Genomic DNA, 144,179 nt, shown 5'->3' with positions numbered 1-144,179 from the left:
ACGGGAGGCGCGGCTTCGCTGTGCCGGGCGGGGGAGTTTGATTGACAGGGCAGGCGGCAGGGACACGCGGGCCCCGCGTGCTGTCCGCGTTCGCCCCGGCCGCCCATTGGCTGCCGGGCGCGCGGCGAGCGTGACGGCCGCGCCTCCCCCCGCCGCTCCGCGTGCCCCAGCGGCAGTTAGAGCGGGCCGGCAGCGAGGGCGCCGCGCCAGGCTCGCGTGGCCGCCTCCCAGCTGCCCGCGGGGGAGCCGTGGCCCCCGCTGCCCGCCCCCGCCTCGCCTCGCCTGGCCGTGCCAGCCCGAGGGCGCGGGGGGAAAGAGGGGGAGCGGGCGCGTTCCTTCCCAGGCGGCTCTTTGTGTGTGGGCCAAAGCTGCGCAGGGCCGCCTGGCAGCGGCCGCGGCTCGGGCAGCATCACCCCACAGCCTCACCTCCGGGCGCAGCCAATCGACGGGCCGCCCCGCGGCCCCGGCTCCGCGGCCCGCTGCCAATGAGCGAGCCTCGGCAGCAGCCAATGGGAAACAACGACCCCCTCCCATGCAGCCCCCTCCGCCGGCTCGCGCGGCCCTGGTAACAGGCGAGGTGGCTGGAGGAGCCGCCGTGTGTCACGTGGGGCAAGGCGGTGTTGGGCGGGGGGGAGACGCTGCGCGTGGGAAGCAGGGGGGTGTTGAGTGTGTTGCCGTGGCAACGGATTAACCAACAGCCAGAGGCGGCGACGCCGCCGCTGCCGCCGCTCACCCCCCGCCGGGGCCTGCGCGGCGCCGGGGAAAGCCAGCGGCCGAGAGCCGCGGGGGGCTGCAGGGGCAGCGGCTGCGCGGGGGTGTCCCAGAGCTCGGCCTTACCGACACGGGCTGCGCACACCCGAGAAGCCCGGCGAACGGGGCGGCCGCGTACACCGCGCTCCGCTCCGCCGCGCCTCGCCAGCGCCTGCCTGCAGCAGCGGCTCGGCCGGGTGCCTGTGTGCTCCCCGTCGCCTCTCGGACCCCCGGCCGCTTCAGGCTGCCGCGGGCGCCAGCCCGAAGGACGAGGGCGATTCCCGGGCCAACGGGTGACAAACCGACGGTGCCCAAGATGCGCAGTCGGGTGCCCTTAATGAGCAGCACAGACGCTGCAAATATTTGTGGTTAAGGAGAAGCGAGAGATAAGGGCTGGTATGAAATTATGACCTATTCGCAGATGATTCACAATGGGGAAAAAAAATAATCTCACCGCACCAGAAACTTGGCTGCAGCATACATTTGCATCTTTATAAAGCCACAATATGTCATTAATACGCTATTAACAGTTTTGCTGCCTTTAATTGAAATACAACGTGTGCTGAACGTTCAATAAATCGGAAATAGTAATCTTTAGGAACAAGAAGAATTGGTTTATTGTCCAGCTTTCCTGGCCAAATTAAAATTAGAAAAAAATAAACCGCAAACTTCACCCATGTTCAGTACATAACTGGCTGGGGAGGAGCAAAAGTTGACAGAAATGACCCAGCTTGAACCTGTAAACGGGAAGTGTGCAGTCATAGCAAAAGCAGCAGATGAGGAAGCGCTGTGTCTTCAATGAGAGATATACTATACAAATTATGACCTGAGCATAAAATAATTTTCAACCCCACCTGTCGTCTTTGTTTCCCAAATGTGTAGCAACATGGTCTGCTTCAACCTTTGAGTGTAAATGTTACCTCGTTTTAGCATAGTGCTAAATACAGTGTGGTAGCCCTTGCTGGCATGTGTCTAACCCATTAAGCTGAGGTAGATCATACTCAAGTCAAACTTCACAGCATAAGGAAATCGGCTTTTTTTTAAAACTTCCTTATGTTCTGATCGATTTTGATATGCAGTGTAAATGTCTCTGCATTTATAATGTATATCATTAACACAAGCCTGAGTAGGTTTGATTGCTCTTCGGCTAGAACAAAATAAAGGAGCATATATTTCTAACTCCAGTGGTATGTAATTGCAATGACTGTGCACACAAGAGAAGAAGAAACAGCACTTTTCCCCCTCCCGTTAAGAAAAGATGATCCCATTTGCGGCACAAACTTTTATATGCAAGTAGCATTTGTTTAAACTATCTCCTCTTCAGAATGATCCAATTATCATGGCCATACAGTGCCTGGAAATGGAATCAGCTGGAAACCCTTTATCTCGTGTCCTGAGCAATGAGGAAGCTTGCATGTTCGCTCTCAGGCTGTCCAGGAAGGTGTAAACTCTTACCTTTGCCCAGCATAGGCTCCTGGGTAAGGAAACCAAATCAACCACAAGCAACAGAATTCTTTATCCTGCATCTCAACTGCATGGGGGACTCCTGACATACAAGCACAGCAATGGGGGGTGAAAACACCTTTCAGCTTGAATAGAAAGCTCTAGATGGCTCTTCCAGAAAGAACAAGTCACATCAAAATTACTATGTTAGATAGAACCCTTAAATTTTCGCTGAAGATAATGAGAGTGGGTGGTGTTTCTGGATGAGCGCCTTCTTTCTGTGTTCAAGTCCTGAAGAACAGAGATAAACTATCGCTATTACTATTTAGCTATTACTGATACTGAGTTATTACTAGTATTAACTAGTTAACTTTTCTGTATGTCAGTATTTAGCCACAGTAGCACTAAGGTTAGTGCCACAAAAGCTGGTGATAGGAACAATGCTGCTAGTGGCCTGTCTGCTCAGGCCACATTCACAGCTGTTCTGTTATTCAAGAAAAGACAGATGATTCTGCCAACTCGCGTGGGTTTTCATACCATTTGCAAGGCCTATCTAAATTCTCTTTTCAGTTGCAACAGGATAACAAATTGTCTTTGTTAACAGTTCTCCCAGGACGCATGCTGGCATGAAATAGGTGCCACCAGCATGTTGCAGACCAGCAATGGCTACACTTTGTTGGTTGGGAAGTTGTTCTGCTGCACAGTGTTTGCAAAATAAGATGAGGTCTTGTGTGGGCGAAAAGTGATAAATATGTGCAAATATTTAGTGTTGTGTTCTGCAGCCTGGGAACACCATTTGGGCCAGCCTTGTAAGAGTAACATCTCTTGGGAATTTCACTTCTCTTATAGTTTGTTGTTGATGTGACATGGCAGATTAGAGTTCAGCCTTGGAAACTGCAAGTTGTTTCTTTCTATTCCTATTTGACATACATTTGTGCTCAAACTTGTGAACTGCTTCCATCATTTTGGGTGGCAGTACAGATGCATGCATTTAGCACCTCTCTCTTCTTCTGTCTCTTTCTGAAGCCAAGTCCAGTTGTATCAAACTTTGAACTGAGGAAACCTGTCATTTCTCATCCAGAAGGAATGTATGTAAATTTAGCGTCTTAATTGGTGCCTCTCCATGAGTTTCATATAATCAGCCCTTGTAGCCTAACGTGGTAATGAATAGGCTAAGTAGAAATCTAATATGTTAAAGGAATACAGACCAGTTTGTCTGAGTCCTGCTGAGACCGATGGTATAAATTTCACAAAGATTTCTTCATTTCTCTTCTGTATTTCACTTAAGCACCTTTTTCTCCTGTTTCTGTTGGTCCTCTGCAAGCAGAGTCATTCTCCAAAGTGGACAGAAACCTCTGGGAAGGCGTGCAGAGAGGTCAGAATGAGGCCATTTGGAGAAGAGAGAGGCCATGGTAAATCCCCTTTCCCTCTGGTACACATGCAAATCTGAGCAAGACCTCATGCTGCCAGGAGCGGCACAGCAAGGGCTCCATGGTGTCGCATCTCGGCACAGAGGAGCAGTGTTTTGTGTGCATGGTGGAAAGCATGGGAGGCTGGCGGGACCTGTGCTGGGAGCAGGAGCAGGGACTGGTGCTGGGCAGGGAGGCAGCTGGCACAGGCGGTTCCCGTGAAGCCCATCTGAGTATCCTGGCTCTGCAGGTTGCCCTCGGATCTCTCCAAGCCCGCCAGACCCTCACTTCCTCAGAAACATTCCTGGAAATCACCGCAAGTTCAGCTTCAATATGTTCGCCAGTCACTGTGTAATTTCAGGGTTTGGGGTCGCTCCCAAGTGGAGCTCAGCTAGCACCAGGAGGACCAAACAGGCTTGAAACCCCCATAAAGGAACCAATGGGATAAATGCCACTGCAGTGTTGTTTGCACAACGTTTGCGTAGCATCCCTCTCCCCTGCCTTTTGCCACCGCCATCAGTGTCCCCAGGAAGCTGGTGGGAGCAGGCGCTGTGGTGCGCAGCGCTCAGGACAACCACAGCCCTTTTCAAATGGGCTTAGCGCTGCCATAATAAGCCTGATAAATAAAACATGGCTTGCAGACACAGATTTACTGGAGAGAGCCAAAGGGGCTGTAGCTCCCTCATTAGTACCTCCCAGTGCAGCATGTGTGCTCCTCATTATGTGGCACAGTGGCGGGTGTCTAGTCATCCACGATGAGGCTGCAGCCACTCTGAGGATGTGCCACAGATCCCAGGGAGGTTTTTTTCCCCCTGTGTTAATAATATGAATTTACAAAGGAGGAAAAAAAGAATACCTTGAATATGAAGAGGATGAAGGCAGAAAGATTACAATCGAATCTGATTTTCTCTCCCTTGCATCTCTGTAAGTCAGCAGCAAATGGAGATAAATCCATATAGCCATGCTAATACGGAACTGGTGTGAGCAGGATCAAGACCTCTGGACTGCACAAACTCTTATTTTGGGGAGCTTTGTTTCCCTTCAGTCTAAAATGCTGCTTGTAAACTTCTGGCCAAAGTATAAACTCCGTCCTCTCCATCCCTTTTTTCCTCTTCTGTTCAAGGGAAAAGAATCAATTTGGCCGATTTCAAGTCTCTCAAAGCTGGGGACTCAGGAATCTGGGTTAATCTGAACAGGGTTTGTGAGGTTTGATCCAGCTTTTCTTTCCGGCCATCATTTAAATCCCTTCTACCTCCTGCATACAAGCTGCAACTGCATCATCGTAGTAACCCTGTGACCGAGAGGCATGAGAGTCTCCTCCGAGACTGTAATCTGGCCCTGAACAGCTCTCTGGCGGGTGCTCCTGAGTGGTGATACATCATGCAATTTTCTCCTTTAGAGGCTGGCGTTGTCATCTCCACTGTGATCCCTGCCCTGCCTGGGCAGTGCTGGGAAGCCAGAGCCCTGGGCTGGCTGAGGAGCAGATTCCCAGCGCAGCACTGCACAGCTGAAGCACGTGGGGGTCGTGAACCGTGTTAGTAAAATCTGCCCCTTCCTCTTTGCAGCCTTGCCTGTGCTCTGTCAGAAAGGATACCTGTTTAGCATGGCAGGAGACTTAATTGGCGTAGCAAAATAATGCTCAATAAACTCATGACTTTCTGTAACAGTCTTTAATATGCAGATAGCCAAACGAATGCCACCATGATATATTTTTATGGACAAATATTATATGTTAAGCCCTGATTTATGCATTTGAGCGTAATACCTGGGGCTCTGAGGAGAGCCTTTAATCTCTTGTCAGCGAGGCAGCACGCATGCTAAAACGCTGAGTAAATCTGCACGGGAGCGGTGAACCGAGCGCAGCATATATCAGAGTTCTTCCGCCTGATAAAATTAAATACACAAGACCACCTTTCTGTGACATTATCGGTTTGATACACAAGGGCTGACATCAGGAAATACCCACCTGCGCTTCCCGCTCTGACCGTAACCTGCAGCGTTCATGGCTGCTGCCATCCCTGCCCCAACATGCAAGAAGGTGCCACCTCACGCTCCTAGGAGAAGGTCCAGGGTGCGAGAAGGTCTCTGCCCACAGCTTGGCCCCTCTCTCCCCATCACCCTGCAGCTGCTTGCCTTCAGGGTTGAGCTGGGTGCAGCTTGGGGAGTGCCAGCACCCTATTTCCCCTTCATCAGCACGTGTGGTAAGGTGAACATCATCCCAGCACGAGGTTCTGCATTTAATAATCTCTCCAGCTCAACTGTTTTTATCTGAATCTCCCTTCTGAACTGATAAATCTAAATTGCACATTTTCTAAACCGCTTAGCTCAGGGGTAAATCTTGCAGGTATCCTCAAATGACTAGCTAGCGTCTTCTGCACCTGCCTAGCACCATCTACTGTAGCTTTTTCAAACTGTTTTATTTTCTCTTCCCATCTGCAGGCTTAGGATTCCTGCAGGAGCTGTCATCATCCTGAGGAGTTTGTGCAGGAACAGGAGCTCTTACCTGGGGCTGGCATGATGGTGAAACAAATACAATACACGTTTATGCTATAGATTATATTTCCTTGTTTTAGACCAGTGACCTGATTTTCAGTGCCTAGCTTGCTGTTGATAAATTTTACAGTCTTCCCAGTGCTCAGAAAGAGGAGAAGATGGAGCAGAACAAAGGTGGCCCACCTTCACTGGAGCTTTCTGTGACAGCTGGTGGAGCAAGAACTAGGGACATGGCAGGACAAGGGGCTGGAGCAGAGCTTTGTATGGGGCTGAGAGGGCCTGCATGGAAACAGATCTTCTGATTGCTGCCAGAAGATGCTGACGGGGAGACACCAGCTTGGATTTCTACCATCTGATGGGGAGATACAGGGTGGAACTAGAAGCAGCAGTATTTTCTTGTGAAAGTCCTCCCTCTTCTTGTTACATTCAGTATTAAAAGGGGAGCTGCTCTGAAACAATATTCTACTTTTCACAGCTTGGCTCTTCAGATCTGACATGGATGCATTACGTGTCCTTGTTATGTGCACTCAGACTACAATGTGGTTTCGACTGGAGGATTTGTATGGTTAAAGGTGGCTACTACAACCAAAACCAGAACCAGAGCTTTCTGACTGCTATGACTATTATGGATGTGTATGATTACAAAAAGCACCAAAAGCTGGAAGCCAAATTCAGAACAAAGTTGTGCTAAGGACTGCATATGTTCTGGGTGGTTTTTTTTTGATAAGTCTGTTTATAGTGAGTACTTCTGTGGGTGATAGATTAATATAAAAATACTGCCGGACTGTTCCTGGGTTGTAAAACACAAAACAAAGTACATCATACATATTTTTATTATTGAAGCCCAAATTGTCTGTTTGAAACTAACTCGTTTCAGTGGAAAGTAACATTTTTCCACAGTACTTGTGAAAGCTGGAAATGAGGTAGATTTGGCAGCTTAGCCTATGCAATTCTGTGGCAAATCTGCAAACGGAAAGACCACAGGGTTTTGTCCTGGCTTTGTTTCTTGATGAAGTTCTGAAAAGAACTAAATTAAATCCATGCTCTAGCCATATGTGTAATTCTGTTCTACTGGAATAGCTTATAGCTGTCAGTGAATTTCTCCATACTCCCATCATTGTGTAAGGGATGATACAAGAGCCTGAAGATTACCCTCTCCAGTAGTACTATGCATTCACACAGTTAAAAATTGTTACAGCATTTTTTCATTTACAAGTTGGAGGGAATCTGTTTTTGCAGTAAATTTGTATTTCAAAGCAGATTTCTGTGTCCATCATTACTGGTGGTTTACAAGATTTCTCTTTTCTTTTCCTCCCCACTTGGGGATGTGGGAGCAAATGAAATAAACCCGTCATAAAAAATAATTTTGTCCAGGTGGAACATAAATCAGACAAAAAAATATTATTCTACATGGCAAATAAAAAGCATATGTTGTATTATTTAAAGTACATCCTCCATATTCACATACAAAATTAATGCTACAGTAGGAGGTAAAACTGATGGAGGCAGACAATGAAAATATTAGGAGTAAAACATGATGCCAGGAACAATTCAAGCAGAGCCACTTGCAGGGTCATGGTCATATTCCATTTCAAACCAGCATGGAAATACACTGTGGGTTATTCTTCTCCAGAGATGCACAGATAATAAGCACCTGCTCCCCATGTCTCCTCGTCACTTTTAACTGTTGATTTATTGGATGTTTCTGAAAGCTGTGGTCAGGCTCATGAGGGATATACAACATGGTGCCTGCAGGAAGAAATGGGAGTAGGCAGATGAGCTGCCAGACCCCCCCATCCCTACCACGGGGTGAAGGGCTGAGTGGGGTTCAGAACAAAAGCTAGATCCTCTTCAGCTTCCAAGTGAAAGGGCGTGACTGAAAAGTAAATCAGAGTTTCCCTGTACTCATTATGCCTGGGTCATAGAATCACAGAGAAGTTTGGATTGGAAGGGACCTTCAAAGCTCATCTAGTTCAACCCCCTGCCATGAGCAGGGACATCTTCAACTAGATCAGGTTGCTCAGAGCCCCATCCAGCCTGGCCTGGAATGTCTCCAGGGATGGGGCATCTGCCACCTCTCTGGGCAACCTGGGCCAGTGTTTCACCACCCTCATTCTAAAACATTTCTTCCTCACGCAACACCTAGGAAAATTGGTAAGAAATCCTAAACTATGTTTCTGGCTTCAAGCTAGAATAAGTGGTGGGTTCAGAGGAGAAACACACACAGCATTCAGCAGTCTGGGGCACCAAAAGGCCTCTTCTCCATCACTAAGTATTTGACTTCCACATCATCAAAGAAACTACCAGAATATATATCCATATCTATAAAACATATAATTGCATGTGTTTTAAGGTCATTCTCAGAACAGCATTAGGCATCCAACCTTCTTACATGTGTTAGAAGGTACCTACCACATACTACTACTCCATGCTACATTGGAGACAGTACCACCAGCACATTTTTTATATTCATCCTACTTCTCCTGGAGTCAGAGGGGATTTCACTCCATTCCTCCCCTAAACTGACAAACAGCCTCACTAAATGAGTGATGAACATAATCTTCAGATAATGTTGAAGCTGGGTCATGACAAAGAGACTTTGAATTGATAAGAATTTTTTCCATGTAATTTAATAAAAAAAAAATCACACAGAGAGCTTGTTTGGCGTAAGTTATGCTTTTTCACTATTCTCTGATATTTTATTCTCTACAGCAAGAGTGGAGCTTTGCAGCTACAAGGTCTTGAGATGTACCAGTCATGGAGGTCTGTGAGATTTAGACGACACTGCATGCCCATTTAGAAACAAAAGAAAGAAAATGCTGTTTAATTAAAAATGTGAATCTGGAAATGTAGCACTATTGAGAATCATTCTGAACTGTGCGTTCTACATACATGGCTAAGAAAAAGGTCCATTGTAGCAACTGGAGTAATGCATGATTCAGTTCCTCTATGATGGTAAGAAGTTTATTTACCTAGAACTACAAAATCATTCAAAATTACATTTGATGATGCAGAATGTCTGACACAAATCCAGTGTAAGGAAACCGAGAGGGCAGCTGCACAGCCTCCACTGAACCCTGCCATGTCTTTGAACAGCAGCAGGAAAGGTGCACCAGGAGCCAGGATGGGAAAGATAAGAAAGCAGTGTGGGAGCAAGAAACTCTTGCATTTTTAGCCCTGGCTCTGAGTCCTGCCATGGTCCTGAGCCGATCACCTTGGGCCAGAGATTCAGGCATTAGGCAGTTGCAGTGAAGGCCAGGCTTTAAACAGAGCTCCCTGAGCTCATTCCGGAGCCACTTACACACCCAAAAGAGCACAAAGGTGTTTAAAAATCAAGTCCTGATGGTGCACGCTGGGGTGTTTTGAAATAGGATCTGTAAGGTCTAATCTTGCAAGTTCACCACAGAGTTGTGATCCCACCCCAATTACAGCTCTACTCTGCCCATCAGGCAAGTCAAGGACTGTCTCATTTATTCTCAACTGCAAGGGAACACAACCTTGGCCACTGCGTTTGCTTCAAGGACCTATTGGGGACTTCCTGCAGGGCCATAGACCCACCTCCTTGGTTGGACATGGCATTTCTCTGTAACGAGGAGCAGCACAGCTGCATTGGTGTGGAGCTTTGTGTGAGCCGCTGTTCTCACAGGGCTTGGCTGCTTTTGGGATGCGAGCCCGTGTCCCCGTGTGGCACTGCACTACACTGCGCAGGTGTGCCGGTTTGGATGGGACTCCATCACAGACCTCTGCACCACGTTCCATCCCATGCTGTCCATGTGCCTTCTCTCCATTTGATATCTCGTGGTTTTTCAAAATGAAGTTATGAGGAGTTTCAGGGAGTACACCTGATTCTGAGGCCCCCTGGTAGATTTTACATCCCAGCAGTTGTATTTTGTTTTGCAGAAAACTCTGTCTTCTGTCTTTCTCAGTGCCTTATGCAATCTATCCTTGACCATCATAAACCAAAGACCAGGTTTTTCATTTCTGCATGTACCAAACCTTAACCAAAGGTGTAGTCTGAATGACACAAAATTACTCATGCGCACGGCAAGGCAGAAAAATATCATCTCTTCTCACACAGACCTCCTCACCCAGGTCTGGATTCATCAGCACTCACATTGTAAACCCCCCAGTGATGAACCTGCCCCATGTAATGTGACTGGAGGGCAATGCTGTCCTCCTCTACCACCAGTGCTCACAGAAGGTTGCTACAGGCCCGGTAGCCAAAGCTCCACAGTGATTTCCAGGTGGCCTGCTGGACAGATAGGAAAATCAGGTAGACTTTACTGATTGCCTGGTAAAGAGGATGATGATGATGACCTTACCTGTTCATCAGAGCATTTTTGACTCCATGTGAATCTTTTCCTTTGACAGACCAAATGTGTTTCCCACCCTGACCTGCGCACACGCATCATGTCTGCTCTGCCACGTAACTGGAAAAGATATTTGGGGCACAGGTCTGGCAGAAAGCACTGCCAAAAGTACAAAGTAACCATACCTCCCCAAATGGGGGAAGAGAACGTTTATTCTCTGATGCCTTTCAGACCAGGTAATCTCCACCTTTCCAGTAATTTCAGTTGGTATAAATAACACTGCAGATGTTCTCCAGCAGAAGCGTTATGTTTTAGCTGACAGCATCCCTTTAAGTGCTAAGACACTGTTGTGCCGAGTTTCTTGCTGTAGCCAAACGGGACTAGATTGAAATCAATAGCCTCATTTCACCTGTCACTTACTTAAGCTTGATTGGAACCCATGTTTGTAAAGCCGAAAGGCTTTCCTAGTCCATCGTTATTGTGCCTCCCACAGCCAGCCCACCTATGAGAATTTCACATTCCTGCATTTTAAAAGAAATATGATGGACAATGAGAATAAATGTTTTGTTCTAATGTGTTTAACTCAACACTTTCTCTGTTATTAAGGCTGGGCTAAAATGAGACTGCTTGGAAAGGAAAACACATTTGCTCAGAGTAGAGACTTGCATAACTCATGCAGATTTATTGGTCTTACCCACAATATTAGTGATAAAAATTGATTATCCATTCCCGCTTGCTTCATGATCCGTAGCTATTTTTTGCATTCATATTATAAGTTGTTTTATACAGAGTGAGACAGTGTTATTTAAATAGCCAAGGATGAGCCCAATATATCTGACTCACTAAAAGCCCACACCAGCAGAAAGCAGGATTTTTTTCATGTTAGTCCCATCCTGTCCTAAAGGTAGACATTATCTGGACTTGACAACTGTTGTGAACTTTTTCAACTCTGAAGAGAAAACACACAGTGTGCGATGCCCACTCAGGCTTCCCATTGCCTTTTTATCCCCAGGTGCAAAGTTTTATGGAAATTGATATGGCCCCATTGTCTGATGAACAGTTATGCTGAGCTTCCTAGGGGAAGGTCATTTTGGGACTCTCTGACCAGCACCTCATCAAAGGCAGGAGAGAGGGGGAAGGGCTGCATATTGCAAGAATAGAGAGAAAAATTAAAGGGGGAACACAGCTGAAAGCTCCTGTAAGGCTTTCTGTGGGAAAGCTCTGTTTTGGAAGTCATGCTTCAGCAATATGGGCTCAGCTGCTCCCAAGGATGGGGACTACACATAAGACATCTCCAAGGGGGTCACATCATGACCATTAACATCAGACCCTTATACACACACTGTTGCGGCTGTAGTGGAGAGGAGCAGCCTTATTGCCATCAGCTCTCTGAGTTCCCAGCCATTAAAAGGACAGACCAGTTTGGATATCGCCTTCAGATGAAACTGCAGAAGTTGCAATCACTAACTTAAACTGATTTGAACAGTTAGATACGGCATGGGAACAGAGGTTATCCCTAAAATGGGATGAACTACAGTGTTGCAGTTATGAGGAGTTTATTGACATGACCATAACTCTAAGTCCCTTAGAGACAAATAGGAAGGTAACTTATTAGCCCGCCCAGAGATCACTGTTTTGACTTTGACCTAGAAGGTTTTTGATCATTTGATTCAAAACTGGATCCTGGAGATTCCACCTTTTCCTCTATAACTCCTTTTAACATAACAGGTATTATCTGCACATGAAGAAGAGAAGGACAGACTCCTAGAATTATAAAAATGCCTTGGAGCTTAACTGCGCAGGTGGTAGCTTCTCTCACAAAGTACAACAGCCAGTGCATAGACTGACATCAAATATACATGAGAGGGGTCTCCCTGTGAGACTATCAAATGTAAATTTTCTGTTCAATAGGGAGTCAAGTTTTTCCACCCATTTGCTGGGTAATCTCTTCTGGAGTGAGGACTCCTTGTCTTGAAGGGGATCTAGAGCTCTTGAGGGCAACTGCAGAGCAAACAACTAATGCCAGCAACAGCGATAAGAAAAATAACCACCTATACATCTATACCGGCCTTTGTGGTCTGCTCCATAGGGCATTTAGGAGCCGCATCCGACCTTTGAGGTGCGATCTCTGCGGTTGCAGGTTCCCCCAGCGGTTTGGAGGAGGTGGGGGGGCCAGGCTGGAGGGCCGGGGGTGCACAGCCTCCCTCCGCGGGATGCCCACGGGCGGCCTGCACCCACACCCACCGGCTTTTGCGGGGCCGGAGGGGCCGGGAGCAGCAGCCCGGGCCGGGCTACCAAAACTGACGCTGTTTTGCCATCTAGCGCCGCGGGTCCAGATTGCAAGAGCCCATCGCCTGCTCCTGCACGGACAAGCTCTCGAAGAAACAGAGTTTTATGGTACAGATAGAATTACAGGAACTTCCGCACCCCCCCACCCCCCCTTTTTTTTTTAACATTAATTTGCATCAATATTTTATGTGCCGTAATGGCTGGATGACTCTGGCTGAAAGAGGTGGTATTTTGTGTTGTCGATAGCAATGGGAAGGGGATAAATTGCTGGTGGCTGCATGAGATATCTGTGGCTCGCTGGAAAACTCTTCCCTTGCCGATTAGCCATTGCTTAAAAGTAGATATTTAGTGTCCTTCAGATCTCCTGATTTAGGGCTGAAACTGTGACGCAGCCGAAGCCATTAGCCGAGCGCCACCGCTCCGCTTGTTTGGCAAATGAGGCTCCTTCGGGTTGTGAGGGATGTGATTTACACGGGGAGGGTTGGGAGCAGAGCCAGGTGAATCGCTTTCAGTGCCAGTGAGTAATGAATCTGATAAATTTTGCGGACCCTCCCACTCCTCTGGTAATCATCCATAAGCAGGTCATGATTTTCTCGCGTTTATTCGTTCATTCTAAATTATTTGGTGAATAATTTCAGCAAACAGAGGGCACCCTGGAAGGACATGTGAGCAGTTTGTTGCGGGAGCCCTGGAGTTTAAGGGATTTTAGCTGGTTGACTGGAAGCACAGAAACACTATACTAAGCCTTTTAGTCAAGACACACAGGGGTTACTCACGTTTGTGGATTTATGATTTACTTTCTGAAATCATTCTCTCTTGTTTATTTAGAGTGTGCTGTGTCTACAAACTTTGAGGCTGTGACATTTTTAAGACTATAACTAGATATGAAAAAAATTCCTGCGATGCAGTCTGACCTAATTTCCTGTAAAATACAAATTAATATTTGCTGAACCTTTTAGGTTTAATTTCAGTGAATTCTAGTCATCTCCAAAATGGAGAGGGCAGAGATAAGTAAGTTTGGCTGCCCCACAATTGCTTCCCAGCATGCAGAACTAAAAAGTCTTATGCTTCGTGAACTGAAGTTAACAGGGGGAGAGAGGGACAGATTTGGCCTTGAAATACTATTAGAGGAAAAAAAGGCTCTTTGTAAGTGACTAATTTCCAGAGAAGCTTTAGAAATAATTTCTGCGTTTGTTAAACTTCCTTCTGCAGTTGGATCCACACGCGTCTTCACAGGTGTGAGAACTTGTTAGAAGGGGGAGTTGGCATTGCTTGGGTGAAGGACAAGAAGATAAACAATATGCCAAGCAAGTTAAAACGTAGTTAATGACAGGGTGAAGCAAAAAGAAACTGAGTTGAACTGAGACATGGTCAGAAAGAATGAAAACAGTGATAATAAACTGAGGAGCTGTACTCCGATCACCCCTACCGCTGCACAGGAAAACAGGGCAAGAACCAAACCACCACCACGAGGAAAACCTGTTATCTTTCAGGTAAAGCCATACCACACCCTGTGGGCTTGGTGAGCTATAAATAATGGCACAGTTTAATTTTACATGCTAGCACAGGCCGTATTGTCATCTACAATTCAAATCTTTACTTAGGAGGTTATTGGGTTTGCTATCAAGAGAGTATAACAAAGAAGTGTTTGAAGACGAGATCCAGTGAGACCTGGTTTTCTACCGATTCATGGTTTAAGGCTGAGCACCTAAGAGGACTTTGTACTGTGTAATAGCAGTTACACTCATGCTGTGCCCTTTCGCTCAGCGGGGAATGTTAATAGGGTCTTTTCCATCCACCTTCCTGCTTTCATGCAACCCTCAGGAAATTTCTATCCTGGACATCTTTGACCCTCTGTCACATTTGCTTAAATTGGCTGGTGAGTTTAAAAACTGTTGAGGTTACCTGGACTGAAAATCAAGTGATGGATTAAATTTGTCTTGTTTCTTCAGCAAACTCAAAGTTAATCAACATGAAGTTGGAGGGACGAAGGCTTCAGCCTTCAAAATGGGATTGAATCACAGCAGAAAGGATGACCTTTTTGAAGCCAGGCAAACATTTTCATCATTATCAACAATAATGACTAATAAAGTAATAACAGTATCAGCCGACCTTTTATGTAACAGCTTACATCACAAAGAGCTTTTCAAGATTTTTTTTTCCCTGCTTTTAGAGTAAATTTTTCAAACTTCACTGTGTTTTTGCAGCATTGCTGAAGTCCAGTCCTTCCTTGGATAGGACAAAAGCAATCACATCAATTGCAACACACTGCACATCAGTGAGGGAAAGGAAATTTTAGACAAAGACATGCAGGTAGATTCTTGTTCCCACATAAAATGCCAGGGTTTCATATTGAAGCAAGGAAGCCAGGACTTAAATGGTAGATGTCTTATTCAGTGTTTTCTTGGCTAGACTAGGCAAACGGTGAGCATTATTGTAGATAAGACACCCCAAAGCCAATCTCCCGTCAATTTAAGGAGCTGTGTTCGGATCAGAGTTGTGCTGTGAATGCATAAGCACAGCAGAGCTGATTTCATGAGATGTGCAGTGATGTGCGATCACATAGATCCTAAAAGATACAGAGCACGCACCAGATGACACCTCAGACCCAAACTTGTAAAGGCCCCTCTTCCAAAGATTCAAGTGCCAAAATGTGTTCAAAGGCAGAGAAGCGACCATCAAAAAGTCTTTGAAAATATTGCTGCTGAGCTGCAATTCAGTTTAACTTTTGGGGCAGAATGGGTTATATTTGTTTGTATTCTTACAGAAATATAAGCTATCAAGTCTCTGCATGCATGAGGGTATGTATACAAAGAGACAGAAATAAAAAATTACTGCCTGCTTTATATGTTACTCCTTACAAATTCTAAAGTTTTTGGTAGTTATATGTTGAGAGGAGGCTGAGCCCTCATTACTCACCTGCCACCAGCACACACAGACATGAGTGCTTCCTCTGCTGTTTAGCGAATGTACAGAAAGGGTACTGCAATACTTACTAATTAGTTTCTCTTTACAGTATTTCATTAAGATAATATTATTATTGCTGTTGTTATTGTTACTATTTTTCTCCCAGTGAGTGTGCACAGAGAATGACTTAATAATTTGGCCAGACACAGTATGATCGGGAAAGAAAAGGGTTTCTAAGCACTTCATTTTGCCCCATCGCATTCCCTCCAGCAATAAGAATTAAATCCTGTGGTTTTCATGCAGAACCTTGCATGGGAGACAGGCAGCAAATAATTAAGCATTCCTTTCTGACAGCCCAGCTTAGGCCTTGTCTGCAAACGTGTAGATAATGCCTCTGAAGAAACGAGATGTTAGTGGCTGCATTAGCTTACCCGTGTGCCAGCAAGTGTAGAAGGGGCTGCATGCAGTCAGCACTTGCTCGCGGACCCGATCTGTGTCAAGGGGTCAATGCCAAGCACAGCTAAAGCCTGACAGATGGGCATAAACAGCATAAATGGGGCTTGCATGGGGTCAACACCTGGATGAACTCTGCAAACATAAGGGTGAGAAAGGAACGGCACATAGAATCACAGAATAATTTTGGTTGGAAGAGACCCTCAGGATCATCGAGTCCAACTGTTAACCTAACTCTGGCACTAAATCATATGCCTAAGAACTTCATCTACATGTCTTATAAACACTTCCAGGAATGGTGACTCCACCATTTCCATGGGCAGCTGGTTCCAATGCCTGACAACCCTTTCTGTGAAGAAAAGTTTCCTAATATCCAATTTGAACCTTCCTTGGTGCAACTTGAAGCCTTTTCCTCTCATTCTATCACGTGCTACTTGGGAAAATGGACCAACACCCCCCATGCTACAACCTCCTTTCAGGTAGTTGTAGACAGTGATCAGGTCTCCCCTCAGCCTCCTTTTCTCCAGGCTAAACAGCTCCAGTTCCCTCAGCCGCTCCTCACCAGACTTGTGCTCCAGACCCCTCACCAGCCTCATCATCCTCCTCTGAACTCTCTCCAGCACCTCAGTGTCTCTCTTTAGCTTTCCCTGAGTTCTTATGAAAGCAAGTTAATAACATGACCCATGTCCATCTCCCTGAGTTAGACACAAGAACAGCTAGGAGATGCTGGAGCAACCTCAGATACAGTAAGCCCACACCAACTGCTGGTGTTACACCAGCTGTTATGTGCTGAGGATGCAGCTGATGGAGCAATGTGCATGGGATCCTGACTAGCCAGCTCTCTATCTAAATATTGCCCACTGATAAAGGAAAACTTGGGTGGCTTCTTTAAGCTCCTTAGAGCTGCAGAAGCTCGATTATTTTTTTGAAGGATATAGGATAAAATTATGGATGTGGCTGGAGGGGGAAGTGAGATGATAGAAGTATAAACTAGACCGAGGTTCCCCTCCATAGTTTGAGGATGCAAAAGCCATGGAGAGCTGAACTGAGGTGTAGGACTTCAGAGAGACAAAGACAGATAAGGAAAGGGCTGAAACACTTTTCCATGTCAGTAACACAGTAACACTGTGTCAGGAATGCTCTTTTTTTTTTTTTCCCAAAATAACAATATGTGAAGTTGTATGAGGACTGTTTTATAGGAATTACTAATTGTGTATAAAGCTACTTCTGGAAGCTCTATAAATGAGCTTTTCAAGCAACTTACAGGGGTGAGAGGTCAATATGCATTAAATTTCAATGGGATTTGTGCATCTGTTGTTTCACAGTCTTGAAGAAAATTATAAAACTGTTTTTTTCATAGCAGCAATACTTAACTGCTTTTCTCATACTGTAGTGAAAACATAAAAGTCCTTTAACTACAAATCAATACAATGGACAAAAATTATCATTTGAAAATTGTAGGCTACTTTATTCATTTAAAGAAAACAATCTTGCTAATCCCTATTCAAATAAATCAGGCAACTACTTTAAGAGACATATAATGATCTAATGTACACAGCCAGCCCTGTGTCTCCATGAATAACTCAGGGGGAGAAAACAAAACAAAACAAAACAAAACAAAACAAAACAAAACAAAACAAAACAAAACAAACCTCCAGCCAGTTGCCAGATGGGGATATTGCACAACTTAATAAATGAAAGTTAGATGTGAGACAGACGGAGGCCCTTTCAGAAGTCATATTTTGGTAGTTAGAAAGGACAGTAGAAGTCAGTCTGTGATAAAATCCTAGCTACCATACCCAGAGCAGATTGGATCTAAAAGAGCTGTGGGTATCCAGTACAGTCTGTGAATAGTTTAGTTAACTCCACAGCTCTCCTGTGCTTGCGAGATGAGTTATTTACTTGGGAGCATTTCTAGGGAACAGGGGCACGAGCATTGCTGGAGGACTCGGGATGCCATGGGGATCAGCAGGGATTTAACACCACTGACCCAAGCCCCTCAGGCAGCTGCCTGGGGGAGAAGAGCCCCCACTTGGCTGCCAACCAAGGTAGGCATAGAGGTTCTTCTTACTGTCCATCCCAGGACTTCAGGCTGTTTCCTCTCCATTTCAAAGTCAGGGAGTGGAGTCATTGCAAAGTGCTTTCCCACACTCCCCCTCAGATGCTTTCCTTTTCCACATCGTGGGAAATACCGCATCCACAATTTTAATGAATACTTCCTAAATGACTGAATGTTCATGTTGGAAATATGTAGAGGGATTGATTACACCATCCTTCACTTTGTTTGTTACTGGTGACAGTATTTCCTCTTTGGCCGTGTTTCTTTCCCAGCTCTCCCCTATTTGCTGGAGATACAGTGTAGTAGGGTTTATCATGTTCACATGGGAAGCTTCTGCTTTCTCCAGAACATTTACCTGTATCTCATCCAGTGAACACACTGACAATTACTGGGTGGCATGCTGGCTGCTGTTCTGAATTGACATTATTCTTCTTCCAAACTTGCAAGCTACTTCCAAAGGCATTCACAGTTACTTGCCAGGGTGATGCTCCCTGCCTTTTCCTTTTCTGTGGCAATATAGTGGTTTCTACTAGGATGCTACAGAGTGAGGGGTTGACCATCAGAAATCTGCACAGTGACCTACATGGCCTGTCAGGTCTTTCCAAACTGGTTCCCTGTCTTTGTTGTGCCTCTTGTGAAGCTCACTGCAGGGTTCAGCTACTCAAGCCTGGATTTCTGGGGTGACACACCACCTCTCCTCTCTTTAGCTCTCCCTGTGGACATCTTGCACTCTTTCAATGATTTCATCTCAGTTCAGCAGCTTTCCAAAAGCAGAAACACTTGACCATTGTATCAACTTCACCAAGCATGTTAAGTCTGTGCTGCATATCACCTAATATCACACTGTTTGATGGATTATTGTTTAAGAGTGAAAATATGGCCATCCTAATGCAACAGACACTTGTGAAGGTGGGAACCAGAGACCATGGAACATTTTACAGTCATTGCCATAGCTTGATAAAGTATTATTATTTATTTACAGGTGCATTTTGGCCTGTAGCACAAGCCTGATTGTAGTGGTTGAAGGGGAAGGAGAAGGAAATACTGGATGGTGATGCTGGTAAATGCTTCAGATCCTTGCTCTCACCCTTTCTCTACATCCACTGCTCTAGCTGTCATACTTATTCTGTATCTCAGCAAAACAGTTTCTTTAGTAAGTGGTTTGAGTTGTATCGCTGGGTGGGAACACACTGACCTACTTCAGCCTTCTTTGCAGTTTCTAAACTTCCTTGTTTACCCCTTTTATTCTCAGCTTGTTCAACGTTGCTTATAATCAGCAGGCTTTGCTGTCTTTGTGGTTGGGTTCTCCAGACATAATTAAGCTGTCTGGTGCTTATAATTGACATCTGGTGCTGCTGAAGTTTGGGTTGTATCTTCTTGGCTGCCTCAATGTCCTCCTTGATTTGGGATTCTGATCACTGCCTGCCCCAGCATGGCACATCATCAATGGGTGCTTTCATTCCTGCAAGACTCTCTTGCTCCTACAATAATGCTGTGAAGTGTTTCTGGCTCTCAGAGCACTCCGGAAGGTTATTTCAAGACTCAGTCTCAGCCGTGGTGCCTGTTGTGCATGCTGGAGCCTCCAGCAGGACTGCATTAAGCTGCAGCAATGTATAGGGATCTCTGTCCCTTCATATGAGGGCCATGTGCTCTCCAGGGCTGATGTCTTCACCTTCACACCCAGCCAGAACTCTGGTTTGGAGCATCCCTTGATCCTTCGGCAGCTGATAAATCCTGCCAGAACAGCTGATTTGTGGAAGAATTTGGTCTCTTCCTGCTGTCTGTGATCTTGCCTAAGGGTCAAAGCAAGACCTTGTACCTGCCCTTCTTCCACTGTTATGAACCCTTCTCTTGTTTCCTGTGCTACAAGCTATGCTATCTACAGTCTTCTTCTGCAATGCTTCTTTTAATCTCTTAATTTCAGGTTTCTGAAACATTGCAGGTGGTAGCAAGAACAGCTCTCATCTTTTCCGTGACATACCTTTATGTCCCTGGGTGACAACCCCGTGCCTTTCATAAGGATACAGGTAGTCCTCTTGTTCCTGGGAAGGCTTTTTGCTAGTTCTTGTTGCAGCTTTTGGTGATGTGCACCCTCCTGGTCTCGGGCCTAACAGCTCAGGTACGTGCAATCTCATGACCTACTGCTTTTCAAGTTCAATGACTTTAGTGGATTTAGTGACAGGTAACCGATCTAGAGATTTCCCTCACTGGAAAGCTTGACATTGCAAGTTTCAATCTTCATATTAAATTTCCTGAGTTTTCTGGTCCCATGCTTGCTTGTATGGCCATGGTTGGCTATGACCATCACTATTCATTTTCACTAATGAGATCCCTAAAATTTGCAGATTGTCTTCTCACTGCATATGAACTTGCTCCTATCTTTCCTATAAACTCCCTTCACCTTCCAGCTTTTCCCACTCTGAGCTTTTTGTGACTGTGTTTAGTTGGAAGCTCTTCATAGTATGCATCCAATCTACCTTGTCATCACTCCTTGTAGAAGACATTTCCCGCTTTCCCTTGAATTTTATGTGCACTTTTCCTTTGCTTTACTCTGGCATTTCCAGCCACAGGCTTTTTGAGACTTTATAGACATCACGTCACAGTTGTGGTTGTTCACTACTGTTGCAGGCGTGTTGCTTTGCCCAGTGTGATTTTTGTGCCCATGCAGAGGCTGCCATGTAGGTTTATTTTCTGTAGCTGAATAAAGAAACGTCCTGTACACTCATAAGGTCCTGAATGAAGATGTGTTGAGAGCTGATCAGTTTGGAGTTAGAGAGTTTCTTTAATATGCTAGATTAACAAGGCTAATTATTTCTTTTAAGTCGGTTTTAAATATGTAGGATATTTTTCTTTTTGAGTTCTTATGCACAATGTTGGTCCTAGGTAGGTCATTTATGTTAATGTGTCATCTCTGAAGTCATGTTCTTCCCTTCTTATCTTCACTCTCAGCCTTGCAGCCTCAACCACCACTAAAACCAACAAAAAGTGACACTGACTGTGCTGTTTCCCATTTTCCTACCAAGAGGCAGGCCTTTATATTACTTTTTTTTTCCACAATATCCTTCCATGTTCCCTATACGTAATCTTTTAAGCCTGGCAGCTGGTCTGTAGTAAGTAAAATTTCTGAAGTAAGCACACTAAACTCATACAGCAAGCAGCCCTCGAATGCCACCATGCTCTAGCCTGGCTGTGTTCTGGAGCCTATTTCCAGCTCCATGTTCAAGGTGCTGCAAAAGTAGGTGGAAACTTGGTGTTGTACAGTGACCCTCTAGGAAATACAGTCCCTTCAGATTTGCTGCTGGGCTTAACGCTTCACTGAAGGTCACCTCTGTGTGCAGAGACTGAGCCTTGCACTGCGCAGGGTCTTCCAGCTTGCACCAAATGAGACGTCCTTTATCTGTGGCGAAGTGGGAAATGGTGTTATTAGCAAGATTAGTTGCTCTGATCTCAAGCAGGAGGGCAATCTATTAATTGTACACTTCTTTGATTGGGCAGTCTTCTCCCAAGCACCTGAGCTACATGAAAGCTCAGGTCCTGCAGTGAGAGCCCTTGAGGAGCCCTGGCTGTGGGGCACAATGGGCAGAGCCCTTCCTGGAAGAGGCTGGAGCTGCTCTGGGCCTTGGATGCTGGCAAACGAGCTTGCTTAGCAGGAGGAATATCACAGTATCACACAGAATGTTAGGGATTGGAAGTGACCTCAAAAGATCATCTAGTCCAATCCCCCTGCTGGAGCAGGAACGCCTAGGTGAGGTCACACAGGAACATGTCCAGGTGGGCTTTGAATGTCTCCAGAGTAGGAGACTCCACAACCCCCCTGGGCAGCCTGTTCCAGTGCTCTGCAAAACCCCAGTCTGGTGCCTGTGGTAATGACTACATAATGAGAATTTTTTGTTTTAAGCCTGTGGTTTTGGTGCTGAAATCTCTGGGTTGAGTGTCCCCACAATGATCAAGAGTGTCTAACTGTGTGTTTCAGCAGTACCTCGTTTACACCTGGTCTCATTATCAACAGTGAGATTTACAGCAATGACCACTGCTGGAGAGAGGGGGCTCCTCTCTTCCTGCCTTTTCCTCCCTGGCTCCCGACTAAAAGTGCTCCTGGGATGAAGGGAGTGGACCCACAAATATTTGGCATCCAGCATAACTTGTTTTCCCCCAGTGGAGCTGGCAGGTCAATCAGCAGAAACCAAGCGTGGACCAGTTTCAGGTGAGAGCCCTTCGCTTCCCATTGATTTCAGAGCTGCCTCCCTGACAGGCTAATGAGGGCTGCTGGGTGCCAGGCGCTGCTGGGGAGTGCCACCGCGCATCCTTCCCCGTGATTGAACTGCCACCGCATCACAAAGCAGCGAGATACGCTCGCACTTTGATACGCTCGGGAGGTGAAATGGCAAGTACAACTGTGAAGCTTGAAAGGGAAGCGCCGGAAAGCAGAGTACAAGCTCCTGCTTGTCATTTAGCAGAGACAAACGTGAGTGCAACCAAAACAACAGCATTATCCGATTAGCAAGCACCTGCAACCTGACAGGAGCGGATCTGTAAAGGCAGGGGATCTGTCAGCTGTTGTTGCAACACCACTGCGAGTGCCACAATACATTAAGTGGGAGTAAAGAGCGCTGGTGTAACAGGCGTAATTGCAATAGCACTGAAAGGGACACTGTCAGAGCTTGCAGACCTGAAATTACATCTCTCCATCTCCTGAGTGGGTGTGTGGGAGATGCAGCATTATATTGCATGGAGCCTCTGCCTGATGACTCCACCATGGTGTTCAAGGATGCAAAAATCCTGTGCACGGGCATGGAGCTTGAGAAAATCAGCATCCCCTTTGCTCGTGGTCTAGGATAAGCAGAGGACTGCCATGGTTGGGAATACTTCAAAGAAAGTGCCTGGTTTTCCCATGCTGCTGACCTACCAAATACATCTCAGCTGCCTCTCGGAAACATGTATCTGCTTTAGAAGCATTCAGTCACTTTTACCTTGTCCTTGCCTTGCCACATATTCTGCCATCCCATAAAGCAAAAAATTCATTTGTTTTCATTCAGAGTATAGGGTATAATGGTATACTATACGATGATGATGATACATGGTATAATAGCTGTCTTTTACACACATACACAGATGTGCATACCACCACATGCTTACTTTATACTTTACAGAAAATATTCAGTATATGAAATGTCACCTCAGCGTGGTTTATCTGATCATATTTCTTCCCTGAAGGATAAGTGGTAAAAACAAATAACACTGATAAATTGGAAAGTCTGTATAGGGTTTTTTGTGCCTAGGGATTCTTCTGCTCATCAATCTGCACAACACAGAGAAGATATGGTTCACATGAGGGGCTGGTGTATCATGCTTACCTTCCACTTTAAAGATTTTACAGGAGAGCTCATTAGCCTGCTACTAATATACTCAGTTTAGTCAACTGGCCATTGGTTGTTGGGCTGTGTTGGGATTGTGCCTTAGATGCAGAGACGTGCATCCTCATTGGTACCTTCCCCAGGTGGCATAGATGTGCATCTTTCTCAAGGAATCAGAATGCTGAGAATGTTTATTGGGAAAGAAAGAACAAAAAGCTTGTTTTTTGAATGTGGTGTTGAAAATTGCACCATTTATACCAAAATAGGGCTGAAAGGGACTGCTAGGACTGAGAAACCTGGCTCTTCTGGACAGCTGGGCTTATGGGTTGTGTCCTCCACAGCATGACCCTGGTTTAGTCAGCTGGACCGGACTAACTTCATAATGGCAGAAAAAACAGGCCCTTTGCTATTTGCCCCCATGTGATTTTGGCAGACTTGTTGCAAAATGGCTGAATTTCCAAATGTCTGTTGAGTGCTGGGACCCTTTAACATCACCAGGTGATGCTCTGCTCTCCACCAGCCTGTGTGTTTGCCGGGGAAGGGCTGGAGACCCTTGGGCGGGAGGGGAACTACGGACTGGGAGATGATGACAGTGACAACAGCAAGACATGAGCCCTCCCTGGCCATTTATTGGCAGCTGGCTGGCATTTGGGTGCCAGGGGGAGCAGAGCCTGGGGTGAGGTGGGGACTTTGCACCTTGTGCCATACACAGCCGCCCTTCAGCACAGCCGAGTAACACAGCCTTGTCAGAAGATGAATGAGGCCACACACATGGTAATACCTCTTTCTTCACCTGCTAGATCTATCTTCGCCTTCTTTGGGCTGCGAGAAGGCACTACGTATAGTGCTTTGTTGCAATCCGTGTCTTAAAAGCAGCTTATTTTTTCCCCAGAGGGGTAACAGAGTTTGCTGTGAGTTTTTGGACACCTGTGCACACAGCATGATTTCTTCAACCATAAACAGGACTAGTGTGGCCTTGGAAAACTTATCCTACTTATAAAGTAACGGGGCTCAAATTATTCTCAAATACAAGGCACTGGCTGGCAAGAGACAATGAGGTAGGCTGAGGAACAGTAACAGCTGTAGCTTGTGCAATTTGGGAATAAGCCAATGACAAACACAACAGCTCATTTGTGCCTCAGCTAAAAATTGCTTCCCGAGTATTGTACCTGTGCAGGGCGTCCAGTGTTTGAAACCCTCCTGGGATACGCAGGTACATGGAACTACCTTCAGCACTGCAGGCAAATTCATTGCAGGCAGCAATACAGAGAAACGGTTCAGGTTCAGAAGTTACTATTATTTTGGTATTTTGTTGGGTTTTGCCTTTTTTTAAAAAAAACTGAGACTGCAACTCTGTGGATGGAAATAGCTGAATTCCTTATTCTGGCAGCTCAGGGGCAGCCTGCATTTCTGTGCAGCTCCTACCTTACCATCACAAGATCCTTTCTGATAGGGAAACTTAGGCACACCACAGGCACCTTGGGACTGGAAGGAAGCTATTCAAAGACTCGGGACGAAATGTGAAAAAAGAGCAAAATGTCCATTCCCTTACTGTATCTTTGCTCAGAGCCATGCATAGCTGTCCTTAGGAAGCCCAGCAAAGTCATCCAAATGGAGAGTCAGGGAAAGAGGGGGTGCTGGACGTGCCACCCCATGGTGGTGGCAGCAGCCTGGAAAGGACAGTGACTGCCCCACAGGCTGCCAGGGGCTGACAGACCCGGCCCAGGGGCTGCTGCGGGGGAGTTCATAGGTAATAGCCATCCAGGCTTCATGTTTACTGTGCCCACCTGGAATAAGTTCCTAAAGTACTATATTAACAGGAGTTTTGTGGGGCAGGTGATTTATAGGGAGGGTTTATGAGCATCTCCCACTTCAGTAAGTGCTTTTGTGCACTGGGTCACAGCTCCTACTGAACCAAAACATACTCACCCTGTAACTCCACCTGTTCTTGAGCTTGTAGCTGCCTTTATGTCTTAGAGTCTGACCTGTCCTAGCTGCAGATACTAGCAGCTAGCTACCATTAAAGGATACTTTCTTTTCCAAGCTTCAACCATTCCTGCAAAAATTTCCTCTCCTGGTATTGCAAGAAAATGAATGATAAAAAGTACACATTCCAGCACACTGTATGAATCCATATGAGACCTAGCCCTGATCTTCCTTGGTTCTGTTGTACGATCACACCAAGTCTTCATGCATTTCATTTGTTGAAAAAAGCAGAAATCAACCGAAAAAAAAGTGCAACTCTCTAAAAAGTGAAAACTGCAAATACACATACATTAATTTCAAATGCTATTATACTCCCAAAATCTGTAATCCTTGAGCCCAGATACTCTAAATGTGGCAGTTAAGTGTTTACTAATTCATGTTTCAAAGCTAATGACAGCTAGTTGACTTCTGAACAATTCTAAACTGGAATTTCCCCCCACCTTGTAAAACTTCCTCTAGAAATTGTTAAAATGAGGGACCGTATTTCCCTTTTTACCAAAATCATGACACAGCACAGGAATCAACGTCCCCAGAAGGCCAGGTGTTCTGTGTGAGCATCCGCTTAATCCTGACTCTCCGCAGCCCGGGCAGCTTTGCCCGCGGGCCGGCAGCTGAGCAGTCCCATTCCACCACCCCATAAAGAGTCAGTGTGACAAGCAGCCAGGGGGCTGATCTAGGGGTTGCAGCCCTGCTAAGGGTATCATCTCAGTGCTAAGGGTACCTCAGAGGATGGTTATGGCTCCACATGAAAATAATGTTTTCCCTCTTTTTTTTTTTTTGGATGTTAAGTAATTATATCAAAACAAATGTGTGCTCAAACTTACAACTGTGAAATTAGGCATCCATAATCTATGAAATGCCAAAATTGAGATTGCCTAAAGTAACTGTAATGCAGCCTTGTGCTCACTGCGCCGCCTCCACACCGCCTAATTCTCCCCTCCTTATTTTCTGCCTGTTTGTTCCTATCCTTACACCTACAGCCTTAGCTCCATGGCATGACTGTATTTCCTTGACACATCCTCTGAGACGGTGCTGTGATACAGCACTGTCGCCTCCAGGCAGTACCACAACGCAAGTTAAGCAATCATTACATTTTCTGCTCATCTGACTGTTTTATAATATTGTGGAGCAGTAGTGAAGACGTGGCCACCACAGAGACATTTGGTAGAGCTGGCTATTGAAGTTTGTCTTGGCCCCAGAGCCAGCTGCCACACTTTTTTCCAGTGCTCACAGGTTGCCTCCAGGGCTGCAGCACCATCTCCCAGCAGACCTTGTTCTCACCATGGGGTGGAAGGTCCCTGGTCCCCCGGAGAACGCAGGAAGAGCTGGAAAGGGGGAGAGGTTGGAAGCATATTTTTGCCTTGTGGTGAGGATGGGCTCCCTAGCAAATAAGTGTGAGATGGCAGGGGAAGAAGTGGGCAAATAAGGTCTTATTTGCAGCATGTAAATTTGCTGCTTGCCTCCTTAATTAGACCTCCCGTAAGTGATAGGACAAGAGGAAATGGCCTCAAGTTGCACCAGGGGAGGTTTAGGTTGGATATTAGGAAAAAATTCTCCATGGAAAGGGTTGTAAGACATTGGAACAGGCTGCCCAGTGAACTGGTAGAGTCACCATCCCTGGAGGGGTTTAAAAGGCATTTAGATGAGGTTCTTAGGGACATGGTTTAGTGCCTCAGTTAGGTTATGATTGGACTTGGTGATCCTGAGGGTCTCTTCTAACCCAAATAATCCTATGATTCTATATTGTCTTTCCACAGGAAAAGCCCTGTAGGCTAAGCTCCCCATGCCTCATCCTGGACCACTTCTTCCTAATTTGGATCCCAGCTTGTGGGGAAGGATTCAACTCTTCACTCGAATTCTCAGATTTTTAAACGTAATGGGGAAGTTTTTAAAGCCTGGCTGCAGGAAGCTGTGCCAGCAGCCCCCCTGCTCAGCAGCAGAAGCATCCTGCGTCCTCACCAGACCCAGGCCGAGCAAGGGCCACATGAGACATGTGGGTTGGAGGGACCCCTGCCCCATGGAGCAGCAAGGATGCTCCCAGGGCAGGGGAAGGGAAATTGTCATTCATCTGTTCACTCTTTGAGGGCTTTCCTCCGACAGGGAGCACCTGCCTGCACTGCGCCTCACCACCCTGAGGAGAACCAGGTGGCCGTGATGACCGTGGATGGGCTGTCAGGGCAGGACAGCCACTGAATTGAGAAGTCAATGCAAATTTTGCATTTGCACCAATGCGTATCTCACTGAAAATGCCAAAAAGTAAACAGGAGCAGTGGGGAAGGGGTGCTGTTGTCTGGTGATCATTCCCTGTGGTGCCAATGGGTTAAGCAGTGAAGGGGAGACAGCGGGCACATACAATCCTCTGCCACTTGGCGACCAAACATCTCTCAGACAGTAAAATCACCACATGCAGACAACCAAGCAGCCAAGTCATGTTCCACCTTGTCAAGCCCTACGACACATTCAGCAAAAGGTAGTAGCCAGTACTAGTGCATCTCCGTTGCCTTCCTAAACATCACATCGAGGGACAAATGAGGCACTGGTCTTTTCATATGCTTTGCTTCAGCTCCTTAATGAGTAAGAAGCTGAGTCTATTGCACTAACCCAAGCAAATTATGAATGGCCTTTCATTTTGAAGCAGCCAGATCCAGTGTTCACAAGCACAGGGTTGCCTCCTGTTTGTGACCATCCTGCTGCCTGCATTGTCAAACAATGTCGTTTTAGAACAACATTCATCTAAAGCGGATTATTATTGGGTTGACTACCCCTTGGGGTGTAATGAAAAGCATTCATTAATTCTCAGGGCAGGAAGGCTAATTACTTTTTTATAAAAAAGAGTGCTAATTGCCAATAACTTTTTCATTGGATGGGTCTCACAGAGATGATTTTGATTGGCTTTTTGATTTCCTTTTCACATTGTACCACTTAAAAATGCGTAGTCCAAACAAGCAGGGGGCATCTGGGTTATCCAGATAAGCACTGGGAAGAAACCCCACCATTGCAAAGACCACCGGACTACACCAGTGTATGCTCAGTTCAGTGCTCAAGCTTGCTGTGGTGCCAGCCAGGATTTTCTGAGTCTCATACCTTAACGCTGCCTCGTGCTTCCATACAGCACGCGGAGACCTGTTTTCCATACTCCCCCAAGGCACAGCATTGATTTTGGCAGGCTGTCGGTGCCAGGGCGGCACTGGGAGCACACAGGGCTTGGGCTGGTTTCCCGCAGGACTGAATTCCACCTTGCCGGCAGGGAGGAGGCAGATCCTGGCCCTGCAAATACCAGCTTTGCATGGAGTCAAATGGGGTGACACACAGCAATAACCCACAGGCTCAATGTACCAGTTCCTATACTTGAGAAGGGGTCATTCATCTGACAATTGGGTCATAACGAACTCCAGCATGAAGAAAATTCTCAGCAATGTTTTGTTTGCTTTTAATTACAAATAACTACAGGGCTGAAGATACCAAATAATCAACATGAGCACTAACCAGTTCTTTTGAGCAAGCAATAACTTATATAGGGCAACAAAGATGATTAAGGGAGTGGAGCATCTCCCTTATGAGGAAAGGCTGAGGGAGCTGGGGCTCTTTAGCTTGGAGGAGAGGAGACTCATTAATGTTTATAAAGGATGAGTGTCACAAGGATGGAGCCAGGCTCTTCTCGGTTGACATCCAATGGTAGAACAAGGGGTAATGGGTTGAAACTGGAACACAAGAGGTTCCACTTAAATTTGAGAAGAAACTTCTTCTCAGTGAGGGTGCCAGAGCACTGGAACAGGCTGCCCAGGGGGATTGTGGAGTCTCCTTCTCTGGAGACATTCAAAACCCACCTGGACACATTCCTGTGTAACCTCATCTAGGTGTTCCTGCTCCGGCAGGGGGACTGGACTAGATGACCTTTCGAGGTCCCTTCCAATCCCTAACATTCTGTGATTCTGTGATATGACATTAAAGGTAAATCCCACAGAAGAACAGTAAAGCCCATGGGAGCCACAGTAGGAAACTACCAGTGTCAAACCGCTCCTGTAAAGCCTCAGGTAGTGCCAGGGATTGACACTGGCCAGGAACTTCATCGTATGTGCACGGTAGTAGCTTCTAGCATTTGGACACCTACAGACTCCCACAGAAGTCTGCTCTCACCATTAGCACATAAGAGGTGTCTTGGCAGGCAACCATCCTCTCGGGAACATACCGCAAACTGCAGGGCTGAGTTACCGAGCCTGCTCAGCTTGGAGCTGGAGGTTGCTGCACCGCCGTGTCAGACACATGATCAGGTTGAAATATTTCCCATTTAAAACCCTTTTCAGAGAAAAAAATAGAAGTGCTTATGTATTTTGCTCCTTGTTGTCCCCCTATCCCACTCCAGCAGTTCTACTGGGCATCACATTTTCTGGTTCCCAAGGAGATAAAGCAAACAAAGTACAGCTTCCATGCAAGCCAGAAAGATGAACTTGTGTCCCCTCTGCAAATAACTGCAAGTTTAAAAATACTGATGTTTTTTGCTTGGATGAATAATCTCCATTTTAAGAATAGATAGGGCTTTCAAAAACGACTTTACACTTCTGAGTGCCCTGAGAGGTTTTGAAAGGGCTGGATTCCCAAAAGGTAGATTGCTTGGCACTATCTGAAAGCTAGCGTACTTTGGAAATACTTCCAAGGGGTTGCCTGAAATCTACTGCTCCTCAAAGTCTTGGCCAAGACACTGTGTTATATGAGTATGGTGAATTAAAAAAATATCATTTTGGTGATTTAGTAGTTGAATTTGGAATGTACATCCCATTAGGAAGGAGTTACACTGTTGCATAACGCACCAGGGATGTTATATGTATGTGTGTGCGTATATACACTCCCCAGTTATCGATTACACGAAGGACTGCAATCTAAAATAAGTACTCGGTGTCACCTAAAGATGGCTTCAGCAGACAGCAAAAATAGCCACACTGCAGTTACCACGGAGCAGAACAGACTCCGGAGCTTGAGGAGGTGCTGCCTCAGCACAGCTTGCTTTTCATGAGCTTGCACATACCAAGTATCTTGCGTGATGCCGGACAAAAATTAAATGTCATTTAAATAAAAAGTTTCCTGGGTGCAACAGGAACAGGTGCAATGACAAGCAAAAGGCAAAAGCAACAGCTTTTTTTCTTCAAAATTAGGCTAGGCTGATAAAAGCAGCTTGCAGAAAGTTGACCAGGTTTTACGCGTTTTGAGCGCAAAACACTTTTACTTACAAAAAAGCAGAAACGCCATTTGTATGCCAAATGATGAAGATTTCTATTTTTACTATACATGTTCATACTGAAGCAGCCCTAACATGGCCCTGGTAGAAATCTGACATCCCGATCAATTCTGTGCCTCCAGTGAGATGCCAGGTAGTTTATGCACGGGGCTTGGCTGACAGCAAATTAATTTTCTAATCTTGAAACTATCACAAAGAGTAATGAGTCATTAAAGTCAAGGGGAAGAGCCACAGAAGGCAAGATCATTTTAGCCCCTGCATTGTATTCTCTGAGGGGCAACATGCTGAAATACCGTAAGTAGTCCTGCAAAGCCAGTCTCTGCAGCGATGCTTGCCCAAGAATGGCAGCAGCCAGACAGGGCCCCTTGCATGGCCACCTGCTCCCACAGCTGCAGTTTGATGCTGCTGTGAAAATTCACTTTCACAGCGAGATGTTATCCTCTTGACAGTGCTTGGGGCTGTCCTCCTCAGCAGAGGCAAGCCCTGGGGTGCAGCTCAGGACGGGATGCACGTGCCAGCTAAGGTGCACCTTGCAGCCAAACCAAGGTAGCAGCTCACCAGGGCCAAAATGTGGTGGTTTCAGTGCCCCTTCCTTCTCCCACGGTCCCGCTCCATCTCCCACTCTCCTCATCCACCAGCCATGCCCAATTCCTCCCACTCCTCTGGGGACTCATCCAGTTACCCCATCACCCACTTTAACTCCCAAACCTGACCACCCTTCATAGAATCACAGAATACTTTGGGTTGGAAGGGACCTTCAGAGGACATCTATCCCACCCCCCCTGCCATGAGCAGGGGCATCTTCAACTAGATCAGGATGCTCAGAGCCCCGTTCAGCCTGGCCTGGAATGTCTCCAGGGATGGGGCATCTACCACCTCTCTGGGCAACCTGTGCTGGTGTTTCACCACCCTCATTGTAAAAAATTTCTTCCTCATATCTATCCTGTATCCCTCCTTTAATTTAAAACCATTACCCGTTGTCCTAAAGTAACAGGCCTTCTTTTGCCCGGCTTGCGTTTGATGATCGCAGTGAATGCAGTTTGCTCAGGGAGGGATCAGGCAGCCAGATCCAGCCCAGCAGAGCAGAAACGAGCCACTCTGCTCCTGATTCAGTTTGTGCTGGTCGGTGAACCTCAGCCCACGCGGCAAAATCCCCCGGTACCCATGGAAGCTTCACCTCTGCAGGGAAAGCGCTGCACATTTGTGCCCGGCTGACATCAACCCACACTCAGCAGCTCAGGCTTTGTTTACTTTCCACTGACCACTTTGCTTTTCCCTCCAGGAGGGAAGCATGGAAGGGCAGGGATGCTGCGCCCAGGGCAGGGGATGCCACAGTGCCAGTTAGTGCAACACTCCCCCCAGAGCTGCTGCCTGGCCCTGGCCCCAGCCAGGGAGATTTCACCAGGGAAGCCCTTGGCAGATCCTTCACAAGCCTGATCCTCTCTACGGATGCTGTCAAGAGCCCAATTAACACACCTACCCCATACAAGCAGGAATGCTGCTGGGCTGAGGGCAACAATGGAGCACGGACTGAAGGGCTTTGCTGAATGGGCTTTAAATTCAGGGGCTTACGCCATAAAGCTGAGCACATGCTTTATTGAATGGGGATGGGCAAGCTGGAGCAGTTTGGGGGCCTGCTGACCTGTCACCCAACATCAGCATCTTGAAAAGAAACAGTGCTTCACACAAACAACTCTTTCTTTTGGGGAAAAAAAAAAAAAGAAAAAAAAAAGAAAAAAGGAAAAAAAAATACAGGAAAGAAAACTGAGGAGAGGCTGGTGCTTTTCCACTTTGGAAGGCTGCTGGTGGCTACTAAGGGAGGGGCTGGCAGCTTCATCCCCCCACCTCCCCTCCATGGGGCAGGGGAAACCTGCCTGGGGATGAATAGGGAAGGGAAACTGGAGTGGCTGGTGGGCCAGTTCTTTCTGGTGTGGGAAAACATCCCCCTGTGAACTTCCTGTGGGAGACGGGCATTGCTCCAGCATCGTGTAGCCCCAGCAACCGAGCGAGTGTCTGCAACTGTGAGCCTTCAGAAGGAACTGCGAATGTGAGCGCTGCAACCTGTACCGAGTGGCTTTGTCCTCAGCAAAGTACACGCAAACTGCCCAGCATTTATGCAGGACTTGTATTGGTGTTTTCCATCTTTAAAGATGGCCCTCTCCCTCATGGCAGATGCTATGTTGAGGGCAGATTTAAATTTGCAGATGAGCTTCCTCTTCTCTTGTTTAAAAATCTCTATTTCTCTTCCTTGCTCTGGAAGTGCTCTCTGAATGAAGCTAAAGATGCCACACGGAGTTTTTTAAGACATGTTGCCCTCAGCACGTGCTGACAGGTTTTTGCTCCTGGGGCTCAAGCCCTTCCACAGCTGTGGGTGAGGGTGTACCAGCCATGCCATCACCACCCAAAAGTTCACCATGAGCTGGTGCTGGAGGCACCACACAGGGCAGCTCCCCCAGGATGCAGTAGCAAGGTGGGAGGCACTGATGGCTGGACAGACAGACGGAGGACAGGCTGGGACTCTGGCAGCAGTACGGGCTGTGTGGACACAGGCACTGTGCAGCTTGTCCACAGGCTGGAGTCCACAGGGCTTCCCTCCTCGAGTCTTCTTCTCTGGCCATGTTGGCAATGTAAGGGCTTGGTCTAAAACTTCCAGGCTTAAGCTTTCATGGGCTTCTCATCAGACGTGCCAACACTTCAAGTATTCAAAGGAGAAAAATGTAAGTGCCTGCCTTTCCACAAACGCAGCAGAGATGGATATTACCTACCATCCTCAACCCCAAATCCCTCTTCTCCCCACCCTCGCCAAAATCTGAGAGAAACTCTTGATGCCCAAAACCATGTGCAGCACTAAGGATGGGATAATTAAACACTGCAGATCGTTAGCAGTCACAGGAAGAAAAATTGCAAAGCAGAGGGTATGTATTTGTCACGTGGTGAAAGCAGCTGTGGAAGGTTTTTCTACAAGTTCTGAAACAATTCCAGCTCTTTCTCTTTTTTTCCAAGGGTAGTAACATTTTTCTGTCACAAGCAAGTTAGCTGCTAAAATATGCATAAAGACATGTCACTCCAAGCTGTGCCCTTGCGTTTCATGTTCGCTTCCCCCTTTGAAAGAGTTTTGTTATGACTAAAGAATGAAAAGGAAGCAGCTGCAAATTTGTAATGGTTCCATTTATTAATACGTATATCACAAATACTCACAATATCAATGCATTCTCGTTGGCATGCTAGACAGAGGCATTATTAAAAAAGTCTTATTTTTTTAAAAAGGTTTTAAATTTTTGCTTTCCCCCAAAAATATTTCATATGCCTGTTCTTTTGTGATTGTGTGTGTGTGTGTCTTTATTTAGATTTGATTCAACAATGTATTTGGTGGCTGCAACCTCAATGCAAAAAGAAAGAAAAAGAAAGAACAGGAAAAAAGTATGAAGGCCGCAGTACAGCACAGTTCAATTAGTTCATAACTACCTAATAAAAATAAAGGAAGCAAAACTCCTGCCTTCACAGTAAGCAACAACACAGCTTAATAACAGTATTACACAGGATCAGGTTCAGAGGCAAAATGCACTAGACAAAGCCTACCGGGATACGCACTAGGCATACAACACTGAGTAAGAATCAAAGATGTAGAAGAACATCAGGAATAACGGTTCCCTTCAAGCACAACATTTTAACATCATTTTCAAGTATCTTTATGTTATGTTACTGATTCCTTTTTTTTTTTAGGGAAGGGGGGGCAGGCGCAGGGCAGGGGGAAAGGATGAAAAACCTTAGTAAAGCAATAAACAAGAAATTAAGATAAAACCAAAAGAATATATATTTCATATACCGGTTTATATGAATGTGTGCAACACTTATTAACCATGGTGAAAGGCTAATTATGCCCTCCAGTCACTACATGCACAGCCCGATCAATGCTGTTAATGAATTACCTTTGTTAACTTACGATGCAACTACTGTGTGACCAAGAACATACATACGGTGCCGTCCTACGCCCAGCCGCGGGGATGGGGTCGTGGTCCGGAGGCCGAGGGGACCCGGCTGCTGTCGGTGGCACGGCGGTACTTCACAGAATGGTACACTACACATGAGACAGAATTCGGGAGGTGGGGTGCGAGTGCGCGCACGTGCTCGTGTCGGGGTGTGGGTGTGCGTGCGTGCGTGCGAGAGACAGTGTGTGCTATAACATTCGTTTCAGTCTTTCTCCAATTCTGCAGCTCCTGATCTTGGGACAGGCTCTGGGCTTCGCGCTCTGAAAGACTGGGGTGGGGATGATAGAAGAAAAGAAGTGGGTTGCTTTGGTCACTAACAGCGGGGATATTTTTCAAGAAGAAAACCAAGATGACAAAATGTGCAATAGTATGCTTCCCTGGTTTTGTTTTTTTATTGTTTTTTCCCCCCACCGAAGAGAATATTGCAATGAAAAATCCAAAGCAAAGTATTCCGTGGGAAGACTTAATTTTCCATGAACATGCTGAACATCTAAAACTTGCCTGCTGTCTTCAGCAGAAGCAGCACAGCCATGACAATATACAGGAACATATATAGCGTACCACATAGAAAGCAGGGAAAGCTCACCTTGTTACACCATCTCGTACTGGTTAGCAGTAATAAACCGGGACAGACAGCATGCCAGCAGCATCCCAATCAACTGTTCCAGACAAGAATAAAAGTAGAATAGAAATTAAATTAAATGAACTCAGAGCAAAGGAGGGACCATGGTAAGCAAAGATTTCATGTTCTGGAGTTACTATGCACAGCATATTTATGCCCTATTTTAAGGACCATTCTCATCAGAAAAACAGCATTAAAACTCCCACCTTTCTTCATCAGATCTTCCTCTTGACTGTTATCAGGGTGTATTTATTTGACAGACAGCATGTCTTTTTACTGCTTTTCAAACCCGTCGTCACTGCCTGGCCGGGTGAGACATGGATGGGTGCACTGGGGGGGTACCAGCACCCTACTAGCTGCAGGTTACTTGCAAGCTCCACCTGGGTCCCTCGCCACCACCGAGAGCCAGCAGCCCCCTTCACTTTGTTAACAGCGTGCCAGGGAAAAGCTTCCAAATGCCCCAGAGTGGTTACGCTTTCTTTATAAATGATGCAGCACCGGAGAAATGAGCGTTATAAATCTGGAAATAAATTTTAAAAATGTCTTTCGCTGTTCCCTGGGCTGTCACTCAGATTATTGAAAACAGATCCCTGGCTTCCACTCGTCAATAAGCACTCAGTCATTTCAACGTTTTGCCTATAGCAGTTTGTTAGCATCTCCTGCATATGCCAACAGCATTAATATACCATAAATAATTCAACCTCGCTTTTCTCATTTGGATGAGTCAATTAATTAACTCATGAGCGTATGCAGATTGTTACAGCTCATCCCTGGCTGCAGAGGTGAGGCAAGATGGCCATCTTTGCAAAGGGACCAACTTTCCCTGGACCTGGCTCCAAGCAGGGGCTGTCACAGCTGCTCCAGATGTGCCCATGGGCCACCACCTCTGCCCATCTCCTGCTGCCGCTGGCAGAGAGCATTGTCAGGGGAACAGTGCTTAAGGAGGGGGATCACAACCTTTTGGCAGCAACGGAGCTCCCTCAGACCAGCAGAGCACAGGTAGGTAACGCCTGGCTGGCTGCTCATCCCAACTGGCTCCTTCTTCTATTTCACGCTTGGGATTGCGTGTCCTTTCCCCTAGAACGTCAGTGCTCCCTGTTAACGTGATCATCGTCAACATATACTTCTTCTCTACTAGCCAACTGCTTGATGTGGGTTGGCATCAGCTCAGAGCAAGACCAAGCCAGGGTATATCAAATCCGGATAAACTGTTCTCTGCTCCTAAGATGTCACATTCCTGGTCAGGCCATGCTTCATTTGCCAGAAATTTGCTCCCTTTCCTGTTCCAGTACAGTTCTGGGTATCCCAAAAGGACACAGAGTCACCTTCAAAGCAGGCTGAACCCTCTCTGTCCCCTACGTGCTCCTCCCGATTTTGGCACCAAATACCAAGGATGACAGTGCCTTGGTTTTAACTAGAGGTGGGGCACAGATACCACCTCCTGACCAACCTCCAATAAAAACCTAAGCTTCTAGGTTTTGGGGGCTGTATTTTCATGGTTGCCCAAAGAGATGTGGGTGCCAAAAACCCTCCTCAGCTTTTGAAAATTTCACTTGATACCAAGAAGACATTTTAGCTATCTGGTTGCCTTTTCTACTAAACTTCTCTAGATGGTTGCTCAAGCAGGAAACTTATCTCGCAGCTGGAGTGCTTACACACTGTGACAGGATGCAAACCGCCCTCTCTCCCCCTCCCTCCTTCAGTATGGAAGGACTAGACACATCTCCCTCTCTCTCTGCTGCTTGAGGCTGACAGCTTTTTTTGTTTGGCCCCAGAGCACCCTGGCCAGGGCCATTAGGAGAAGGGAGTGCCAAGGCACCAGGGAGCCGCTGGGTGCCCGCAGCCAGTGTGGGGGATGTTTGGAGGCTTCAGGGGCACCCACAGCCAGTGTAGGGGTGCAGAGAAGCTTCTGGAATGCCTACAGTCAGATCTGATCAGCCAATATAAAAACGGGACTCTTGTCGAGACTCCGCCCATTGTCGCAGGTCTCTTGGAGCACGAGCGAGATGCTGCCCCCGAGAGCCCCCACCCAGGATGGAGACTCCGCTTGCCGTGCCGCCACGGCTGTGAGTAAAATTAATCCTGCGAGTGTATTTATACTTTCCATGCACATACGCACGCGTAACTTTCCATGTTCAATATGAGCACATATTAATCCTCGCATAATCACGGGTGTATTTTCCTCCCGTGCTTCCACATAAGCACGTGTAACTTTCCATGCACATTTGCACGCGTACTTTCTGTGCTTAATACAAGCACGTGTACTTTCCGTGTACATTTGCACATGTCACTTTCCGTGCTCAATACGAGCACGTGTATAAATTATTTCCTCGCACAATCGTCAGTGTATTTTCCTCCCGTGCTTCCACATAAGCATGTGTAATATTCCGTGCACATTTGCACGTGTATTAACACTCGCAGGATTGCGAGTGTATTATAAATCTACCCTCGCATAATCACGACTGTACTAACTTTCCGTACTCAATACGAGTATGTGTATCTCTTTAATAATCCCATCCCGTGTACAGTCAAGTGTGTACTCCTCCCGAACTCAGGGACGGCTCCGGCATTGTTTTGGTGAAGCCATGTGCATGCACTCTGTGGACCGCCTGTTGTGTTAGTTGCTGCCTCTTAATAATTTTCCTCAACTGAACCTGTATTTAAGTCACTTTGGAGTGCTAAAACCCCGTTTCTCACCGGTTTAATAAAAGTTGGTTTGGACCCTGTTGTCCCTTAAACTAACCTCGGCGTGCCTCTGTGACACACACTCACCCAGGACACCATGGACTGGTGACGGTGAGGATGTACACGTATTCAGGCTGAACTTTAAATTTCCACACTTAAATGTTCCAGTCACCAGGAGGATGATTTTATCAATTTGGCCATTTGGGGAGCGTTGCTGAAAACCCACTACATTCTGCAGGTTTATCAGAGAGTCTTTAACACTCCCACCACTTACTCGTGTGATGTTTCATGAGCTCAGTTCAATTTTGGATAATTTCCCACAGCACATCCCTGATATATGTTTCTTCATGCTCTGACAGGCAGAACAGACCAAGTGCCTCTGGATGGCCCTGTCCCACTGCTTCGCTATCCCTTTTCTGTGTTTGTGGTACCTTTCAGCCTTTCCTCACCTTCCTCAGCTGGTCTCAGAGCTTACTTCTCCGCCTTACTGCATTTTTCATTAAGATGAACTTCACCGTGTATTTTCCTATTTATTTCCTATTCCTATTTATTTTCACTAGGCAAATTCCATAGAATCACAGAATGTCCTGAGTTGGAAGGGACCTACAAGGATCATCGAGTCCAACTCCTGTCCCTGCACAGGACAACCCCACAGTTCACACCATGTGTCTGAGGGCTTGTCCAGTCTCTTCTTGAACACTGTCAGGCTTGGGGCCGTGACACCTCCCTGGGGAGCCTGTTCCAGTGCTCCACCACCCTCTGAGGGAAGAACCTTTTCCTCATGTCCAACCTAAACCTCCCCTGGCCCATCTTCCTGCCATTCCCCCGGGTTCTGTCACTGGTCACCAGAGAGAAGAGCTCAGCGCCTGCCCCTCCTCCTCCCCTTGTGAGGAAGCTGTAGCCCCATGAGGTCTCCCCTCAGTCTCCTCTTCTCCAGGCTGAACAAACCCAGTGTCTTTAGCTGCTCCTCATACGGCTTCCCCTCCAAACCCTCCACCAGCTTTGTAGCCCTACTACGGACACTCTCCAGTAGCTTTATGTCCTTTCTATCCTGTGGCTCCCAGAACTGCACACAGAGCTCCAGGTGAGGCCGCACCAGTGCAGAGCAGAGCGGGACAATCACCTCCCTCACCCGGCTGGCAACGCTGTGCTGGATGCACCCAGGACACAGGTGACCCTCTTGGCTGCCAGGGCACACTGCTGGTTCATGTTCAACTTGCCATCGACCAGAATCCCCACATCTCTCTCTGCGGAGCTGCTTTCCAGCATCTCATCCCCCTGTCTGTATGTACAGCCAGGGCTGCTGTGTCCCAGGTGCAAAATCTGGCACTTAATCCAATCCAGACCCAAATCAGTTCCTCCCTCATCCTACAATGGCCAACAAGGTATATACATTCAAGTTTACTGTTGTGATTGTTTTGTCTTGTTTTCTTTTCTTTTATGTCTGTACCATGACTTACCTATTATTTCCCATCAAGAGCATCCAGATTACAACCATCATTGTTCCTGGACACAATCTGCTGCTTGTATCACATTTACCAGGGAAATATGCTGCAGCCTGTACAAATAGCAAGCCATGGGCTTTTCTTCCCCCCTTCAGCTGTAACAGCCTTCCTCAGCTACCTTTAATTAGAGATTCTTCTGATTTACACAGGCTGTCACTCTAATAATCAGCATGTCTAAGCTTTGTAGCATTTGCAGGCATGTGACAAGGTTTTGATTTAATCAAGTCACTCCAAAGACAAATGGCAGGTTACACATTAATGTATCTTTCTGATTTTTGGCCCACTTGTTAATCCTTGGCTCTAACCATATGCTGTTTTATGCATTTAAGTGGTTATAGTACCATAATGTTAAACTTCTATCTTTCAAAAATAATGGCATGCATATTGAGCCATTGCATACACATTGTATACAGCATTTCTAGCTGCTACCAGGATATAGCAGAGCTATAATAAATATCTTAGAAGTATTTTGAACAAATGTGTAAAACCATGTTTTTTCCAAGGTGTGCAGTCTTCCACATTTAACCACAAGAGCACTGTCCCTCCTGTAGTCAAGAAGCAATACCATTTAAAGTTGCTGAACTTTCCTCATGGTGCTCTTTCATTACAACCGTAACTACAGTCCTCTGTATTTAAATTGGGTTAGAGGCTCCCAGTGTGCAAACCACAAATGAGTACTCTCCAGCCCTCTTGCTCTCTACATTTGCTGGATCACTTGCAACTTCTGCTCTTCAGATGGGAGGAAGCCCCTTATCCTATTGTGCAGCAGGTCGCCACAGCTCCTTTGAAAAACCTGAGGAATCAGCATAAAAGGATTCCTGCAAATAAACTAGCTGCTAGAAGTTGCATTCATTTCTCTTCATTCCCATTGTCTCTCAAGTGCCTCATCTCAATTTTTATCCACTTATTCATTTTCTAAATTTTTATTTTATAGTCCCAGTTTTTTGAGTGCTAAGATGCCAGACTTGTTTCTGCATTTGTATTCTCTCTCAGTTTTTCCCCTTCTTCTGAGATTATGCTAATCTTCCAAACTATTCTATGGAAAACTGAGAGTTTGCCTTGGAAAATCTGGTCTTGCCACAGGAAACTTGACAAATTAGAGCACTGGGGAACCCACATCCCTCAGGTGTGTCTCCTGTACTACCATCCTGTAGGCCAAAGCTCATTTGAGAGAGCACAATGCGGTGCCTGAGCTCTTCAGCTCTCCATGGTTTCTAGGAGTTATCTCAGGCATATCTCAGTTCTGACCATTGAAATCTATACACAGTGACTTCCTAGGAATCTTATCTCCTATCACATACATAATAACTGTTTTTTTAATATAGTTATTTTGCAGAAGTTAAAATTGACTGGAAGCTGCCCTGCCTGACATATTTGTTACAGCTTACTAGCTGTAAGAGAAACTGAAGTGCAATTCAAATTTCATTTTATTTTGCGTCTTGGTATCTTCACCACTTCTTATTCTTTGAGAGAATTTCTGTAAATAGAAATGTGTTGAACTAACTTGGAATTCATCAGCAGATCGGGTAAGCTAAAACTGCCGTGGTGTTTTGTTTTGTTTCGTTTTAATCCATCAATGATTTACCTTGCCATCTTCTCGAAATGCAAATCACCAAGCATCCAGGTTCCCTGACCGTATTTTAGAAGACAGAGAATTTTCTATGTCACATGTCGCTTACCTGAGTCAGCCTCCTATGCCGTAGTATGCCTCTGGCACAGGTCCTATCTCCATGCTGACTCCACAGTATTTAGAAGCCACAAAATTAGTCTTATATTAGATTTTGAGTCACATATTGGATCCTGATACAGATGCCACTCCCTAACCCTGGTGCAAGGGGTGACTGAGATGTAATGCTGTGCTAGGACCACATCTCAGCCTCTCTATACTGAGAGGAGTTGCAGCAGACAAGGTAGGTGACGTCTGCACCAGAACTGTGTCCACAGTCAGGCAGAGCTACTCACATTAACATTAATACAGGTAAATGCTGAGCCATAGAGAGGGACTGTAGCCACATGAGGAGACATCTTCAAATGATGGGAACTGTGGGTGCTCAGGATCTATTTTTTCCAGTCCTTCAGTACAAAAGGAATAATTTGGCTTTAACACTGCACTGAGATTCCCCTACTCAGGGACTCTACTGCAACCACAATCTATAAACCTGTCCAAACCTTGCCTCTTGTGCCCCTGCACTGTAGTTTTATCTAGTCAAAACTTCATCATCTGTGCTGCTTGCATAATTTTGTTCTCTGTTGGGCACAATAAAGTGATCATTTTGCTGCTCTGAAGAGCACCTGCTAAACTGAAATTATTCCAGCTGGAAGTCAGCATTGGCATCTAATTCCAAACACAGTCGAATTTTATTTTATTATTATTATTTCGAACCCGAGGAGCAGTGCAGACAGTGTCAGCAACACAGCAGTTTTTTTAAAACTCTGACTCTGATTGGGAGCTCTGTGCCAGGCCTGTAAGATGTGTAATGCCATTACATCAACCTCCCCTATTTCTGGGAATCAGCACATTCCCCACACTAGTCAACACCTAACAAATCACGTGAAGGAAAGGCATTGAACATGCTTTACTGTAGAATAGCAACATGATCTAATTTGTCTTTTATTTAGATTAAGCCTATTCTTGGTAGGAAGAGCGAAACCTCGCCTACAGCTGGAGCACTGCCTGGCATTACTGCCAGCCACGGTTAACCTGAAATCAAATTGTAAACACTGTCCCTAATTGGGTCCAGCAAAACAGATTAGGCAATAAATAATAACTGGCCACCTTCTATTCTTCACGCCTCAGGAGAGGTGCATTTTTCTGCCCTGCATCCTCTCTCTCCTCCTTTTTACACATTCACAAACACGCAAGCAGCTGAGTATCTACTCAGAGTGCCAAAGCCTTGCACTTACGCAGGGGAGCGACGTCCCCAGCTGGCAGCAGGGCACACGCTGCCATCAGGCAGCCTGAGCTGCCAACGCCACATCAAAACATGCTTCCATTTTCACTGGGAGCTGCAGCAGCACCGTGCCTCCCCCCGTGCTGCCTGCAGCCTGTCATGCTGGTCGCCTTGTGCTCAATGGCTCCTGGGGCAGAGGCCACACTCTGCCCGCCTGCCTGTTCCTGTCCTGCTCACAAATAACTCACGGCGTACGGTAAACATGCGGCATAAGCCAAAATACAAAGGGTTTAGAGGGGAAGCCATATGAGGAGCAGCTAAAGTCACCGGGTTTGTTCAGCCTGGAGAAGAGGAGACTGAGGGGAGACCTCATGGCGGCTACAGCTTCCTCACAAGGGGAGGAGGAGGGGCAGGCGCTGAGCTCTTCTCTCTGCTGACCAACCAGAGAACCCAAGGGAATGGCAGAAAGATGAGCCAGGGGAGGTTTAGGTTGGACATGAGGAAAAGGTTCTTCCCCCAGAGGGTGGTGGGGCACTGGAACAGGCTCCCCAGGGAGGTGTCACAGCCCCAAGCCTGACAGTGTTCAAGAAGAGACTGGACAAGCCCTCAGACACATGGTGTGAACTGTGGGGTTGTCCTGTGCAGGGACAGGAGTTGGACTCGATGATCCTTGTGGGTCCCTTCCAACTCAGGACATTCTTTGGTTCTACTAATAATTCCAGCTGTAGTCTTCCTGCAGTCTCCCTCCCAGCTGCAAACAACTTTCAGGCAAGATAACATGACACTTTGCCTATCATACATACAATATACCGGTTCAAGGCTTTCAGGTCCTGATTGAGGCATTTGCCCCAGCAGCATATGGATTGTAAAAATCTAGTCACCTCATTTTTCTTTTGGATAGTTTTACATGTGGCATTTAAAAACATGCTTTATAGCCTTCTGGCTCTCTAGAAACCAAACTGAAATAAGAGCTCGGAGTTCTCTAGCAGTAATCAAGCCATAATCAAGGTTGGAGAAGAATATCAAGACAACCGTGACCATTCAACAAGAACTAGAAAAGCTTATTAAAAACAGACAAACAAACCAACCTCCCTCTGCTTCATGCACCAACAATTCCAGACTGATGGCTTCACCGCTTCTGTATCCTGAAGACCTGACACCCATGCACACGCTCTGGATGCTGGCAGTATGACAAACCAAAGTTTATGTACATGAAACACGCTGACAGGCCAAATCATGGGCTTCTCACATCTAACACCTAGGCTAGAAGACATCAGGTTTCCAGATTTGCCCAAGGCAGAGCAGTCAGCTGGTCTGAACCCAAACAGTTTTAGGGCTCCCTCGGGTTGTATGTATGTTGACCAAGAAGATGTGGTGGCCATTTTCTACATGGCTTGGGGACAGTTACTCTGGAGAACCTGGAGGCCATTGTAGCTGCTGAGCAAACTAAAACTCGAGAGAGATGTGACTAAACCACCACACAGCCAAGCACAGGGCTGACCACATGGGGCAGCAGGGGCAAGAGGGCAACCACAACCCTCCCATTAATTCACTTGTCCACCACCAGCAACAGCACTGCCAAATCTCTTGTTTCCAGTGCAGCACAGTGTAAACCTACAGCCTGCAAGCTGAACTCATGAGTTTTATGAAGAAGTCAAATAATTTTTCCTAGCACCTCATTTTTTCCAGCCACTTGATAAACATAAGTCATTCAACAGACATATTCATATTTTCAGTGTTGCCTCAGGACCCTGATTTTTAATACTGTGTGAATTTAGCAAGCGAAAATTGCATTATAGTTTTTGAATATGATGTTTGCAGTTGTACTATGTGCTCTCTGCAGAGAGAAGGCAGATTGCCTCTCGGGTAAAAGTGGTTCAGGCACCATACACATCGCTGTGCATTTCTGCTGAACCATTTTGCAAGCACTTTTGCATTGCCCATGTTTCCCTCTCCCTCATTTTTGCATGTTTCCAGGAGAGCCCTTACTATCACACATGAAGTGACAAGTACAAAGGAGCATCTTGTTGAAAGACACAGCTGTTTTCCTGTCCCTTCTTGATCAGAAGATTCTGACCAGACCTCTAGTTTCCCCAAGTCCTATCTAGGTAAAGGCAGTTTGAATATGAGGGAGCAGTAAACACCTTCTCAGCTCTCCTCTTGTCCCTCCCATGCCAAACTGCTTTTGGTGCAGGCAGGGAGCTGGTTCAACAATCTGATTTTGGCAGATCTCTGCTCAGTGTTCAGTTCTGAAAGGAAAAAAATAAATAAAATCTGTCATTCAAACCAGGTGCCCCCTCCAGGCTCCAGGTGCAGGATGGGGAGGCCTGAAGATATACTCCTATTTGAATTCTAGACTCCTTTAACTAATAATAAGAGTGCTTAGAAGATAGAAGCCTATCCAAACAATGGATAAGCTATTTGTCTTCTTAGCTGTTTATGCTCCATTTAAGCCAATGCTTTATTAGGTTAACCTCTGTTTGACCCAGTGGAGGGACAAGTTGTTTTCCTTGAGCTAGTCATTAGCTGAACCGTAACTGATATTCCCAAGGAGAAACTTCATTTAAGTTGAAAAAAAGAAAATCAATGAACAGATGACCTCAGGACTAACGAGCATGCTGAGTTCAGTCCCTTTCCATAATCCTTCCTTCCTTGAAGTCCGGGTAAAGAAAAAGAGAGAGAGGGATAAAAAGGGGGGAAGGGAAGCGTTTATGCACTTACCTGTGAGAACGCAATCCCAAAAGCCACTCCAGCTATGATTCCCATATTTGTCTCCATAAAACTGGTCACCAAGTCATAACAGCCCTGAAAAACAAAGATAATCATTCCTTGTATTGACCTTCCCTGCCATTAATGCATACATAGAAATTTCTCATTTAAAATGGACTTGGGCTAGACAATACTTTTGCTGTAATTTCCAACAATGTCACCTTTTTATTTAATAGCAATTCTGAGTGAATGATGGAAAGTGGTGGCAAAACCAGTTCTTTTTAAGAACTAATGCATTTCAGTACTTTTAAAAGCTAAATGTGATGTCGGACTCATTTTTATAGGTCTTGTTGAAGTCAGTTTGTATTGTTTTAAATATATTCATATAGCTTTGACCTGAAACAAAATCACTAACAGTATATGGTAATGTTATTATACAATAGAGATATCAAAAACTAATAAGTGATGCTGATCTCCTAATACTCTGGATCTTTAATACCAGCATGCTTCAGGTGTCCAGTGAAGCATTCTGCTTGCCTTCACCTGTCAAAGCACACCAGGCAACGTATTGAGTAGTATATAACTTGAGACCATATAACGAAGTTATCAAGGGTTTTGTATGAAGTTTCTTGGCTTGTTTGCTCTTGGACATAAAATTCCATGTCCTGATACCTAAACCCAATTTTCTCTCTCTAGCTCAGACCCTGACTCTGTCAGATGACTTGCTTCCTCGTGCTTCAATTCACAGCCCACACTGGGGCCAGAAGATTCATACACATTTCTGCCCTTCTCTTGAATGGGCTTTTTTGAGATGTCCCCCTCAGTATGCTGATTTTCACCAAGTTTCTTCCCTCACTTCCTTTACCCCACAAAAAAATAACTTGAAATTATTATAGTTCTCATAGTTTGTGGTGTCTAAATGAACCCAAACAAGTGATGCAAAACTTGAAGGAATAAAAGGATAACATCTCTTTTTTCCTTCATTAGTAACCTGTCTGCCCACACAATACAAAGTCACCTTTTGGTCCCTTTTGCCAATCTTCCTCAAACGACCAACACCACTCTCAGTGTAAAGCCAGTTCCAAGGCACTTTTATCTAATGGTATAACTTTATGCACTTTATCAGAAGTTGGAAAAAACCAGAAATAATAGTGAGTTCCTTTTCCCAGTTTGGACTCCTGTCCTGTAAGACAGAATTGTCTCTGCATTCCCCCTCTGTCCATGCTCCCCTCACTTCAGCAAACACTTTAGGAACTCTTTACATCACTTCAGATGCTTGTGAAAAATAACACCCAGTAGGAAAAAATTACGTCCTTTGTTAGAGACAGGCCATTCATGAACTAAATTGTGTAATTTCTTTAGCCTCCTTTATAATGTAAGAAAACATTTTATTGACTCCTAAGAGTAATGAGGGGGTAAACAAAATAGTAGCTGAGGACCAGCACAATTGCAATTCAGTTCTGAAATGTTTAAGCGCACATATTAATCCTTAATTATGACTTGCTACAGTGTACAGTATGTCAGATTCAAGCTTCCTTATTTAACACATCAAGCAACTACAGTTGTGTGTGTCTTACATGTTATGAAATGAGATTAGACTTCTCAAACAGTGCTTTCATTGCGTCTGACATGACTTAATGTTCTCCCAGCTCTTCTGAAATCTGTTCTGTGCAGCAGCCTTCAAGAGATGCAACATCTAACAGCAATGGTAATTTGAGGCAGACAGAAGATCTTGTTAAAAAAACATGAAAGGGATATAGTTTTGATTACTCTCCTCATTTGAAGACTGTGTTTTCCCAAATCACATTCATCTGTTTCCTGAAGTGCATTGCATAAATACGGCTTAATTGATCAGTCCTTGCTGTGCACAGAGGCAGAGCGCAAGAAGCACCCAAGAGTTGCATACACGGTACAGAAGTATGTGGACCACTGTGTGTGCACATCTGGGTGCTGATTCAGAGGACAGAAGTGACAATTTAGCAAGTATCCAATCATTCTTCAGTCCACGCATCTGTTCCTTTATCAAGATTTTAGAGAGAAGTAGTTCTTTAGATTTGTTGGCAGTGGGCTCTGAAGATTAAAAGCACTATTTGAACATCAATTAGCTAATCGTAATGACAGCTCTTAAAGTTAGGTATTAGTCCCATCTGAGATAAAGAAACAGACAGACAAAGTAAATGATTTACTCAAGATCAATAAGCAAGTTAGTGGCAGAGGTGGCAAAGAAAATCTAGGAATGTTGTCTTTTAGTCCTGCAATTAGATCATTAGTTTAATCCTTTTTGGACAATTCATCATTTGTCCTCATAAACAACTGCTAATAATTTGATTAGCACATTGAGAACTTGTCTTACTGATAGTTTTGCAAGGTCCATCAAAAACATCTATTCCAAATATACTTATTTACAGGAATGGTAACAAGGGTCTTCCACAAAACACACGTCTTTTCCTTTTTCTCCAACACACACAGAGGAAAGTGCCTATTTCCAAGCAAGGGGCTTGGGTCAGAGGCAATGACATTTTGCTTCCTATCTGAGGTGAAAGCATAGGGCCACACAATATTTCCTCCTACTTACTTTTTATTCTCATGCCCCTTTCAGAAACATCGCACCTTGCTCAAATGTTTGGGACAACTCCAAGACCTTGCAACTGCTCAATAGTAATCTTTACAACTTTTGATTACAGATGGCTATCTCAGAAAATGGGATACAATTTTTCAGATGTCTCAGAACATTCGAATTTTCCCTCTGCAATTTAATCAAGTAATTAAGTCAACTGCTTCCTGAGCATTCCTCTTCTGTCAGGCAAGTTGTGCACTTGCAGGAAGAGATGCTTAGGAACAAGCATGGCTGGAAATGAGTTACAAGCCCTGGACTAGCACAAGCTCATTTATCCTTCAGTGTCCTCCTACCATCTAGCAAGCACCCTTTGCCACGAGGAACCCCCAAGGGGACACACATTTCTCTGTGCGTGCAGAGCAAGCCTGGCACTCCGAGGAAACACTAGATCGGTGGTGGGAATGCAAATGGCACCTGCTTGGTTATGCAGCTGGGAAAGGTTCAGAGTGCATGACCATCCTGAACTGAAAAGGTGGGATGTGCTGGTAGAGGACCAGTCACACCAGAAAGCTTTCCTGCTGGGAAGGTGGGCAGAAGCAGCAGCACAGGATGGGCTGCCTAGGAGGGGCTTTGCCTGCAGCAGATGCTGGACATACTGCACATCCCCTAGATCCACCCCATCCTGCCTCTTAACTCCTTTCCACTTCTACAAAACCAGAAAGTTACTACGAGGGCAAATGAATGCATCTTTTATACTCATGCCACACAGCAAGGTTACTTTACTGGTCGTGTCTGTGAGTTTCTTAGCAGATCATTAGATCATTAGTCACTAATGTTCCACATATATCTTCAACAAGTGGCTCTCATTAAGCTATTACAGAAAAAAAGGCCTAGTGGAAAAGAATCCTCTAGGTTTTTTTGTTTCCTTTTTTTTTTTTTTTTTAAATACACGCTAGAAATGTTGTCCACTTGACTGGTTTTCAAAGGAAGACGTTTCAGGCTGTCCTCAGCCTCCAATCCAGCCTCCTGATTCACAGGTGACTGAGGTGAAAAAGACAGAAGACAGAGAACCATTTCCATATTTCCTCTGTTAACTACTCAGGTCTTTTACTCATCTTTTTCATTCCAACTCTGAAAACAAAAACCGAAAAGAAAAGAATCCTTAAGCCTGACTAAGCTATGATGCAACTCAGCATGGTGATTTGGCCACACCACCATTCATTTTACCAATAAACTGTCTGTTGCCTCTCTTGCAAATCTCAAGTGAGAAAGCAAGCATTGATGGTGCACTAGCATGTAAAGCAATAACTTGAGTTGTATTTCTGCAGTGTAGTGTCTGCTATATATGCTGCATTATTTTCTCTTTTTTCCTCCCTTTCTTTGTGTTTTCTGTATTTTTGTTCTCTGATTATTCCTTTTCTTCCTGTTTTCCCAACCTGCTTTCCCAACTCTATTCTGTTTTCCCAACCTGCTCCTTTGGTGACCCTGGGGAGGGGTCACTTTTGCTGTGCTATGCTTGCAGCTGCACACGTTTGAATATCTTAAGAGTCACTGTAAAGGTACCAGCCAGCCACCATGTTTGCTGTCCATCACCTGTATTTTCTCTCTTTGGGATGACAGCTACGCTCTTGCACTTGTGTTTGAACATAAGCAAGAGTAAAACCTCTCCTTCCCTCCACCTCACTATGTCTTTGTCCTCAACAAACCCCCACCACATCCAGCAGGAGAGAACAGACAAGTGCTGACCAACCTAAGCCTCAAGGGCAGTCAAGTGTCTGGCAAGGACTGTACCTCTGTGCAGTGCTGTAACCCAACCAACCTCTGCTGTGAGGAAGGGGAACAAATCCCCTCCTCATCAGAAATGCTACTGCACCTGTTGTCATTTTAGAAAGGCCAGTTTAAAGAATTTTAAAGCAAGTGAGGGGTAAAGCCCATCCTTACCATCACTTCAGCCCAATACACACGTTATCAACCAACTATTTCAAATGAAGTGAGATTGTAAGCAGCCATATGCTCCACTGGCGTTCTGCATGGTTTCATAACAACCGGCCCTGGCACAATGTTACTGGTACCTTCTGGTTTACTTTAGTGGCAGCCACGGTCATGTTGCGCAGATCCTGAGTATTGCAGTCACTGGAGTTCATGCAACAGCTTGTAGGGATGCCGTGTTTGAAGAAGTAAGGGCTGGTGCTCCAGTTGGTGTAGCTCTGAATGCCACAGCAGCTCAGCTACAAGGAATAAGAACCAGATTTCAAACAAACCAACCAACCAACCAACCAGAATTAAAGCTAGTACAGAATTGCTACTGCCCACTTAATAAGCTCATAACCAAAATAAAGACAGGTTGTCTTCAGTTTTGAAAAGTAGATACCACCCCACACCCCATTCATCACAAAAGTATCAGGACTGTTATTTACAGAAGATGGAGCAGATGACCTGCTGAAAAAACAGTATTTTATGAGCAAAGCTATTTGTAACATTTTATAAAGTTCCAGCCATAAAGCCATCTTTTTAAGTTGAAGGTCTGTTTGGTTCTTTTTCATTTGTTTGTTTCTTTTGCTTATTTATTTATTTGATTAAAGGCTATCCTGGAAATTCAAGACAGAGCCCCACAATGAAGTAAAAAAAATGGCCTTAGAAAACCCAAAGCATTACATAGAATTACACGTAATCCAAACAGGGTTAAACTAGTACAAATTGCTAAGGTGAAGCAAGCCTCTCTACCTCATAGAAATGACTTCTAGGAAAATTCACTGAGCCGTGAATAGAAGGAGACCATATGTTCATAAAGTGTGTCTATGAAATCAGCTGAAAAAATGTAAGTTGGGAAGGATGTTCTGCTCTAGATGCTAAACTAGAAGACAGTCACTCAGAGATATGGAATATGTGCTGAATTCTCTGCATGAAAAGGGCTTATAAATGCAGGTCCTGGAAAACCACAGTTACAAATAAAATGAATGCTTTGCTATGACAGAAACACTGGACAGTTACTCAAAACTAGTTTAGTCAACTCCAAGGAATTAGAAATTCAGACTAAGGGTTAACATTAGGCAAACAGACAATTTGATGGCACAATAGACTCAGTTTAGGTCAGCACAGTAATCTGTGAACCGGGAGAAGCCAGGTTAGAAGCATAGTTTCAACCATGCTGAGGGGCCCTACATAGCAGCTGTAATTTCTAAAGAACATCTAAAGTCATCAATACAGTTACATTAAAATTTCAGCTATTTAGCAAGTTACAATCACATGAAAAGCAAATTGGCTCCTAGGATGTATTATTAGCTGAAGGGATAGCTTCTTGCTATGGTACAGTTTCCAGTGAGAATTTAAATGCAAATTTTATTGCTCTGTGTTGTAGTTGGTGGACTTGGTCCCTCATGGTTGGCATCTCCAACTAGTTTGGCCATGCTGTGGCATTTGCTCGTGCCCTGTGCCCTGTTGAAAGGCAAGGTGACCCCCCAGTGCCCTGCCACTGCACCCCATGAGTCAGAAAGGCTCTTCCACTGAGTGGACAATCCATCCCTTCAGCAAAGCCAGAGAACGACCTTCATCGCCAGCCTCAGCAGCACAGTTGTCCACTCCCTTTTGCTCTCGAGAAAATACACTCCTTCTCCCCTGAACTCACTAGGTCTCCTTAGCCAGCCCCTCATTATACTTGTGAAGAGAACTGCTGCAGTTTATTAATGATATAGGATGCTAGATTATAAACTCCTGTCTCATCCAGCTCAAATTGACAAATTCTCTTAAGAACGTGTTGTTCTTAGGGGATAAAGCTGGCTCCTAAACCTAATTCAAGCTCTGGGACCAAGAACAAGCAAGTGATACTGGCCCTATCTTAATTAGATAGCTCGTTCATTAAAACTTAGGCATATCAGTTGAAATAGTTTTTGTTTAGATCGGTTTTGCCAGCCTCTAACTTTGCTTGCAATATAGAGCTTGCAGATTGAGCCATCCACGTGTCATGTTCTGTGATCAAATCTGAATGTATGTTTTCTCTCTCTTTATTTATTAATTTTTAGTATTCAGTTTCAGACTTACACTTTCCTGTACGTTATCCACTGCATGGCTCCGCTCATCATTCTTGTTGTAATTCTGGATTGCTTCGGTGTACGTCCTAAGGAAAGTATCCTTGATCTACGAGGGCGAGGAAAAAAACAGCCCATGTGAGCAACAAAGACCGTAACATCCAAAGCAGTTTCTGCAGAAAGTAAATGCATTTCTAAACCTAACAAGGCACACAAAGTAGCCCTTTCCACTCATTTTAAAGTGTGTTTTCAGAGCTGGCAGAGCTTCCTATTAACTGTAAGGATTCACTCATAACGTTTTTCAAATGGGGTTTGTTGGACATAGAACGAAAACTACCCCAGAAAACTGCTCCGTTTTAAAAAACAGAATATGACTTAACCTATAAGAAAGACATCCTTTGCTGCTTTTTCACCAGACACCTTGTGCCAGCACAAAGTCTGAAGGAGGCCGCTTGCTCTTTTCAGCTCATGGATGCCTGGTGGGAGCTGAAGCTTGTGCAGATTCCTTGGTGACAGAAGCCAGTGATATCCAAAGAAGACATGAACCCCCCGACCAGGCAGCAGCCCTCATCTCCAGCACCAAAGGCATTTGGGTAAGGAACAAGAGGTGTCTCAACTGTAGAAGGTCAGGGACATTACCAGGAAAGGCATTTTGACTGGGTGGTAAAGGGTAGCAGATGATTTGGGCAACCCACATGGTTGTGACCTTCAGAAGAGACCACCTCTCCAAAAAGGGAGCAGCAGCTTCATGCTGAGGATGCCACAGGTTTGGCCAGGTGAAATGTCAGTCCTCAGTAGACAGACAGGCATTTTAGGATCAAATTAAAAACTGTTCACCACTTGGAAGGGTAGACACCAGAAAAGCCTATAGCAAGGGAAATCTCATGTCAAAAGAGGAAATTAGGAAACCAGCTAATAAAAAGAGACAAGAAGTGTCTCTGGGGCTGTCCTGGTTCAGCATTAATGGCATGTAGGTTCATGGACTTAGTGGCAGAGACAGACCTGATTACAGTGGATAAAGCAGAAGTGCTACTACAAATCTAGACCATCATACTTTTAAAAAGCTTCTTCCTGTTCCAGTTTCCCACCTCACTCTATTTGTAATCTCTCCTTATTCTCCAGATAGAAACAAAATCCCATCCCACACCCTCTCAGCCCAAAAAAAGAATAAAAAAATTACAAAACATTGAGTCTGATGAAGCAGTGCTCTCTGCCTTATATAAACAAGCACTTGCCTGGCTGAAGAAGCTGTGCTTAAGAAAAGTATTTAATCTATTTTGCAGCCCTCAGCACATGTAAAAGAGTAAAGAAGATCTTACATGATGGACACAGAAAAAAACGATAGCTCCAGAATAAATTATCAGGCAGCTGAGGCCAAGAGCTTTGGCTAAATCCCCTCATTTGGAATCGCATCAGTTTTTAAGAGCTGTACATGTTATTGTTGCACATCGGCTGCATCCCTGGAGATGCGTTTGGAGTCGCCGAGCTCAGTGACCTACACATTCGCCACGGTCCAGAGAACTTCTCAGCAGCTCCTGCCCAGGGAGGCACTGCCAAGTGCAAACTCAGCACATTTCCACCTACCTCGTGGCGAAACACAAACCCTGAAATGCCAGCCACTAGCTCAGCCAGGAACACCAGGGACAAGAACATGGCATACTGAAAAGGAAGGAGGCAAGAGGAGTCAGAATGTGACAGGCTTTTGTCTCAGCACAGATGCTGCTCAGGTATCACATAATATTTAACTTTCCACCCTAGACACCCATTAAAGATGTTAATAAACCATAGGTTATAGCCTGAATACATGTTTATACAGCTCGCAAATGATATGTACTGCCCAAGTACTGGCTTTTCTGACATTTTTGTTCCCACGTTTCTTAGTGTTCTCATGTAAATAAAAACACACTCACATGCCAGAGATGAATCCAAGTCAATCAGGTTTTGATCTTGCCATTAGCAATACAGACCATATATGTTTGCATGGCACTCTGCTAAACTAAATAAGCTTCTCCAGGTGTTTTGGTTTGTATTTATCTCACTGCTAGACTGGGATTTGCTGCCCGATTCCTGAAGTTTCTGCAATGAATGAACTTAACCACTGACTTCACTGGAAATATTCTAATGGTAATACCGGACAGATGCCTCAAATATTTTGCTGAGTCAAGGCCCGTGTTTGGCTTTAGAAGCAGCATTTAGATCCAGATCTAAATAAACCTTGAAAACAGTGCTTTCAGTGTGGACACTCACAAACTGTTAAAAATACATCTAAGCAGAAATAAAGAAGGTAAAGAAAAAAATGCAAAGCGAAATGGTAAAATTTGAAGTTGGGGCTTTATCTACTGGAAGGAAAATTATCTTTTTTTCTCCATGTGATAAATAGCAATTAATTAAAAAAGGAAACATTTTAAATTAAATTAAGTCCTCACAGGATCTAGAAAAAGGGAAATTTATTTTTAATGGAAAGTTGCTGGGGAAGGGAGGACAACAGTGAAGAGAGTAGAAAAATCATTCTCTCCAGTTAATACAGCTGTCAAATCACTGCCTGTATTTTGTTCAGGAAAGACAGGAAGTCTTGAAATATTTCTTAGGTGTACAATGAAAATAAAACTATGTGCTTGGAACAGCACACGCCACTGTAAGTGGCATACTTTTAAAAAAGTTACAGGACTTACGAATAAACTACCAGAGCCTGATTTCCTATAGATTTATATAGTTATTTACCTATATCCCTTTCTCATCTGGATTGCAGTAACTCCAACAAGCCTCTACACGTGCCCTGACAGCACATGGCAGCAAGAGACAGCAGTGGTGCACCTATGACAGCATCAGGTACATAGCGACTGGCCACCAGCACACACCTGCTGACCGATCTGCAGCTGCTGCCTCTGCCCTACTGTGCCATCAACTGAGGAAATTAACTCTCTTTAAGATGTCCTTTCTAAAAGTCCAGTTCAAACTGGAGAACTGTCCCATCTCCTTAGAAAATCAGCCCCCAGATACTGTAGCAGGAGACACACTGTACTGTCAAGCCCTTTTCCACTATCTCAGTGCATTGCAAGTGCTATTTCCACCCTTCAGATCATTAGACATGTAGAATTTTGCTCCTGAATATTCCTAGAAACACCATTTATCATTTAGGTTTGCTTAACCCATAGTTACTTCGCCTTTTAGGGTGGGCTGGAAAAAACTCAGAACAGAGAAACTTATAGGGAGAGATGTTAAAATGGACTGAGAGACAGCTGCTGTGCCCCTGCGTAGTGTACCTTGTGTTCACGCTGCTTTTGAGATGAGGACAAACATACCATACACAGCTTTGCTTTCTGGGGCTGACTTGTTTTATTCTAGTGAACATCAGGAGAAAAAGAAAGGCTGGTGTGCTTTTAGAAGGTACCAACTATTTATTTCCATAGATTTCACATCAGAGCATTAAAATTACCCCTTTAAAATACAGTTCAAATGAATTTCACATTTATGATGCTTTGGATATTTTTAAGATTGAAAATACACCTATCTATCTGGCTCATAGAAAAACAGAATGATTGTATAATCACTCACAGAGTAATTCACCAGCAGCATTTCACCCTGCACTCAACCACACATGGGCCTGTACACTGTGCAGTAGCAAAATTCATTCATACTCAATCAACAACTGGTTTTGGCAAGGATTTTTTTCCCCCTTCTTTGTCCAAAAGGCACACGTGTTGAACATTAAGATCAATAAAATCTAGCTTATGTGCCTAAAAAACCACATTGACATCTGGTGAAGCTTGGCAGGGGATGGGGGGAATCCCAATACATCAACAAAACCTCCTCCCCTCTTGCTCAAGGCACTTTGGCACGCTTACCAGTTTCAGCATCCATGGGCTGCCACGACAAGTGGCAAAGCAGCCAAAAAGCCCAAAGACAATGATTGTGGTACCCGTCCCGATGAGCACGTAGGGGGCATTGGTGGAATTCTCAGCAATGAGAGAGATGTATGTGCCAAGGGTGAGCTTGCCCCAGACGCCGACTGCAAGAAGGATAACGCCTGTGATCTGCAAAAGCAAGAGGAGAAAGCTGTCAGGAGCTACCACAGAAGGCATCTGAATTCAATACACATCTGAAGTGATTCATTATTGCTGTTGTGTTGGCAGAAGGAAGCCTCAAGACTCTTACTAATTCCAGAGGGACGGACAGAGAAAATTAATTTCCAGAATCTGGAGATGTTTCGTTAAGACTGCCACTGGAGGACAAACATCTAGGACTAATCATCACAGAGCCGATGACTGCCAAGGGAGGATGCAGTGTGCCGCCTGCAGGAACAGGCTCCCTGCTCCTGCAGCACACTGAGAGAGGTGGCAACTCCACTAGTCTTACCAAACTCCAACAATAACCACAGACACCTCCTGCCTCCTGAGTTTTACCACAAAAACTGCCTGAGCCACAAAAACCTGCTGCCTGACATCCTGTCCTTCTTAATGCTAAAGTTTCAGGAACACAAGCATCCCCTGCAGTGCATCACCCTGGCAAGTGAGCCTTCCCTGACTCCCCAGGCTATACAGCAAGCAAGCCCCAGGCTGTGGAGAGGCTTTCCTCCTGACACAGGGTGAGAGGACACCAGTGGGACCTGGAAGCACCCAGCCTCTTGCCTGAGACCTGCAAGCAGACGCCACCATGCCACAGGGCAACCAGGACACGTGGGCTGCCCTCTCCAGCAGGGATGTGGGGGATGCCCATGGTGTGCTGTACCCCAGCGTCGAGCAGTGGCCACAGCCGGGATGATGCCTGAACCATCTGCGGATGGCTCACCTCATGCTGACCGATGCTGCTTCAAAACCGTACACACGTAACTCATTCCCACAGCAAAACCAAAGGTAGGACATGAAGGGCCAGTCCGGAGTGCCAGCTCTGCAGATGCTTCCTGAATTCCCCCAAAACTTCTTACTAGCTCCTTCAAGCCACTGTCAAGAGGCAGGAGTAGAATAAATGTCCTGACAGTGTTCTTCTGTTCACTTTCCAAGTTTTCTATTGTGAATCACAGAATCACAGAATGTTAGGGACTGGAAGGGACCTCAAAAGATCATCCCCCTGCCGGAGCAGGAACACCTAGATGAGGTTACACAGGAATGTGAACATCTTTATACTGCTGTGAAATCTTGAAATTCAACACTATTACATAAGGCTTGCTCCGCAGCTGTTCAGGGAGGGGATCCTTGTTCACAGGTATGTTGCCCCTAAAAATCCCAGCTGAGCTATGTTGTAAGATCTTTCAGCTACTTTTCATACAGGTTGATGTCAATTAATTCAGGGAAAACCTGCTCAAAGGAAAAAAGAAAAGCAGCTTTTTGGCTTTTTTTACCTAGGCTGGTTCAAAAGGGACTATGGAGGCTGCATCTCCATCACTGCCTTCCCACTGTGCCCTTTCCAGCATCCTGCTGCTCAGCACCAGCAGGCAAAGGAGCCTGTCCTCGGCTCAACCTGCATCTGCAGCAGCTGCAGCAAGAGCTGCTCTGGTGCAGCATTTCTCCCTCTCTGGAGAAGGAATTGTATTCAGCAGAGCTGCTCAATAATCAGAGCCACCTAAGGAAAATGCCAGGAGGAGTGAGGATATAAAATAGACGCTCTGAAGCAAGATACGGTGGAAGGGATGCAGGGGAAGAGAAGAAACCACAAAAAGAGAGAATAAAGAGGGGAGACCCAGACAGACAAAAGGGGAGACCCAGAGAGACAAAAGCAAATTAACATGTCCTCAGAGACAGGAGATCCTTTTTATACCAGAGGGAAAATAATCTCACCTGGCAATTTAGACACTTCTTAGCTCATCCCCCTCCTCCCTCCACGCTTCTCAGAGCTGCAGGGAAGATGTGCCCCCACCTGGCTCCCATGCAGAGCACATCGGGCACAGCACTGCCAGGGAAACCCACACACAGAATCACAGAATGTTAGGGATTGGAAGGAACCTCGAAAAATCATCTAGTCCAATCCCCCTGCCAGAGCAGGAACACTTAGATGATGCTACATAGGAACCACGTCCCTCTGTCTCCCTGAGCCCCCAGTGCTCCCCCTGAATGGCTGAGGCAGGTGTCAGCATTTCTGTCACACCTTCAGGACAGGATTAGCAGGGATTTCTGCCCACAGTGGTGATAGGAATAAATCCAGCTCCTGTCCATCTTCCAGTGCAACTCTGCGAAAAGTGCTGATTCCTTGCTCTTGTACCCCACCAAAAATAATCACCAAGTAGCTTACCTACCCATAGGCAACAAACGCCTCCGCTGAGTTGGGTGCCATCCACACACAACACCATCTTCACTTCTCTCCCCCTTCTCCCTAACAAAAGCTTTTTCAGAGGGTGCAAATTAATCAGTAAAGTCCAAAAGCGAGCTGTGGGGGACTCGGAAATCCGCAGAACAACTTTTGGTTTCTCGCCTCCAGTTCGACAAAGGGCTGGTTTCTGTGCCTGAGCTGCTGAAAGTTTTACCACTGTCCCCAGGGAGATGTAAAAGCAGCATTCACTGCCAAAATGAACAAGCAGCTTCACATTTGAAAGAGAACTCAAGCCTTGTAATAAAAAGCATTTTTAGATGGCTGTTTGAAACAATTACTAACCCTTTACTATGCGTTTTAAGAGTTTGTTTTCCTCCTGTCTCAGGGGGGGCCTATCCAATTTATGGTAGACACAGACTTTGGAAAAAAGAAGCAAAGCCTCTTGGTGGCTCATTCCCCTTCCATGTCTTAATAGAGCCCTGATTTACAAGTGTTCAAGGAAATCCCACAGTTTGTGGTGAGGCGTAAACCCCCAGCGAGCCTGGCACTGTGCAGAGGGATGGGACGTTTCCACAAAGACACGCTGCAGTTGCACAGTGGGTTGCAGCAGCACCAGCTGGAATTTCGCTTGTGAAGAAGAAAAAACAGAAGACTTCCCTGAAAATCTCTTAGTGACCTTTATTTAACAGGGCACGAGCAGCGGTTTGACTAATGCCCACCTCCACTCCAAGGCAAACCTTATTTCCTTACACTTTTTAACCCTATCTCTCTGCTCCATCACACTATCAAGGGAGCAATTAATGTACCAGCCTCTTGTTTGGTTTGTTTCTTTAGGTTTGTTTTCTTTAAAAGTGAGAGGGACAAGGGCAGACAGAAGACCAGGATAGTGCTGTCCTGAAAACAAGGCAGCAGAAATACACACCGATTCCGCCACTCACCATCACTGCACTCGCCTTTACTTCTCTGCCCAAAAGGCTGTGGAAATGAGCCCTGTGCAGTGGTATCTGATTAAAGAAGCAACTCCTTCATTTGACCTGAAACCACCACGCCAGCCTAATTCTGTGTCCAGCAAGACCTGGGGGTCAGGCCCAACAGGTTCAAGAGCTGGGTGATCTGGGTCCATCTGCATCTGACAGGTCTAAAGGAAACTCAGAGAACCTCCTGCAACTCACAGTCTCTACCCAATCTTTCCCACTCCCCACTGTAATGTTTCCATCCAGACCATTACCATACATGTCAGTGGCATGATGGAAAATGATTACGAAATAATCAAGATAAACAGTGGCAGATAGATATATGGATATGATCAATACATCTTCTCCTGGAGACATACCAAATGTTTCAGATATCCTGGCACAGAGGAGATCCACCACAAGCCTTGACTTTTAGAGTCCCCCTGAGCCAAGATTCATCATCCAGAGCAGCTTTACTTATAAATAACTGCAAAAGCCAGCACACACAGAGCAAGAGAGCAGCAGTCCTGCTCCACCGGTGGATTTCTTCAGCAAAACCTGGCCTTCATGTGGCCCTTCAAGGAATTAAGATTTGTCCTGGAATTGTATGAGAACCACAGCCTGTGCTAAAAGGTTTGCAAAACCCCACTCCAGATCCTCAGCCGACACAGAAGAAATGAACCGGCAGCTGCAGAGCCTACCATGTCCCAAATGATACATCTGGAGTGGCACAGAAAAACAACCTTTATCAAATGAAAAAAAAAAAAAAAGACAACTATAGGAGCGATCCTGCCCAAACAACATAAGGAGCTGTGGGAGAACCATCAGTAGCTGCTCTTTGGAGGGCTGGGACTCTACTCCCCACACAGCACCTGTCAGGCAGAAGGGTCAGAGTGGCTTCACTGAGTCTCTGCCCCATTTTATATCACACCAGCTGTGACAAGCATGATGTGATGAAGGCAACCCTGCCCTTCACCACCTCCCTCAAGCATCTCTGACTTTGTGAGTTGTTGGTTTTGTTTTGTTTGCTTGTTTCAAGCTCAGAGTCTGAAAATGCATAAGGGCAGCCGATCAGAGGAAGGATGCAGAGGGAAGGGATGTCTAGATAGCTCAGCCATTTTCAATACATACCAGCTGTTATGTACCAGTCCATCCCCTTGCCCAGCCACTAATGGTAATTCTGCCTGCCTGATGCAGTGCCAGATAGGAGCCCTGGGCAGGCAGCACATTGCTGCCCTTGCTGCAGGGTTAATAAAGCCCACAGAGCAACTTCCAGGGCTGGGTTGGCAGCACCCAGGCTCACAGATACATCAGGGGCACTTTTCTCACTCTCCACCATTGCTGGAACCCCCAACATGGACACCTGCCCCCCCAAAGCAGATCTCTGACTGCCCCCTTCATCACAATGTTGGGTCTCACAGGTGATGGCCGGCCTGAGGTGGAGCTGCCTACACTACACACAGCTAGAGACAGGCTGATAAAACCCCAATATACCACATTTCAAGTCCTGTCATAAACATATCTACTGCTTCAATTCAGCAAAGTGCTCTGAAGTTTTCTTTGGACTTTATACAAACCTTGGTCTACATTGTAGTAGAAGCATGCACCCATCCCCAAACAGATGGCATCCTAAGAGAGACATCTGTGCCAGGAGCGAGGGCAGGCCTGTTTTGTCCTGCTGCCATAACAAGCCTCCAGAAACTCGGACTGGTTTCAAGTCCATGAAAGGAGCTTGCAAGTTGTTTTTTGTCAGTTCTTTTTAATGCTTGCAAACTGTCCTGCCTCTCATGCTATTTTGATGGATGCTTCTTTTCTGCACATGTTTCCAGGCAAAAGTGCTTCTTATGAGGGGTGGCTGAGGGAACAGGGGCTGTTCAGCCTGGCTGCGGGGAGACCTTCTTGCTGTCTACAACTACCTGAAAGGAGGTTGTAGCATGGAGGGTGTTGGTCTCTTCTCTCAAGTAGCAAGTGATAGGTAGAGACGAAATGGCCTCAAGTTGCACCAGGGGAGGTTCAGATTAGATATTAGGAAAAATTTCTTCACAAAAAGGGTTGTCAAGCACTGGAACAGACTGCCCAGGGAAGTAGTGGAGTCACCATCCCTGAAGGTGTTTAAAAGATGTGTAGATGTGGTACCCAGTGACGTGGTTTAGTGACAGTAACAGGTTAATGGTTGGACTCAATGATCTTGAGGGTCTTTTCCAACCAAAATGATTCTATGATTTTGCCTCCTGATGTACGGCACTGTCCTTCAAGCCTCACGTGTGACTGCTCTCAGGAGAACCCCAAGCCTCAGAGTCCACCCAGCAAGGAAATGTCCTCATCCCTGACATCACCCACAGCATCTCCTGCTAGCAGCCACCAACAAAGAAGCCCCACTAGATCGAGCATGGCAGCTCTCTTCTGCTGGCCCCCAGTTGGGAGAAGTTACTGTCAGTCTCAGCAGAGCACAGGTGTGGAAGTTACTGATACCTGCCACAGGCTTTTGGGCGGAGACATGCCAAAGAGAGAAGCTGGGAAAATTAAGACACCATTACTGCACCAATCTTTCAAGACCAGCATTCCTGAATCACTATTTTTTCGGGGATCAGAAAAGGATAAAAAAAGAACACCCTGCAACTTCTGATTCTTTTCTGTGCTTTTTTTTTTTTTCCCCAGCCTTCAACATTATGAGAAAGCTATTTCATCCTGGATTTCATCGAAGGTAGATCATGACTTCCTTACAAAAACTCACCGCAGTGGAAGCCCCTAGTCTCATGTTTCCTCAGCCCAGAAACCTGAGATGTAGCATCCAATAAAATGTTATTAGGGCTGACCTTCATTTAGGTCAAGCATTTTAAAGGTTAAAAAAAGAAAAGCAAAAAACCCACAAAGTAGGAGATATCTAAGTAGGGCAAGGACTGTAAAGACTATACACAATGAGAAATTGCATTGTTTAGCACTAGTAGGTCTCATGTTTCATTGCTTGTGAGCTCAGGATCAGCAAACACACCCCAGAAACCCTCCACTGATGTGACAGCAGGAAATGAAGCAGGTAGGCCACCTGGTCTTTTTCTAAGAAAAACTCAACTGAAATCAAGACACTACCATTGAGTTTTTTAATCTAAATGAATTGTCATGTTCTGCCTTTAAAAAAAATAGTAATCTTGAAAAAAATAATCCAACCAGCACTACCACTTGCTTTGTCCATATACATCATGCCCAAACCTCACTGCCTTCCCAACCACCATTATATTCCCCTTCTCCTTCACAGCTGACATCTCTGTGTATCTCACATTTATTCTGTGTATTGCATATTTACTAACGCATCTAAATGAATTGGGGATTGTCAATAGGACAGCAAGACTGTACAAGGACCAACAAAGCATCTCTCCTTGCCTTGTGCTGCCTCTTCTCAAGTATGATGTCCCACCGGTCACTGATTTCAGTGAAACACAGATCCTCTCCAGCATTAGAACACATATTTCCAATGTTATCTGCAGTATTGTCACCATTTCTGGAAGTGACTGGATGTGGTAAAAAAGCTAACAGGCAGGCAGAAATACGACTGAACGAGTGTCAGGTCTAACTTCACTTGTCCAGTGAACAATCTGCTTTTAAGAGACACACAAGCAAAGATATGGCCAACCTCATTAATATAAGCACATGTGCTGGCACCAGGGAGAGTGATATTCTGGCAATGCTGGGCATTTCTGAAATTAGAACTAGCACACTCACTTTCTTAATTAAAGGGCAACACAAAAATACCTAAGCATTACTTATTTTAATAGTGGCAGAACAAAGATAAAACTATCAACCTCTCTTTCTGGGTAACAGAGAGGGAATATGTAAATAAGAGGATTCAGAGAATAACTTTGAAAAGTACGCTATCTTTAATTCTGTCAGAATTAGGCAGGGAAACACTGTGTACTCCTTTCAACTGAATGCATGCTGCATCCTAATTGAGTCTGCTGTCTTCATACCCTAGATCTCACAGAACATTGGTAGCATGGTATAATGGGAACTGCTGCCTTAAACCGAGGTAGGAGATAGGAAAGCTGCCACATCACATGTCCATAGAGATTCAAGAAGCCCAAATGCAGAGGCACTAATTTATACACAGGGCTTCCATATGGAACATTTAAAGTTTATCATTTACAAAGGTGAAGATAAATGTGCAGCAGTAATTGCTAGTTTATTTGTCTACATAATTCATGTCCTCCTGTTCATTACAGATGTCAGCTATTTTCCTTCCTAAACTCTGGCAAAATAAGATTTGGAGGTCAATCCTGGCTGATACTGAGCACGCAGCAATCCCTCCTACTTCCAAAAGCAGTGAGGAGAGCTCAGCATTTCCCTGGACCGGTTCTTAATGCACAGAACTAAGATTAATCAGGATCTCATTGTAGGTGCCATTTTTCTGTTTAATTTCATATTCAGAGCCTTGCTGAATGAATGTGAAACGCGTGGAACTTGAAAAGAGATCTGAAATGGCAACAAAGAGCCAAATGCAAGGAAAACACCCTTGTTGCTGACATTTTCAACTCTTCAATTCCAATACTTTCTTTTCCGACCCCAAGCCTCCCTGTGTTTTGGTAAAGGTGCACTCTCTCCGCACAGCTCTTCTGCAGTCTTCTCCTCAAAGAGGCTGGAGAAAGTCTGCACATAAAATGGATGAAGCCAGGGGAAGGCAGACAAGAACTAATGCAATCCATCTTGGCTGAAGCTGAAAGGTCTAGCGATAGGTTTAGCAGGCTGTGAGGAAATGAAAGAGGACGAAGGCACACAGCTAATTAGATCTACCAGACATTTTCCCAAAGGAGAGAAACTTTTTCATGAAAAAAAATGGTTGACCTTGACAGCATCCAGAACAAACCCTGCATTAAAAGCATGTCCAGAGAGCCTTAAAAATAACTGGCCTACCTCTGAAAATTTTATAAGTTTCCCAAAATAGGCAAGGGATCACATTCAAAATGTTCTTCCTTTGCAGCCTGCCAAGCAATGGGAATGGCTGGCTTTGAATCTTCTCCCGCCTTAGTCTCCAGGCTCTAATCAGGCAGGCAGGTGACTAAACCAAACATAAATCTTCCTTTGAGCTTCAATGTCAGCTCTTCACAGTCAGGAGCAAAGCAATAAGAAAAGATATGATGCAACGTGGAGATGCATGTAAGCCAGCAACACAGCTGAATTATCTATCCTCACATCTGGTGGTCACAGCTACACTTACAAAACCAATCCCAGTTGCCTTTTGCACAGGATCAATCTCTGCTGGAGCTAATAAGAAACGAAGATGTCATGAGCTGTGTCTTTGGAAGAAGGCAACTCTTTCATGTCCTTAACTCCTCTTCGGAAAAAATTAAAAAATTATGCCCATTGACAGGAAAGAGTTAAACACAAAACCACCACCAAAGGTTTAATCACCAATGATGCTGCCTGGTATTTCCACTAAAAACGAAGATGCTTTAAAAGAAGAAAAAAAAAAAGGAATTCTGATGATAGACAGAAACAAATGGTTCTGGTAAAACTTCCTTGACTGTTTCTAAAAACCACTGTAATTATACTCTACTCAGTGAAGACTCTACTCAAGAAAATGTTGCAAGCCAATTAATAATCATTTCAGGACCATTTGCAAACTGAGAGACAGTCTGTAAAGCTGCTTGTGTAAGGAGAAAACACCCTCAGTAGCCATTCTGGTACATAACTGCTCTAGCACCTTCCAGTCCCTGACTTCGCCATTTCTTAATACATCCGCCAGTATCTGACATGACAATTTTTTGTCTCCCTGCTCTTCTAACTCAGGCCTATCCCTCCTCTTCCTCTCCTGTCCTGACAGAGTTTCCCATCTAAGTAACTCCTTCCTAAGAAAATCCAGCTAAAAGCATCTAAAGAAAAAAATGCCCTAAGATTAATTTGTTTGATTACATTCCTCTCTACGATCCATTGCCTGTCTCACCTGGGTAGGTTGCAACAATTCCAGCACAGGGTTGTGTCTTCCTGTTGCACGTGTAGGTTGTCCAGAACAACAGGTCTTGCTTCGTCCCTTTGCCCCAGCAATCTATTTGAGTTATGATCCCTGCTGCTCAGCATCCATCTAGTTTCTAGCTGCTGTCACAAAATTCATTATCCACCGCAGCTCTTGCTGCTTCCATTCAAAACTGCTGTTTCTATGTATTAAAACCACTGGTCCATGCCTTCCCCACAGAAACTGTCATCAGGGATAGCAGCACGTGCAAACTATGGCAACGGAGATGTGGCTTCTGCTCTCGTGTGGCCACTGGGTCAGAGCTGAGTATGTGGTGCACCCAGGTCTAGGGGATGGCTACCAGATTGGCCCTGAAATACAGCGGAGGAGATTTTGATTAGATACACTGATGTCAAGCTTAACGATTTGTTCTTCCACAGCTGCTTTCTGTTAGTGAATTGGTACCCTATATCTCTTCAAAATTATTTTTAAGGTTCAAGTGCTTTTCCTTGCTGTGACACTATTATAAGTGCATGAATAGCAGCCATGAGCGAGCCACCAACAGATTAATGCCCTTGGAGGCTGAACTACGGTGCCAGTGAAAAAAATTATTAAGAGGAAGTAAAATACTAACTCTCATAATACAGACACCTAGGTGAATACTAAGTTATTACGGAGAATGCAGTTAATCTGGCTACTCACCACTGACTCCGCAGGCAAGAGTGTGCACTTATCCCTAACTCTAACAGTGCCTCTACCAACAACAAGGAGGTAGTGTTAAACGACCACTGATAGGAAGTGAACATTTTATATACAACCCAGCACCCTCAACCGTGCATGCAATAACGATACACCAAGGTTTAATAATGCTTTCCATGCAGGCTGGGGCAGAAATGACAACTGAGCAGGAGGGGAGAGACAACACAAGAGCTTGACAACACCCTTGCAGTATGACTCAAAACTAATCATTTCTTGCTAATACAGTAGCAAATACTTGTTCTTATAGAATTTTCCTATAAGGAAATAATTAATTACTTGCCACTTGTTGGAAGATTCAGGGAGAACAATGAGGTTTGGGACCTTATCCCTGTACTTAGGTCAGGTATGTAATGAATTATTATAATAAACAATCATATTCTTACGGGGAAAACGCAGCTTTATTACACCTTGCACTTAGAGAAAGATATTAGGAAATCTTAGTAACATTAAGTTCTTCATCATGAGGCTTATTTTTATGTAAGACACTTCATTTAATGAGAGAAAATATTCTGGTTTACAGTTTAGTCTCTTGTGGCTCTATTAATTGATGTATCTTTTAAGTCAGCTGCAGACAAAAATGTGGTCATCTCTGGATAAAAATAAAATGCAAAAATACTTTTCTGCTGGGAATTTTCAGACCTAATTTCTTGAAACATAGCTTTAAATATGCGTGACTGAATGTCTAAGGAAAAAGAACTTACAGTTTGGAGACATCAAAAGTGGCATGCCATTCTGCAAGCTAAAGCACATAATTAGAGAAAGGAGGTGCCTTCAGCACCCATCATCAGCTTGTGGAGAATGGCTTTGAACCTTGCAGCCATTCCTTCTTCCCAAATACTGATTGATTATGTCATGTCTCCTACACATGTCAACTGCTGTCACTTGTGAGGAAGCCACATGGTGGTCTGTGGCCACTGGAACAAAACCCAGGCTGGTGAGGAGCAAGGCTGCTTCAGACCAAGCTTGTGAGGGTACAGGGTGTTTCTGGAGAGCAGCTGGATGGCTTTAGCATCAACCTGTTCATCAGCCAGAGCCTCTGCAGAGCTGCAGCCTGGTTCAGGCAGGTGGGCAGCTATTTAAAGGACACACTTCCACATCTGCTTGTCTAAACAAACCAGCAGGTCCTCCCCAAAGTTATGAGTATTTTTTCACGTCTGAAATTTGTGGCCACCATGTGGCCTTTTTTTCTGTTTACTTGCAGTTTAACAAATATTTAAAGCAGGCTAGGCTTACTGTCTTCCAAATGTCCACCTCTTTTAGACATGTCCTTCCATTCTTGCTGAGCTTCCTTGCTTTTAAGAATGTAACAATCTGGAGCACTGGAACAGGCTCCCCAGGGAGGTGTCACGGCCCCAAGCCTGACAGTGTTCAAGAAGAGACTGGACAAGCCCTCAGACACATGGTGTGAACTGTGGGGTTGTCCTGTGCAGGGACAGGAGTTGGACTCGATGATCCTTGTGCGTCCCTTCCAACTCAGGACATTCTATGATTCTATGATTTTATTTTTGAGAGATTAACATGGTATTGAAAACTGCCAAATCTTCAACAAGTATAACTTTAAGCATGCATATACTCAGTCAAATATCAATGAAAAAGCACATTCCTAACCAAAGAAAGAGTGGTTGTTTTGAAGGTCTAGTACAATATGTAGCAGAATAGAAAGAACTAACTGATCATCAGCCAAGTGATACAGCCAGAGAATATTTACACAAAGATGACATAAATGTGGTTTACACAGCATAACATAGTTTGACCTCATACTTTAGGACAATTCTACAATTTTACTGAGATCTAAGACTTCAAAAGGTAAAAAATGCTAGATAATTGAGACTACATGTTTTGAAACAGGAATATCCCCTATGTGGGGGACTATGATGGGACCGTGAAATCCCTGACTGAAGGCATGGGAACAGAAATTAGCCTTGAAGATATTAAGGCCTACCCGTGAGAAAGATGGGAGAAAAGGAGTATCTGGAGATATTGGGTGTACCCATGAGAGAGAAGGGAGTAGAAGAGTAACATTGATGATAGCAAAAATAGCCAATGAGATGTTACTGCTGTAACATGTAACCAATAGTGAAGAGACACATGAATTGGTAAAACTGTATAAAAATGCACTTGTGGCAATAAATGGCATCTACTACTTTCATCCTGGAAGAACTTGGTCTATGTCGTTTGTCCGTCTCAACCACAACACCTCTATTTAAATCCTTTATTGTTTCTTAAATGCTCCTGTTGATTGCTTGCCTTCTAATAAATTCATGCAAAATCTAAACTCCTACAATCCCCATGTGAAGAAAGTAAGGGAAGAAAATGAAACACTGAAGAACTGCCTCTAGTGCTATCCATGGCCATCAAACTAGCAATACATTCAAAGCCCATGCTGGCACAAGAATGGTCTAAACTTGAGTGGAAAGACTCTGTTGAACCTCAGGACTGACGAGGGTAGGGAAGACTTTGAGACAGTCTCTGATGAAGGAGTTTTGGTAGTTTCAGCAGATCAGTCATCACAGGAATTACTCCCTGCATGTGTAAAAGTCTTCAGATAAGCAGCAGCAAACTACAGCATCATACTACACCATCTTAAACCCAAGCAAATTGTCAAATTTTCTTCATTTCTGAACAGGAATAAAACAAAAAACTGAACATGCAGTGAATATACAGTGGCCATGTGGTACAGTTCATCCAGGTCTAGAGAGGAAGAAAATACTATGTGTGCATCCTGAGTCAAATGTACAGAAAAAAACATACTCTTTTGCACTGGTACATGCATTGGATGACAGCAGACACTGTAAACCTTGTCAGAATAGGTACAGTCACAAAGACTCTGCAAAACACCTCTGAAGGGGAGTTGGTGCAATACAATTTAGGAGAAGAAGCTTCTCCAGGGAATTATTGCACCCATTTAACGCCCACATGGTGAGCACATGGAAAAAGGATTCTCCATGCCCAGAGGACAAAGGTAGCCAGCAGGCCTGTTGGGCACACAAAATTTCTTGCACAGATGCATAGCACTGTCCAATTCTGTCCTTCATTAGGCACTAGTCTGCCACTGTCCATATGGATACTACATTTCTGTAATTATGACTTTGCTGATCCTACACAGCTTTCTTCTGAATATTACAAGAGGCAGTAATGACATCTACAGGAGGATGAGACCCAGAGTGATTTCTCACTTTGCTGGCTGTAGGAACTGGAGGAAACACAGAGCTATCAGTTTGCTCATCTGCTGGTCTTACAAAGTTAACATCTAGCAGTAAAAGAACTTGAAAAGAATTTAAAAGTGATATACAAGCTCATTAGTCACCGCACACAACAGCAGTGGTGTGAAACACTCTTGGAATCATTTTGTATTCAAGCATCTGTGCTCCTAATAACCTTCAGAAACAGCAGAACGTGGCATTGAAATGTGCGGTTATAGGAACGCATTGAAAATCAATAGTACCAAATTCAAGGTTGTGCTGCTGGGACCAAGGCCAGGAGTTTCAAGCTCCTAAATTTGCAAGTAATAGTGAAGAAAAAGAACTTCTGAATTCCAGCTGACCACAGTGTTTATGAGGAACCACTCACGGCACACACATGGAGAAAATGGCACGTGCAACCCAACGGTGTATTTCCCAGGGCAAGGTATTTCCAGAAGAGGCCGCACATGGGCTGGCACCGCACATGGCACCGGGGAGCCCCAGCCGCAATGCTGCAATGCAGTCTGCAGTGGGCTAAAGTCCAGTTATCCCCATTAAAGAAAGGTGAGGTGACTGCAACGGGTACAGAGAAAGACTCCCAGGATAAGGAGACAACAGTGAGTGTCTCTGGCAGGAGGCGGGACATGTGGCTTTCAAAGCCCCACATGAAGCGGGATAAAGAGGGGTAAAGGGATATGAACCTGCCTGTAAGGGGATTACACATCAAGGACAAGAGAGGGCTGTTTAAGCCAAAGAACAACTGCGCTGGGAACAAAGTGAGTGAATGCCGGTCACCAATGCATTTAGGGTAGAAATGAGAGTGACTATGTTGGGAGCAGCCTCCTCCTCTTGGAATAGTGCCATGGGAGGGAAGGAGGTGAAGCCAGCAATGTGACCACTGCCTGCAAAAGATGACATCTGGGGAGCTTTCCTCCCTTTGCCCGTGGGAGGGGGGCTGCTGGGCAGCAGTACAAGCGGAGAGCAGGAGGGCCCCACTAAAATCCCTAACTGGCTGGAAGCTGGGAGGAGGAAAGCAGAGGCCAGGGGTGGCTTATAGCCCTGACCCGTGCAATGCCGGGTCACCTCTGCAAAGAGGTTGCCAGCTGCAGCGTTCATTTCAGTTCAATCCATGCAAAAATCAGCTCAGGAACATGTGTAATGAATTGATAAGGGGTTTGCTTAAAGTTTAAAAAGGATTTTATTATTGGAACCAACCCCCTAATGTACTGATCTCATTTTATGGAAAATTACCTGTTATTTACGTTCTTCCAATCACAGCCAGAAGGAGCTGAGAGTTGCCATTCTAAACACTTTTTTTTTCTTTTTTCTAGAAAGAACACATTTCTTTCATAAACAAACTCCTGGCCCTTTTCTTTTCTCCTTTCACATGAGCCATGTTTTTCTCTCCAGCTCTTTCAGGTACTGTGCTGCAGTAAATTTCTCCAGTAGATACAGGCTTGCTTTCGGCAGGCAGGTACATATGGTGGATCCCCATTATGTTGCTGTTGAGCTCACATGGGCCGTCCAGAGAAAGCAAGTGTTCGCGTTTCAGCGTACCCAAGTCAGCCCTTCAAAACCAATGATGTTCTCAATAACCATCTGTTTTTGCTCTCACTCACTCCTTAGCTACTGCTCCTCTTCTGAAACACAGGTAGCAATGCAGCCAAAGAAGCAAAACAGGTAACAAAACAAGGCTAAGGAGGGCAAAAACATGGTTTCTTCCACTCTAAAACAGCGTAGTTTTGTCCTAGCCAAGGTCCTGCATTCTGGCTCTGTGGCTACACAACAGTTTTTCATACCCCTCTGTCTTTCATTACTGTGGGGCTCTGCTTTTCATGCACTGCTCCTTCTAAAGAAGCCAAAGTCAAAGCCACAAGCTGCTTTGCTTTTTTTAGAAAGAGGAAGGAAATATCCACCCCGAATCTCAACAGGAAGGCGTTCCCGTGGACTGTGGTGTGCAGATGGTCTGTGCACTCTCCTGCACTGCTGGGAGATGGATTTAATAACCATGGTTATTCCCTCAAGTCCTATCTTCCTAGCAGCTAAAGGAGGAGGTAGAAGGCAGATGAAATTCAATTTTGTCAGTTCCTCCAAAGCCCACACAGTAGGCAGATATCATGTGAAACCAGTTCCTAACTTCTAAAAGTTCTGTGAGATGTGTAAGTGTGGCTTTTTACAATGCACAATCCTTAAAATCAGCAACTGCCTACAGATAAATCAGGCACACATGCCTCTGAAACATCTACGTGGATGTCAGGGGCCTTCTGGGTGAGACCAGCTGCCAGCTGGAGTGACCACTAACTCACTTCTTTGCAGGTTTATCAGGGCTACAATGGCTTTATCTGTAAGCAAGTCAGATATCCAAGGAGGTGATGCTTGGCTTTGTGTGTGAAGCTATGCTATCAGAGTATCCTTATCCTCAGCAGCAAAAAGATGACTGCTCCACGAGCCAGGCTGGTAGAAAAGGGCAACTGACAGCAAGGCAGCTTTGAAGCACTGCAGAAGAGAAGCTGCAATTCCCTGGCATGCTCCTAGAATTTAGCACAGATTTCAGTGAGTTGGTCTTGTAGTGCACCATCTTATTAAAATAAAAACATTTCCCAGAATCAAAATTCAAAAAGATCACCCCCACATCCAATACATCAGAGCTTATAAATATTATTTCAAAATAGTTTAGGACATGCAACCACTCACCAAAAGTTTCTGGATTACGCTAAAAGAAACAACTGAATTGTGGTTTGTATTTTTATACATATATACACATACTGTTGCTTAAACAGTTGAGATACACAAGTACCTGTCTATAGATATTGTACTTGTGTATGTCTGAAAATAAAGGCATATCCCTCATGTATACATTGGTTTTTGCTACGCATTAGAGTTGCTTAATGAAAATACTGACACTTTTGAGTGTGTGTATGACTGTGTGTGTTCTCATGTAAAAAAAAAAGAGTTTGTTTGTTAGTTAGTTTGTTTTTATCCAGCCTTGCTCTCAGACGGCTGAATTCTGTCTGGAATAAAACCAAAGAAGCGAGCCAAATTTTAAGAACTTCAACCCAGATGTTTGAAGTTGTGAAGTTCTGTGGTGTTTAAAAAAAAAACAACAACAAACAAACAAGACTAGAAAATACCAGATAATCATAATATCAAATGATACTATCAGATTGCTGAGAACACACATGTAACTATACTGCTGGCACTTTAATGCTCTTTTGAGACACAAGATAACCTGCAACTCTAGTCCCCATCAGGATGGTCATGAAATATTTTAACCACAGATCTCCCACCACTTCTTACATTCTGGTGTGGATCCAGAAACTGAGGGACACGTGCAGGATTCCCTCATCCCACCTTTCAGCTTTGCCATGGCTCCCGTGGGAGCACAGGGACCAACACCCTCGTGATTCATGGCTGAGCTGCTGCGAGTCCCTCCAGAAGAGCCTGAGGAGGCAACAGCTGCCGCTTCCATCTGTGGGGCACTTGTCCTCGCCCACATACCTCCATCTGGCCTGCAAAATGTCCTTTGTCAACACCAGCGAAATACCAAAAAAACTCTTGAGTGGGAATCTCCTGCTGTTTGAGATGCAGTGAAAGATTTGCAGAAGGTATGGATTATTATGATTTTTTAAATCAAGCTCTTTGACTTCTATATATAATACTTGTGGCTCACTCCTTTCTGCTACAAGTTTTCTTTTCTTGAAAAAAACAAAACGATGTCCTAAAAAACATATGGACCAAATCATAGGGGACTTTGCGTATCTTACTGCAATGAAAGATGATTAATTTTTAAATACTTTTAGACTTTTTTTCCTATTCATCTCATCAGCTCTAATCAGGTTTTGATATACCATTAACACACTTACTAAATCCATGATCAAAGCAAATAAAAGAAGTAGATGGATTGTTTAAATGAAAGGAGAGAGGAGGACTTTGTCACTATCCCGAGCTCTGGCACACAAACTTCAGACTAACTTGCAAAGCCTGGCTGAGCTGCTCAGAGCAGCCACTGGAAAGGCAGAGGTGAGCAGGCATCCTGCTGGCTCCTGGTGCAGCTCTTTGGTCCCCCAAACACCAGATAAACTCCCCACAGTAGGAGAAAGAGAGGAGGTTTGCCCCACGTGTCAACTCTTCTTAGTTTCCTTTAAAGCACCGGTAACTAAGACAACTGGCAAAATCTTCCCCATGCATTCAGTACTGTGGCACTTTCAGCTTCACTGGAAAAAGGGCTAATAAAAAAAAGCCCATGTTTACATACAGCAGAGAAGAAATATGTTGAGGAAGCAATTTAATTTCCAAGCTTGAATGGAAGTACTGCAATTAATGGAAAGTAAAAAGATAAATATAAAAAGTAGGCATTAAAAAACCCGTTGTATGTTTTAGAACAGCAATTAAAGAAAATGATTCAGTGTAGAGCACCCGCTGAAAAGATTAAAGAAAACCATTGCCTCTTTCTCAAGAAGAATTACAATTAGAAGAGAGGTTGCATGCTAGTATAATGATAGTTTACTTACAGATATTCAATATTTATCTTACTAGCATTCATATTAGCAGTAAGGCAAGCTAACATTACCGTCATTATACATATTTTATGTATGTTTTATTATTATTACTATTATTATTTAATATTATTATTATGTTTTATTTCATTGGACTGGTTGTTGTAAAATTCATGTTTGCACTGTTGCCAGTCAGTCTTGTTCAAGCCTCATCTGTGTTCTTTAAAGGTTCCAATTTGGGGAGCCACCTACTCACGAGAGAAAATAGAAGGCATTAAAAGGCTGAGCATGAGCCATACAAATTCCTAGTTGATTACTCTCTTGCACGCATTTACCAAGCTTTCCTATTTTACTTCACCAGCTCTTACTACACATTGCCAGCAGCTGTCACTAAGACCGTACTGTGAGTGGCTCCAGGCAGGGATGTAGCTCCCGAATTTGCCATCCTATCTGGGTGTAGCTGATGCTCACTGTTAATCCAGAACGACACACCAGCGACATGGTGGCTTACCAAATGGGCTACATTAAGCTTAAGGTATCAGAGCCTGGCAGTCCGGGAACAAAAAATAGCAGTATCAGCAAGGAAGGGGACAGCAAACAAAGTTGCTACACATACAATGATAAAAACAAAAACCTTGACACAAAACACCATGAGAAAAGACCAGATATACCTTTTTGTGTTTCATTTTGCCAACCACATTGTTACACACATTACAGTGCTTTCACTTCCAGACTCCAGGCATATATAAAAAGAACACATTCTCCTGCTTCATTTACATATAAAAATATAAAGACCTGTATTTTAATATGCATTATATTAAAATGTGGACCTCATGGCTTCCAAGCATGCCAGGCTGTCAGGGAGCTCTCCTGCTGCAGCATCACTGAAGACAAAGCTGGGCAATCATGTTCTTTCCTGGGATTCACATGGAGAAAACAGACAACAAAGGCTGCTTCCAGCTGTGACAGCCCTTACAAACAGCTCCAGTATGTTCTGCTTCTTAAAAACCCTGTTATTCCCATCTAAGTGTTACCAACAGGGAGTGCTCCAAGATGAACCTCTGGAGAAGAAGAAACAGCCCAACAATTAACAGGAACTTCCCTGAGAGAATCTACATCATCATTGGCTTCCTCAGCCTGTAAGTCACTCAGACTTCCAAGACACTGCCTATGGATGTAGATCAGTGTAACAAAACTCAATGTAAAACTTCATCGAAGCAGAAGGCAATTTTATTTTAAGAAACTCCAAAGCTGATTTTACTTACTGACACCCTCACATTCAAATACTCATAAGCACCAAGATGCATGTGTCCAGCCATCTAGTCTGGCCAGGATCACCTGCATACACACACCACAGAGGTCAGGAGATGCTGGGTGCCTAGTCCTCACAACATCTCCTGGGTTCTTCTCAATGGGACATAAAAAAATGATTTGGGGCTCATCTTCCATACCATTTAGGACTGCACGTTGTTCAAAAACTTCTGCCTCATTATTTTTAGTCCCCCCTAGAAGTCTTAGACAAAAATTCCTGAATTTTAGAGTTCTTTTTTTTTTCTTTATCTGGGCATCTCATGGTTCCAGTTTTGTTCTTCCTCTTATCCTGTCTTTAAGTCAGGTTTTTCTTCCTTTCCTTGCCATTGTGTTCCTTGATAGAACTCATACAAAGGTTGCACCATAGCAAAACATGCCGTTCCTTTAACCCTTGTTCTGCTGTATCTTATGAAGGTTTCACACATAGACACTTCCATTCATACTTCACTGACATCAATCTTGGTACTTCAATTACAAGTTTCTACACTGCAAAGGCTTGATGCATTTTGCAGTGCATTTTGCTGCTCTACAGCTGCAGAGATGCCTTCATTATCAGTAGAAAGGATCCCCAAACATGCCACATCCAGAAACAGAAAAATGTAGAATTAACAAGAATGAATCTTTATTATTTGTGCCAAAAGAGTTGGACTTTCAAAAAGATATTTCAGATACACTGTGAATTATGTAGAGAAGGGCTGAAGCTCACTGACCTGTAGGTTACTCAAACACCATGCATGACACAAACGAATACCAAATGAATGCCTTGTCAACTACAAAAACAACAAACAACAACAAGAGCAAAACATACCATTCTGTAATACAGCGAGAAAGAAAACCAATCTGATTTAGAGTTCTTTGCACAATGCATATCACTTACAACTAATCCCTTCTACCATTAACCATACCAATAGACCAGACAAGAAGATTTGTCTCTAAGGGCACCAGGTTCCTAGACTCGAGGTTTCAGATTGCCAGCTTCTATCTTACTAGTGAAATTACAGGAGCAACAACCAACCAACCATTTTCATACCCTAATTCAGGGGTGTCAAACTCATTCTCACTGGGGGCCACATCAGCCTTGCAGTTGCCTTTAAAGTGATGAATGTAATCTTAGGACTGTATCAATGTAACTACTCCTTGAAGGCAACCACGAGGCTGAAGTGGCCTCCAGTGAAAAGGAGTTTGACACCCCTGCCCCAGACATTGGAAAGGAATTTGATGAATCTCTTCCAAGAGCAGTCTGGTGTTGTTTAGTAGCCAGAAAAACAGGATGGATGTTTGGGAGCTCTGGATGCTCCCTCTGGCTTGGGGAGAGAGCACACTTTGGTTAGAAGTAAAAGAACCTGGACTTATTTAAACATTAAGGTGCATGCCATTCATGAAGGCAAAAAGACTATGGCTGGATGCTGAGGCACAAATGGATAAATGAGTGTCCAGATAAGAAGACATCACAAGAATACTTCACATGGGATAAACGATGCCACCGTGAGATGAAGCTGCCTACAAAACAAAACTTAGGCAAATTCAGGCCCCAAAAGATGCCTCTCCTTTTGTCAGAGAATTAATTTCCCTGACTGAGTGCAAGGGCCACAGCTCTGTGAAACCGGGGAGCATGAATGCACAGGAGCCAGATCAACAGGCACTGGGCAATACACATCACATTACTGCACACAGGGCAGCACTGCAGAGTTCGAGGTGTCTAGCATGGGCATCCCCCTGGCCCTCAGTGAGAAAAACACATCAGCACACACTAGACGAGGCTGAAAGGAAGCCTGGTAGGTTTGGAATAGTTATATTTAGCCTGCTCTTGCTACCTGCTCCCTGGGTATGGCATACATATAAAGAAAGGATGTTAAGTTCTCAAACATTACTTTTCCTTTCATGAAAATGGCCAGTGTAGTTTGGGAAGTCAGAAGGGGAGAATGGTCCCACAGTACAATCACGTTGCTCCCATTATATGTAAATATTATTGCCAGAATGATTCAAGGCCTGGCTTAATGCTTGGGAGGAGTTTCACCTTGCATATTTTGTGCTTCAGTTGACAGCGCAGCAGAACACCCTGTTAATGAGAGAGAGCAAGAACAGCAAGAAGATAAATAAAGAAGGAATACAGGAAAACATGAATTGAGAAAAAGAAATCATAAATAAGTGCAAGCAAAGCAAATCTTCAAAAGCAAATGTGTTGTCCTGAAGAAAATTAGCTGAAGTTTATTATCTGGCAGGAGCAGTTTTGGTATATATCTTTACCCATCAACGAAAAATAAACCAAACTGTTTTAAGGAGGTTCTGCCATCTTTCTCTCACCTTTTTCATCTTTGGCTGCTATTTTGCTCCATTTCCTCTCTTCTAAATGCCCAACACAAAGGGAAGCCAAAAAAAAATTCGCACGGAGAAGCCACCAAACATTTCAGTGACTCTAGATCTCCTCCCTCCATGGAGGGGCGTTCAAAAGCCACTCATGATCTGCTGGATACAGAAAGGATACAGAAAAGTAGAACAGAATGGCTCTTTTCTGCTACACTCTATTACTTACTTTCTTAGAGCATATAAAGAATACTTAAGAATATTCTTCAAAGCAAAGCAATGCTTAAACTATAATGGATAATGCCCTTTCTACATACTTTGCACTCTCCCCCAACAGGACTGCTCAGACACATCCAAACTTCCCTTTGTGCTAACCTGACAAAGTCAGCTGAACGCACTTTGATCAAATTTGCTGATAAATTCAGACCTGTAAGGGCTTCTGAAACACATTTCCACATGTATCGAAGATCTGTTGAAGAAAATATTTTCTCATTCAAATGGATATTTTAATGTCAACACAAGTAAATATGACCCTGCTGCATCACTGCAGGAATTGCACTGCTTAAGAAAACAAATACAAGAAGAAAGTAAAACCTATTAGAAAATGTTGATACCATTTTCTCTATCCAAGCTGATAAAGTGCCACCAGAAATGAAAAAACAAGCCCCAACTATTGAAAAAAAAAACAGTCTTGCAGCATCTACAATCAGTCACACCACTGGGTATCAGCTGTTGTCTCCTTCTTTTGGAACGGCTGGCACCCAGCCACAAGCTGCCAGCAAGGCTTCATCTTCAGTGTTATTTCTCAAACTCATAATGTCCCATTAAAATGTAACAATATTATGAAAATACTCCTTTCAAAACTTAAAACCAGCATTAATTTTCAAATCAAGATCACCAGTGTACACCTTTAGCAGCATTGCCTGCATTACTGTTGTTAAATGAAGAAAAAAAAGTTTTATTAATTTAAATAGATGTCCATTTTCAACACAAAAATATTTTTTTTCTAGATTGCCTCATTTGCTTCATAAAATGATGGCACAGAGGTAAGTACAAAGTGGGATAAAGCCATGCAGCATGGCTTACTGAAGTTTAGTTATTACAAATTAACCCAAATAGCTCTTTCTGAAAAGCTGACTCACTCTTTATACAACAGAAATACCACTGGAACCATCTGATTTCCCTTCAGTAAACCTGCTGACAGAGCACCACGTGGAAAACACACAAAAAAAGCTGTGCAGAAACAGTCTGATGATAAAGATGCTGGCAACACGGAGGAAGCTGCAGTAGCCTTTGCTGATAGGAGTTATTAGAGAAATTCTGCAAGCTGGGCTGACTTACTTTTATGAGCATCACAAAAATCTACAAATATCTTAAGGAAAGTTTATTGGTAATGAAACTGGCCAACACTGTCACACAGAGGACACTGGAGGAAATGGAGGCGTTTCACACCAAAACAGAAGGAACATGATTAACCGTGTGATGTCCTCAGTGTATGAATACAGATCCCTGCAATGCGCTGGTCTCAGTCACAAGGAATTGCAGGTGAAAGACCTGTACTAGTTGCTCAGAAGGTAAGTATTAGCTACCAATGCAATGCAGATGTGAAAAATGCTTGTGCAAATGATGTATTTCCAGTAGGCACATGGAAATATGGACACTACAGACTAAAGCAATGACGAAATCTCCTCTGAAGTACAGTATGATTCTGGCTGTCCAGGTTCAAATATGACATAACAAGAACGTGGAAGATCTAGAGGAGAAATGCCCATCTCTTCCACCTCTGATCAGCCTGCTGTATGAGGAAAGAACTGAAGAATGTGGCTTGTTCTGCTGAACACAGCAATACCTGAGAATAAGCCAACTGTCTGTGAGCTCAGCTGGCTTCCCTTCTTCACTCCCAATGAACTGCATGGGTACAAAAGCACAGTTGTATTGTCTCAGGATAAAATTATGTGTTTAACCACTCACACAGATGAGTTTCTGAACAGCGTTTCGACAAGACTTTTGGAGGCCAGACCCATTTAGCTCTGAGACAGAGTTTGGTCAGTCACAAAGGCACTGGACAACGTAGCTACCAGTGGTAGTAAGGAGTCAGGTTCTTTCCTCCAGGAGGTGTTTTCCATCCTACACTTCTACAGTTCTAGAAATATCTACATACCACAAAAACCAAATCAGGTCTTTTTCCATGGTAGAACATACTAATATCTGCCTTTTAACCTAGCTGTCTGCCCCCTAAATCGCAGCTCTCTGCAAGAGATTTCTGCTTTGCCTGACCTGCACTCAGCACAGGGAAGCCCCTGAACCCTGAAGTGGACTAAGGCTTGAAGTGGTCCATACTGCCTAGGAGCCCCCAGTAATCCTGCGTTCAAGATGCACAGCAGCGAATGTCCACAACACGGTTTGGATGCCAAGTTTAACACATGCATTTCCTAGCAGCAAAACCTGGAAAGGGAGCAAAGATGGCATGAGAAAACAAGTTTTCATCTTTTTTTCTTTAAAATCCTCATCAGAAGACTGAAGCTTCTCAAACTGCAGTATGTAACCCCACGTCAGGGTCACTGGTGCCTGCAGGAAGCCTCGAGAAACACCGTGACTGCTGCAGAAAGCACTGTTTCCCAAGCTGCCCCATGGGTTCCTCATCTTCCTCCAGCAGGAACAGGGGTCACCCTCACAACGGTGCAATTGCAAGGTCTAAGGGCAGTTTCCAGTCATGCTCTTAACTCTTGTTTGCAAGCACACAGAACCCATGCGACTATGTGGATCATGCATATACTGGCTAAACAGTCAGTTTAATTCAGACCTGTCTGGGCAAACAAAAAAACATAGGTATTTTTGTGGGGAAGATCTCATTCTGGTTTACAGGTTTTATATTCTAACTTGGCAATGCCGGATAAACTTTCAGCCCCCTGCTCTGAATCCACCCAGCATTATCTGAAGAGAGTTTTCAGATCTCAGTTTTCCTTTTGTAACATGTAAGCGAGTGTTTAGCTCCCTGAAGTACAAAAAGCACCCATGCCCACAAAATAATGCCTGCCAGACTCCGCAGAAACACTGAAATAAAGGCTCAGAAGCCTCCATCCATAGAGGTACTTGGTAGACTATGAGTGCTTACTTTAACAGATTTTAGGTATCCAACCACTAAGCCAGAGCTGTGAGCTCCCACGTCCTCTGTTTCCTTTGTCGATCTCTCAGTCGAGAAACCCAGTGTTGACACTTGGCTGTCAACACTACCAAACCATGAAGACTGCACCTAAGACTGGGCATCGCAGGGCAGAGGATAAACTACAGAGGCAGCAACTTTGCTAACTACTACAAACCAGACTACCAGAGGTTGTAAGAAGCCCAGCATGTGAACAGGGAAATTTTCAAAAGCACCAACACGTTCTGAATGGATAATGCAGTAGAAAATAGGCACCCAATTTCCAAAGACTGTCTTTTGTCGCACAGAGGTCCAGCAACCAGACCATCTGAAAACCCCAGGACCCATCTGCACCTTTAGGTACCTAAACATCTTTAGAAACCTGACTTTACATAAACATCGTATTTCTTACCTCTTTCATGCCTGCATTAATCTGTCCCTTCTCTTACATCCCTTGACACGTGTTCATTTTTTTCATTTAATCCATCTTATAAAAACAAACCAAAATAGTCAGCATTTCAACTCCTTACCCTTAGCCTTTTAATACAGCCGCAACATATTTACAGTGGATTTTTAATACAGCCATGTAACTAGAAATACCGGCAGAGACGGGCCCTGTAAGGAAAAGATCACATGAAATACACCCTGCAAAGAACATAAAATCAGTGACATTTTGACCATCGGGCCTTGAGGAACGATCTGCGCTTCCCGCTCGCAGCGCGGTGGCCGGTGCTGTGCTGATGCTGAGCAGATGGCTGCAGAACATGTTTTGCTGGTACTGAGCCAGCACGTTGGTTTTTCCTTGCTCATGAAGGTTGGGTTACTAATTAATTTATTTATTACGTGGCCTGAAACGCTCAGGATCAGGGCATGATGGAAATGCAAACTCATGAACAATAAGATGATGTTGCAGTTGTAAGGAGCTATTAATGATGAAACTTTGATTTTCTGGTGCCAATTTTCCACTTACCACCTCTTGCCTAATAAAGCCTTCCCTATTGCCTCTCCAGCTTACAACTGCTAATGAAATGCTTGAGTGTTTCTATGGGAGCTGATATTAATGTGTTTTTCCCAGTACTTTTCTTTCTCTACAAATAACACTGAGTTTGTCAGCAGAGCTCCTTCAACCATTTTTGTTAAGCACAAAGGTTAGGATCTCAGACTAACTGGCAAAACCACAAAAGTCTTTAAAAATCTGTAACAGTGAACGGTATTAAATACAGATGCAGCATTATTAGATGCTAATTTTCAGACAACTGTTCAGAAGATGCATTTTTAGTAACTAATAAGATGCCCGTTTTTCCTTACTAAATCAATTCCTCTAAAAATGTTAACTTTTTAATCTTACACTATTTCCTATCACTAAGATTCTCATGGATGCTCTTGTTTTGATGTTACTTCTGAGAAAAAGAAAAACAAGAACCAAATATACGTGAACTAAAGTAGAAAGAAAACTGACTCCAAACTGGGATCAAATTATGCTGCACAGAATCAATAACAACTCTGCTTTTTGCATACATATTTAAACAGACCTAATCCGATACATAAAGGCAGCAGGTTTAACAATTACAAGATAATCGTCAGACAGAGTTTAGATCAGACAGATGTCCAGAAACATACAGTTAATCTCAACTGTAGTTTTACCTCCAAAATTATGCTGTATTCTATCTTCTGCCCCCCATGCCTCATTTTTAAATCCTTCCATTATTCACTCCATAGCTTTTTATTATCCTCCTCTTAACACAATGTGATCAGTTAAGTTCCAGTAGATGAATGCATTCTCCATATGAATAGGAAATCCAGCATAGCCACATCGCTGCCTGGTATTTACATGTAAAGTGGTAAATCTTATAAGGAGAAAATTAAAATGACATCAATTTATACTTTGCATTAAGTGGATCAGACATCTCCCCTCTCCCTTTTTGCACTCCCTCCCACCTCCCAAGGCTTAAATGACGACAGCAGCACTTAATCTTTTTTGCTGAAGGATGTTAACAACACTGAGATATGTGTACCATTCCTCTGAGTTTCTCGGTTATTAAACACTTTTTTCTGCTTGGTTGCTTTCAGGCTTAGAGTCAAGTTAAAAATAAATGAATACAATGCAACTGTTAATACTCAGTTCTGAACCAACTTTAAGCATTTAAGAGGTAGTGAGAGAGCACAGTAAATGCTTCGGAGAAGTTCCGATTAAATTAATTTCCTTTATTTTGTTTTAGAAGTGAAAGACAATAAAAATGCAATATTACTAATGACTGACTGGCATCACATAGCAGGGCAATGAAAACCAAGGAATACTCTACATCAGTTAACCTGCTTCTAAAAATACTTTGACCAAAACTAAATACAAAGTCATACACTCAACCCCATATAAACTCACAAATTAATCCCGTAAGTTTTACTCAAATGGTCTTATGTTATGAAATCCAGAGTATATTCAAGTGACTTAAGCTCCTGCCTCGGTTCTGGCCCCTGGTTTGAAAAAACAGAGGGTGTTTCCCATCCTCTGTTCCCAGGCCACCTCCCAAGGTGTTTGTTCCACAAGCACCTCCAGGAGGCACAGAGGAAGCGAGAGAAAACATCCCCCACTGAAAATCTGCCATCTTGCTGGCAGCGCCATGGGTAGACCCTCTGTCTGCTTCCTCCACTCACTGTCTCTTCCCTCTCCTTTCCCTCCTGCCTCCTGGGAAGCAGAAAGGAAGACAAAATCAGGACATGTACTAATGCACAAGCCTAGTTTCTTGACAGTCTGCATCTCATTTGACGAGGACGAGACAGGCAGAAATGGGGCAGCAGGAGAGAGGTTGCAGCTGTACCAGGCAACACGAGCAAGAGAGAGCACATCTCATCATGTCCAACACCAGTGGCCACCAGGAGGACAGCAAAACACAGCTGCCTGGGGGCAGTAAAGAGGCAACACCCAGGGGAGGGCAAAAGCAACCAGGGCCACCAAAGCCAAACCCTGAGGAGCTGCAGCTTGGGCTGCTCCTTTTGGAAGGGTGATGATGGCTGCCACCCCTTCCTCTTCCTCTTCCTCCACTGCCCCTCACACCGTCCCATCCCATTCTTCACATCAAGAGAGGCCCGATCCTTGGGGTGACAAGTTGCCTTTGGTGAGGAGGAGTGTCAAGCAGACTCTGTGCCCTGTCCTCTACTCTGATCAGGACAAAAATAGTGCTTTGCCCAAGAAAGTCTCTGATTGCCCAACTGTGACTTTCAGGTGTCACCAGTTGTCTTCTTCAGGTCACCCATGGTCCCCAGGCCAAACAGATCTGACCAAGGCCTTGCATCCTGGAAACTGGGGACTTAAATCAGGCTTTGGTGGGCTGAGCGAGCACATGATGGATCCCACAGGTATGGATATGCTCTAGGTGACCAAAGGTATCAAACTGAGGTTGTAGCCATGATGAGTCCCAGATGGCACTGTGTGACATGGCAAGGCTGCAGTGCCACCACTGCTCAGCTAAGCATTGCTCATGCAGCTCCTGTACCACCAGCTGTGTGGGCAGAAGGGGCTGAAGAAGCCAAGGAAAAGCATCATGTTGAAGAGTAAAGTCAGAGGAAGGGTAACCCTCCAGCCACAGAGGTTACCCCTCCTACCCTCTATCCACCTCCCCCTCACACAAACCAAACTGAAATCAGGGCAGCGAGAGCTGAGCCAACAGCCAAAGCTGTGTAGGAGTGCCTGGGCATTTCTGCGGAAAGACAAGATGTAAACTCTGCCTCCCCACGCCAGAGGGCCCAGCCACCCACCCACACTGGTTTCCCTCAGGCAGAGGCAGCAGAACCCAAATGCAGGTCTCAGCCTCCCACAGCCCACAGCACAAGGACCCGGCACAGTGGGGACATGGCACCCAGCTTGGGCAGAGATGATGGAAAGGGCAGAAGAAAGGTCCCTAACACAGGGTTTTAACAGCAAGGACACAAAATGTAGAAAGAGGAGTGTTAAGGTTATTTTTCCATCAGCCAGGGAACAAGAGATAACAGCCTCTATACTCTCACTTTCAGGGGAAAGAGGGAGAGGGGAGCATGCAATGCATGAGGAAGGCACAGCATGCGTATGGTGTGGATCACGGTCATACCGTGCAATCCTCCACCTCACACCAGCCACTGGTACCTGCTGGGTCCCTGGAAGAGAAAGCAATATGATTTGTATGCTGCTGAAAAGTTCCTCATTTCCTTTTCCCGCTATCTCAAGTGACAGTCATTCTCCTTATCACGGCAAAGCACATTAGCAGAATGAGTATTACCCAAGGCAAATGTGGTAATTTTGTTTTGGAGGACAAGCTCATGTCAGAGTAGCTAGCACAAGGGGCACTGTCAAAAAAATGTCATAAAATAGTTCTAGCAATGGCCAAGAGGAACCTGATTACTAAGGGAGTGCCCTCAAGAAGACACTGGGTTATTCTGTTAAATGTAACCCACGGCAGGAGAAAAGTAAAGGACGTATAGCTTTACCTGAAGAGGTAGGTCAAGATATGTTGACGTGACACGTACCCAGGCAGTCAGCTGTGCAGCTAATCAGTCATTATCTTTCACTCTCTTACAGATGCTGCTTTATATCAAGTGCCATCTATTAGCCATTTACGTTGTGGCAAAGCACATGGAGAAAGATGGAAATGACAGTAATCCATACCTCACAAGACACTGATATCACCCCAGCGTGAGAATTGGGCCAAGTTTGTTAGCTCCGAGCTTTGATTTTCCCGTAAACATACAGGTCTCAGCCCACAGTTCCCATGGCTGTGAGTCGCTAACAAATCTTCCATTTAGCAAGAATGTTTAATGCAGAATAAACTTGAAAAAATAAAGATGGGTGCAACTAAGTTCTCAGAGGATCAAAATACATCTTTTCAGACAATATGTAGGAAGCATGTTCATTGCAAGACCAGCATTCACACCAGAAACATGCCAAGGCATTGTGGTGTCCCTAGATGGACTTTTGTACCTCCAGTCATGTTTTGTTTTTCTTCTTCAGAGAAGGGGAGTAATTCAAGTCTTCCCCACAGCTCCTCTCTCATGTCTGAGCTGAATTTTCTGAAGGTGACACCTATGTAGCAATTCTCCAGCTTAGGTAACTTAAGAAAGATGTCCTTTTTGTACTCGTCCTCTTCCTTGCAAGGGAAAACCCATATTGATGCTCCAGCAGGTCACTACAGGCTGACCACAGCCACCACTGTCCATGCAGCATTATCATCCTAAATTTGTCACCTGACACATGATTAATAACTTGGATGTTCTTCTGGAGGCCTTTTCCTCTTTGTGTATCTTATACTCTGCTACCTCCCACTGGCATCCAAGTGTCCTGAATATATCACTGGAAAAGGATCCACCATCAGGATGACAGCAAAGTAAATTCTTCTGGCTTACCACCCCTTGTCCATCTGTGGACTGCATTTTCTGCAGCTCTTGTACAGCCACCTTCACCAAGACTATGGGCACTGGCAGGTGGGGGCACTGCTGCATGAGCATCACCATGCTGGCAGCCAGTTCCACTTGGAAGGAACTTTGCCAGCAAGGAACAGAGGAAATAGAGACTGACAAGACAAAAAATGAAAAGCAATAAAGTAAGACAGCAATAAAGTAAGACAGCAACAGAAGAGAAGGAAGGAAATGGAACAGCAAACACCACCACAATGTTTCTATTGATATTTTACAGCCCATCTGTGAAGCCCTATATGCTTTACTAGTGCATCTATTTTATAAGCAGACATGTAAAGAAAATCAATCACTGGTATGCAAATGCTTATTGCTATAGCTGCAAGTGGCTAACAGCCTTGTTATACCTTCAACCTGCCCCTGTTCTACTATGAACCAGCCCTCCCCTTCAAAACACTACGGTCAGATATTTAACAAAGAAAATTCGAGTAGGTGAGACCAGAAGTACCTAAGACAGCCCACTGTCAAAAAAATACACAAACCCTGTTGCCCTCTAAAGACAGCACCAGTGATCTGGTTTATGGCCTTAAATGCCTAGAAGATTACAGATAAAGTTGATAATCCACTGTTAAGATGGCTAAGTGACTGTTTTGTCCTCAGACATTTGCATATGATCTAAGATATCATCCTGTGGTGGTTTGACATTCTTCTAAGCAAAGGCCAAATCCCCTCTAAATTGCAGAGGTATGGATTTGATGGCTGGACTGTTCAGTGGATGAGGAACTGGCTGGAAGGCTGCATCCAGTGAATAGTGGTCAATGGCACAATGTTGGGATGGACATCAGTGACAATACAGGCTGGGGGATGAAGGCATTGAGAGCAGCCCTGCAGACAAGGACTTGGGGGTACCAGTGGATTAAAAATTGGACATGAGCTGGCAATGTGCGCTTGCAGCCCAGAAGGCCAATCGTATCCTGGGCTGCATCAAAAGGAGTGTCGCCAGGAGGTCGAGTGAGGTGATTCTGCCTCTGTGCTCTGCTCTGGTGAGACCCCACCTGGAGTCCTGCATCCAGCTCTGGAGACTCAGTACAGGAAAGACATGGACCTGTTGGAGAGGGGCCAGAGGAGGCCACAATATTGATTAGAGGGCTGGAACAGCTCTGCTGTGAGGACAGGCTGAGAGAGTTGGGATTGTTCAGCCTGGAGAAGAGAAGGCTCTGGGGAGACCTTATTGATGTCTTTCAGTACTTATAAGAGGCCTGTAAGAAAGATGGGGACAGCCTTTTTAGCAGGGCATGTTGTGATAGGACAAGGTGTAACGGTTTTAAACTAACAGAGGGGAGGTTCAGGCTAGACACAAGGAAGAAATTTTTTACAATATGGGTGGTGAGACACTGGCCCAGGTTGCCCAAAGAGGTGGTAGATGCCCCATCCCTGGAGACATTCCAGGCCAGGCTGGATGGGGCTCTGAGCAACCTGATCTAGTTGAAGATGTCCCTGCTCATGGCAGGGGGGTTGGACTAGATGAGCTTTGAAGGTCCCTTCCAACCCAAACTATTCTATGATTCAGCTGTTAAATTTAGGTCCAAATTTCTAGCAGTCAGTGCTAGATGCACAGCAACCTGCAACTTGAAAGCTAGTCTTGCTGAAGAAGACTTTCCTACAGCAGCCTCATCACCAGCTCAGGCAGTTCCTCCTCCAGAGGCTGCTCCAGCCACGGGGCAAAGAAAACAACCCAGGAACCTGCAGGAGCCCTGGTAAGCCTGGGCCCAACCCACAGGTCAGGTACACCCCATGCCAGGGACGGTGTCCCCCTCTATTTGGGCTGGCTGCGAGCGGGGGGCAGGCAGACCTCAGAAGGCAGCACGTTAAGAAGCCCCGGCTGCTCTGCCCATCCATTTGGCTCTCAGACCCCACTGTCACGAGAGGCTGCGCAGAGCCACAAGGCAATTACAGTAACAGCATTTCGTTTGGGCACGTTGAAAGCGCTGTGCAAATAGAGGGATTAATTAATCCCCACAACAGCAGTGCAAGGTAAGCGCTGCTCTCCAGACGGAGAAAAATGCGACAGAGGCAGCGCGGAAAAGCCAAGAATAAAATGCAGGTCTGTGCGCCTTGTCAGACTTGATTTCAGTCCCTTGGGCCAAATGGGAAAACATTTGCCTTTAAAAGAGGAGTGATTTATAATGATCTGGATCTCAGCCTTGACCTATTTTAACAATTATAACTAGACAGGAAAAAAAATCTCTCCCAAATGTTAAATGAAGGTTTTAAAATCAAATCTTCTATTCCAATGCAGCAGCATTCTCTGAACAAAAGGAGGCAACTGCAAACCCCTCCTGGCTCTGTGGTGTCAGGTTCCTGGGCTCAGTTTTTCCCAGTGATGCTAAAAGTGAACGGTGTTAGGATGTTCTTACGAGTAGGCTCTTAACTTCTATGCTGTGTACAACAGCAAGCTGAGACCTGTCCTGTCACTACTTAGACCCAATTGCTAAATTGCAATAAATGCAGCTGAAATACACAAAGTAAGTATGTTCATATAGAAGTGACTGGTATAACTACTGTGGGGGTGCTACACGATACTGAAGGTCCAGGAAACAACCACCCTATGAAGCTGTGGGGCTACACCACAGGGCAATTTGGAGCCACTGCACTACATGAAACCAAACATTTCAGCACACCAGGTTTATTTCCCATCCACACAAAACCCAGCTGACAAGAAGGGGAGCAGAAACTACTATTTGCCATGCAGAGGAGATGGTAGTTGATATGAAGGGGACACTCTTTTCCATGGCAGGAGGTAGACCAAGACTCCCCTGGGTTAACTGAAAACCTAAATCTATGCACTTGCTCTTTCCCCACAAAAGGATTGAGCAGATTTTCATACGATGATCATTTATTCACTGGTTAGCATGAAATTATTGCTGTGTAGGTTAAGATTAAGTCACCTTGACCACAAAAGATTCCAGAGTGCAGTTTTGTTACTTGGAAAATCTTGCGGTAGTTCATACCTTCATATTGTCCTTCCTGCTGCCTTTGCCACCAGCCAAGAGCTTCATTTCAATGCCTCATGCAAAACATTTAAACATCTAATCAAGCCTAGCTGTCTTTCACAGTGGGAAAACACATATGCTAAATATTTTACCCAATAAGCTATAATGGACTTGGGTATAAGTCAGACTACTAAACATGCTTGTAAAACACAGATTTTAATTCTTAGGGGCATTTTGTTCTATGACATAGGATGGCACACTGACACTATGAAAAAAGATGAAACATCTCTGCCTATCTAGAAATTATTCAGATATTATTACCAAAGTTCCTGTGTAAAATACATCCAAAATAATGGATTATACTCATGACTTTATGAATGACAGGACAAAGTGGGAATGGAAGCACTAATTTGAGCACCTTTCTGTGGTGTTATTTCTGTTAAAACTTTCCAAAGCAAATCACAAAGGATGATAAGCTCAAGGTATCCTGATCCTTTCTTTTTCTACCCTGACACCTTTCACTGGAGCTCTCAAACCTTTTGGTCACAGCCCGGCTCCATCTGCCAGAACAACAGTGATAATATGCAGCTGCCCTTCAAGATAACATGCTTGTTCCAGAAGCACCATATCTCCTGCTGTGCTGGAGCATTTTTGTTCTCCCCAAAACACCCTCTGTGATCCCACCTGTCCTGCATGTCTGGAGAATGTCCTGGCTCACAGGGCTGGGACTTCACTCGTTTAGAAAGCAGAAGGCTGTGGCAAGAGTTCATCAGCGTCAGTTCACATAGAGCTCAAGCCCTTATTTCAGTGGTGATCAGTCTCAAGGCTAGTGTGGTTGCAGCATGTCCCTGATTGTCACCGGCACCCCTGTAACCAGCTCTGCTAGGAACAACTGCCTGTAACCACAGCTGCTTGCCAAGGCACCTTGGTGAAACCCACCTCTGCCTGCACCGTACCTTCCCAACAGGTTTCTTCTGCCTTAAGACATCTAATAAGGGAGTGGAGCATCTCCCTTATGAGGAAAGGCTGAGGGAGCTGGGTCTCTTTAGCTTGGAGGAGACTGAAGGGTGACCTCATTAATGTTTATAAATACGTAAAGGGTGAGTGTCACGAGGATGGAGCCAGGCTCTTCTCGGTGATAACCAACAGTAGGACAAGGAGCAGTGTTCCAGTACAAACTGGAACACAGGAGGTTCCACTTAAAAATGAGAAGAAACTTCTTCAGAGTGAGGGTGCCAGAGCACTGGAACAGGCTGCCCAGGGGGGTTGTGGAGTCTCCTTCTCTGGAGACATTCAAAACCTGCCTGGACACCTTCCTGTGTAACCTCATCCAGGTGTTCCTGCTCCGGCAGGGGGATTGGACTAGATGATCTTTCGAGGTCCCTTCCAATCGCTACCATTCTGTGATTCTGTGATAGTGTCCAGTGCTGTGCAGTCCAAATAAGTCTTTAGCATCATCAGCCAGTTACCAAGGAGCACGTCCAGGGCAGCCTAAAGTCCATTGCAGTCCCTCTGCTTTCCACGGGCATTTCAGTAGGACATACATTGGCATCAGGGCTCCAGTGGAATTCAGGCTGCCACAAAACTGTCCTATCTGCTGAACATGGCCAGTCTTTCCTAAAGCCATTTCTACACAGAGTTTAGCCCTGAAGTGCTGACGGACATAAACCTTGACACTTGCCTTGGGATATTTCTGGGGAGCAGGCAGCAGGGCTGTCTGCAGAGCCATTCCTGCTCTGCCCCATCTCCAGGGCGTCTGGAACCAAACACCGAGAACTGGGACATTCAGTTGTCTACTCTGACAGAAAAGCCACGTTGATGAACAAATGGCAACGGTGCCTGAGCAGTAAAGATGGGGAATCTCTTAGACAAAATGCAGTATGGAGGGGGCTTTGGAACAAGCAAACAAGAAAACCAAGGAAGAGAATAAAAAGAAGATATTCATAGCCATTGGCTCATTTGACTGCCAGAGAAATATGGGACAAGCTGCTGAAAATGCCATGCTGTTGACATGTAAGAACTGGCGAGATGACACAGTGCAAAACTAGGAGTCATGGTGGAAAAGCTCCTTCCTGAATACAGCACTTCGTGGTGCACAGCTAAGAAGCTGTCAGGATTATGCTTCCAGCTGGCTTGTTTCTTGGGACTGGACACCAGGGGGAAAAGAAACATGGATTTTCAAGCACTCTGCCTAAAATTGGAATGGGAATGCAATCTGCAGTATACCACACAAAATTAATCACTGTCACTTTACACCCTCACTGTGGTCTCGCTACTCTTTACCCAGCAAGAAGGCAGAAACAGGTGTAAAACAAACCATTACAAAACAAGCTGCCCTTCCTCTTAACAACACTTTATCCACCTATTCCTGATACCAGTCTTCACAGAGAAACGATGCTATTTGTTAGTGACACAGCAGCTGAGTATCGGGGGGCAGTTCACTGACACTTCGTCAGCAGCCACACACAAACCTCAAGCCCCTGTGCTGGAACTACAGCGAGTTCATATACTGCTGCACCTGCTGCACACAGATGTCCATCTGCTGCCCCTTTTGCTGGTTTTATCCTCATCAGTGTCTCAGCACTTAAGAAGGAGAGGAAAAGAAAGGGACAGAAAGGACTCAATCATTTCTAGTAAAAGCAAAAATAATTCTCTTTCTAGAGAGAATGACAGCATAATTTAATTTTCAGGCTTGGACATTTTCTCAGAGCTAACCAGCAAACTCCAGCTCATTGGGGAATTAACTGTTTGAACAAGAAAATATTGGAGAGGCAGCCAAAAGCCTTCATTTTTTTTTCTGCAGCATTGCTGTCATCAAACTTATGCTCTCTAAACATCAAAGCACTTCTTAGTGAAATTTCACTGGCAACATTTTAAATCACAATGCACCCTGTAACTCAAACTTACCATTTAATTTCTAATGCGATATATACTAACACAACATATTGAAGGGTCTGGCCTGCTCAAATCTCATCTTTGCAGGAGTATTCCTACCCACGGGGGAAGACCACACCAAAATACAATGCCAAGAGCCAAGTTAGTTTATTTTTCACCCAAGCTACTGAAGCTTCAAAATCTAATGTCTGTGCTACCCTCCTGGCAAGATTTTCAGCAAATTAACTGCATTACCTGCTGCTGCCACCAGATGTCAGAGAGCAATAGAGAAAAATTAGTTGTAGCTGTCCTAAGTCGAAAAGCTGGTGTTATATAGGGGAGGTAACAAAGTCAGCTCAACCATGTCATCTCTATGACAGTGAAGCCCACATGATTCTACCTCTATTTACTGCAACGTCTTATCACACCAGAATATCTTATGAGCAGTGAGTCTTCTTTCATGTAAACACCCCCGGGTTTTGAGGGTGCTGGCAGGGGAAGGAAGAAAAACAAACAAACAAACAAACCCACAAAAAAGAAGCAAGCTTGATTTTCTGAAGCTGGAAATTCAAAAGAAAAACCCTGAGGTAATGTGGCAGCATTATGTAGGTCTTAAAGGCACATAGCTCATAAACACGCAGCTTCCAACATTAAGATCAGCCCTGCTTTGTGCATATGTAACAATATTATTACATACACTGTTATCTTCTCTCCTTTAATTATCAGGCTGTCGGCAGCAAATTTTACACACTTTGTTCAGATCTCCACCCTCTCCAAATCCCCTGTCAGTGATGAGTAAAATACAGAAGGATGGATTAGAGACTCTACAGCAGCCACATTCTTCCTGCCAAATTTAGAGTCATTTGTAGCAGAGTCTGCGAGTATGAATTGGAATATATGATGGGGAGGGAGACCATACAAGGTGGTCTCAGCATGAGTTTGAAACTGTGGATTGAAGACAGGTGGTAAAGCCACAGTTGAATTGGGATGTCAAGACAGAAATGTCAAAAAAAGCCATCCTTACACTCCACTGCCTTGTATCCTTCGTATGCCACCTTTCTGGAAATGCATCAGACAGCTTTTCAAATCCTACTACAACTATTTTCTGTATCCTTTCAATATGATGGTTACAAGGCTTGGAGGATGTTAAAGCCTCTTAGATGATGTAGAATACTTACACTTTCTTGTGAAGAGAGTAAGAATGTTAAAAATTGGTATCTTGGGTCCTTTCCAAGATGAGATGGAAGTGCTACAAGTCCCAGGGGAAAGGAAAAATTCCCACTTCTCTTGCAGTGCAAATCTCCTTCAGGATAACGTATTTAAAGTTATGGCTGTTCAAATTGCACCTTTGATTGGCTTCAAGCAGAGAAATTCGAAGGTCCAGAGGAGAAAAATGTTTCTGTGGAAGGCTGAGTGACTGCAAAACACGTCTAACACTTGAAGACATTAAAGGACTGAAACGGGGCTGAGAGCGCACACCTAGCAAGGAGAGATATGCCTAGCAAAGCAGACAATAGCATATAGCAAATAAATTATTTTTCAAGAGTTTCCACATATGATTTTATACATTGCATTAGATGAATATACACACACACCCCTATATCCAAGTATGAAAAGTTTAAGGAGCCACGTTTGGAAGCAGTAATTTGCCAGCGCTTAGGATGGAGTTACGGGGCAACTCCTCCTGAAGCCTGTCCCAGGACCTAAGTGAGATGAGAGGACCAGCAGCTGGGAATACAGCTGATGCCCTGGAAACCTGTGAGCAGATGGGAGCTGGAACGATGGATGTCAGCAGCGGAACAGCATGGGTAGCACTTTGTTCCGGATGCTTCGTGCTGAACATAGGAGATTACCGGTTATATGAGCAGCAGATATATGGGCAACAGCTCCAGCTCCAGGGGGATGCTCTGCTTCCCATCCTGATCCCTCTCCCAGGCGATGAGGGCAGCAGACACGCTGCTTTCCTTTGCTGTCTGGGACACGGCACGGTATGGAGTACAAGGTAAACAGAGCGTCAACAAATTGGTTTGTGCCAGCCTCAGCGTAGAACAGCACACCAGGCACACGGTACTGTCTAATGAAAATTGCTTTGGAGGGTTTGAGTACCAAATGTCTCAGGGAGGAGGTGGCCCCATCCTTCTGTTAAGCCATAATACTAGGGAATTCCCATGACATTGAAGAGCAGTTCTGCTTGTTGTGGTGTATCTGGCTGTTGCATGCTATAAATACAGCCACTAAGGCTGTACATTAGTTTCACCATATGTCAGGCAGCAGATACTTCTAGTATCATACATTGCAATCAGTCTTTGCTCCTAAAAATTCCTGATCTGGTCCTTAAGGTCACAGCAACCTGGCTGTGAAGCAGGTGCTTAGGATTACAGTGTTGTTAGCTGATGCCAAATACTTTTTAGAACTATCTTTTGTACCAAACATGTTGATTCTATAAACAGCATTTGCAAAATCTCCCAAAATGTACTTGCATCCATGAAACAGTGAATAATTCATGGAAGAGGGCAGAAAAAGGGAAGAGATGGGGACAAACAAGGTGCTCAGGATTACAGCACATCAGCAACCACAGGAGAGATTAATGGTTCAAAGCCACACTATAGAGATCCAGCACAGACCTGCTGAGCTCTCTATCTGCTCTTTCATATAAATGGCCTTACGCTTGCGTGAGAGAAGGAGAAGCTGTACTAAGTGCCCAGGCATTAAATGAGACTCCACGCAAACCAGTAGCTCGAATTAAAAGCAAAGCCTGGAGAGCTGCACTCTAAGGGCTGGTCACAGCTGCAAAAAAGGGTGATGAAGGCACAACCCAAATTCTGCGATAAGCAAAACTGAACACTTTAGATGCTAGATTAAACAAACAAACAACAACAAACCAAGCAAACAAAAACATACACACAAAACAAACAAACCAACACAAAACCAAAAAAACACCCTGAAAAAAAGCCCCAAAGGCCATTAGTACTCATTATACTTCCAGACGCTGTTTGTCTAGCTCTCTAACCAAACGCAGGGCAGGCCCATCAAATCTTGCCACTGCAGACACCAAAAGGAGTTCATGTTTTAAGCTCCTGCTGTCAGCATTTGAGTTTGATAGAATCAGGTCACGATCAGTCTTGCTCAGTCTGGTATGATGCAGACTTCTGGATCCTGCCCTGCTCACCAAGAAGATGTGAGACCTCACTCTTCTTTCCCAGAGTCATGTTCACCGCCAGAGAATTGCTAGTGCTGTGGGAGGACATGCCAGAAAAATAAAACAGAACAAAAAAACCCAAAACACCACACACACCAAGAAACAAACCCTGAAGTACAGTGAGCATTTTCAGAGTGGGAAGGGAAGGTTAGGCCAGTTCTTGGCCTCTGCGTTGCAAATAAAAAAAACAGTTCCTAGCTTTCACCAAGAGGATAAACACAACAGTTGGTGTCATGAAGCAAGATGGCAAGACTGAGAGGGTGTGATATAAGACACCTTGTTCGACACTATATTCAAACTTTTTCCTTCCAGTTTCAAAGAACTGTTCTACTCTTAAAATAAGCAATACATGAGTGAATATGTATAGAAATCAGTATTCACATATTTTACATATAGAGGAAAATATTATCAGCAGCTGTATCATAAATTAAACAAGTACTAAAAAAATACAGAAGCACTACAGTGAATCTCATAGAGGATACATTCATTTGTCTGGGTAAAGAAAACTTCATGAGCACACTGTAGTTTTAAAATTAAACTTAGCCTTTCCCAATTGATGGAGTTCTCGATGCTTTTCTTTTGCTTTTAAACAGTGAAAGCCTTTGATGCAAGAACAAAATGGAAGACAAATTTAATACTAAGAACTTTCAATGAAGCCACCAACTTGCACCTTCCCTGAAACACATTTCCTACTACCACAGAAAAAAATAATGGAAATGGATAACTTGCCAGATGAGGCAGGTACCAAACCATTAAAGTTAACCAACCTATTAAAAGTCAGAACAAATCGTGACGTACTGGCCTATTATGTTGTTAATAAAAAGAAAAATAGAGTGAATAGGATGTGGTATCCTCCTCCCCCAGCTTTAGCTCCTGCAAGAGCAACATTTGGCAGTGTACACTATCACAATCTCTTCTCCATGAGATAGGCACAGGTAAATGGTGCAAGTCGGAGAATGGGGGGGTACATAATTTTGCCCATCCATCAACAGTGGAAGCAACCTTAATTAAAAATGACCCAGGATCTTGCCACATTTAAGCAAAGAAAATGCCGTCAGTGAAAAAGGAGCTTCCACCCTCGTAAGAGTTCCTGTATTCCCACGTAGTTGAAGCAGGGTGGAATAACACGGTAAGAACACAGGTTAAATGAATGCATTGGTATTGTCTCCAAAAAGGGATCTGCACATATTCTAATCAGTAAGGTCTTTTTATTAGGTGAAAGATTACTATAAATTAAAGGAGTGGCATAAAAACATCAATAAGGCCTCTTCATGCTTCAACACATTTCCTACCATTTACTTGGGGAAAGCAAAGACCTATCTGCTGAATTACCAAAATAAAGCCACAAATCAGTCTGAAATCCAGGTTACAGAAGGCAAGTGGTTTTGGCACTGGGAAGATACTTACAGTCATCAAAGCACAGACCCCATAGCTCTGTGCATTTACTGCTTCAGGCAGCCTGAATCCCTGCGACAGAAGCGAGCGGCTGCTAATTGCCACCAGCTAATTATAGCATCAGTCTCACAACAGGGCCACTGCTACTGGGGCGGTGTGAAGGCAGGCAGCTCGGTGATACATTCACCAGTAGCACTCCAAAAATGACCCACTCCTGTACCCCTCTATTTCACAGCCAACATGTAATTGCTGACAGGCATGCAAGGAGAGACATGGTAGGAGCGGTCAGCCCTCCCGGTGCAGTGGCCCATTTCTTCTGCAGGTAGTCATGCTTGGCTAGCAGCGGGTAGCACAGGAGGCACCTGGTCCTTCTCAATGTAAGACAACCCAAAGCAAGACCCTGTGGAGGGGGAAAGGGATATTTATTTCAACTCCCTACAGACCTGGGAGGTCTTTCAGAGAAAGTGGAGCCAGAGCTGTCAGAGCTGGCAGGGCACACCGTGCCTGCAGAGCTCCCTGCCTGCACATTCCTTGGGAAGCAGCACAGCTACCAGGTTGCACCCATTTCCCTGAGGTGCTGGCCATGAAACAATAACTGCTGCCCATTTGTCCTTCAACCCCCAGTGTTTCACAAGAATGAAAAGCAAAACAGAGCAGGGGCAAATTACTCCTAAAATGTTTTCCTTGACCTGGAGAAAGCAACAGCTTGCTACAGACCTCCTACTGGCCTCCCCTCGGTCAAAACAACCAAAAGGACTGATGCACGTATTTCCATCTCACACTTGTTTACAGCGTTTTGTCCTTCCCTCAGGCACTTTCCTTCCCATGATTAGCAGCGATGTGTGAAGATACTTTGGTATCAGTACCCCTTCCCTGGGAAGTGTTCCAGTCCACCAGCCATGAATGACTGCTGGTGCAACTTTAGCCCCAGCCACTGCCTTTCCCATCCTGTACAGGTCACAGAATAACATAATCACAGAATGTCTGGGGTCAGAGGGGACCTCTGGAAATCATGTAGTCCAACCCACCTGCCAAAGCAGGTTCACCTGGAGCAGATCACACAGGGGCACATCCAGGCGGGTTTTGAACGCCTCCAGAGAAGGAGACTCCACAACCTCTCTGGGCAGCTTGTTCCAATGCTTTGGCGCTCTCAAAGGTCCCTCAAGTTTTTTTCAACACAATCAGAAGCAGGCAATGAGACACACAAGGTTTGCCGCAATAGGTAGGTAATACTTCAGTTTCACTCTGCCAGTGCATCACTTTAAGACTCATATATAACAAGATGACTGTTTTCCCTATACTTCTGATAATCATGCAACCAAAATGATGCCACACAACCTTAAATACTAAAGACTGCACAAGTAGTCAAGTCTAAAGAGAGACTTAACATAAAATCAGTGCCACGTAGATGGGGAAACAGACATGGAGAAGAAATGAAAAATAAAGCCAGCAAGAGAGTGCACCCAGCTGTACCACATCTTAGTTACTTTTCAGTCCACGCAAGCTGCATCTCTTGGAATCAGTTTCCACCTAAACTAAATCTGATCAAAGTTGCTGTAATTACTTGTATGCTTAAAGTATCAACTCATCAGTAAGAATGAAACAGAGTCAGCTCATCAAATGCTTCTCATTATTACAGCCTTTCACAGCAGGAGCCTGCATCTTCCGTCACTGCAGACATCGGCTATTATCATCAGAAACGCAAAGACAAAGTGGCACGAAGACTCTTTTTCTGGATTATTTCAGTTTGAGCATTTGTCAGTGCCACACACGCTATCCTCATTCTCCCCAGCTGTCACATCTAAGACACGCATAAAGAAGTGCAAAAGTACTATAAAAAGTACCTACTGTAAAACCCACGCGTTGGCAAAAGATTTGGGGATATATATAGTACTTGAACCTACATTTGCCTTCAGTCTATGAACCATATTAGTTTTCAAGTCTATGGGGCCATTTAATATGCAGTCTTTCAAGGCAAATGTTCCCGCATGCCAGAATCTCGTTGCATGTCCTTGTAACATCAGAAGCCAGGAATGTGGCCGTGCCAATATTTGCTACCTAACAGCTTCCCAAGTCCTTACGTTTATGACTGATTTACATCTTCCTGCATGATTTTTATCCGAAATTAAGATTTTCAAGTGAAGAACCTGCGCTTTTACACCACCATCCTTTTGGATGATCATTCACTGCTGTAACTTGACTACAGTCAAACTGAAGAGAAAGGTTGTATATTAGCACCTCGTGAGTTGTCACTTCTCAGGAAAACTCCAGCTCTCTGTATATAAAAATATCTTTATAATTTATTTCTACCCATATAGTCAACCACTTTGGATGCTGCATCCACAGATGTTCTGTAAGAAATGAAGCGAGCACAGTCTTGATGAAACCAGCAATGAATAGGGAACCCATACAACTGTCATTAATAGGTCATTGTAAAAGTGAAAAGGGATGTCAAGTAGGTTTCCCCCTTTTTTTTCTTGTTCTTGGTTCTATTTCCTACTGTCATTAGTGGAGAAGAGGAGGAAGTAGAGGACATGGTTATTAAAATTTGCAGCACACAAGTCTGGAGGGAACACAATTATACCAGAGGACAAGATTATACGAGATTATTTCATCATTTGAAGACATGCTTTGAAATTCAACATGGCTAGGAGTACAATTATTACACATACCCAGAAACAACCAACTGTGCAAACAGAGGTTGGGGAAAACTGTTCAGACAAAAGCTCTTCAGAGAAAGATCTGGGGTGGAGCAGACCGTAGGGTGAACATAACTCAGTGAAGTCATACTGTTATGAAAACTGAATATTCTGGGATGTATAAACAGAAGCACAAGATGACCTACAACAGAGGTCATCCTTCTGCTCTGCTCAGCTTCATAAGGCCCCAGATGAAGGATCATCTCCTGCTACAAGTACTTTCAAAAAAATATGGGAACCAAAGGAAGAGAGGTCAAAGAACAAGAAAGATTTCTAGAAAATACGACTTGTGAGGAGAGTTTAAAGAAAATTGTGCTGTTTTCATCCAGAGAGGAGAATGCCATAGGCAGGCTAATCATGGACTTCTATGTACATAGAAACATGCTATAGAAGTCAATGGAACAATCTGTTCTCTGTAACCATGGCAGATAAGGAATAATAGCCTTAAACTAGAGCAAGAATGATTCAGATCTAACATTATAAAAACTACATATAATGACAACAAAGCACAGGAATAGATTTTAGGCAGAGTTCTTCAAATACAGGGTAGAGTAATACCAGTGAGCAAGGAGAAGAACTTGATAACCTCCTGGCATTCCCTCTCCAACCCATTATTTCCTAGTTTTCCATGGATCTCAGCTTTACAACTGTAAGCACTAAGAGCTACGACGACACTAGAGCCATAGGAGCTACAACAAACCTCAGTGAAGTTTGCATGCATCGAGTAGCTCATTAATACTGAAAATTCAGACACACACAGTCTGTGCTTCTGGTCAATGTGATGGCAGGGAAGTGACTTTTACTAAGGACAAGATTCAACTGACCTAAGTTGAGCAGAACAAGAGAAATTTCAGCTGTGTATCACTCCCATCCCCCAGCAGATTAAGCGGAGAGAAATATCCGTGGTCAGTGTCTACTTTCGGACAAGGCAGGCTGTGTTGGGGTCACGCTTTGCACTGGCTGGACAGGCAACTGGAGGCAAGCTCAGGGCTTGGCTGCAATCACAAGATTTGTTGTACAGATAACATGGTAAAATTTGTGTGTGTGCACTGTAGCATTTACCTGTGGGCACTACACCTCACCCAGAAGCCCATGCTTACAGTCCCAGCTCTTTCCTGGTCGATGCAGCCAGAAAGAGAAGATGCTCTACAGCATCAGCACATGAGGTCTGAGATGGATTTTAGGTTTCTTTTCTTAAAGGATTTTGGTTATATCCTTTACTACATAAGGGAGCACCGCACCCCAATGTGCTTTGAGGTTCTCACTGATGTTACTCCGTATGAGATGACAGCATATTTTTAGGGTAATATTTCTTTGAAAACAGTATCATTAGCCCCAGCCCTAAAGCCTTTCCCCCCTCCCAACTTAGGGCACTACCAGAGAATAACAGTTCATGTTATATCCTCACTGAAACATCAGGCCTAACTTCTTGCAAGTAAGAAAAGCATAACCTTTCAGATTATGTTCCAGGTTTGGGGTCAGCACATTTCCACTGAATTTTCTCCTGGCAGGGCATGGCCTCTCTGGAAAACATTACAAAGCCGGGGCAGTGCCGTCACACAGCTCATGGACTTTTTGCATGGTACAGGAGATCAGCAGTTGCTTTCTTGCACCACAGCATTTGTTCCAGCTCCCTTGGGGCCAGGAGGGCAAGAAAGGTATGTACAATTCCCCTACTGTGGAGTGCAAAGATAGTTTCTTCTAATTAGAGAACTCTAAATATTTGGAAGTCAGCATCAATTATTATTCTGGAAACTTCATACAGCAATAGAAGATGGGCTGATTCTGGCAAAATTTCTTCATAACAAAAGAATATTATGAGGCAAGCACAGAGACACTTCCCTGCTTTTCACTGTAATGATGCCAACATATATTATAGATGGACTTCTACAGCCAGGCAGACAGCTCAGACAGCTCTAAAGGGGAAGAAAGGCAAACTTGTATATGTGGACACCCTGAACAAGGTGCATTCAGAGATCCCCTCTCCTCCCATAGATGAGCCTGTGGAAAAGATTTCTGCCAAAAAATGGCATCAACTGAAAAACAGCTGTAAATTTACATTCAGCTGTGTTTTTCAGATGCAAATACAAGATATGTGACTTGTCTTCCCTGAAATGGCTTCAGGAGAAAGGTGAAAAGGTGGAAAAAGGAGAAGGAGAAGGAGAAGGAGAAGGAGAAGGAGAAGGAGAAGGAGAAGGAGAAGGAGAAGGAGAAGGAGAAGGAGAAGGAGAAGGAGAAGGAGAAGGAGAAGGAGAAGGAGAAGGAGAAGGAGAAGGAAGGAAAGAAAAGAAAGTGAAGCGGGAGGGGAAGGGAAGGGAAGGGAAGGGAAGGGAAGGGAAGGGGAGGGGAGGGGAGGGGAGGGGAGGGGAGGGGAGGGGAGGGGAGGGGAGGGGAGGGGAGGGGAGGGGAGGGAAGGGAAGGGAAGGGAAGGGAAGGGAAGGGAAGGGAAGGGAAGGGAAGGGAAGGGAAGGGAAGGGAAGGGAAGGGAAGGGAAGGGAAGGGAAGGGAAGGAAAGGAAAGGAAAGGAAAGGAAAGGAAAGGAAAGGAAAGGAAAGGAAAGGAAAGGAAAGGAAAGGAAAGGAAAGGAAAGGGGAAAGAAAAAGAAAGAAGAAAAAGAAGAAAAAGAAAAAAAGAACTGACTTTGAGAACAAATGCTATGTCAGCTGGAAGAAACCTTTACTGAGGTTGAAACAGCACTTTGCTATATTCAACTGTGCATATTTGTCTGACTGGAGATGGCTGCACTCAAGGACGCTGCCATAATAATTGGGAACATGCTGACATCTGCATCAGAGGCTCAGTCTAGTCAGAAGTCCAAGTATTAAAGAGGCAGTGAGATCACCCTTAAGGGTCTTGAAAAGTTACAGTCAGAAAAGACTATTTAGTTTCAAAATGTCTCCTGAAGCCTGCTGAAAATGTTGCAGAATGAAGAGTCGATCCTTTATTCTAAACACTTGTCTTGGAGCAACCCCAAGCTACACTTCATTTGATTAAAATGTAGTTAATTTACATAGTTTGCTTAGCCAGTATCACAGACTACATCTGTTGGCCTATTGCTGGAACACATAAGTAGGCTGATTGCTTTACCTATTTATCAATTTTGCACATGCCTAGTTTTGGTTGAAAGATTAGCTTTGAAATAGCAAAATTCCTTTAGGAGAAAAATACCAAACAGACAGCCTAACAAATAACAGTTTGAGTCACACTCTCTTCTTGCCATCAGTTTGCACGGCATTGGGATAAGCAGAAAAGGAACAGGCATAACAGAGATGATGCACAGGTTTGCGAGAAATTGTTCATCAACCCAAAGCCCAATATATAGAGGGGCTGACAGAAATTTACTTTCAAATGAAAATTTCAAATGGAAAACGTCCAGTCACCAGCACATAAAATTACTTAACAAAAACTGACTTTTCCAGTTGCAGACTGTGTTCTGCTCAGACACAAAATCTGTGATATTCCTCTTCCCCTCAGTATGCAGTGCAAACACAAATGGGAATTCCTGCTGAAAAAGTTAACTTGCTCTCAGGGTTGAAGGTGATCACGTTCCTCCTAATTACACAAGGAAATTCCACTGATAGAGTGTCTGTTGTGACAAGAACAAATCCATAACGCATGGAAAACAGCAGTGCTTTCGGACATCAACAGATCACCCTGTTCCATTAGGAGGATGCTGTGACCTTTCCGTCTGACACCTGGTTCCAAATGAAGCAGGGACCAAACAGACCCATCCACTGTTTCCACCTTGCCTCACTTATTGTGACGTGGCTTCCTTTAAGCCTGCTTCCCTGCACCCATCACTGATGACAAAAAAAGAGGTAACAGGATTTCACTTTCTGTCAGCCTGTGATGATGCAAAGGAGTAATGAAAGTTATCAGGTAGGGGTTGATGAGAATATTTCATTGTTGTTCTAGCTCTGTATATAGGATCCATAATCCTGCTTGGACCTAATAAATAGCTGTAGTTTTCTGACTGCAGCAGCACTTATTTTTCCAGCCAACTTTGTTTTGAAATTAGGAGTCACTTTTATTCATTCACAGCTCGGAAAGATAAAGGCTTTCTCTGCCATCACATGTCTGTTTAGCATGGATCCAGGATACATTATTATCTGAATTTGTTTGAACTTTCTTTTGGTTACCAGGCCTTCATCACAAATGCTTTTTAAGAAGAGCTTCCTGTAGCAATATATCCAGGAGTTTTTACTGACCTTGACTCAACCTGTGATTATCTAAATCTAGAATTAGATCTTTGTCATCCAGGACAGGCAGGCAGACAATGAGAGCCTCAGAGGAAATCAATAGTACAGTGCAAGAAATGGGCATCTTCATTCATGTCATGGCACTCCCTGGGACACCAAGGTCAGAACAGCTTTGCCCTGTTCATAATGTGGCTCACACAAATGGCCAGGTACTTGCCCTGGCCAGCGTCCAGCAACCTCTTCTTCACCTTATTTCCCTCACTTGAAAGAGTTTGGCAGCATATGAGTTTAAGTGCAGAGAGGGTTTGAGGTAGTCATGCAGATGACCCTGAAGCAATCAAAACCAGCCATGGACCTTGCCTCAGCAAACTGCATTTGCTCTTGCAATGTTACATTTTCTTTGCTGTCTCCATCGAGGACTGATTTGACCTGACGTATGACCTGCAGTCCTCACCAAAATTGGCTTTTCTCTGTTCTGCGTTTTCCTTCCAGGATGACTCTTTGATCTGGCCTTTACACAGGAGTCTTCAAGGGCAGAGGGCAAAAGGGAGCTGCAGAAAGGATGGAGGAGAGAAAAATCACACCGGCGTGTGGGCAGCAGAAGAGACGGGAGCTAACACCCAAACAGCCAGACCTTTCTCTGGCTGGTGGGCATGACTTGCACGGCAGAAGGTGAAGGTTGGTGCTGTTGAACTTTACATTAATCACAGGCTGCCGGGAGACGAGCAGCATTTGCCTGGCCCCCGTCAGCGCGGTGTACAAGGACATCACTCAGGGCGTCTGGTCTCTCCTGCGACAGCGGTGTGCTGCATCTGCAGTCCCGAAAATGGGACCATCGCGTAACAGGCTTGGAAGCTGCCGCAGTAAAAGCAAGGAAAGATGACAGTGTGTAAAACCAGCACTCTTCACTTGCCAGAAAACCGCAGAAGAATACTAGAAGACTTTTAACAAGAAAGTACTCAAGAATTTGGGAACAAAATTACCTGATAGTGTTAAAATGTCCTTCCTTCTCCCTGAAGGCTGCCACTGTCTCAAGCAGCAGAGCGAGGACACCACACTTTGTTAACATGTTATCTCACCACCGAGGATGCATCACTGCATCATTTTAGGCAAAACATACTGTACTAGCAAGTCAGGTCTCACACATGCGGTCTTTTAGATTAAGAGCAAAACCAGCTCTTTCAATTTAAAACAGCAGCAGTTTGGGAGCTTCCCATTCATGTTTCCAAGGGCATGTGGCATTCCCTAAAAAGCTAAACTAGCTATTTGCTCCAGAAGCAGATCTGCACCGGCCACACACCCACAATGTACTTCACATTTCCCTGCCCACACGAATCCCCCACACAGCCAGGACGAGGGCAGGCACCAGATGTTCTCCATGCAGCTGTCTGTTCCCTAATGCTGCATTTCACAGACAAAAATAAAACAGCCCAAAGCAAACCACAGGTCTATAGGTACCACAGATCTTATCTGTTTCATCCTCTAAATCCAAGTTCGGTGCTGCAGAAGTAGCTGCACCTGGAAAAAGAAAGGTTCACCAAGGTAAAGTAGTGCAAGGAAACATTAAAGCAGGCAGAGGCTCTCATAAGGAAAGTGTTCTGGCACGTCTCTTCCTCAGCGGCTTGGCTCCCTGAGCAGAATACAAATGAAGAGCATCACTGACGAGCCAGTATAACATCTCAGTTCCCTTTACAAGCCATCCATTCGGCTCACAGCACAGAGACAGTGCCGGCATTGTCAGAAACACACTGGTGGCAAACAGAGTAAGAGGGAGGCCCAGAGACAAACGTCGCCCTATTAAGACTGAACACAGGCTTAAAAACATGTTAACAGATACAGCTATGAACATGCCTGCACAAAATGCAATATGGGCAGAGCACTCAAAAGTGCTTGTCTATTCCTCATCCTCCATTTCAAAGTTATCATGTCACCCTGTAATTAACTGAAATAATCTCCATTCTGTTCAACTTCTCTATTTATGAGAAGCTCACAAGAAACATGCATCATCAGAAAAGGTTTAAAAATACATCAGAATTTTACAGCAACAGCAAGAGAAATAAAGCACGCACTTTTCTGTGCCCTTTTTAAAAAAATCTTGTGAGTGCTGATCAGCAAGGATGTCACAAGTTTAACTATGCAAGGTAGTCTGCAAAAATTAAGTGGGAATAGACTTTTTCTAAGTGGGAATAGAGTTTTCCAAAGCTTCAGTTCTAAGATAAAGGGCCGTACCATTGCTGGGAAACGTCTGGGCATTTCATTCTTAAACAAAGGTACATTGTCAGCTCCAGAAATGCCTAGCCCTAAAACAGATCAAGGACAGAAAGTCCACCATCAGGGCAAAAGAACAGCAGAATTTCCGTAAGGAATATAAAGTTGAAGATGTCATATATTTTACTGGCTGATCATCCGGTAGAAAGACACGGGTGGGAACTAACTGTGGGCAACTAAGGGAGCCTACATTTCAAACAGCATATTATTCACAAAATTTTTCCTCGCCTCTGTTACTCTGTTAACATCTGATTCACTGAGCCATTTGTGTTTTTTCTTTAATTACACATTTCAAGCCATTCACCACCTCTGACTAATGAACCCTGCATATTTCATTCTCATTTTGTGTGCAGATGGGTTGTATAAGTAAGTGTGAGCATTGTGGCCTATGAAGCATAACAAACAAATTTAGATTTTAAAAGTAAGGAGAAAAAACTCCGCTCTAATGCAATTTTAGAAGCTTGGGAGCAAAATATAGTCTGAGTGCTGGGGAAGCACAGCCTGTCAGAATTCCAGGAAAATATTTCAGAGTCACGTATGAAGTTGCAAAAGATAAATATGTTGGAATAACCAATAATTATATGCAGCCATTGTTTTTGTAAAGAAAACGATGGGCTGCACAGGAGCAGCAAACTACTCTCAAGCCCAAGTAATGTTCTTTAGGTGCCACATTTATATAGACTGTAATGAGAGAGGTATGTTTAATTAAGCTTTTTATTTAAAGAAAGCTCTGACAAAACATGAAAAAGAAAACCTCACATTTCTGGTATGCATTCCCTTTTCTCTTAGCTTTGCTTGCTCAAAAATCAAACACAGAGAAGATTAATTTATTGGTTGGAACATAAAACCAATTAAATAAATAAACACCCTGTCACTCTGGCTTCAGAATTAATCTAGTGGAAAGTTTTTTTCCTAGGAAACCTATTTTGGGAAAGTAATAAACCACTGGGAAGGGCAAAGTCTAGAGGCATTAAAAAAACCCACAAAACAACAAAAAACACCTGGGGACACGGAGACACCGCACTATTTCTGACGTTATCAAGGATTTTTGCTTGGTTGCTTCATCACTGCAGGTGTCAAATAGAAACGTTGATTCTCAGAGATAGTGCTTTTCACACAGAGCCGCCAAAGCTGGGTCATCTGTTGCAGAGAAACTGCAGTGGGGGTGGAAGGACTTGCCCTAACCAGCCATGCATCGGTGGCAGAGCAGGGAACACCACCCACACGTCCTACAGAGCAGTGCAAGGACTTGGCCACTGTAGGCTGCTGGTGGCCAGTGTCTCATAGCCAAGGCTTGCATCACCAGTAGCACTGCAGGAAAGGGATGAAGGAGCCTCACATCCTACTTTAAGCAGCCTGGCTACCCAGGGAAACAGAGAAAGGTCTCCCCTTCTTCCTGCCATGCACTGAAATGGGGATGGCAAGGGTGGAGAAGTGGTGAGGGGGAAAATATACCCCACAGGTGTCTCAGTGCTGTCCCCATCACTCAGAAATGGGAGGGGGGAGCTGAGGAGTGCTGGGGAAGGAGCCAGCAGAAGGAGCTGTACTCTACAGCCAGAGCTACAAGAGGAGGCCACAGTCCCTGCGTGGCAGAGCATGTCCCCCCACCTCCAGCTAAGCCATCGCGCTTCACAACGGCGGTCAAAGTTCCCAAGACGGGGTGCGAAAACAGCTCCAGCACTGACAAACGCAGCCCTGTGGTGCTTTCCAGTACCTCGACCCTTCAGCCCCAGGATGCTGGGGTGTGGGAACAGTCTCCTGCAGAGGTGTATGGCAGGACCAGGTCAGGGGACAACCTCCATCCAGCTGGCAGCACAACCGCCTGTGGCAAAGACAGGCAGATGGGTCTCTGCTTCCCATCTGTTCCCATCCAGCTTCCCATTGTCTGGGGTGTTTTTCTTGTAGACTCACAGAATAACTTTGCTTGGAAAAGACCTTTGAGATCATCAAGTCCAATCATTAATTTCTGGCACTAAATTACGTCCCTAAGAACCTCATCTACGCATCTTTTAAATACCTCCAGGGATGGTGACTCCACCACTTCCCTGGGCAGCCTGTTCCAATGCCTGACAACCCTTTCCATGAATAAATTTTTCCCAATATCCAACCTAAACCTCCCCTGGTGCAACTTGTGGCCATTTCCTCTTGTCCTATCACTTGCTGCTTGGGAGAAGACACCAACCCCCTCCATGCTGCAACCTCCTTTCAGATAGTTGTAGACAGTGATGAGGTCTCCCCTCAGCCTCCTTTTCTCCAGGCTGAACAGCCCCAGTTCCCTCAGCCGCTCCTCATCAGACTTGTGCTCCAGATCCCTCACCAGCTTTGTCACTCTCCTCTGAACTCTCTCTGGTACTTCAATGTCTTTCTTGTACTGAGGGGCCAAAACTGAACACAGGTTTCAAGGGGTTTCCTATATTATTTTGCTCCTGACCTATATGACTATAGAAAGCCAGTGGAGTCCTCTGCTAAGATACTGACCAACAGAGTTGTTCTAGGCTTGAAGGAAGCAAACCACTCATGGAGGGTCCTCCTATGCCTCACTTCAGTTCAGGCCGGACCATTACAAATCACCCCCGTGAAAAAGTGAGAAGCAGCTTTCTTCTGCTGCCAGCTGCGACACCAAAGTGGAGAAAATTATTATACACAGCGCAGAAAATGTTTCCTTTGGCAGCAATTGAGAAAATGCTATTCATCCTGTATACAGCCTGCATGTTCCTGCATAATAAAGAGAGCGATTGAACAGTCTTTTAAGAAGTTTACTGGGTCACATTTCTCCTGGACTAAGGCCAGCACTCCCATTATTCCCCAGTGCTGGGTGCACATCGCACAAATCCTTTACTGGTCTCCGTCCTTGTTTCTGACTGACGCTGATGGTGCCTGGAAACAGAAATATGAACCCTGAAATTACTTATAATTTAAAATATGCTTCTAAAGGTTGTTTAGGGCAAATTAATAAACTCGCTATCCTTGCTTCTTAGGTGGCCAGATGGCCACAAGAAGTGGAGCCTGTGCACTTCAGCACTGACCAGCACGGGTTTGTTCCCAGTCAAAACAGCACACGCTGTTCCTCAGAGGCTTGGATGAGAACGAGAAGCAAAGTAAAATACAGTGAAGGGTAGGATAATGTGAGAACTTGATTATGCAAGCCATTAAAGTTAATGGCACTAGTCATACGAGGACAAATTACGCCAGAGAGTATGTTTTTTGCAGAAAAGTGCACCAAGGATAAATGGTACTTTCCAGCTAGACATTCATGCAGTTTTCTAAGGCGGTCAATCCTTCCCCTGCCACAATCAAGGAACCACATTTTCCAAAGAGAATGTGATGCAAGATGCTGTGGGCAAGAGCCCATGCAGCAGCACTGGCATCCTCTCAACAAATGAGCTGAAAACCTTTTAGACAATCATCTACTGCACTTAGCGGTTCTCCGGAGAACCAGCAAAACACGGAGGCATCAGCAGTTCCACTGTCCGATGCTCTCTAGGTCAACAGGAATTGCTAGGAAGCAAGACATCTTTTGTAAAAGGAAGCTGCCCCGTTTGCCACCCTGTCTGTGATCACCTGTCCAAGCCCAGGCAGCAGCACAGCAGCTCTTCTGCTCCTGGCACAGCAACCAAACCGGGGCCCTGTCACAGAACCAGCCCCATCCAGCAGCACTGCCCCACAGAACCAGCCCCATCCAGCAGCACTGCCCCACGGAACCAGCCCCATCCAGCAGCACTGGATGCCACAGCGTGCCACAGCCTGCCACAGCCTCCTCCCCAATGGCCATGGAGGGAAGCAGCGGTACAGGAAGGATGCAGGAAAAGACATAAAACACCTCACATTCCTAAATTAGCCTCTGAATGCACAAGAATTACACAAGGGACACAGAATTTAAAAGAAAAAAAAATCAGCAGAACAAAACAAAGAACAACTACCTTTTCCTTCTCCTTAGCTGTACTGCTGGGTTTCCCACCTGTTTAATCGAGGGGTCTTCTAGAAAAGTTAATTTCTCTCTTTTTCTTTAATAATTCTAAAATTACTTTTAAAAATCATTTCATATGTTAGTGCTTCAGGTACTAGCATTCAAGAAAAACTCATCACAAAATACATTTCAACAAGTCTTTTCACAAACTGACAGTAATAAAGCTCTAGAGAATGGCCCATGCACAGAAAGAAGAAAGGAGCTGTGCTGTTAGGAATCAGCAGCAGTTGTGCATCAGGAGGAGGGCAGGGGGAAAACAAGAACATAAAACCCAACCTCTGATTCAGCCCCGGGAAATCAGCCTTCCCTTGCACCCTGTCACAGCTGGCTCACTCTGGACATTTTGGGCTGAGAGGCTCTTCAGAGAGCAGAAGCAACACAGCTCATTCAGGAGCAGTTTGCACAGCCAAGTGACTTGCAGAGCTCTTGTTTTAGTGACTTCGCGAGGTGAACTGGCTTTCCTGTCCTGAGTCTGAGCATGCGAGACCTCAGCTCAGCCAGGCTGGTGAGCTGTCCCTTCACAAGCAGAAGGCATGCATGGAAGCTGAAGGCTCTACAGGACACAAAATAAACAGGCACAGAAGTACATTTGCAAAGTCTGACCAAGAGTTTGACTCCTCACTCCTATTAGACTAATGGGCACAAGCACAAGGAGATATTCTTTATGCTGGCCAGATCTAGGCACTTTTGGATAATTTTGCCCAAAAGGTCCATCTGGGGAAATTTAAAATAATTTCAGATCTAAGAGTAAGAACTGGAAAGTGAGGGCAAAAAAGGCAGAAAAAAGGCAAAGGGGAAAAGAGCCTTTGAATCTCTCCCACTAATAGTGTGAAAGAACTCAAATAGCTTAATTTCAGGCCCAAGAACTAATTAACTATGTAGTAATAGCACTGTCACTATACTTAGCAGAAAGAGCCACTTCGTGTTGTACTGGTGCAATGTGCTCTTTAAGGTATTACCAAAAAGCCTGCAGGAAAGCCTCTCTTTCTTGTTTTGAAGAAACTTTCAGCAGTTGATCCCTTTATTGAAGTAGCTACGCACAAGTTCAGCAAAATTATAAGCGATCTTTTGCTGATGCTCTTGTAAGGGCTGTAAATCAGCAGTGCACATACTTACCTAACACCTTACCTACTACCAAAAAGGCAAACCAGCAGGGCTTCACTTCTGCAAGAGGCCACGAGCCAGCAAGAACAGCAAAGTCCTTCCTACAGCTGTGCCGACACCTCTGGACAGCCCCAAGACCCCCAGATCCCACCAGGATGACCAGAAAAGAAGAGGCTCTCCTCAGCATCCTTCTGCAATAGCCTCTTGGCTTGGGCAGCCTCAGAAGCAAAAGGTCTCCCTTCTTGTTCTCTGCATGAGGAAGGAGTAACGGCAGCACCTCGGGCCAGAGCTCCCTCCCAAAAGTACCCCAGAGCTGGGGTACTGAAGTGGCACCGTCCCAAAGAGATTTAAAAACAGATGTTTTTCCCAGGCAAGACGCGGCGCGACAGGTGCTTTGTGGATTTTCTCATTGCTCTGAGTTACATTTTTGAGTCTCCCATAAGCCTCCCCTGCTGAGATCCCCTCCTAAAACTTGGCTGTGAAGAGGCTCCAGCTGCACAGGACTACACCAATGCCTGGCAAAACCCCCAGCTCCAGGGCAAGGACACAAAAACCAGAAGGAATATAGACACTGCACTACAGACACTTGCAATGTGCCATCTCTCCACTTTGCACAGCAGCAGTTCAGTTCTCTTGCGCTCCTACAGACACGCCAAACCATGCTGATATTCTTCTTTTCTGCTTGTCTCAACCCAACAGCATTTCTGCAATACCATCAGCAGTCCGATGGTTGTTCCCAGAAGAAAATCCATGCCAGCTCAACAGTTCTGACATGGTTCCCACCAAAGAGGTAATTTTAACCATGCTGGCTATGCTACAGGCAACATTTGCATTTGCACAGGTTTAAATGAGCAGAGTCACTATGGATCACGTGTAGATCAAGATGCAGTAAAAATTTAAGCTTATGACACTTGTAGGAAGGAAGGCTGGGCTGATAAGTGGTGACTCAGACAAGCTGGCACTCAGGAGCAAGGTGACAGAACATTTAATTAACAAATTACCTTTCTACTCTCTTAAATAAGCATTACAGTCTTGCAAACATCCAAGTATATAGCATTTCATTTCTACCTAGAATGCTACGCCTGACATTTTTCCAAGCCTCACTTCCCAGTTTCCATTAAAAACGAGTTTACCTACTGCATCATCAGATGTTCTGCTGACAACAACATTTTGCTCTGTACCCTTCTTTGTAGCTGCAGGGCCTATTAGTCAATTCCTCTGAGTCACTTCTATCAGTGTCTCACCGATTTGAGCATGTGCCTGTTCGCTTGGCTGTCCTCCAACCAAACCAGCTTTTCTGACTGAATCTCCTGGTCCCTTTCTGACCAAATAAGAGTCAAGAGGCTTGCAGAAAGTCTTTTTCCCATTGGGAGAGGGACTCAGCAACAGAAGCTTGGAGACCTTTCTCAGAAATGACTTGGAAGAAGGAAAGGAAAATGGACAGGAATAAGAGAGACCCATGTATCTCAGTGTAAGAGTATTAACACCTTTCTCCCTTCATAAAATCCTCAACCTTCCAAATTTGGAGGGGTGTATGGAGTTAACCAGTGCCAATACTGACTGTTGAAGGACATTTCCAAAAAACACACAACTTTGAAAAGAAGTGGCTAAAGCTACAAGAAGGTATCTTCATTGCTAACTCGATCAATTAAGACACTGAATCAAACATCTACCCAGAAGAATTGAACTCCTGTTCTGCTTTTTGGTTACCATCTTTTCCCCCCTTCTGCACACAGTCCTTGCTTCCTATGCTGGAGAAAATATTTACCCTTAGCAAATTTTAAGAGCTATTAAAACAAATTTGGCTCGCGTTTTTCAAGCTAAGCCATTTACAAGTTCAGACAGACCTGAGCATCCAGTTTCTTTTTGAGCATCTGCTCTTACACTGGCCAGTCCTCAGACACAATGGCCCCAATTTCTCCAGCAGCCACCACTCAGGTAAAATAATGAGTGTCAACCACTTTACCAGCAGATGGGAGTAATGGCTCCAAACACCATTCAGATAGGTCCCTCGGGCTAGGACCCTTCTGTAACCCTTGCAAAAGCAAGGCAACTATTACACAATTGCAGTAGGAACCAGTAATAGACATTTAATTGTATTAATAATTAACAGTTTGCTGAAGGAAAGGCAGTGGTAGCAGGGCCAGAATACAAAAGAAGGAGACGCTTCCCTTTTCTCCTGGGGAACAAAAAGCAGAGATCTCCAGGGATTTGAAGAGCAAAAGGCAGCCAGCCAAAGCACCTCGGGAAGTCCTGGTATAATGGGAAAAAGGTTTCTTGGCCAGGAAAAGCAATCTGAGAAGGAGGAACTTCCCATCAGATGACGGTAATCCCAAAAGCCCTGATGGACAGCAGTAGGGAAAGTAGGAAGAAATCCCTTCTGTCCTCTGTTTTCCCCAGGGCACCCTTTCCACCCTCCATGTCTCATCACGCTGTGAACACTCCCTCCCTGGAGCAGGGGGTTTGCTTACCGCATTACCATCAGCAGGTTGTTTATCATCCCTCTCAGGGAGGGCCATCCTGTATTAGGAAGATTAAGGTCAGTCAGTAAGCGCATGACACAATAATCCCCTGCTGGTGACGAAGGGGCTGTGACAGGGATGTGGCACACATCCTTCCCGGCTCCTCACCCGCCGATAACCACTGTGTCACCCAGGCCCCATGCAGCTCAACGGGTGCTGCCGGTCAGGGCCAACCCCTTCATTCCCCTGCTGGAAAGCAGCTCCACAGAGAGGCATCTGGGGGTTCTGGTCGACGGCAAGTTGAACATGAGCCAGCAGTGTGCCCTGTCAGCCAAGAGGGTTAACTATGTCCTGGGTGCATCCAGCACAGCGTTGCCAGCCGGGCGAGGGAGGTGATTGTCCCGCCCTGCTCTGCACTGGTGCGGCCTCACCTGGAGCTCTGTGTGCAGTTCTGGGAGCCACAGGATAGAAAGGACATAAAGCTACTGGAGAGTGTCCAGAGGAGGGACACAAATTTGGTGAAGGCTTCAGAGGGGAAGCCGTATGAGGAGCAGCTACAGACACTGGGTTTGTTCAGCCTGGAGGAGACTGAGGGGAGACCTCATGGGGCTACAGCTTCCTCACAAGGGGAGGAGGAGGGGCAGGCGCTGAGCTCTTCTCTCTGCTGACCAGTGACAGAACCCAAGGGAATGTCAGGAAGATGTGCCAGGGGAGGTTTAGGTTGAACATTAGGAAAAGGTTCTTCCCCCAGAGGGTGGTGGGGCACTGGAACAGGCTCCCCAGGGAGGTGTCACGGCCCCAAGCCTGACAGTGTTCAAGAAGAGACTGGACAAGCCCTCAGACACATGGTGTGAACTGTGGGGTTGTCCTGTGCAGGGACAGGAGTTGGACTCGATGATCCTTGTGTCCCTTGGGTCCCTTCCAACTCAGGACATTCTGTGATTCTATGACTCTATTCACCCACCATTAACAACATGGCAATGTTGAAGCTTGCACCCTCCACCCAGAGTCTTTCCTCTCAGCTGGTCAACCACACAACACAAGCCCACAGGGTCTGCATGACCTCCCCAGGCTGTTAGACTTGTCTACTGCCTAATCCTCCCACCTTCCCCACCAAGACACAATAGTTTGGTCTAAATATATGAGCACTGCTTTGGCATCCTCTCCATCTTCCCAGCACCATGCAATATGCTCTCCTGTACCTTCTGAACAGCTTGTAAGCCAAGTTCCTTTTTTAAATGTTAAACAAACTACACTGGGAAAGTCATGAGTGATTTCAGTGACATGAGGGAAAAAACCCTTTATTTTGCAAGAACGGCAGCTCTTATTTTCCTCTTGAAGGAGTAAACAACCCCTCTGTACATTTTGGGTGAGCAGGATTGGAACTTTTAAAACTACTATTCACCTTGCAAAACTAAAGGTGTCATTTAATTTCCCACTGAATAAGATAACTAAACATGAAATGTAGTTTAAAGCATAGTGGCATCAACAGAAAAAAAACAAAACAAAACAAACAACAAACAAACAAGACCCCCCCAAATCCCAAACTTACTTCTTGCCCATAAAATCACTTTACTGCTGACTTGGGAGAGAAATGTTAAGCTATTCTTAACAAACCTGGTCAGAATAATTTCCTTCAACAGCAAACCAGCATTCAGGTTTCTGGATGCTCAGCCACTGCAGCTCACAGCATTTCTAGCATTGTGCAAGCAAAGCCACAGACTTCCAGTTGCACGCTGCTGCACTGGGAGGCCGTACAGTGCAAGAACTGCCCGATGTGCAACCCAGGTGCACTGTAGGCAGGCAACACAGTGTCCAGTTACTCACTGTCTGAATTCCCTCGGTACCTGTCATTGCTTTATTTCTTTGCTAACTGATGGTCCGCACCCTACTTAGATCAACTTCTTCATCATTCGTTCCCCATCTGCCTCCATTTGCAGGGGTGACTCCATCCCAGAGCTCTCCTGCACCCAGGAGACTGCAGCACTGATTTTTAGCAAGCATTATCGCGTTCGCTCTTGTTTCATGGGTGAGCAACAGCTTTGAACGCTTGTCTTCCCTTTGAACACTTAATTGCTTGATGTATTGAGAAACTACCTTTTAAAATTATTACGCAGCTGTGTATCACTAGACCTGCATCTCCCAGCATCAAAACCTGTCATGCACAATTAAGCCAAAGGAATCTTTTATTGTGGCATCACAAGGAAAGGAGTAAGATCCCTACGGATTAAGAAAACTGCTCTTATGCAGCTAGTTCAGAATGACTGGTGCTCCTTGTCTCAGTCTTTCTTCTTTAGAGCCAAAAGCATTTTTTCCAGACCTGCCTGATACTGGTTTTCCACCAGCACCTCAGGTGAGGAAATCACTGTGTTCATTCTTAAAAGCCCAGCCTCACCACAGACTTTGTACCTAGTATAGGGAAGAAAATAGCCCTCAATATGGTTATGAAATTAGTGCAAATGCAGTAAATATTAAATAAAAAAACTTTATTAAGTAAATCTTTATTGTAAAGAAATCCAACCTGTTCTAATTCTCCTTTTTCAATCCCCTTTCCTATTTCTCCTCTAAGCTAGCAAAGACAGCCAGAAAGATCAGTTCATGTAATGGAGCACAACGGTTGGTATTCAGTGTACAAAAGCAGCCCCTCCACCCCCAAACCACTCCTATTCCTGATGTAAGATGCTGGGTATACCAGGTATCTGCTTAGCACCAATCTCAAGGTCAAAGTTTCTTTTAAGATTTGCTCCCTCCAGAAAATGATGGGTTCACTCTACCGAAGGTAACTCAAAGTCCAAGCATCTTCTCTACACACAAAAATATAGGGATGTCAAGTGAGAAAGGGAACGGAGCCCCCTTTGAGAGAATCACAGTGACTGCTGAAATATTAATGAAGCTCTTTATTTGAGAGAGTCTAAAAAGGACTTTGAATAATGCATTGCAAGCAACGGTACATCAGCAGTGGGTTTTTTATGCGAGAGGCAGCTGGCATTTTAAAAATAGACAACTTTCAACTTGATGGGGGTAGCTTATCAGTGAAGGAAATTATCCACAAATGTGCCATCATTTAAGGGAACAAAGCAGATAAACAAGGAGAGCACAAAGAAAGTTTATTAGTATAAATGTTCAGAAACAGTCCTCTGCTGCCAACATAGGCTTGCTCACCTAAGCACGGCTTTACTATTATAGGGCATCTCAACATATTCTGTCCCTTACTGTCACCAGAAAAGTCTCTTTAAGCTGCTCTGCAACCACAACTGGTACAGCCTAGCAAAGATGAAATGATTTGCTTCTGTAAACAAAAGAGATGCTCAATTCCCCCTCAGGCAGCTCATGAATTTCTGGAACTTTTTTGTTTTTGTTTTTGTTTTTGTTTTGTTGTTGTTTTTTTAAAATAGGACTATTAGTGATATTGGCTTTCTAATTCAACAGAAGAAAAGGAAATGGGACAAAATGCCGTTGTAATAGGAATGGGGTGGAAAGTAAGATCCTTGGAGCCTGCTCAACTGGCACAGCCAACTGGGCATGTGGGGTGCTCTGTCTTTAGGATACACGAAAGACCCCACTTCCACAGCACAAATGCCTTTAGCAGCAACATATTAAGCAGCTGCATGCAATGGAGCTGGGAAACTGCTCAGCATGTTTAGGGTTTCAGTGTTTACACTTACAGCAACATGACCAATGGACAAAGATGTTGCTGTAACTGGCTTTGTGACAAGTCCCTCCAAAGGTGACATAAGTACTTGCAGCCAGAGATGTTTTCTCAGTACCTTTCATATGCTCTCCCTTTCCTATGCAGCCAGAACATAAAATGTAGTTTCAGAATACACAAGCATATCCAAAGGTATGGGGTTGGATTCAAGGCACAGGTGCTCTCCTACCTGGTTCTGCCTGCACATCTACATTGCTAATGGCCAATGCCATTGGCACTTTCTTTTTGGTGGAAGCACTGTGAATCTCGATGCCACTAGGAGCCATGACATTATGAAGCTATTTGGAAAAGGAGCTCACGGGTGTTTTGCAGTCACCCCACTGGAGGGTTCCCTCCCCACCCTCACTACCACATTGCCTCCCCACCTGCCCGCCAGCCCCTCTGATTCTGCTGCAGAGACCAACCTGCAGATAAAGGGGTCTTATACCATGATGGCATGTTGCAAGGCAGCACAGGGATATCTTCCCCTATCTATTCCCAGGGGTTCTTATATCCCAGCACAATCCCCTCTAAGCCTCACAAATCCCACAGACCAGTCGGGCCCCTCTCCATTTCCCCCTTTGCCTCCCTCCCCTCAAAGAGTGTGGTCAGCAAGGCAGCAGCTCCCCACCCCAAGGGACAAGGAACTGAAGGGGGTTGTGAAGGCTACATACCAAGTGCTACAGCATTTTAGAGTTACCTGGTACCACCCACAAGCAGAAGAGCAGCACTCGCACAGCACTGATATATTGATTCACTGCATGTATATAGGCACGCTGTTACTGAGGCAAGCAACCTTAGGAAAAGTGACATGTGCCAGAAAGCAAGTGCACAGGGTGATAAAACAGCATGACCTGCCAGCCCTATCTCCTCTTCCATCTGCCCAATTTATTCTATCTAGCCACTCATTCATTTTACTGCCCATCAAGCATCATTTTCCCTTTCCTGTTTTCTTCTGCATTAACTCTCTCTCCTTCCTTCTCCTTTTCTTTCTCCCTCCTATCTTTCCATTAACTCACTCTTTCTGCTCATACATCTTTGCCTGCACAACCAAATTCTCTGCCAGTCATTGGTGTTCATATTTCACACAGCTAGAAACAGGCAGCCAACAGCACTAACACCTGGCAGGTGAAGCCATCTGAAGACAGAAAAGCCCAAAGACAAGACAGGACAAACTCCAGCCCCAAAAGCATTACATGATATCAGAGAATATCAGAGAAAATCCCAAAAGGTCATTAGGGGGTGAGGGGTATGGACCTCCAATGCAGCCAGTCTCCTTACTCCCACCCCACACTGGAGGACAAGCAAAGAGCTGCTGCCCCAGCGCAGCCACCCAGCGACCCACAGCATCACTGCCCACTGCAGGAGGATAACTCATGAGCACAACATGATGCACACTTGGGCTTGACTTGCTTGTTTCCAAAATGAGTTTTGTCTTGCCTGAGCATGGGAGGAGATATTTGGTCACCACTCACACCACAGGCAGCCTGCCCCCAGTACTGCCTCTGGGGTACATCTGCTGGTATTCACACAGCAAGTGACGGTTCATCTTTCACAGAGAGACCATACTATCTGGGGGGTAGTTGCGAATGAGATGACAAGAAAGCTTTTTAGGGCTCACAGCTCAGTTTGCACTCCCAAAATCTCTGTGTGTGCCAGCACCTTGCCCGATGCCATGCCCTGCTGTGCCAGCACACACTGCACCAAAACTGGTGCTTTCGCACTTTTGTTTTCCATTTTTTAACCTCTCCTTCACTCTTCCTCTTCCCCTTTTTTAATGCAGTGCAGTCCTTTTTATTTTTTTTCCTGCACACCGCTGAATATAGGAAAAAAAGAAAGACCAACGCATTTCAAGGGCAGAGCGAGGACTTGAGCGAGAGGGTGAGCAATGCTGCCCAGGCTCAGCCGGCTGCCCTCGGCGGGCAGCTGCCCCCGGCCGCAGGTGCTGAGGAGGGCCGGGCAGGCAGCTGTACTGAGTGTGCACAGTAAATAACCACAGCCTCATTAGGAAAGCATTAGAAATCCAAGATACAGCTGGCACAGGGCGGATTTAGCATGGTTGTGCAATTCAGCATTAGCATAAACCTCCCGTGCCCCACAGCCGGACCCCCTGCCACCACAGCGCAGTTGCCCGCTCTAAGAGGCAGATCTTCTGCAACACATAACTCCCCAAAAAAACTGAACAAGGACAAAATCACAGGGACAAGAGCTTACAGTGAGTGCTCGGGCGCCCAGACTGTACCACAGCCTAAAAGGAGCATTTGGACTCTTGATGAGATGGGTAGAGTTTCAGATAGAGGGAGTGTGCAGAGGGGAAGGCAGATTGAACAAAACCAAACCAAAACCAGATGTTAAACCTTTAAGCTGAATGGGGAAAAAAAAAGAAAATAAAAAGAGAGTTTTTTTAACCAAAGGCAGCAAGGAAATGCAAAACCACACAATGATTAGGGTGATGTTAGGCTATGACCTGTAGACCAGGTCATAAGAAGCTCTGCATCCTCAAGTCGAGGACAGGATGGGAGCTGGCAAAATGCATGGGGGAAAAATCGAAAAAGAAGTCTGAATAAATTGTCCCATTTAAAAAGGGCATGGGGAAATAGAGAACCAGAACAAATGTATATGCTTGTAGACAATATGGTAGAAGGAGGAACTGAAGTGTTTGGTTTTAAATGAGAATGCCAACACACTAGAAACATCAGAAACCTGGTGAAAGGAAGATAGAATTCTTTAAAAACAAGCTATTTATTACCTAGGAGAGACTAGATCATATCAGTGGAGCAACAGCACTGCCTTAGCAATATGATGACCAGACATAGCAGTGGCCACCACAAAAACCAAAGAAATCCACTGCCCTTCTCCACAAGAATGATCCAAAAGCACAGGAGCCTCTCTGAAAGGAAATTAAAGAGAACAAGCAGCCCCACAGGTGATACATTTGAGGGATATGGGAAGATTGCTTAAACGTATCCATCTGGAAGTACAAGACAAATAGTATCTGCCAGAGGAGGCATCAGAAAGACCCAAAGCAAGCTGCTGCCATGAAACAGTGGTCTATAATGACTGCAGATGAACCCTTGTGGCTACCCTTACACCAGAAGACAAATGCTGTGGGTCCATCCCTCATGTTCCACTGACACCAGGGCTGTGTCCCAGACAAGCTTCACAGCAGCTGTCTGGGAATGGACCACCCAGTGGCATAGAGGGAACCTGCTTGGTGGCCAAGGAGAAGTATTAAGAACAGGATCAATGTTTTGCTGCTTTATTCTACCAAAACATAAGCTAGAGGCATTGGATGCAGAGTGAACTTTGAACTTCAAGACCACTTCCAGGACATTAGATATTATTGTTGTTGTTATTGTTATTATTTAGGTTAGATATGCATAAGAATAACATTTTATCATGAGGTGTTTCAGGACAAACACCTCATCATTTGTCTTCTAATTCCTGAAACTGGCAGCCTCAAAGGTGCAACCCAGGTGTGCCACAGAAAGACTGGCAGGTATGTCAGGAATGGAGACATCTAAAACTTTGGTAGTATGATGTTTGTCAGTAACTATAGCACTTTGAAGACATAAGAAAGAGTTTCAAAACAATGTTTTTTTCAAAATTATGGTTTTTCCTTCATCTTTCATGTCATCAGAGATCAAGCTACCTAAATTCTTCCCATTTTTCTAGATGAATCATCTTTCATATATCGTTTGCTGGAATACAAAGCATAGTAAAATCTTGGGTCTTTACCAGCGTCCTCACTTCCTCTGCCCAAACTCAGGCCTAATTTGAAACAAGCATTAGTAATGTGAAAATCCACAATGTCTTCCTACAACAGGAACCATGTGCAAATCTTTCAACTTTACAGTTATCTGTGGTTTTCTTGACAGTCTCACAGTCAGGTAAAAAGTCCGTGGTTCATTGTAACAGACTTCACCAGTGAGCTAGAGAAAAGGATAGCAAAGGACAGTGTTATGACACCAATATTCTCCTTCCTAAGCAGGTAATGAACTGTCTTTTCCTCTAACAGTGCTTGCTAAGCCCACACAAAAGGAACCTGCCAATTTCTATCTATCTGAAAAGCTGATTTATGAGGTCAATGTATTATTATTATAAAGAACATTTTCTCTGTCAACTTGTGATATACACAGAGATCTTTGAAAAGGAAAGAAAGATACTACACTTAAATTTTGGTGTGAGGTTCTGAGAGGAAGGTGGTGGTAAAATCAGGAAGCTGCGTAACCTATACAGCCTTCACCATAATTTTTACGTAACTCCTCTTGTCCAACAAGAATATGTTTTATATATAGCAGCCAGCATATGAGCAGCAACCAAACCAGCATACAGCACAACAGGGAAGCATATTCCTCACCATCCAGCTCCTGGTCTTCCTGCTGGAACAAGGAGGGTAAGAGCAGATTCCTGACTGCTATGAGGAAACCAGACCTGGACCGAATGCATTTGTTATTGGCCTTTTGCCCCTTCCTTCCTTACCAGGGCACTAAGAAATTAATGAGCTGTTTCTCAAGAGCAGAGCTTAAGGAGGGAAGTGCAAGGGAGAGTTAGCATTAAATACTTTGATCCCTTCAGCAGCTTAGGTACAAAAGCAGGTGTTCATTTCTTTGCTGTTCTCCGGAAGGTTTGCCACAGCACTCCATCACAGAGATAACAGAGAATAGGAGAGCCAGAAAAATCTCAGCAGTCATCTCCACCAAGGGCAAGTGCATGTGACCATTTTGCACAGTCATGTATTCTGTGGATTGTAGAGCAAATGAGGTTAAACTCACCTTTTCTTCCCCTGAAAGACCAACAATGTAATTCTAGTCCCACCTCCACAAAGGAGACCATCAATGAAAAAGCAGGGCACAGGACTGGGGCAAGCATTTACGTCCACTGTTCTGAAAATATCCTCCGGCAGTCCTAGTTCTCACAGGAGAGGCAAACTCATCCGAGTTCTTAACCTTTGATATAACTCATGTCATAGCAAAGAAAGGCTTTTAGCCCACCATGAGCAGAGACTCTCTGACTTTCTACTGCCAAACATGTGGGAAAGAGTCTTGCTAGTGTATAGCAGGCAGCTTTAGGAAGAAAGCTGACAGTACAAGGAATCTCCCTGGTGGAATCTTGTAACTACCTGGAAGATAAATTTCTGAGGTATCTCAGCTGTTCCTTGAAAACTCGGCAGAAAGCAATATGGTCACTAGTGTCCTGAAAGCTATTCACTTCTAGAAGTTGAAGCAACTGTCTCAAGTAAAATGACCATTTGTGGAAGAAAAAGAGTTCACAAACACAGCACAAAGAAGGCTTTAATTGCCTTTGAGATAACTTTAATATCAAATGAAGCAAAAGATGCTTTAAATGGAAGGAAGGTCGTTTCCAAAATAAGAAGTCTTGTATTAATTTGGGAAGAGGCTCCATATGTACCAGTTGTATCTCTGTGTTTCTTGAACGACCAGGAAAGAGTCTCTGGGAGCCCACACAGAATTTGGCTTTACCCCAGACTCAAGCGTGTGTATGTGGGGCTGGGGGAGAGGAGAAGTTTTCACTGCCTCACCTGGTCTTCTCTCCCAGGGCAATTCAGAGACAGTCCTCATGGGTCTTTTCATAACACAGCACCAGGCTTTTCTGCTTATGCTCAGAAAGCAGATGTCAAGGCAGCAAAAAATGTTGCCATTCCAGTGATGTAGCTGTATGAAAGCACAACTTTCATAAATCAAGTTGTGAGACAGAAATGCTTCCAGGCCAGGTTGAGGCGAACTGTCTTCCCCTTGCTCAGCTGCCCACGGATAAGGTCGCAGCCTGACAGGATCGCCTTAGGTCATCTCCAGCATCATTCTCTGGGCACTTCTAATGTGTTTTATCTAGTACAGGTTATCATCCTACTATAGAGAAAAGAAGTCAGAACGTTACATCATTCCACAGTTGACATAAGCTCTAGTTACCTTACATGAAGCAAAGACTGCTTAGCCTTTGTCCATCCAGGGGGAAGGAAAAGGATTTAAGTTCAGAACTGTGGCAGGGGGACAACTGAATGGAATGTTATCTTCTAAATTGGATTTGCATGGGAAACTCCCAGGAAAACAACAACATTAATATTATCCCCCGTCTGACAGGGAATTTTTCAGTAAGATGTTCCTGTGATTTATTTCATTTGAAAAAGCTCAGTTTCCTGCCTCCCAGACACGTCTTCTTAGTGTTAAAAGGAGAAAAATACTAATACATACTGTAAGAGCCCTCCAAAAGGCCCAATCTAGCAAATTATAATCACACAGACATGTCTAGGATCTCTTGGCCTTTGCCTGCTAGCGCCATGGAAAACATTCAGCACAATACAGTACACAAAGCAGGCTGTGATTTCAGTGGTTGTGGCTAAGCCTTAGCCACCTTAGCAGAATCAAAGACTTACCTCAACACACTGTGTTTACAATCACAGCTTTCTTCATCCACACTGTTTTCCCCTGCCACCTTAGAGATGTGCCCACTGCTACAGATGAAAACCAAACTGGGGCACGAAGGATGCTGTCAGCCCAGCATTAAGAAGAAAGGACCCCAAAACAGGACATCTGCAAGGACGCCACTTTCTGACACATCCCCCTCTCCTCTCTGGCCTTTTGCCCATCCTGGGACTGAGGCATTTTAGTGCAGGAACAGGGATAGCAGGGGAAAAACTGGTCTAAAATGTCTATGAGTAATTCTGTTTTCTCCTCCTTCAGTTTTGCATTAGTTACTACATATTGAGGCCACCCTGTAGCACAGCGTACATGGAAGCAGATTACATAACAGAACTGGCTGGTCTCTTCTGTATACTTCTTCACATAGTACTTGTAATTACAGGATAAGCCAGAAAAAGCAGAAAAATAGCAAGCGCAGCGATTTTATCCAAGAAGGGGTATAATTTCAATATTATTGATATAGCCCGAGATGAAGCACATAACGTTCATTTTCAAGTATGCCAAGACTTGGAATAAAGAATACCAAATATCTGATTTCCACCATTCCAGTGCCAGCTGTGCTCCCTCCTGGGAAACGTTCATGTTGATATCCAAAACACATATGAAGATAACACTGGCTCCTACCCTCATGATCCTTCCTGTCCTAGCTAGCACAGGCCATCTGTTCCTGCTTAGCAGGCAGCCCCACTAGATACTAGACTGGTACTGCTTACACGAAAAGGATAAAATAAACTGCCAGCAAAAATAGCATTAAAAAGTCTTTCCTAAGCAGCTTGTAATTTACCTTTGGAAAAGTGTAATTTAAACTGCGCCAAATCAGGTGATAAAAGATACCAAAGAATGAGCTAAGCCACTTGTCAGTCTCTGTCTCCTTATGATACTACTTACAGAGGAGAAGTGGGAAACAGAAATCAAGCTGTAGCTTACCTGAAAAATCTCTTTTTTAGGTAGCAAGGTCCAGGAATGCCAGAGTAATTGCTGATCTTCTGCTGAGTCCCTGCTGAACCCTTGCCCTTCTTGTTCACCAGATTGTACAGAGGATCAGAACAAAACAGTAACTGCTCTAAACTATTCTGCTGTGCTCTCAGCCTGACCAGTGGAGCCATAGTCATTACAAGAGATGGTAGGGTAAAACTGCACAAGGATCATCAGAATAAGACCAGCTTGCCATTCACCCAAACACACTCAACTTCAAGATGCATACCAGGATGAGTGGTCACATCTTTCCATGAGCTGTTGCCATCTAAACTCACCTAACAACAAAATACACCTTAATCTTCAGCTAGTGAAAAACCTTAATTTATCCCTGAGACAAAATCAAGGGCAGAGAGCATTAACTATTTCCAGAAGAGCCTCACTGGGTTGTGGGAGAAAGTGCAGATGTACAGTATGGGGTACAGATCAAGGTGTCAGCATGAGCAAACTCCCTTCTTCTTGAAGAAATCCCCAAACTAAGAACTCCCTCTAAGCAATAAGTTGCCCCAAACTCTTATCCTCACAACCTCTTCTAGCCTTAAACGGCAGCTTGGGAATCCCACTCTGAACTTCTCCGCACAATGTGGCCTCAGCACCAGCAAGTGCCAGGGCACTTTTCCTGCACTAACGCAGGCTCCCGAGAGCTGCCATCCCCACACAGACTGTACTTTTTAGCGGTCCAAATAAAATTTAGCAAAGAAAAAGGCTAATAAGTCTTCACAGCTGTCATTGCATCCACTGCATGAGCAAATTAGAAAGAAATCCTTCTTTAGGTAAGAAGTCAGTCCAATTTCCAGAACCGTTTGACAATCTCAATCAGAAAATCTGGCAGAATCTACAAATTACAAAATTCTGCATACTGGTCTTTAACCAGAGCTCCATGTTAGCAAAATCCTTCTCCACATCTCCATGTCCACAGCATGGTAGAAGTAAGCAAAATAGCTTGTTCTGGAGGTCACCATTTAAACTTGATCCTGCTGGCCACACTTGGTATATACCATGGAGACAACAGATCATTGACATTGAGCATGAAGAGGATGAGGACATTCTTCAGGAAGGCACACCGAGTTTCCTTCCTTTGGGGTAAGCATGTCAACGTACTTGCTCCTCACCCAAATGCTCCTTCAAGATGGAGGTGAATATCCAACTACAGAAATGTGCGGTTATTTCCTTAAAGTAAAACTATCCCCTCGATGCCCAACATGAGGAGAAATTATTACCTTTTTTATTTTTTCCCCCACAGAAGGGTTTGTCTGATTTATGAAACCAGGAGAAGTTGCCTGGACCATTCCCAACTGTGGAAGCCCACTCACCTGCTGTCATGCTCCAGCAGCTCTGCTCCATCTCCCAAGATACTGGGCAACCTGGAATGCTTTTTCCAGTGCATTGTGTATGCAACTTCAGAATAAAAAAGCATCACAGTCTACCAATTTCATAGTTCAGATGCAGCTAGCTGCTCCATCCAATAATCCCGTTCCACAAGCAGTACTCATTAGACTTCTCAGAAATGTTCCCATACTCTACAAACTACCTTAACAGCAGGTAAAACGTAATTTTTATTTCAGTTTGCTATTCCTGGAATTGAAATAAGATGTCAAAGTGGGTGCTACAATGTAATAATTATTACAGTCAGTGACTTAAAATAAGTGAGTCACAGCTGCGCCAAATTTGACCAGACTGTTTCTTAGACATATTGCTTGACTTGCATCAGGGTCTCCACCCAGAAAAAGGGCATGCCAACTATTATTTTTTAAGGACTACCACTGGTAAATAACTCCAAAGAGTTCGTTTTCCCATAAGTAGTTACACAATGCTTCTGAAGAACAACAGTAGAACAGAGAAAACATAGTACACAAGTGTCAATGCTGGTTAAAAAAAACACCTTATCAATATACAAAGAGCAGCCAGGCTTCATTTTTTTCTGACTTTAAGCCAAACAACATGCACTCTGCCATGCCCTCTGATGTCGGCCATAAAACTCAGCATTTATTCATCCACCAGCTGACTCACATGTGTTCTTGCAGTACACTATCTCATCAACAAATCTACAGCTCGAGCCTTTTGCTCTTGTGATCTCTGGTTTAGGATTTGCTTTTATAGAAGCTGCAAAATTTAAACACAATCCTACCTCTTTTGGGGTCCATCTGAGTTTCAGTGGAACCACCACACTGAAGGAGTGCACATTTCTTGTGAAATGACATCATGCTGCAAAATTGAAGGGCAACCAATGCAAGTGTAGAGACGGGAGGCAGAAATTAATAAGTCCCATGTCTTGACAGAGGAAGGGAAAAAAAGGTTTATCCTGCTGAGATATCCAGCGCAAGAATGAGTGATAAACCCTCCCAATTCCAACTTTATGGGAATTCTATGGAATCCCAGACAGAATAACTTTGTTTCACTGAACATGAATATTAAGCACGAGTGAGTTTCAAAAACATTCAGCTGACTGCATAAGACAGTCTGGTCATATATAGTTCCCCCTGGTTTTAAGCAGAGCAAGCTGACTTTGCAAGATATTTTATACGTTTCCTATGGAAAAAACTCAGGTTACCCACACGTACTCATCAATCTCAGCTGATTTAATTCTTCTTAAAATGTCCTTTTAAATCATATCATTTTGCTTACCAGTATTGCATGAACATGATATAGATCAAATATGCTTTCAGCAGGCAAATGTTACTGCCACACAGACTTGGGTGCACAACTGATCAGCTGATGAATGGTACTAGAAGAAAAATGGGTTAACTCTCACTGAGGAGGTGGCTTTTTTTTGTATCATTAATAGCTTGACTGATTGCCTAGGACCAAAGAGTTAGCATGAAATTCTTCTTGACATCCTTCAGATTTAGAGGTCTTCCATCTTATATATTTTACATATTCAATGGTGCTGGAAAAAACAGGAAGTCATTTTGGCCTAACACCTGGCATGAAACTGCAAAGCCAAGCACTTGATGAAATTAAAAGAATAAATCAACTAAGTGGTTGTGGCTCAGTTATGTTCTTGATCATTTGGGGATTGCACTGCTCTAGGAAACAGCCCAGCTCCTTGCTTTAATACCAGATATTCTTCAGGGTACAGGGATTAATCCTGTCTGGTCCCCTGGCACTCTCAGGTCACAGAGTGAGGGGGAAGGGAACACTTTAAATCTGATACGTCTGTTAAAAAATAGCTATGGTGCAGCATGCTCAGGTTTCTGCATGACCGGGACCACGTTAGTTTTGTGTTAAAGAGTACACATTTCTCTACTTTAGTATTAAATGTATTTCACACCAGCTCACAGAAACTGAGGCAACTTTTCTCTACCATTTTGAACAGTTTCACTAGCTGAAAATTCTCTCTCCCACAGATGTACCTATTTTAAGTACGACCATCTTTCACGTCAGAAAGCAACTAGCCGTTGCTTACAAAACACAAAACTCCTGGAAGTGGGAGGTTTTGCCTTTGTTTTTGTTGGTGGTTTCAGTCGAAAATAACGCAGTTGCTGGATCAGATACTCAGTTTATTACCACACGGGTTGGTCCAAGCACGACTCCTACAGCTTGCAATTTCACAGGGCAGCGAGCACAGCGGGACAGCCCACCCCACACCTGCCCAACCCAGGGCAGACCCTGGCAGTGTTCTCACTCTGGCTGGGTGGCTGCTGGTGGACCCCCAGTTGTGGCAGGGACCACCTGGGATGGGGCAAGGAGTAATGGTCCTGTCGTGCATGCCTCTCTGGTAAGGGTGGGTGAGCTCAGCACCATGCAGGGGGATGGAGGGCACAAAGCTGCCCTTTCAGTGCTGGAAGGATGCTCAGAGAAAGCAGCACTTCAAAGGATGGACACCAAAGAGGAAAGATTTAAAAAGGAGTATTTTTCCACAGGAAAGTATTTTCCTACAAGGCCATGGGCAAAGCCAACAGTTGCCCCATCCTGCCAACAAGAGTTTTGTACAAGTACTCTGAAAACTGCGTAAAGATTCTGCACATACTCAGAAGAGAGAGCAAGGCCTCATCACCTCCTGGAAAGCCTGTATGTGTCCCAATTCTTACCTGCCATGACAAAAATAAACTTGTAATGCCATCCCCAAAAACTGTATTTCTTTTCTTTTTGAAAGGTGTGACCTTCTGTTTGTAAATCACCAAGATGATGAGAGGGCTGGTACAGCTCTGCTGCGAGGACAGGGTGAGAGAGTTGGGGTTGTTCAGCCTGGAGAACAGAAGGGTTCAGGGAGACCTTATTGTGGCTTTTCAGTACTTAAAAGGGGCCTGTAAGAAAGATGGGGACAGACTTTTTAGAAAGGTGTGTTACAACAGGAGAAGGGACAATGGTTTTAAATTAAAAATGGGGAGATTCGGACCAGACATGAAGAAGAAATTTTTTACAATGAGGGTGGTGAAACACTGTCCCAGGTTGGCCAGAGAGGGGGTAGATGCCCCATCCCTGGAGACATTCCAGGCCAAGCTGGATGGGGCTCTGAGCAACCTGATCTAGTTGAAGATGTCCCTGCTCATGGCAGGGGGTGGACTGGATGAGCTTTGAAGGTCCCTTCCAACCCAAACTATTCTATGATTCTATAAATCCTGATCAAATCCCTTTGCATCAGCCCCCATCTTATGAGAAAAGGCAGCAAGGAATACACTTGGGCTTGGTTTGTATGTCCCAGGAAATAATACTGAAACACTCTTGACAGCCAGCTCCCTGACATCTTGAGGTCCTGGCCCTTTCTTCAGAAATTTTTAAACTGCACTCACCTGTGAAAAAAACCCTAAAGTCTCAGGTGATGCATAGATGGTCTGTAAGTTGTTCTGGGACAAGAGAGATCAATTTAAGCCTCCAAGTCATTTGACCTGCATAATTCAACTCAGCAGTTTTTCCTGAAGCACACTGGAAAAAGAAACTCAGTACCAGATAAACCAAGAGGAAGTTAAAAAAACATCTTTAAACATGGAATAATATCAGCTGCTTGTTTCCTATAATATATTATTTTACAGGTAAATTGAATCATGCTCTGTCTGCAATTAGTGCATGCCACAGAGGAGTAAGTCCTAAATGCAGCACAGGGCAGCTGCATCAGTAAAAATGATCCCAGCAATGAGATGCAGCCATCAGGGAGAGCATCCACGTACTGTGGGTAACCTATCTGTATTTCTGTTTCCTTTTTTCAAAGGGAAACAGAAGTGGCATGCACTTAATTATGTTATCATTCCAAGCCTAATTAGAGCCAGTTAGATGTTAAGTGCTATTGAAGCAAACTGCATACAGGAGGATTGAATTTCCATCTTCTCTTCTGTTAATACATACCTGGAAAATGTCCTCTGTTTTATCTGAACCTATTCTTGCAAGAATAAAAGCCACAACTTTCCTGACAGATTTCTGCTCTTTTCACTGTCTTTTGATGTGGTAGTGGCAACCACAAGTCATAATGATAATGTTTTGGCCAGGAGACTGTTAGAGAACACAACAGAAATCATGGGATCTTCCTCTCTCTCCTTTACCAAAGGAAATTTGCAGCAATCCTCCATCTCATATAGCTTTTGGAATTGATATGCATGTGTTTCCATAAACTGTATACAATGTCCTTCACATTTTCTTCGGTGAGATCAGAGCAGAGCCTTTGGACAGCCCCAGGCAAGCTATACGCTGTCATGCACCTTTGTGTTATCTTCTAACATGGTCAAAAATCCCAGTCCAGGTGTACATCCTTGCAGACTGCGTGGGCCTCCAGACCACAGGTTCCCCATCTCGGCTACAAGCTTTCAACTCTGGTTGGGCCCTGAGCCCCAGATATGACTTTGAAGCCCACGCACTTTACAGATCTTCGGCAAGGCAAGCCTTGGTTCTGCCTAGCTGAACTGATTCAACGCATGCCATGCCACAGTGCACGATGCCATAAACTGGCCTAAGTTTCAAGTACAGCTACAAAATGAACATTGACATTACCTGGCGTATCCAGAAAATTCTTGTTTCTTTGGAAACTTCATTTTTTCAGGATTTCCCAATTCACCATTTGGCAATCTTCATCCCTAAGAGGACTAACGCCATCAAAAATTTCAGGTTTTGATACAGCTCGTGTATTTTTAGAAACATACTAAATGAGCACTTTTTCATATTCTGTTGCCAAAAATGCTGAAAGGAGTTTTCTAAACACTTCAAAGTCATTGCCAGATGGAGGACAACCCATAGGAAACTCCATCCAAATGATAAATGTTTCTAAAACTTAGCAAAGGATTGAATCAGCAGAGTCTAGCTGAAACTTCAGTTGCGAGGAATGTATTTAGGTCCGTGCAATAAGAAGAATTTCTCCTGTGCTAGGGGTGAGTTGTAAAGATACATCAGTGGTGGCATTCAGAACTTGTTAGCTTCACTGTTAATTTCAGTCCTATGGCCCCAGCAGGTCTGAGTTGCTCATTTCTGTTCAAAGGCACTGAGGTGTAATAAGGGTCATATAGCAGGGCCTTCTTTCACTTCCCAGTTTTAGGGAGATGTAAGTGCTCCTCTTCCTATGATGTTTACAGGGTTTCACTCTCTCCTTCTCCTTTTTCTCCTTCTCCTTCTCCTTATCCTTCTTCTCCTTTCCACCTTCTCTGCCACACCATATCAGCACGCCAGTCCAAAGACTTTAGCAGATTAAGTCCATCACCTCATTATTCACGCCACCACATTCCCCTAGCAAACAAACTGTTCAAAAAGCCTGCTTGAATATGTTTTTTTAAAAAAATAACATTTCAACCTGATCCATCCAAATCTACATGCAGCCCAAACTAAACCCAACCTTTTCTCAAAGCTCATAGCAAATAACTCCCAGAAAGAAACGATGGCAAGACACAGTTTCAGCCCTCTGCCCAGCCCGGGTTGCTCCGCAGAGTCCTCGTGTTTTGTGGTGCATCCAGCCTGGCTCCAGGAGGGGGTCACTATGGGCACTGCACAGTGACCAGCCAACACCTGAGCTCAGCATGGCAATTCAGAGAGATGGGGAAAGCAAGAAACCGAGAGAGAAAGGGGGCTGCTTGCTCCTTTTAAGGATTTTAGGACTGTCCTCAGAACCATATAGATGAAAAAAAAAAGTAAAAATCTGGAAAACATCTTGCAAAGCACTACATGGAAATTACAGCAAAATTAATATTAACAGCATCATTTCTACTCTTTTATTACAGCTCCTAAAAATCCTGTAGCCTACTCCCAGAGCTCAAAGAACCAGCTCAGCTATGAAATAACGATAATTCAGTAAGACACAAGTGTGCCATGCTTCAGAGTCCCTTTAGCACAAGAAAAATTTAAATGCTTCCCTATCATAACCCAGAACTGTTATAAAGACAGAACATATAAACCATCTGCCCACCACGGTGAAACAAATGGAAATGGAAAGAGGTCTGCTCTTCTGATGTGAAGGATCTATTCTCTGAGAGATGATTAAATGCTAATTAATAGTGATGAGCCTAAAGAAATAACATTATGCAAATAAAAATAGCCTTACACTAACCGTCATCTGCTCCTTATAGTCCCCTCTGGAGTCTTGTGTTTTATTCTAAAGTTTCAGTCACCTACGTTGCAAGACACTGAGGTCAAAAGGACTTTCACCTGCAAATTTGGTGTATGCAGAACAGATTCGGTACTACAGTAAAGCTAACATCCCTGTAACAAGTATCATTGCGCTTGAAAAGCATGTGAAAGACTGAAGGTGTTTCTGCAAGCTCACATACATAAAGAGTCTTTCTAGATATTCATCTATTAGCTCCTCAGCACATAAATTTGTAGGACAGTTGCAACAACTGAAGAAACAGTAATAACAATCCAGAGATGCAGACAACTAACAGTACCAGGTAACCTAATTTAATGCCCTGACAGCACAGGGAATGGATAAATAGTCACATAACCAGAGATAAAATCAGATTGTTGGACTCCTATTAAATTCCCTTGGCTTACCGACAATAACTGCCTCTGTTTCCTTGACGAGCAAGGCTGGTATGAACCAGCATCTAAGAAAAAGGACTCCGCTGCCTTCTCGACAGAGAAGTGCTAAGGAGGCCCCCTCCAACACCCTTCTCTAGAATTTGTATTTACACTGTTTATGCCAGACAACAGGCTGCTTAGAGCAGGAGTGAACTCTAAACAGTCTTAGCGTTTAATACACAGGCAGCAGTACCTCATCAGGCCCCTCTCCCATCACCTGAGAAAGAGCAAGGACTTCTGCCACCGCTTGTTTATTAATGCATTCTATGTCTTCCCAAATATAACTGAAACACTTCAAGTCACCCACTGTCCCACTTCACCAGCCCAAACTGACCTGTTAATGTGAAAAAGTTACCATCCCCAAACTAGAGAACTGTCCAGATACAAACTCAAAAGTCAAGATGTAGCAGGTACCTCATCAAGACGTAAGCATTGTTACGCAAATAGAAGGAAAAAAAAAGAGCATTTAAGCAACAGCAAAATCAATTACTCCCTTATATGAGGTGTACAATGCTAATTTGTACCATACACACATAGTTTTCAGAGCATGAATGGGTATCAGCAATGCAAAAGCTATCCCAACCTGCCAAATCCTGTGCTCCAAAATACATAAGCTGACCACACTGGTAAACCCAGCTCCCTGTCAAGGAGGAGAACAGCGTGAGATCCTTGTGATGTCTGCAGGCACAACCAGCACCACACGGCAGCTTCCCCCTCCCCGTGCTGTCTCACCCACGTGTGGCCCCAGGGGACAGTAGGGGACTGTTCTTGCACCTCCTCCCAGCACACCTGTGAGAACAAGTGGAAGTCACAGCTTTATCTCTGCTTACTCGCACTTACCAGAGCTGGCATGCTGGCATGGCTCTCCTCCATTAGGACTGTCATAGAATCATGTAATCATACAATAGTTTGGACTGGAAGAGACTTTCAAAGCTCATCTAGTCCAACCCCCTGCCATGAGCAGGGACATCTTCAACTAGATCAGGTTGCTCAGAGTCCCGTCCAGCCTGGCCTGGAATGTCTCCAGGGATGGGGCATCTACCACCTCTCTGGGCAACCTGGGCCAGTGTTTCACCACCCTCATTGTAAAAAATTTCTTCCTCATGTCTAGCTTGTGATAAAAACAAAAAAACCCACCAAAAACACCTGCAAAACTAAGCCAAGTTGGCTAAGTACCCCAACAGGAAACTTAGAAAGCTGACTCTGGAGTTATGTTTTTAAATACCGTCTAGTGTTTTTTTTTTTTTTAATCCTGTTATTTATCTGGCCAGTAGAATTCATCTTGGGCTACACTCACAGGAAAACACCATTATCTTTAATCTTTCATGTATGTCATTATGAGAACAGAACAGGAAACAACTGACTTAAGGAGGCAATGGCATGAGGTTTATGCCTAAACAATGGAGCACTTCATATCCATCAGGACAGGAATATTGTGCATTTTTAAGAGTGTGATTTTTCTGGATTTCAGGTAACTACATACAAATAATAAAATTTATTTCTAAAAGTATAAGGATGACTTTGCAGTCAATGGAACCATGAGAAGATTGAGCAATCTAAGCCATATGGGAAAGCTAAAACATTTCCCAAAATATTTCGTTTAAAACTGTCTGCTAACAGATATTAAAAAAAAAGACAAAACATAAGCATGGTAAGAGGTATTAAAAAGACCAGACACATGCAGAAACCAACAAAGAAGCACTGGGAAGTAGTTCTGGAGAGAAAGCAGTAATTTCAGTAACCCAGCTGGACATTCACAGTGAAGATGACTAATGCCACTAGTAACTCAAAGGGACATGCAAATTTAGTCCCATATTATAATGCGTGGCTCAAATGGCTGCATTTAAGATGGGTCAGCAGTTCAGCCATAAATCTGTGTTATGGAGCAGGCCATCATGCTCGCTCTTTGTCTCAGGCATTTCCCAGAAAACAGCTTTGTGAGCTCCCGAAATGGTGGGTGAATGCCACCTCTGCCATACCCCTGCAGTGTGAGGACCAGGAGCTGCCCACCCTGACACCGCAGCCGCTCCCAGCTCTCTGCCAGCCACCTCCTTTTCGAGGAAGCCTGAGAGAAGAGGCAGATGTGGGGGCTGATCCTCCAAAGCAGACATTGGGTCTCCCCACACCCCCCATGCCAGAGGGGTCCTGAGCCCCTCATTCTTCACGGTGCCATCTTCTGAACACCTGACCTCTCCATGCTGGTGATGCCACATTCCCCCAGCTACCAGAGGAACTGGCTAGAAGAAGACTAAAGATATGGAAATGTGCAGTTTCCAGCTGTTTTAAAATCGCAAAGCTGGCTGTGACCTCGCAGCCAAGCAACACTTACCTGTCCTGCCACACTCAGGTCCACAGCTCTCCTGCCACCTGCTAACCTCCAAGGTGTTGTACCAGGATGCACAGATCCATTTTCCGAGTGACAGAAACTTGGAAAATTAAACTAGTATTATTGCAAATAAGTATCTCAATTATCATTTTACCACACAGCAAAAGACAAGCAAAGTCCTAAGGACCTAATTTGGTATCCAAAACATCAGTCTTGGTCAGAAGATGCTCTTCAGATCAGTGACACACCTTGGAAAAAATATCTGAATGGAAACTCTACTTATATGCTTTTATTGCATTAATTAATAGCAAGAAATTCCCATACCAGCAGGACAGCACACAAAAAGCATTCATTTGAATGCCAACTGTCTCACAGGGCATAAAATCAGAAGCCAATCACTTTGCTATGTTGCCTGTATTGGGCAACAAGATTTGCATGGAAGATGAAAGCCAGTTTCTGCAGCCTTTTAAGGACCAGTGCACATACCCTTAAAGCTCCCTCCCAAAACACAGGCTGTTAATTTGATAACAAAATATATTTCAAAGCCTACAATGAAACATTACATATACACACATTTTAAGACATAAGATCACTTAAGAACTAGATAAATACAAGGTACTGAAGGGTGCTTAAAGGTTTCACTCCCGTATAAAAAATTCACTTTGAATTCTAATCCAAAATTCATCCTCCCTTAAAAACAAGACAGGTTATATCTCAGATTTCTATGCAAGCAATTTATGATACCCAAAAGGAAAAAAATAAAAATAGCTAACAGCCAAGCAGTGCTTTTATTGCCTTTTTTAATCTACTAGTTCCAAACCAGATGCATTCAGTACAGAATTCTGATTAGGAAAAAAACGGCTGTTGAATTTTTATTACTATGTCCCTTAAGGACCAAAAGCGGTAACCTTAGGCATTTAATGTGTACTATGAATAACAATACATATGAGCACATAAAAAGCTTGTTATCTCTGTTTATGGAATTTTTTTACCATGTCGATACATTTACAGAAAGAAGTTGGGAGTACGGTGAGGGGGAGGAGACAAAGCTATAAAAATAACAAATACCATTAAATAAAACCTATTTGGAAAGCAACACGCTACGCAGTATGAAATTTGAATGAACCATGTCTCTTCATTAATGCCCTGCAGCTCCCGTATAGTCAGTGGAGCCTCATTTAATGCTTACACTAAAAGCCTTCATCTGCTTACATCTCACTCACTGATACAAATGCAATTCATATTTAACACCGACAAATAATCACTCATGACAGGAATGTACTGCAAACATAGATTTTCTTCTTTTATAAATAATGTAAATACAGAGAAGTCCTTCTGGATGTTTCAAAACAGCTCACTGGATTCAAAGAAGCATCTTCTCTCCCTGTCCCCTCACATCACAATCCATAACCACCCGGTCAGATATCTGAAGGGTTTCCATCACATACTTCCCTGTCACAGGACCACTTTCCTCCATGTGTTACACTGCAACTCCATCCTCACAGCTAGAAAAAGAAACCTGTACAAACTGCAGCTAAGCAACGCAGGGCTTTCTCTTCAGAAATTAGCTTACAACCTCTCAAAAAAAAAGTGAGTAAGCCGTCAGAATAAAATTCTACAAACTAGCCATTTCAGCCATTTGTGGCACTGGTTTGTTTTCCTTCTGGTATTTAGATAAGAAATATTTTTTTAAAATAGTTCCTCCTATTGAGTCCTTCCCATATTTTCAGCTCTAAGAACTCACAGGGACCACATTTGAGCTATGCTGAGTCTAGATCCAGCAGGTTTTGAGAGCACAAAGAGCACCCCAGAAAATAATGGAGGGGGCTGAGACAACTCCATGCACCTCTCAGCTCTCAAACTTGCCTGTAAAAAGAAAATGAGGATACCACCAGAGCATACCATGTTTCTGCTCTACGCATGTCAATACATGCAGCTTTGCTCCAATTATTAATAAATGAGTTGATTCAAAGGCCAGAAAGGGGCCAAAAATGTGAATTAACCTTCATTCTTCTGTGCTAAAAGGAAGAACAACTAACAAAGACTTAGGGCCTCCTGTCAACCACTCTGAACCTTTACCATGCCCTTTGTTATCTCCTCCTGCTGAGATCTGCCTAGGTTTCCCTAGGCAAGTGCCTTGAGAAACCACATCCAATAGCAAGCATGGTGGAAAAGAAATTTGTTCTCATATCCCTTATGAGGAACGGCTGAGGGAGCTGGGTCTCTTTAGCTTGGAGGAGACTAAGGGGTGACCACATTAATGTTTATCAATATGTAAAGGGTGAGTGTCACGGGGATGGAGCCAGGCTCTTCTCAGTGACAACCAATGATAGGACAAGGGGCAATGGGTGCAAACTGTAACACAGGAGGTTTCACTTAAATATGAAAAGAAACTCTTTCTCAGTGAGAGTGACAGAACACTGGAACAGGCTGCCCAGGGAGGTTGTGGAGCCTCCTTCTCTGGAGACATTCAAAACCCACCTGGACACATTCCTGTGTAACCTCATCTCAGTGTTCCTGCTCTGGCAGGGGGATTGGACTGGATGATCTTTTGAGGTCCCTTCCAATCCCTAACATTCTGTGATTCTGTGATTTTGCCAATGGTTGCAGGATTCTGACTCCAACTGTTTATTTTCTTCCTCCTTTTCCAGGCTCAAGGAAGAGCACAAACAGACAAACCACGCTGATGGCTGTTGGGTGTCAAATAACTGGAAGAGCCACGTTAGTGGGCCATGCCCGTGGAGAAGACTGGGACACATGGGAGCCTGACAGAAAGTTCGGAAGAAAAGAATCTGCACTAGCGCATCCCATCAGCACTGACACATTGCTATGGCCCAAACCAGAGCTCAGCTGTGTTATTTACCATACGAGGTCCCAGCTGTCAACCTGGCCTGGCATCACAGCAGCCTACAGCACAAATGCCCTGAGCCAGCTGCTTGGCTTAATGTACAATTCTCTCTTTTTTAATGAGATTAGCGTTCATGAAACGTGCTAGCTCAACGGGCATGCTGATTTAAGTCCTCTGTTTATTCAGGCTACAGCAGATACAGCGGTCACTTTTAAAAAAGACGTCATTTGAAAAGATAACCATGAATTCATCCGAGCTCCTGCAGCTGCTCATTAATCGCAGGAAGAAGAGGGATTTCTTGTAGATCCATTGAGAAAACTGGAAAGGCTGAATCTTGAAACTGTGGTACGTGTTCAAACTTAGCAACTTACCTCTTTCAGACTAGCGTGAAGGATCTACTGGCCAGCAAAAAAACAACAGATGATTCCAGCTTCCTATCCATTTCAGTCATCAGACACATCTGCTGCGGTTACCACCGAAATTGTTAAAAAACAAGGGGGGGGGTATGTTAAATGTGGGGGGAAAGGAAGGGTCAATAACGCAGAGGTACTGCCATAAATATGGATTAGGAAAATGACTTATGACTTTCTATTATGCCTTAAAAAAAAAAAGAAAAAGCCAATGAAGTAAAAGTTGAAACAGGAAAAGTTGTATGCTCACTATAAAGATGTAAAACGTTACTTCCATGAATAAGCAATTCTTTGTTTAGAATGCATTTTTAAACAGAATGACGAAAATCTGAATTACTCCATTTCAAAGACACTTTTCACAGCATAAAGCTATTAAAATGATAGTACACAATCAGCTTTTCTTGCTAGGAAGTGACAAATTCGCTTCAGTGTACTGTATCAATGATGTGCAGATTACGGTCTCTTAACAGTACACAGTGGGGCCATTATCATATGTTGTCACCGTGTACCATTAAAAGGTCTTTAATCAGGAGATTGCCTCCACAATACGCTGCTCATGCCAGGGATCTGCTGAGTAACAGGCCAGGACGCTGTGAAAACCTCCAGCCTCTGGGGTCGCCTGAAAAACCCGGCTCCCCGTCAGTCAATCACTGCAACTCAATTAATGTATCTGGGTCATAAAAATGGTTTACGGGAGCCAGAGCCGGGTTACGAAACGCAGCGCGGCGGATCTACCGGGCGGCGGTGGAGGTCAGCACCCGGTGCGCACAGGTAAGAGCCGGGCCGAGCACCGCGGAGGGGTTGTCGGGGAGGGGGCACGGAGGCAGCACCCCGCCGGGCCCCGTGGCGGGACGGGGATGCGGCAAGCAGCGGGGAGACGGGCGGAGGAGCCGCTCTGCGCCCCCCACCCCGGTCCAGCCGGCCAGGGAGGCGGTAGGGGGGCGGGCAGCCATCGCGCAGCCGGGGAAATCCCTGCAACTTTCCCCCCCACGCGGGGGTATTTGTTCACCGCAAGAAGAGGGGGGAAAAAAAAGATATATATATATATATTCATAAAAATATAAATGTGTATATATGTGTGCATATACATATATGTATGCACATATATATTCCGGCATCAAAAGAGCTACGACCCCGCACGGCACACCGCTGACATCCCGGCGGAGCCGCGCTGCGGAGCCCCCGCAGGCGCCCGTCACCGGCCCCTCCGCCCGCCCCGGGCAGGTGGGGGCTGCGGCCGCCGCGGGGGTCCCCGGGCCCTGCCCGGTAGTCCGTGGGTGTCCGCGCTGCACTCACCCAGAAGACGAAGGAGTAGATGATGAGGAGGGTTTTCAGACACGTTATCACGGGTTTGGTCTCCATTCTCCTCGATGCCATAATACTGAGATCCCGGCTGCAGGCTGGGCGCGGGAGGAGGAGGAGGAGGAGGGAGGGGAGGGGACAGGGAGGCGGGCGGGGGGAGGGGGGGCGGAGGGAGGTGAGCTCAGCGCTGGGCTCGCCCCGCCGCGCCGCCCGCCCCGGCCCAGCTCACCGCGCCGCCTGCCGCCGCCCGCACCGCGCAGCCCCCCGCCGCCAGGGGGCGCCGCCGAGGGGAGCGGGAGCTGCGGGGTGCGGGAGCTGCGGGGGGCGCGACCCACAGGCGGGATCTGCTCTCGCTGAAATTTCACCTGCAGGGGGGTGACTGCAGGGCACCGGGGTCTCCCCCCTAGGGTGAAATTCGCTGGAATAAATATCTCGGGGTTGGGAGGGAACAACCTGGTTTTGAAATATAAAGATCCACCCACCCCCGGCAGCCCCCTTTGCTTGTGAAGATGCTCACAGGTTTTTCTTGGCCTGCACAGGGGATGGGGGAGGTGCGGTTGGAAAAGTCGGAGCTGGACAGGGAATTGCCCATATGGGAGAAAATAAATTTCAATGTTATGATGAAAATTTATGTTCATATTCAAGTTGCAAGGATCCGGAGATCATAGTAAGTGCAAGTACCGCAGGTTTAACAGTGCTTTGCTTACGGCCATATCATATGGGTGAACCAGGCTGTACTTAAGAGCTTGCAGCAAATCTGTTTGATGGCCAGGGCTCCTCCAGCTCTGCCTTGCTGGCATACCTCTCTGACAGCTCCAGTGCAAGCAGTGGGATTGAGACAGGAGGATTTATGTATGTTACCTTACAGGAGCAGGTCGTGAAGCTGGGATGCGGCTGGGGCCAGATCCCTAACTTTGGCTTCACCTCAGCCTTGAATCTGAACATTGAACATTAGCTTAAACTGATCAGAACCCTTGTACTTTTGTATGTCTTTGAGACCCCGTGCTTCAGCCAGAGCAGGTCTGCCTCATCACTACTGAGCCAGGGTGGGCCTCCAACAGAGTCCCAGAGAGAGCCTGCTTCTCGTCATTGTCACTGCAGCTACCAGCCCACCGCGAAATCCAGCATGGGATAGACAGCAGAGAAATAACAATATTAGCGTAGGAATGGAAAGGAAGCTGATCCTGCAGTGCCATGGCAGCAGAGCAATGGTGTGGGTCTTGCCAGCCTCCCCTGGGTGAGGATAAAAGAGGCTCGTGGTGCCTTCAAGAAAAGCACGGCCAGGATGAGCTTGCACATGTGCCTTGATAGCCTGAACTGCCGCACGAAGCCCATGGGCAGGTGCGGAAGGATGCTTTCAGGTTTTCCTTTCTGTTGCTCATGTTTTGGAGGAAGGTACACACAGCAGGAATTAGTACCACACCTCCTAAATGGTGTGCTTGCACACCCCCCAAAGCAGTCCTCCAAACTACATCTTTTACTGCATTAAAATCAAAACAAGGTCAATGCTAAGCAGCATATCTCCTCAAGCCGCAAAAACAATGTAGTTTGTGCAGCTGAGACATATCAAAGTGATAAACCAGACTTTGCCATTCACGGGACAGTGTTTAAAAACAGAGAGAGAAAAAAATGGTTCCTGAGCAAGGGCTTTTGTAATATACAGAATTTTTACCATGAAGACTGCCTCAAAATTTTGCTGGGTTTGACTTATGACTTTAAGAGTTGATTATTCGAATGGATAGCCTACTGTTTCCTGAAACAATGAAGGCATTTAAAGGATGCTTGGAGGGGGAGTATTCTGTAGGAGATACTGTTTTTTGAAGCAATCACCACTTTTGTGGAAAATTCAGATGACAGGTGTATAAATCTTTATTGACTTGGCCATTAAAATGTAAATAAGTGCAGTAACGGCAAAAAATTATATTGACACTAAAAACAGTTATAAATATTCACTGTAGAAAAATTATGGTAAGATTTTTGACAGAAAATAGCTAAGCAAAAGAAACTTATCTTCCTGCCCCTCACACATGGACTGTGGAAAAGATAAATACTGCTGTCACAGGGGACAAGGGACAGTAACCATTTATTTCAGTAGCTATGGTTGTACCTCCCTTCCTCTTAGGGTGTTTATAAGAAAGTGTGAAACAAAATATAATATCAACCAGAATGTAAGTATCCAGACAACTGAAAGCACGTATGGCTATTTTGGTAAGCGCTGATTTTGACAGAGACTCACATTTTTTTGCCAATAGTACATGATTTTATGTCCTTCCACCTTGTAGTGTCTAATTTGAGATACAGACCCTAAGTCTTCTCACAATGATATGTTGAGGATTGAAACTCTATAAATGCCTACAGAGCTTCCCTTTACAATGTTGTTGAAACTCTGAGAGTTTTTCACCAGGGAACAAGAAAGGAAACTGGGGTGCAAGAAAGAAGTCCACATCAGGAAATAATGGTTCCTTCCTCCACAAATGTCAGTCCCTGGAGGGGATGATGTCCTGAGAGCTGAGAAACAGAGAATCCATCTTATCTTCACCCAAACCTACAGCCTCCTGCCAAGGCTGTATTTGGAGGAACACTGAGTTGCTTTTTGACATTCAGTCAAGAAGCATATACTTTATTTGATGTAGATGCAAATTTTGGATTAAAAATGAGAATGTCTGAACAGAGCTGGACATTAATCTGCCTGGTTACAGCAAATACCGTTAAAATATGACCAGAGCACCAAGCCATCAAACATTTTCGGCTTAAATGGAATTACCAAACAATTGCTATCCTTCATGTGTGCATTGGAAACAGGTTTACCTTTTAAAATTATTTTATCATAGTTTTGCAGATTTAGGAGTGCAGATTTTCAGGAGTTTCTTGAACAAAATCAAAGCAAGTCTTTCTCAAGCAAAATTCATTTTTAGTTCTTCAATTCATGTTTGCAAAGTTGGGAACATAATTGCTCTTCACATCTCCCCACAGAGAGAACATTCTTGTAGCTATTCAAAACAGGACATTTTTGCCTAGCTGTGTCATTTGAAAAATATTTCTTTAAAACACTAGCATTTTCTTCTGATAAGTGGTGCCCATGAGCATCTTTTCTTCATAATGCATGGGGAATATTCTCTTTCTTAATAAATCTACCTACAGCACATCAATCTAGAAGGAGCTCCTACATCTTAAAACAGGAGAGCATCACATTGCAGAAAGTGAAAATGAGGACCTCCATCCTTACCTGAAGCTGACATTGGTTATTTGGTGGTTAAGCAGAAGCTTTCTGGAGAAAATTATAGAAAGTTGTAAACAGCCCTTGTATCAAGTGTGTTAAGGCTTTGCACCCTTCTGTTATTATAGCAGGTGTAAGGAAATGTGGTGCTTTCTTCTCTTCATGCTCACTCTGGCCTTTCCCAGATTCCCTGAAGTGCTGTTGAAGGTAAAGACTGCAACCTCTGCTGTCCTTTACTGGGCATTTAGGCTTATAATCTACACTTGCTTCAGCCTCCCTGACGATCAGAGGTTTGACTTTTCTTCTCTTGCTCTCGTTCCTTCTCTCTCCATGTTGTGTGCCAGAGTCTGTCCTCAGCTGACTATACCTACAGCCTGGGTCAGTCCACTGCAGAGTAAAGACAACCTTTTTGGAGAAAGGTAGAAAGCAAAGGGAAAAATAAAAGTTTGATGATTTTGCTGGTCTCATGTGTCTCAGATGAGTTCACGTGGCTCCATTCAGGTCCCACCAGCACCTTGACATGGTGATTTGGCTGGAAGAAAGCAGAGCGCTTGCACAGCAGCCAATTCTTTGCATGGCTGGTAGCTGTGTGCTTTTGGCAGATGTATCAATGGGACCAAGCTGTCAGACTCAAGCCCCAAAATGTGTTTTCTTTATATGTCCTCAAGGAAGCTATGGCAGGAGGTACACAGCCAGTCTCAGAGAACTATTTGTCAGAAGAGGCCCCGTAAGGAGTGAGTCACATGTCATGTTGATGATGGCAACTAAGGTATGTCCATTTATAACAACTGATGAAGAAGATCCAGTCTCCTGCAGCACAGATATAAGGAAGCAAATGCAGACGTCAGCTTCAGGAGCTTACTAACAAGTATGAGTTAGGATGAAACACAGATTCAGCACCAATTCAGGAAAAAGGTCTTGTGGGATGGATATGCAGTATTGAGAACATAGTGCCACCTCAAACTGATGAGCAAACAGTATAAGTTTATGGATGGACATTTTAAGAAAGCTTTAGGATGCTTTATGGGAATGGAGATCGTGCTTTATGAATTACGCTCAGTAAATTAAGGCTTTTGGCTTATCTTAGGCCAAAAAGAGGTGTAACTAGTAACAAGATCAAAGTCAGTACAGAGATTAACACAACTGACATAAAGATTACATTTTCATCTTCCTGGAAGTCAGATGACAACTAGATTTGTTGGCTTGCCATGTTTGTTTTAGTGATGTTTTATTATAATTATTAGATGATAAGGTAAGGGATCTGTCGTTCTGTGAATCTCCTTTGGCTCTGGATTGTTTCTTGCCAAAGGGGCAGTGAAATTCTTGATTTTTTGAAGCCTTACTTCCAAAGCCTGAGCAGCTTTGTCCCAAAAGCCAAGTACTATGTGAAGGCAGGAGGGAGTGTGTGGTGGAGGGATGTCCTTTATCCTGTTTCCCTTCAGAGCAGGCATGTAATATCTAGCTTTTGTCAGTAATGTTGATACAAATCTGCTTTTCATAACTTTTCCTATTTCTCAGCAAATACCTTGATTTAAAAGGGAAGTTTCTAGCTGTTTTGTAGACAGGCATTTCTGATGGCTTGTGATTACTTTCCTGATTACTCCAAGGCTATGCAAAATGTCCTCTTTGAAGGCAGTGGAAAAGAAGTACAATTGTGACTAAGTATAACTACCATAACAAGATAAATTAAGCTCACCAGCATTTAAAGAGACAGGGTGGAAGACGTGGAAAAGATAAGAGGTCAGAGAGCAGAAAAATACATAAATAGCATATCTATATTATTTCAGGAGAAGCATTATTACATTTCCAGATGATATGAGTTTTGACACAGAGCAAGAGAAATGCAGCCGTACAATTTTATAATCTTAATCTTTAGCAATAAAGTGACAATTAACCCTGCACATTTGCCAAATCATTCAGATTGGTTTGTCACACACTGTAGTTTCTCTTTTTTTAATTGTTTTCTTTATTGGTAGTTCTGAATACCAGTGCCAGATTCTGTCTTGTCATTTTCTTAAGGTCAACAGATAATTTACAATTACCTTGGGAGGTATTAGATCACTTCACAGAATCACAGAATGTTAGGGATTGGAAGGGACCTCGAAAGACCATCTAGTCCAATCCCCCTGCCGGAGCAGGAACGCCTAGGTGAGGTTACACAGGAAGGTGTCCAGGCGGGTTTTGAATGTCTCCAGAGAAGGAGACTCCACAACTTCCCTGGGCAGCCTGTGCCAGTGTTCTGTTACCCTCACTGAGAAGAAATTTCTTCTCAAATTTAAGTGGAACCTTTTCACTTCTTCTGGAAAAATCAATATGAGGGGTTAAAAAGTATCTGTGAGGTCCCCCTTATCCATGGTTTTCTGTTGTTTAGTTCTGTCAAGAAGCGTGGTGGAGCTGCATCTTAAAAGTCGAACACCACAGCATTCAATACTGTTTCCATTTCTCTCCTTTTCCTTTCCTGACTGTGCTGTGATTTGTTTTCACTAGATTTCTCCTAAGTCT

General features: G+C 44.5%; 1 protein-coding gene across 1 annotated transcript; it reads right to left on the bottom strand.

The window, feature by feature from the left end:
- Positions 1 to 35,265: 35,265 nt before the first annotated feature.
- Positions 35,266 to 138,535, bottom strand: TSPAN7 (tetraspanin 7; the record flags this gene model as incomplete). Its single annotated transcript, XM_080355050.1, has 7 exons — positions 35,266 to 35,334; positions 45,100 to 45,183; positions 49,717 to 49,872; positions 51,683 to 51,778; positions 53,254 to 53,328; positions 55,515 to 55,703; positions 138,455 to 138,535. 7 exons carry the CDS (start codon positions 138,533 to 138,535, stop codon positions 35,266 to 35,268), a joined length of 750 nt encoding a protein of 249 aa, XP_080211176.1.
- Positions 138,536 to 144,179: the final 5,644 nt, after the last annotated feature.

The sequence above is a fragment of the Nesoenas mayeri genome (assembly GCF_963082525.1).
Source record: "Nesoenas mayeri genome assembly, chromosome: 1".
Classification (NCBI taxonomy): Eukaryota; Metazoa; Chordata; class Aves; order Columbiformes; family Columbidae; genus Nesoenas; species Nesoenas mayeri.
The sequence above is the reverse complement of the archived record's forward strand: the minus strand, read 5'-3'. Positions and strand labels throughout refer to the sequence as shown.